The sequence below is a fragment of the Quercus robur genome, chromosome 12 (genome assembly GCF_932294415.1).
Source record: "Quercus robur chromosome 12, dhQueRobu3.1, whole genome shotgun sequence".
Classification (NCBI taxonomy): domain Eukaryota; kingdom Viridiplantae; phylum Streptophyta; class Magnoliopsida; order Fagales; family Fagaceae; genus Quercus; species Quercus robur.
The window spans coordinates 3,491,994-3,631,685 of record NC_065545.1 but is presented as its reverse complement, the minus strand read 5'-3'; the positions used below and the strand labels follow the sequence as shown (position 1 = coordinate 3,631,685).

Below are 139,692 nucleotides of genomic sequence, written 5' to 3'. Positions count from 1 at the left end.
TTATTCATTAAAAAAAAACGGTGTTGTTCACTTTTGATTAATGAATTTTGGCAAGTTATGACAAAAATTGTGATCTTAACATTCTCCTTTTCTCTTCTGAGTAATGAATCGTGGCAAATTATGGCCAAAATTATGATCACAACATTTTCCTTCTCTTCTCTTCTCTTCTTTTCTTTGGTATAACAATCTTTCTCCTTTCTTTTTTATTTATAAATTATATACAGGTTTAATAATAATAATAATAATAATAATCTCATTATCATAATGTCATTAAATTTATTCCTAGCACAATTTCCTTTTGATAATTTATGAATGGGCATTAACTCAAGCGGTTAAGTGTCTAATTGACAAACTTTCATGATTATACTACTCTGCTAAATTTGAATTAAAATAAAATTATTAAGATTCTATCCCCATTAAGAATATTTTTATTCTATGGACAAATTTAGTCCTCATTTTTCTAATAGGTCGAATTAAAATTCATACAAGCCTATCACAATTTTGTCATATTTTGAACACTCAAATTTTGATTAAAAAATAAAATTGTTAAGGAAACACATGCTCCAAATGTGCAAAAATAAAAAAGACACTTATTTTACGGGAATTCCTAATAATTTCATTTGATAGAATCAAATCTGAGGGAGTCAAAATTTACTAATTAAAATTCGTGGACTAAACTATGCCAGAGCCAAATCACACCACACGGGGTCTATTTATTTTTCCTTATATTTTTTCGGGGTAGTGTACTTTTGGTCTTTGATAAACCACTATCAGTAGAGTCAAGCCCATCAATCAATTTGGACCGAGCCCAATTAGGTAGCTAAAGCTCAACCCAATTTGTGAGTCCTCCACTCAAGTAAATTGAGACGACGTTTTCCTTCTTCAGCTTCTTTTCTAATATCTTAATGACTCAATTTTTTTTTTAAGGAGAGTTTCAAATTTATGACATCTACATGGTTTTTTATGATTAGATGAAGACACCAATAGCTTTTTAGTGTAAGCGAAAATTGAACCTTATTGTAACTTGTATATAAATAAATAAACAAACAAACAAACAAACAAACAAGTTCAGCTTCTTGGATCTCTTCTATATCCCTTAGGTTTTGTTTTACTTCCTGCAGTTCTATCGTGCATACGAGTCATTAACACGTTGAGAATAAAATAGAGGCAGTCAGAACGATACTGCGATAGAAATTAATAATTCTATTTCTACCCCCTTCCAAAAAAAAAAAAAATGATAATCCTACCAACAACCAAGTATAGTCAAATTGTTTCCCAAAAAAAAAAAAAAAATATATATATATATATATATATATAGTCAAATCAGCCTGATAAGCATATTTGCCAGCTTAGCGCATAAAGTTAAACAATTCACCCCAAAATAATTGTGAATGGAGAGGAGAGAGGGTTATAAGTTATAACTTCAGTCTTCACAGAAAAGTGAAACAGCTCTCGCTATCATACAAACAGAAATCTAAAGTAAAAAAAGTGAACTTACAAATACATAAAAAGTATTGAATATATGTTGGGAAATCAAAGAACAAGAACATTACATTAATAGATTCATCAACTATATAAGCTCGCAGTGTATTGACTTAAAAATAGAATAACACTCGCAGTAGAATAAAGTCAATAAACAAACTAAGATAATTAGGAATTTACAATACTAATTCCTCTTTCTTTGGAACTCTTTTTTTTTTGGCAGGGAGAGAAAGACAAAGGAGGGGAGTTGTGGGTATACTTAGTAAAAGCTGTAATGTAATCCTAACCTCAAGGTTGTAATGTCTGTGTCCCTATGGGTCAACCCCAGATTAAAATATGTAACAGAAGTCGATGAAGTTTACAGGAAACAAAATTAACGTTTTTTACCCTTCGTCTTGGTGATCCTTGATTTGCTTGATTCATTTGGCGGTTTCCAGATGATATCCTCAAGATTGCCACAAAAATTCTTGTAAAACTGCAACATGAAGTGAAAAGTTACTAAATATAAATTACCAGGACAATACTTGCACATATAACTGCAAAGAAAACAATTATATACAACGGACCTTGAGATAGTCACTGGCATCTCCCGCTGCTTTCTGAATATCTACCATAAAAAATGTCGGAGCAACTTCAAAGATCTTCAGCCAAAAGAATTAAAAATCAATAATTAAGCCCAAAAAAAAAAAAAATTTTGAGATGCAAGTAGAAAATCAGAAAGAAGTCGGGATGGAAAGTTTACTTCTAGAATAACTGAGAAATGACTATCCTTATTTGCTGAAAGACCCTCCACTCTCATCTGAAATTTAACACAGTTCAGTATAAATGAGTTAGGAAGTTTTGAAGACAGCATTATTATCCCCTCATAAATCAAAATGAACTATACATCTACAGAGCGGAATAGTAAAGCAAGAATTCTATAATAGAAAATGCTGACACGTCTACCTTAAAGTTGCGAGTGTGAGTCTTAAAACCCATTGATTGTGCAACAACTTCCATACTAGTTAAAACGACCTTTGCTGGCTTCTGTGTAACAAAGCGTGTCTGATGCTTCACAGAACCCTATCACGGAGAGGGCAAGAAATTTGAACTTCTTAATGGAAGTAGGAAACATATATTAAACAAAATCACAACAACATACACTTATTGCATGAGATTGAGACTTTAGCATATTTCTGAGGAAAGGTAAAATTGAAGTACTAAGAGATAAAAGTATAGCAAATGTTAACAACTCCAATTCTGTATGGGGTTTGGGGTTTCTTATGTCCATGATATGCAGGATGATTAAGAATGATAGGCAACATTAGAGTAGAGAGAGCTTATGTTTGACAACACACCTTTCATCTAGGATTAAAAGGTTCTTTGCCATTTGTTAATGAAGTTATTACCAAGCAAACATTATAATCATTGTCTCACTTATATGGCTTTTCAACATGTTTAGAATCACTTTCAACATTGATAAAAACATCTTTTCAACTTCAATTCACAAATACATATAATAATCCATGTGGCATAGTCTAGGTTTTAAGAAGTTGCCTACCCTAAAGCTCATGTCCATTGTCAGTGTCAGACAAGACACCGATTTGTGTGTCCTCAAATCATAGCTCAAAAAGTAAAACGCACAATGTTTGAATTTTAACACTAGAGATATATTAGATTAAAATACATTTTAACAGTAAAAAAATTTTAACTCATACCTGGCCACGATCAAACAGGGATGCAAGGTTTAATCCTTGAGATAGAATTATCAGGTCAAATGCATTAAGAATCAAAGGACCTGTGTCCTCATTCCCACATGGCTCATTAGCCCCTTGCTCCTACAGGAAACCATATTTTCAATGTTTTAACAGAATATAGCATATGATTACCAAACCAATGCAAGTGGAAAAAGACACCTGATTTGGACAATCATATGTTCCAGTGTGTATATTGAAAAGGCATAGTAATGCAGGACAAAATCAAAATGGATGCAACAACAATTTTTGAAGAGCAGAAAATAAAAAGGCTCTGGTTTCAAATTTTTGGATAACATACTGTTGATTAAATTAGAGAAAATCTCTCTTCTGCACTCACAGGATTGAGGCTACAATTTACTCTTTGTTTAGTACTGACTTCTGCCTCTCTCGGCCACATGGGAGTCGAGTTTATAAGCCTTTATAATTGTTATATATAGGGTTCAGAAAACAAGGCTGACTCCAAATTTATTACATAACTGCAAAACAGATTAACTCTTGATCGAATGAAAGTCAATAGAGGAACTGTCAAACTGTGGCTCTCAATTGACCAAGCATCAATTGAGGAACTTTCAAACTATGGCTCTCAATTGATTGAGCTTCAATAGAGGAACTGTCTAAGATGCACAGATCGTACTTCTCTGATATGCTTCAGCACAAATTGAGCAACATTTTACAGACACTGTTCCTATTACATTGTCAATGGATATTTCCAATCTAAAACTTAACAATTCTCCAGCACTATGATATGTTCCAGGAGCAACTGAGACACACTGGATCCATGCTGCACATATGCCTATATGCTACACACACCAGATCAACCTCCTCCACACAAGCTGGCATGTTAAAATGTCAATAAATGCAAATGAGAAGGAAAGAAAATGTAGCATTTGATAGCCTTACCAACCTCATCATCATCAAAAACTGCATTTAGATCATCAAGGTTAACATCTTCATATTCAAGAAGTCTGACAGGAACATAATCCTTGTTAAACCATTCATCATTTCTGATCTGTTCAATAGTTATTCGCTGCACAGTACAGAAAATAACTTCAAAAAAACAAAAACAAAAAAAACCAAAGGAACTAGATCAAAGCCATCAATTTCAGTGACATTTTTAATGGTATTACAAATATCATATAGAAGGCAATACAAATAGGAATTCATCATTCAGTTGGCATAAAATGGTAAAATAGGAAATATGAGCATCGATAATGGGTTCCCCTAACCCATTAGAAGGAGAGATGATATTACTGTGGTTCAAAGGGTTGTCTGATATCATCACAATTGTTGTTAGATGTGGGAAAACATAATTTATGTTCAATCAAATTGCAGCAAAATCAGAATTATCAGCATCATTATTGCCTCTCCTAAGCCACTAAAAAGGGGACGCTTTGTAATCTGAAGAGGATAAAAAAGATGTAGACGGTCTCGGCTCTACTAAATTGGTCATGAGCGACGGTGCTCTAAGCTCAAGGTAATGGAGGGAGACGGTGCGCATAAGCAAGGAAATGGACTCTCCATGACGGACAGATAAAACGTAGATGGCTACCAAGTGGACGGTAGCAATGCCACATGGCATCCACGTGGCTTGAGTAATCTCCAAGGAATCCTAAAATGGAAATATCTTGCGCTCCACAGTTAACCTTAGTCAAGGGACTCCTATATGGGGAGGATCCCACAGAATACATGTATCTATTAGGGTTTTCTCTATAAGGAAATACCTTCTTGACCAAGAAAGAGAAAGTCAGTTCTACATTACTATAAAAGCCCATAACTCTCAAGAATGAAGGTACATATAATTCACTCCAGCTCTGGCACTCTAGAGTTATGAAAAAGATTTCTAACTTAACCTTCGGAGGGTTTTTGGCACCGGTACTCTCCTAAGGTCTTCCTGTTTTGTGTTGTGCAGGCATTGTCCAGAGCATGTGAGGAGTGTGTAACTTACTGACGATTTTCGGCATCATCATAATCCATTTGGTTGTCTACCATATTCACAATTGCCGTCACACAAGGTAGGACACAGCTGATTTCATTTAACAAATCAATCCAAATCAAAGATATTGCCAATTAGATTGCTATATACCAAGAGCACACCATATAGCCAATGATTAGATGTAAGAAGAATTTTTAATTCATTAATTATGAAATTTTTTATATAAGTAACAAAATTTTATTGAATAAAAGTAACTGCCTTGTGTAAACAAGAAGTGTACATAAGATAGAAAAAAAAATACCAAAAAAGAAATATAGAAATTACAATCCAAATGAAAGAGTCAATAAAATTTACAACTGTGGATATCTCCAGGACCCAAAACATTCACATTAAAAGAATGTTGTAATGATAGACATCTTCATGTGAACAACTGAGGCTTCTACATCTTCAAATGTAAAGATTCCTCTCTCTCTCTCTCTCTCTCTCTCCCAAGAGTCCACAACAAGCATAGAGGACCCAAAATCCAAAAAAAAAGAAAAAAAAGAAGAGAATTTAACAAACCAATTCCTCCATCCAAATAAAACACCAACAACACTCTTCGGCATTTCCTACTAAACCCCAAACACAGAAAAGACAAAACTCCACATTTCACATGAAGCATCACAGTGCAACAAATAATGGTCCACTGCCTTCCCACCATGCCCACACATGTAGCACAAATCAGACAGAATAAATCCTCTTTATGAGATAATCACAAGCTAGAATCTTCTCCCATGCTACTGTCCACATAAAAAATGCAACCCTTTTTGAAGCCTGGATATACCAAATGCTTATCAAAGGGAAAAACACCTCACCAAAGCCTCGCAATACGTCTTAATATGAACAAACATCAAACCCACCATTTCCATTCAGCCTCTACCTCATGCAACCAACGTCATCTCTACTTAGGATGTTGGAGAACAAAACATCAAACAACGAATCAACTGACTCCAATTCCCAATAATTAAATTTTCAAATTAACATGATATTCCACTAGTGCATCCTCCCTTAATTTTGACACTATAAATAAGAGTTAACTGAGGCATCTTATCAGTTGCAATCGCAATCAACTCCAGGTATATCTCCTTCAAAGGTTAACTCCCATACCATTTGTCATGCCAAAACCTCACTTAATTGCCATCCCTTACCTCAAACAACACAAAACCTACAAATCTATCCCAACCCAGCCTTATACTCCTCCATAAACAACAACCATGTGTACTTCTAATATGCTTTGTTGACCAACCACCCCAATCTTCCCCATATTTCAAAGCAACAACTAATTTCCATATATGAGTATCTTCCTCCCCAAATCTCCATAGCCATTTACCCAATAGGGCTTGGTTAAAGGTGCCTAATTTATGCATCCCTAAACCCCAATCAGAAAATGAGAACAGATTGGATTCCAATTCATAAGATGGTATTTAAATTGATCTCCCAAGCCAAAGCAACTTGTCCCCAACCTCTCCCACTAGGACTACTTCACTCTTACTCAAATTCTCTTTCAAACCAATTAAATCTTCAAAGCAGGTCAACACTATTCTAATATAAAAAGGTTGCTCCACAATGGCATCACAAAAGAGAATAGTATCATTGGCAAAGAGTAGATCAGTAACAAATTGAATGTAATGTTATTATCCATTCTTAGCAACATGTGACTCAAACTTCAACAAATATGACTCTAGAGATAAAATTCAAACTTCCCATAAAGGAAAATGAAGTTGGCAAAACTTTCCTAAGAGGGCATCTGGCTTTCTATTTCTAGTCCTTCTTGCAAGACTAAACTAGATTTGTTTTAAATTTTTACCTATAAATAAACATTTGAAGGCCATCTTAAGGATGTCAAAAACTTAACTGGATACTTAAATAATTGGATAACTACAACTAAAAATCTTGGCTTTTATGGTCCTGGCACATGATAGCTTTCTTTAATGTACTTTCCCATGAAAGTATTTCAACACATTGTGTGCTTGTAGTGAGACCCATTACCCATATGACATAGAATCCATAGCTTAGCAGGAAAATATGTGCAAGTTACTAAACCAAACAGCTGTGACCACTACAGCCAGTTTATTCAATTATGTACTTTTATTTTATCAACACTTGATTAGACGGTAAACCCTTCCCCTCTACATGGTGAAAATTATTTCATAGAAAAAGAATGAAAGAAGATAAGTAGAAAATAAAAGGAAAAGGTGATGATGTCAAGAACGAACTTATCTCAGTGCAGGCTTGGAGTTTGGGCAAATTATGACATAGACCAAGTCAGTTTTCCAATTACAAAAAAAGTGGTGCTCTTGCAACAGTATGTAAAAACAATAACAAGAACAATCCTCTTTTGGCATTTCTAATTTTCTGTTACCCCAACAGGATATACAGAGTGGGGTAGTGGCACATGCATTATCACATTGCATGTTATTTTTATGTCATTTCCTAACTTAATTCTGAACCATATACCAAAAATTGCATGAGCATGTGTCTTTGTCACAAATCCTATTTATTAGATGCAACCAAGAGAATGTACAAAGGTTACATACAAAAATCAATGTTTTGTCATAGAGCTAATACTTACAGTTTCAGGGTTGGGGTCTAAAATTCTATGAATTAAGGATTTTGCTGCAACTGGAAACCAAGATGGACATGAGAACTCTGCTTTATCAATCTGCAGAAAACAATTTGAGGAAAAAAAAAAATGAGACTAGTGAAATTCTAACATCTTTGACAAAAAGCACATAAGAGGAAGCAGAATATATTGAGTTTGGAATGACAAAGGAGAATTAAATGATGATCAAAACCAGAATCCAAATGGAAATGCATCTAATAACAAGATTCATGGACAAAAAAAGACATAGACCAGAGATAAAATCTCCATCTTCCTTCCCACCAAATATAGGTTCCACAGGACTGCTTGATCACTGTTTTTGCAGTATAGACTAAGCATGGTAAATGGGATGCTAATGCGCTAAACTTAACTGATGTGCGGAGTTTGCAACAATAAAGCAACATATTGGTTAAAGACCATTACACCCATCATTGAAAAAAAAAAAAAAAAAACCTTGCCAATAGCAACATGCAAAGCTACTTATCTGTTTGATAATTAAAATTAGAATAAACAAATAAAAAGGTACTCATGATAATAGCTCATGCCTTACTATATAGCGTGGTGAGATCAAGTTCATCAAATGGAAGATATCCTGCCATCAGAACATAAAGGATGACCCCACAGGACCAAACATCTGCCACAGCACCATCATAACCCTTGTGACTGAGAACCTAGAGCAAAATATGAGATTACTCGATAGATAAGCATGCATTATACATATATTCAATGCAGTTGAACCCAACTTAGAAGCTAGCTACCCTTATAATTACCTCAGGGGCTACGTAGTTGGGAGTCCCACATGTTGTCCGAAGGAGGCTAACTCCCTATGTGCAAGCAATACCAAGTAATAAGCCAATAACATCATTTCTCACAGATAAGATAACATGAAAATTTGAGACCAATAACTTCAACAACAATCTTACTTGTTCAGGCAGAGCACTCAAACCAAAATCTGAAATCTTTAAATTTCCAAGGGAATCAAGTAAAAGATTTTCAGGCTGTAAAACAAAATTAAACAATTGTAAGAATTTTTTGAAACAAAAAATTTACAATTGCTTTCCAAATTCCAGCCAATGAACACCTTTAAGTCTCTATGGTAGACTCCCTTGCTGTGGCAATAACCTGCACCATCAATAAGCTGCTGGAAGTATCTACGGGATTCGGCTTCACTCAGACGTCCTTGATGAATCTTCACAATCATTATAACATCACCACTTAATTTAAAAGCAAATAATAATAATAATAATAATAATTTAAAATTTGAAAATTACCTCCCAACCCCCCTGACACCCCCAAAATAAGGCTAGTCCATCTATTGCCAACAAGTTTAAAATTAGACTACTCACTATTTTATCGAACAATTCACCACCTGTAATGTACTCCAAGATTATATAAATCTTAGTACGACTTGCTAGAACCTAAAAAAGAACATTATTAGTCAAAGGATCCATTAAACACCAGGGAGAAAACATATAAATCTCATGGATTACTAAAATAACTGTAGAGTCAATGTCCAGATTTAGAATTTCAGAAGTCAAATATCCTGCCTCGTGAAGACGAACAACATAGGGATGTCTGACTAGCTTCATTATCGATATCTCCCTCTTAATCTGCAAGATAATAATAATAATAATAAATACATTATGAGAAACAAAAGTTGCTTGATATCGAATAAATTAAAATCGAAATATAATAGATTGTAATTTAACATCAAATGTCTATTTTTTAAGGACCAATAAACACATCAGAAACTAGGACTTCAGCTTTCAAATCAGGAAAGCAATAAAATCAACCTTTTAATGTTAATTAAATACACATCAGCAGAGCTGTTTGAAACCTCACTATATTTATGATTGTAAAAACCCAGAATGCCATTCTTGCTAATATATTAAAAGTACAAAAAGGTTTCAGACTTCAGATAAGAATAGAACCCAGCTAAGCAAGAAAAATAAAAAAAGGTTCATCCTATTGAAACTTGATTAACAACACGATACAAACTAAGCTTTGATAATTCCAACAAAACAAGAAAATTAAGAACTATTTGGAGCCAGTCTTTGGTAATCTTAACATGTAATTTAAACAACAAATTATCAGATACAACGACAGACAACAAAAGTACTAAGATCCGCATGTTTATTAGCTAAATCAGAGTATCAACGACCGACCGATCTCATAATTATTTTCAAAAAATAAATTACAGTTAGGTTGGTTGAGTGAATCCGAAAAAATAGGAGTAACTAAAAAAAAGTAGTAATTCACTAAACCTGTTCCATCATCTTGTGTTTGATGATGGTATTACGATCGAGAATCTTCATGGCGACACTCTCACCGGTCTCCGTGTTCTGCGCGAACTTAACCTTAGCAAAGGTTCCTTCTCCAATTGTCCTTCCCACCTCGTACTTCCCTACTTTCCTCACCACCATTTTTTTGCTCACCAGCATTGCACTCCTACTATTTCCAGAACAGAAAAAGTTTTTACCAGCAAAGCACCACCATACATATATTATGTAAAAGCTTTACTAACAAGCCTTTCGCTTTTTCTTAGTACTTTGAAGATGTAATTGTCAAAAAGAAGAAAACAAGGCTTGATTGTTTAGAGGTTAGGTCGGAAAGCAAATGTAAGATCGAATCAAAGAAAATTTTGAATTCCAAGTTGAAAATTTAATAAAAGGGAGGCAAAATTAAATAGTAGGGGAATATCTCGATCTTTGTCTTTAATACTGTACTAATAATAGTTTTTTTTTATTTTAAATTGAGAGGTATTGTGGGTTACCGTTAGTTCAATTGGTAAAGATTTTACTAATTAAATAAGAGATTTGAAGTCTGATTATTACACATATATCAAAAAATCGATTAATATCTTAGTTTGATAATAAAGAGTTATCATTAAAACGGATACCGCGTCTTGAAACTCTCTCTAACAAATAGATTGAGAAGTATTGTTTGTTTATTTGACAAATGGGTTTGGCGTGTGAAAACAGTAGTTTGACAAATGGGGTGGTACAGGTAGAGGTGTTGAGTGGCTGATAAGCCGCTGACAGGCGGTGTCGACCACTTATGGAGCCAACTGAGTGGTGACAGGTCACCCCCACCCTTCGTTTTCACTCTCCTCCACTCCCTAATTTTTATAACATAAATATTATCGTACAGAGAGCGACTAATACAATGATCATCCGACACTTTGGCTCTTTTTATATTTTGTTGATTATTTTACTTTTAGTAGTTTTTTAATCTCCTCATTTAGACTTGTCTTATGTGCAGCTGATAAAGATATTTTTTACTTGATTAGGAAAACAAAATTCCACCTATCCTACAATTTTTTATCATTTTTTTTCCTCTAAAAATTAACAAAATTAAGCTTTTTTTTCTTACTAGTTATTTTTTTTGAGAAAGACTTTAATTCAATTTCAAAGAAACTTGGTCTTAGAGGTGTGTAGAAAAAAGTAGGCATTTTTTGTATTTATTTTTCAATTTTTTTGTAAGACCTACCACTATAAATTAGTTTGGTTTTAAGATTTGTACTCAGTTTTTATTTTCAATACTAAAAAAAGTGAGTTTGAATAAAGAAAATGAAAATGCTTTTTGACCATTTTTATGTTTAGTAAAAATGGATACACTGACATTTTTGTAAAAAATCAACTATGTGGATCCCACTCACGGTAAGTTGTCTCATTAAAAACTCTCTCTCTCTCTCTGCAATGTTGGGATTTGATAAAATTTATTGAAATTTATGAGTTTTTTTGGTGGAGATCTAGGCCAGGTTTTGATTTTTTTTATTTTTTATTACAACTTGTGACGCGGAAATATAGGTTGATTATTGGCTTGCTGATAGTAGTTTTAGTGGATTTTGGTTTTGGTTTGTTTTTGGAGTTGTGGTTGGATTTTGCTAGATTACGAAGATCTGAGTTGTGGCTGGATTTGACCATATAAAGAACCAAACAGCACTCTAGGATTTCAACCCAAAGTTATTGAGTCAGCGACGATTCACCTCTAACCGGATCCAACTCGACCAAAATACCCTAAATACCATGGATGAACCCGGTCAAATTTTCAACAAAAATTAATTAATTATCAAATGTGATTGGTTATGGGAAAATTAACTGAAAACTAGCGAACAAAAATCCAATCTCGACTCCCAATCCAATATGATGGATTGTCAGTTATAATTTAAATATAGCTTTTTCAAGAATGACAGCTCAAAGAATAACGTGTTAATGTGATATATATAACTGGCCGCACCAAAAACAAGTGTCACTTCAATTTGCACAAACATCAAAATCTTAGGATCAGTGCTACTGGTAGCTACTAAGGATAAATATCTATCACACATATAGCTAGCTTCTATCGAAAATTATTATAAAGAGATGTCAAATCAAGCACAATATTGCCTGATTGGTTGATTTCATTGTACATGTTTTTTTTTTTGAGGGGTGTAAATTGTACACGTTTGATATTAGTTTAGTAAAAAATAAATATACGCAATGTTTAATAAAAATTCAGCCATAGGATTACAGAGATTACTTAAGCAAATGAAACAGAGACAAATTAACATGTGTAATTCGAGGACATCACGATGATGTCTGAAAATTATTAAGTATATTTTTTGGGTATAATGAGATGGTATTTCTTTTTCTTATATTTATGGTGAATCCTACTATAAATTTAATGAATAAACTTCACTATAAATACGAGAGAATTAAATACTATCTACAGTACACGGGACTTCCTAAAATTACTGTTGTGATCATACTGGAATTCTAAGCTACATCTTGCTCATCCTGAAAAAGATAGTGTGTTGCATAAGGAGCATTAAAATATATCATTTGGTGGGAATTAAAGATAAGAATCATTGCAGCATGTGAGTAATTATTGAGGAGAGGTACAGATCTAAAATTTGAGAATTTTAAAAAATTAATTTGAAGAGATAAGATGTCGATGGTCCCTATAATGTAAATCCACAGATTTGCAACCACTCTTCCAAAAGTAAAGTCGAGCAGGCCCACTTCCCACTATCCCCTGGCCCGTGGGCCCAGACCAATTTTCCAAAAGTATTAGTTTTTTAATATTTATTGTTTAAAATACAAACGTTTTCAAATATTTGGGATTTATTCTTTTTTTCTTCTTTAATTATTATCATTTTTTTAGAATAATAAAAAATAAAAAATCACCTGGTTAGAAGGATCAAAGAGAACTACCTTGTTTCTCCCAATAAAAAAAAAAAAAAAAAAAAACGGAGGACTACATTGACCATCCTCCGATAGACCTAATAATTTATGATTACTGGAAGAATAAAGTCTAAAAAAAAATTACCAAAGATTTCTATAAACAAGTTTTGTATTTTAAGTTTTTAACTATAAATTTTATTTTGGAAATACAAATTTTAAGTGATCTTTCGCGGATTTTATGAAAGCTGATGGGAACTAAATTCCAATGCTCAAGCTCATGTTATCCTCAAACCCAATGGACAAACCGAGGTGCTGATCAATCTTTAGGTAATTAGCAGGTGAGAATCATCGCAAATGGGATTTTGTCAACTCACAAGATGAGTTTGTCTAAAAATCTTTTAAGCATTGTTCCACTTAAAATATTCCATTTGAAATTAATTGTGGAAGGATTGTTCAAAAAATTTATGATCAAGTGTGACCATACTTGGAGAAGTGGGGCTTTGCTTAAGTGTGACAAAATCAAAAAAGACAAATTTATTATGATCAATTTTTAGCTAGTCGGGTACGTGTTGGACCATTATTCATGGACCTAAAATTCCGTACCCATAAGAATATATATTCTTCAAATACTGATGAGTTTATTAGGTATGGGTCTACTTTTGTCTAGTTGCAAACGACTAGAAGGTTTGGGCAAAATAATACTATAAGTTCAACAGGGAATAGTGGTAAAATCGACCTTAGAAAAAGTAATTTCATTTTGAAAAAAAAAAAAAAAAAACTCAATTACATAGTTAAATTTACCATCCAAAAAATGGTTTCACTTAAAAAAAAAAAAATGAAATAAGTTTACCTCCAAATCGATTAGGAAGAGGGAAACTCTCCCAACCCACTATATGACAATTAATAAAAATGTATACTTTAAGTCATATGGCATATGTAATAAGTCATGTGATGTGTATGGTTTTACAAATCGTTACAAAATATATTGGAGAAGATTCCCCAAAATTTGTTGAAAAGTGTTCTTTTAAAAAGAAATAAAACCCAAAAAACTAATGTGTTGATACATTGGTAAAATTTGGCACTAATCTAAACTTTGCTTTTGTAACGTTTGATCACCTACCAGATGTGGTGGAGAACTTGCTCTCCTTAAAAAGAAGTAAATGCTTGTAATAGACTTATTTTTATTTATGTTTAGCCTAATATATTAGCCATTTTAACCACACACATAAAAATAAAAATAAAAAAATTGGAAAATAGTTTTTTTTATTTATTTTTTTATTTTTTTAGGATAGTTAAAAATATATAAACTAATATGCTACTAATCAGTCTAATCCTACAACTAGAACCCTTCCCCCTCTAACCTTAAGGACTTACATTTTCGCAAGCATGTAGCTTAGCAAACACCTTTTTCTTTTTTTCTTTTTTGGTGATGAAGCTTAGCAAACAACTTTGTCCCTCCCAAGTGAGAGACTTTACATTCGATCTGTAAGCAAGTCCTACATAGAATTCTGGTTAATCCAACATTCCAACTTGGTTTCTGCAACAGTACTACTATTACCATTTACCACCTCATTCAAGTCCCTTCATCATCACTTTCTAGTATAGTCCCATTGTTGAACCAATATTCTGGTAAATCCAACTTGCTTTTGTCTTCCATTGATTTTTTGTTTTTGTTTTCAAATAAAATAGACAATGAGTGAGGCGATTTCTAATAGACAACTTGGTCTCCAAGGACTGAGACAAATGATATTTCATTCCTGAATATAATATGGGCTCCATTTTTATTAGCATATTGTCCAATTCAGCACCCCATGATATCCAATCCTCTCATTGCCTTGTCCTCCATCATTTCCCTTCCTTGTTGGTGTTATATATTTGCCTCTCACTATTGCACTTTTGGACTCACACAAAATTCATGAAAGTTTAAGTAATTTCAAAATTATGTAGTAGAACTCAGTCTTATACGCCGGACGTATTAGATACTTTCTCACACTTTTGGACTCACACAACTCCCACCCCCCACGAAACCCGTCCATTTGTAGGAAAGTGCTTAAGGCGTGACACACAAATTGAATGAAATATTGATATGACCGTTATTTTTTTTACATGCAAAAAGTTCATCTTAGGAAATTCCATATATGAACAATTCGATACGTAGAAAACCATCCAGTCTCAAGTGGCAAGTTTTCATGAAACTGAATTGAGTGTATAGATAGATAATTTAAGCAACCTTTTTGTTTTAGTCTCCAAACCCTGTGTGAAACTATAAATAGCAAGCGGCCTTATAGATAAAGACAGTGACATTGGAAAGGAGAAGGAAACTACAGCCAGAGAATTCAGCATTTGATCCATCAATAACCAAATCTCCATTGTCACAAACATCTCTCAGGTTGAATTTTCAACTCACACTATTTGTAATGCCGAATGGTTTCCACATTTTATGGTATTTGATATTGCCAAAAAAAAAAAGGCATAAGTAAACAGAAAATGTTAAATTCAAACCTAATTAAAAGCATAAAAATGTTTTTTGAAACGTTACATGCTTAAAAAATTACCACAAATAAATTCAACACCACAAAGACTCTCTTAATGATAACTTTGCCTCTTCAACTCAAAAAAGAATGATTGTTGATTGTTCTTGACTTGAGTGTTGAATTTTATTTCCTTTTGTTTTTCTACTTAATTTTAAATTGTTAATGGGTATAGATTTCAAATTTATTATCTGTTTTCCCACAAGAGACTCTAAATGCATTAAAGTAGAAAATATTTTTCCTATTTGGATATGTTTTTGTGAATGAAAGATTTTGTTCTTGTAATTTAGATATTGGAATTGCATGAAATGTTAATGATTTTTCACATAGGTCGAACAATTAAAAAACAAACAATGGAAAATGTGTTAATTTTCTAAGTAAATATATATTTATATTCCATAGAAATAAACAGAACATCAGATATCTAACAATTTGACTCTTTTTCTTGTGCATTAACGTTTTCCACCCTTAACCGTATATGAGTAAAGATTTGGTTAATTATATGTGTTCTAGATTTCAAACTTTGGATTGTGAATAGGAAGTTTTTGAGGTTTGAGTGATACATAATCTGAATAAAAATACTTTTTTTTTCTTTGGTGGGCAGTTTTAGCATAAGGAATGGAAAAAAGGCAAGAATTGGAATGGGATGAAGCTCAGAAGATTGACATAAGCGAAGACCTTGTGGCCGCGGCTAAACAGCAGCTACGATTTCTTGCAGAGGTAGACAGAAACCGCTGCCTCTACGATGGCCCAGTTTTAGAACGAGCTATTTTGAGGTACTCACTCTTGTTACATGTTTTGTAACTCATTGAATAGTACATGACATGAGTTTTATTTCCTGAAGGACTTGTGAGTTGTGACTTGTGACATACGTATATGTATATTCCTATTCTGTTTAATTAGTAAATAGTAATTGTGATGATAAGTTTTACGAAATGCATTGAGTAGTCGTTTAAATGGGACTAGTGAGTTGTGACTTGTGGTAAAAAAAAAAATGTAGGGAAGAGCCACAGTTTAAGCTGAAGAATGATCAAAACTTTCAGGGCCAGTATCTCCAAACAACTATATATGTCCCTTAAAGGCTTTCTTTTTCTTTTTCTTTTTTCAATATTTTTTAGTAGGTTAACAAAACAGCATATTAATTCATGAGTTTTTAAGAGTTCTTTTTCTTCTTGTTATGCTCAATGTCAGGTACAAGTATTGTTGGCTTCCCTTACTTGACAAACATACCAAGTTTCAAGTTACAGAAGGCCCTTTAGTTGTGCCTCTTGATTGTGAATGGTTATGGCATTGTCATAGGCTCAATCCGGTAGGCTTCTGGATCAGAAATCACAACATACTTTGAAAACTGTCTGCATTTAAGTTTGGTTGGATTAGCTAAGCTGTGTTTATTCGTTTTTCAGGTGCGTTACAAGAATGACTGTAAGGAACTTTATGGGAGAATTCTTGACAACTGGAATGTTGCATCCTCAATTCAAGGAACTTGCAAAAAGCAAACTGAAGAAATTTGGAACATGATGTATCCAGCTGAACCATATGAAATCAGTCTGACAAGCAAATTGACACAGAATTTTGATGAAACTATTTTCCGAGGTTCAAAAAGGACCGACTATGATTTAGATTCAGCTGTCAAAAGGCAAAGTTCTTTCTTTTATCAGGTAATGAAGAAAATTTACTTGTGTAAAAAAGTATTGATTAAAATATCTAAAATTGAAAGCTTCTAAGTTGTTCTTGTCAATGTAAACATTTTAAACTATTGCCAAATGCTGCGCTGCAACAATTCTTGGCATAACATTTGAAAGACACATAATACAAGGTTAAGTACATCTTAGAACTTTAAGCATATGTACTATTCTCTAGATTTCCTATTCTACAATTAATCACTGAAGACTGGCATTATATTTTGTTCCCATTATATGTTGCAGGTATCTCAGGTCATCATGAATGATGATCAATTGCTTGAAGAAGCAGTGGCCAGGTATAAGGGGTTTCTACATTTGATCAAGAGAAACAAAGAGAGGTCAATTAATCAATTCTGTGTCCCAACTTATGACATTGACCTCATCTGGCATTCACACCAACTGCATTCTGCTTCTTACTGTAAAGATATGGTGGCAATAATGGGCAAGGTATTAGTGCATGATGACACAGATTCTGATAGAAGCAAGGGCAATAAGCTGGATGTCGGGTTTTCCAGAACCACCAAGCAGTGGGAAGAGGCATTTGGTTCAAGGTACTGGAGGGCAGGAGCGATGTATAGAGGGCGTGCTCCAGCTCCTCTTTCTATTAATCTTAACCAATTGAATATTGTGAGCATGAAAGTAGCCCTATCCAATGAGTATCAGAATATAATTCAACTCCCCAAGAAAACTCAAGTGGAGGTAACCCCTAATATGATCTTCTGCCAAATTATGTTTGTTATAAAAGCACAACTCATGACAAAGACATGAATTCTAGCACAGGCACTTGTATTACCTTATTTTTGCCACAAGTTGTTGAATTACTGTATTTACATTTTTGTTCCTAATTCTCGTTCAGATTATGCTGGAGATTGCCGGGATCAAAGGATTGCCAGCTGGTTGCAAGAGCAGCCTCTTTGTCTCTTTTGGTAAGAAACAGCCGGATGAAATCTTCAATGCCAGGAAACAAATAAGGATAGACGAGTCAGGAGAGAAACAGTTTGCTGTTTTCCGATGTGAACCTACTGGAGAGCTTGTCTTTGAACTTATAACCTCTTCATCTTTCAACTTACCAATAGCAGGGCCAGTCAAAGTTTTGGGGACCTCTTCAATCACTCTAGAGAACCTTCTGAATCCTATCTCTAAACTGCTTGTAGAGAAATGGTTTGAGATGTCACCAAGTTCTGAAGTCATGGATTCCAAGCCAATCAGTTTACTTATTGCTGTGTCCTCAACTGCTCCCTTTCCAGCACCATATGTGGTGCAAATGGTTCACGAGCATCCATTCTCAAAAAATTCATGTTTCTTTCCACTTCATGGAACATCAGAGCATACATGTATCCTGGATGGGTCTGGCGATGAGATCATCAGTTTCCACATGAGGTATGTCGAACTTTGACATAGAATTCCAATTTACAGTAAGCACTTTAAATTTCCTTGCCAGTGAGCATGAGGGGGTAACTCAGTACACTTTGCTCCATGAGTCCAACCATATTTTATCCCCCATCACAATCTTTCAGACCTAAAACAATAGAACATGATCATCTTGATGTACTTTGTTGTCGAAATATAAAATTGTTGAAGGCATCACCTAATGATCATCTAGTCATGTTATTTCTGCTGAGTCTTGTGCTCATGCATGCATAGAAGCATGAGTTCGGACAGCCAGCATTGATTGTCTAAGATGGGTACCAAAAATTTCCGCCCTTCTTTTTCCAATTAAGGATAAAAGAACCAAATGTTACTGTCTATATTTAGTTATTTACTACAAGCTCCTTCAATTTATTATTATTTTTAAATTAAAAAAAAAAATGCTTTCAGCAGTAATTTTCTGCTCTTTTGTTGCACATGACAGGGAATCAACAATAAATGGTATTTTCAAGAAAGAAGTGATTGGTATTCTCACATCTGGTGCAACTCAAGTGCTTGCAGAATTTGTTGGAGAAGGGTGGTCTTTAATGAATTCTAATTGGTCACTTCAGCTTCAGAAGAAACTCAGTGAAAATGGCCATATTTTTGAGCTCACAGGTATCCGAAAGGTGAGTATCTTCTTCTTTTTTCTTCTTTTTTAAAGTAAGTTACACAAGCACTAGGTGGGTCTTTTACCATCCACCTTGTTCTTTAAAGAGGAGAATGTGACATTTTAGCTAGAGCTCATTGACATCCAAAAGGTGAGTATCTATACAATTCCTAGTGTGATTTAGATGGTTGGACCAAATGCTGAGCAACTGCAGCAAATGATCCTCGTCGCAAGTGCAAATGGGAATGGACAAAGACATTATTCAATCTAGTCAACACCTAACTTCAGCTTAATTGCAGCTTACCTACTCTTCTTTATTTTCTTCCTGCAGGTGATTATTTTTCCTGGTAGAAAACTGGATTATGAATGTAACTACTGTGAGAAGCCGAAAAATGAACAAGACTTCATGACAGCCGTTGAATTCTCTGCAGAAAATCCTTATGGAAAAGCCGTGGCTTTGTTCAACCTTAAATCTGGCTTCCTAAAGGTTTTTTTTGCTTTCTAATCTGTTTTTTTGGAGGGCTCAGAATAAAAATGATGATGACGATGCTTGTATTTTAATGTTTGATGAAACAGATCAACGAAGAGTGGCTAGTATTGCCTGGGATCCTATCAGCTTTTGTGATCTCTGATACTTTGAGGAAGGAGGACTATAGCGGTTTCATCACCGACCACAGGGAGGATCGAAAAGAAATAAAAAATGCGTTAAAAGAAGATGCCAAGAGCTGCCATGAGGAGTCTGGAATAACTAAAAACAACTACTCTGCTGTGGGTGAGAAAAGCAATGAAGTGGCAAAAATAGATGGCACAAACTGCGTAATCCAGTGTTGCAATGAGTGTGAAGCTTTGGTGAAGGACAGCACGTGTGGAAGGCATGATGGTTATGGCCATGAACATAAGCTGATGAGTGGTCATTGTGGAGGGTGCGGTGGCAGTTGTGGTGGTGGGGGTAATTGTGGAGGGTCTGGTAATTGTAGCAGTGGTGGTTGTGGGGGACGTTGTGGAGGTGGTGGTAGTTGTCGCTAAAATACAATGAATGACTTTTCCTGCAGGCTGCCCCCAAGGATGCAACAACCCACAGAAATCAGGCACCTGCTGCATAAGTTATGCCACATTAAGCTTTGAATTCAGCCTAGTCTAGCTAAATAACAGCTTACATTGTCGTGTAGATGATGATCCATGGCATCTATTACCAAGTACAATAAAACATGTCAGTTACTATTTGTTGAAGTAAATACTACCGAGTGCAACTAAAATATTTTTATTACCAAGATGTTGGAGTTTGTCTATGAAATTCCATCCTACTAACATTATTTACAGAGGTATACACCACACCACGTAAGAAAGATAGCATAGTGTTGTTCACTTGACAACATGAGATTGCAAACTTTTTATAGTAGATGCACCATACTCTGCTAAAGCCTGTAAATACTAAATACATGATTCTTGAAGGTCTGGCAACTTCTAGACATCTGATGTCTTCAGTTTACTGCTTGAATAGTTTGCTTAGGTTACCAAGCATTGGAAGAAAATAAACAAAGCCTGGCTTGGGATGACACGAACCACTCAAGTTCCCATCAGAGCGTTGCCCCTCATCTGGATGAATGAGCCGGAGATCGGGCTATAACGGCAATTTCAGAGCCGTGATGAGTACGTAAATTACGAATAAAATTAATAATGAATAGCAGCTTCTGGGTTTTGTTATTTTGAAGGATAGTTGGAAGTTAGGTTTGGGATTCTGTAGGCATTTTAGTGAAATGGGGCAGGGGATGATGCAAAATCTGAAACTTGGAGCAGCAATAGTTCCTCATGAGGTAAAACTTGCACCAATTGAATAACAAAGTGGGTCATTATCCACTATTATAAAGTTGTCATTATTGAGAAACAAAGTGACCCATGGATTGAAAGGATTTGAGAAGCAAATCCCCTTCACAAAGAGTCAAAGACGGCACTCTTTAAGCTTTGCCAATTGCCATGAACCATCATTATTTTTTTTTTTAATGAATCATGAGTTCTTGACTGTTGAATCCATTCAAACCAAAGCCAAAAAAAAAAATATATTATTAATTCTCTCTTTGACGCGAGAATCAAAGCACTTCAAACGCTCAACAGTCAAGACTCAAGACTGTAATAAAACACATGAATCTCCATCTATTGGCAACTACTACCATGAAATCACTAATCTTTTAAGTCTATTACATTAGTTTATTGCCAAAATTGTAAAAAAACTAGTCACAAATTTACACTCTCTCTCTCTCTCTCTCTCTCTCACACACACACACACACACACACAATCCCAACAAACAAGCATCACTCAAACCAACATAAAACATTCACTAAAAAAAACCTATTATAAATCCTTCATTCTCTTTTTTATTTAAACTATCAAAATAAAATAATAATAAAAATACTCTACCAACTGAGGATAGTAATTTAAGTTGTATGTAGTAAATTATGAACCAAATGCGACACACAATTTCTCATAGCTGATAGTAGCAAATGGCTTATATATGATTTTTATTATGAAGCCTTGGTAACAACCTTACCCTCCTGATTCAAAACAACACCACCACCGCCGCCACCGCCTTGTCTACTATCAACCGCCACAGGCGCCACCGTCTGATAGCTCGCCGCCGCCGCCGCCATAACCCCGCCGCCTTGCGTCGTGTAATACATTTGCTGCTGCTGCTGCTGCATCACTGGAATATTCCCCTCATTATAAGCCCCTCCTACGATCTTTCCTTGTTGAGCTACTGCATTGTATACCGGCGGTTCCCGGTAAGTTTCCTGTACAACCCTCTGGACTCCGTAGTAATTTTGATTGACTGGACTGTTTACCGGTCGTACAGCCTGGTATACACCGGTTGGTGTTTGAATCAGATACATTTGGTGCTCCGCCGCACCAGGCGCCGCGGCCATGGGATAGACTCCTCCGGCGGTGGTCATGTGTCTTTCCGGCATGTACGTCGGCGGAATCTGCATTTGTACCGGTACCGGAACCGGCGCTGGAGCAATCTTTTCCGGTACTTTCTGAGTGTAGTAGTCCCCAACGTAAGCCCTAGGGTTTATTTCATCGGATTTTCTTTGATACATCGCTGCTTGCTCTTGATTCGCGATTTGCATTCTCTGCAATTCATGGATCTGTCTCTGGATCTCCGCCTGAGACATTAACTGTGGATCGGAAACCACGTGGCGGTCCTCCGATCCACAGTCCGATCCGGCAGACATGTCCTTCGTCGGAACCACATCCGGAACCGTCTGAGCCGGCGCAGAATCTTGAAACTTCGCCGCTGGAATAACCGGAAACCCCTTGTCCAAGCCAAACAAAAAATCCGGATTCCCCGCAGCCGCCGCCGCCGCCGCCGCAGCAGCAGCAGCAGGCGGAGAAGAGCCTTCCAACTGAACAGAATTCAAAGCGTCCACAAACCACTGCCGCTCCGATTTCGGATCGCCAGTCGCAAAACTCGGCGGCGCAGAAATCACCGGAAACAGAAACAACCTGAGCCTAGCAGGCTTAGCCGAACCGCGAAGCAACCGATCGTACTCCAACATCATGTGCTCGAGATCCTCATCATTCGTCACAGAAATCAAAGCGTCGAGATCTTCGCCGGGGAGTTGGTACTTGAAGCAAAGATCAGCGTCGTTGCAAATCGAAGAAAGCTTAGACTTGATAGCGTTGAACTTGATGCTGCGATCGACGGCTAGGATTTTGGTTTCGCCGCCAACATAAGCGAGCTGGTTATCGTGAGGCCTAGGTTGAATCTTACCATTATAGCTGCACATGAATTTGACCTTGTAGTTGGAAGAAGGAGGCTCTTCCCATGACTGGTTTTCGCAGTCGATTTCGCGAGAGCGAGGAGAGGAGTCTCGGGAATCAGGGTAGGAAGAGTAGGAATAGTTTTCCATTTGGAAAAATTTTTTTTTTTTGGGGAATTGGAATTTAGGGTTAGAGGGAAATAGTTTTCGCAGCGGGCATTGTATTTGTGAGTAAAGAAGGAAAAGTGGTAGCGTGGGAAAGAAGGTGGATTATATTGTGGATTTGGGTGAGCTGGGTTTAGGGATTGGGATGAGTTTGAGCGGCTGTAGGGGTGGGACCCACGAATTGGTTGGTTGGATTGATGAGGAAGAAGAAAAAAAAAAATGTGGAGGCGTAAGAGGAAGAGCATCTGATGTCATGTCATGTGAGTGATTTTTTCTTTTCCTTTTAAAAGTAAAAAAAATGATAATTGGATAGTAAGTGAAAAAGGATAATCCGATAATGCTTTGATCGAAGAAAGTTCTTGTTTTCTAGAAGTTAAAAATGATAATTTGATAACGTTAACGGGACACATTTATTTATTTATTTTTTACTTTTTAAAATGAGAGTGACACTAATAGCTTTTGTACAACTCCAAGTCTCCAACCAAGAGGACACTATGCTGGAAAAAAAAAATTAAAAATAGTAATAATTTAGGAAAATGATAAAATGACACAATTATTTTCACAGCTTTATTTTTAATTGTGTGGCCATAGGTATAATTTTTTTTTTAACTTTTTATTTTGAGTTATGGTTGGTTGATAATTTTCAATTATCGTAAAAAAAATTTGACATTTTATTTTTCTTGTAAAAGAATTTCAAAAATAAAAAGAGAGATAACCTTCTAAAAATGTTAGATTGTATTTAGGGGCAATGTACTCCTTCAAAAACATAGATATTTATGTTGAAAATACCATAAAATACCATCTAAATGTCAAAATATTTAAAACCTTATCATAAGACTTGGAATAATCTTATGAATTAGGCGGTTAATAATTCAAATTAAAAGCTAATGGTATCTCTTTTTCTTCTCCTTCTTCAATTATTTTTTACATTTTTTTTTTAGATGACCTTATTTAAACATCTTAAGTTTGACTATTTTATATTTTGTTTATAATTCGATAGTTACAACCTTTTTTTCTTTCTATAATTCAATAGTTACAATTAAGAAGGGGGAATTGAACCATAAATGTTTTGAAAAAACCATGAAATGTTAACCTATTGAGTTAGAGACTTCTTTTTTCTTTTCTTTTTTAGTGTTACTGTGTGAGTAATAAAATGATTGATAAGAAAAAAAAAAAATTCAACCAATTCAATCCAACTTATAAACTAATTTATTTGATTTATGTACAATTCTTTTAAACTTTGGTTCTTGTTTTGAACGTGAAACTCCTCTATTTTAAATTGATTTTCACTTGTACATAGTGTTTAGTTAGTAATGTCATGGTAGCGTAATAAATGTGGAACTCATCTCTATAAGAAATGACACTTAAAATGCTATTTTGTCAAATAACATTCACACCTTGTTATTTTAAGGGGAGGAGGAAGTATTATTTTACAAAAAATTTCTCAATTTTATAGATTTATTATAAACATATTATTATATTTGAGTCTAACCTACATTTAAGTGTAGCACCCGAATATAAAACATTTTTTTTTCTTTCTAAAATCAAGTCTGAAGACTCTGAACTATTTGTCAATAACTCGTATTTTTTAAAAAGCATATACTTATATATTATGATTGACTGTGACAACTGATACGTTTCAAGTTGATTATTATGGCCTATCAACCAAAAAAAAAAAAAGTTGATGATTATGGACCTTTGACCTAACAAAGCATATGCTTTTACACAACGGCATGTGCTCTTTGTTTTTTTGTTTTTTTTTGGGTAAATTCATGTGCTCTTTATTTATTGTATTGTTTTTGGCGTCGGATTAATTATAAACGTAAAAATCGTTCCCATAAAATGCAAAACAATAATGTTTGCGCATAAAATTGAAAGTGTTTTTTAAAAACATACTGTCAAGTTTCATCACATGACAAATTAATCATGAATGATATTAAATTGTTTACCAATTTCTAGTCATTGACTCCAAAAAAATTTAGGTGAAGATAGTTTTTTTTGATAATCTTAGGTGAAGATAGTTGAGGCGGTCCTTTCAGTTAATAAAATGATGTTGCGGCTACTCATATAAATGTATAGTCAACTTCTTAATTAACTTAAGAATAAAAAATAAAAAAAAATAATGAGTGATGTCATATTTAGATAAATAATAATATTTTATTGATTTAAAAAGACAGAAAGGACCTCCACAGCTGTCTTCCAAGGAGACCTAACAGTCTCGTAACAGTGGGTGTGGAGTAAAATTAGCCGCGCGTGAATCGTGCTGGTGTTTATTGTTTTTCCACATATGGTATTATATACTCAACCCCTCTTCTTTATTATATGATTTTAAAATTTTTAATTTTTTAAATCACAAAGCCGATCACTTTCGGTCTGTCACTTAGGCCAGGGTGCTGACCTTTTTTTTTTTTTTGAGAATCGGGTGCTGACTTGTTTGCAGGTGATTAACATGGGCAACGAGTTTACCACAAGCTGCATAATATATTGGATACGGTGGTATATAATTTTTATAACAACAACTTGACATTATAAAATTATGCAGCCAATTCATATTTTAGTTTAATTTAAGCACTCCAGTCTCTAACCCTTTTCATTTGCACTCATCCTTTTCCACTTGCATGATTGCACTTAATCTGCACCATGTTATCAGGTTTAAAATGCTGTTACTCCTAACAAATATTTTATTGAGTAGCCGATTTTATTACCAACAAAGTTGAGTTATAAAAACTTTCTCAAAAAAAAAAAAAAAAGTTGAGTTATAAAATTGGAACATTTCTCAATTATTTTTATTAGAGGTGAATTTTGACACCGTTTTATTACGTTTTCTTCTTATATTTTTCATATTTGTAAAATTTCTAAAAAATTAAATATCAATAGTTATGTCATCAATAAATTGTTTAAATTGCATATTTTTGTATTTTAAAATTATGCATAAAATATAAATTTATAGATTATATGGTAGATAATATCCAATTACCACAAAATTTAACATGTGTATTAAGACTGTAAAAAACATATAATTCAACGGTTAGTTTTTCAAAATATGTAATAATATTAATTTTTTTAAAGGAAGTTGTAGCAACTAACTTTGTAGCTAAACTTTGTTAATTTATTATTTGGTTTTGTGCTTTTTTTATTTATTTATTTTTTTAGATCAAATGATAGAGATATGGTTAAAAAGAGAGCTCTGAGCCCAGCCCATCTGGCTTCTCTGCCTCAAGAACTTGGACTGAGACTGGGAGACTAGAGATGGAAAGAGGCCCATAAATATTACAAAAAAGGGGCCCAAGCTGCAAGAGCATGGGCTAAGTAGTTGGCAGAGCTAATCACATGAGAGATCAGATCTGCATTTAGAGCAACCCACCTTGTATTAATCAGTCATCAACATAATTATCATCTACCTGACATCCATGCTTTCACAAATTCGAGTTCTTTAAAAGAACTAGAATGATATGTATTTCCTTATCTGCTAGCAGTGACATTTTTTGGTCTTGTGGCGGCCCAGTCATCTCTAGATGCCTCCACCAGTGCAGAGTTTTTATTTTTATTTTTTGAAATTTTTAATCCAAGACTCCAAGTATAGTATTTGTATGAAATCAATTTTGTTATTCCAATTCATCAATTTAAAATCAAATAGTGCACATTCTTAATGAAGAAAAAAATGTCATATGTGAGTAAAGAAAAAAAAAAAAAAAAACACATTCATAATGAGAGGGAAAAAAGAGAGAGAAAAGAAACATATCATTAAGTGAGTTAAATAACATAAAAATTATTTTTTAAATTAAAAAAAAAATTGTTCACATTGCAGCCAAAGTCATCATATCAGCCATAATTTAGTGGAATGGACTAGAATGTGTTGGATTTTGGGGTGAGGTGGATTGGGAAAGTGATTTGTACTAGTTAACTAATTGAAATGAAAATTTTCGATTATAAAGGATTGAAATTGACAACAATGTGTGAAACTAGGTCATTAGGGGATTCTTCTTTAAAAAAAAGGGTCAGTAAGGATTATGTCCTAGTATAATCAATTATCTCACCTTTGTGAGTATCAAATCACAAAGGGATTATTATAAGTTATCACAGCTCATTGATTCAACACTTACTATGTGTTTGGAAATTTGGTGTGAGACGAGAGTAGATGGTACAAGGCGAAATGGGAGGAAGGGGTGATAGAAATCCTTGTTTGTTTGGATATTTTAAAGATTAAAAATGGGAATGAGAAGAAATGATAAAAGCATTATATAAATCAAAATTACACCTTTTTTTTTTTTTTTTTTAATTTGAAAATTTAGATATACTTTTTTTTTGGGGTGGGGTTTGAAATTTGGGACTCGATGGAATTACAATACGTGTTGCTACTATGACTGAGCTGTGATTAACAATCACGTTACAATCAACACATATGATGGATTATGGTATACTAAACTTATCTTACACGCTACAAGTGCATTGAGATTTTTTTTTGGGTAGAATTTAAATGTTTGCCAATCACCGAAATAACTGGTAGTGTGGTGAGTCCTAACAGCCCCCCAACAAAAAAAACAAAAATCACACCCATACCCGCACACAAAAATAGTGTTTTAAATGCCATGTTGATGTTCATTTCTTTTTACTAGGTCTCATTATACTCCTATCTATTTTGAGGATTAACACACATATTTTAATATACAAACACATAAATCTCAGATCGTGATGAGTGAAATTTTGAGAGTTAACTAGTGAAAATGTAATCATTTGTCTTGAATAGAATATAATCGAAGGTAGATATAGATATAGTGTCTGTTTGGCTAGCTTATTTTTTGCCAACTTATTTTATTGTTCAGCTTATTTTTTCTATTATTTATGTGTCCCACTGTACTGTTTCAACTAACATTTACCTTTATCTACAGTATTTTCAGCAAAAAGTTTTCAATTTTAGCAAAATAAGCAGATCCCAAATAGACCTATAGTATATAATTTTGGAATATAAATGATAGATTATAAATTTTAACAAAGAAATACATATAAGAGCTCTTTTTTTCTTTTTTTTTAAATTGTAAATTTCATTAACCTACATGAGGTTTGGGCTAATACTAACCAGATCCAAAACATTTCAAAATTGACCAATTTGGTCCCTAAACATCGTTAGCCCCTGTTAGTCATTTTCATCTTCTCTCTCGCTCTCTGATTCTTTCAATTCTTTATGTGACTCTCTCTCTCTCTCTCTCTATTTGAACAACACAACCACTATGGTCAATCCAAAACTAGGGGAAAAAAAACATATCCTGTTTTCCACCATTTAAGCTCCAACCACCAATAGAAACCCAAAAAACTTGTAGAACCATTGCGAACTATTGCGTTGGAACCCATCCCTCAACAACACACCTTCAAATCTCAACCCAAAAAAACACATCAAAAACCAAACAAAATACACCAAAAGGCAAGCCTAACTTGTCGCCAAGTTAAACAATCGCCATCAATGCATAAAGTCACCCAAATCCCACAAATTTCCTAAAGTATTGACCGCTACCACTGAACTCAACACCACACACTACTCGATCCAGATGTACTCATGTTCTCTTTGGAGATCCATCGCACGTTGTCTCTCTTGTAAAATTTGATTGGTGGATGAGAGAGAGAGAGAGAGAGAGAGAGAGAGAGAGAGAGAGAGAGAGAGAGAAGAGGAAAAATTAAATGACTAATGGGGGACTAATAGTTTTTAGTTTTTACTTTAAATCATGTTAACGAGTGACCTTAAGGCATTGGTTAACAATTTATTTTAGGAAAATTTTGACACAACTTTTATGAAAAATGAAAAAAATTGTCAAAATATTTTTTTTTTCTTTTCCCATAAAAAATTTATTTAAATGAATTATTAACCAATATCTTAAAAGTATTCGTTAGCCTTTATTTTTTACTTTTTAGGACTAAGATGTATTTAAAGACTAAATTAATAAATTTTGAAATATCTTGAACTTTCTTGTTAATCCACTCACACACACCCACCCCCCCCCCCCCCCCCCAAAAAAAAAAAAGATTTCTATTCCCAAGGTAGCAGCCTGCACTGTCCTCGGTTCAGAGATCAAACTCCAAACTTCGTATCAGCAAGAATCCAATCTCGCACAAAGTCAAAGAAAATCAGTACAACCAGAATCTTCGTTAAAAGTAAACCCAGCTCGAAAACTCAGTTCCAAGCTCAATCTAATCAAGTTTCAGAAGTTGCATAATGTTCCAAAAATGGCCTTGGAATTGGAATGCAATCATTATCACTCTGATCTTCCTCAAACTCCTCACCATCTTCAACCGAAAGTCTCACTTCCCAATCACCTCCACAGCCCCATCATCACACCCCTTCAAATCAAACCAAAGCTTCTCCTGTGCCCCACCACACCACTCTTACCCTTTCTGCAACACTTCCCTCCCCATCAAAACCAGAGCTCAATCCCTCATCTCCCTCTTGACCCTACATGAAAAGATCCAACTCCTAGCCAATAACGCCTCTTCCATACCCAGACTCGGCTTATCTTCTTATGAGTGGTGGTCTGAGTCCCTCCATGGCATAGCTTCAAATGGCCCTGGTGTGTCTTTCAGTGGCCCAATAAGAGCTGCAACTTCATTCCCTCAGGTTTTGCTCACCACAGCTTCTTTTAATAAAAGTTTGTGGTTTTCCGTTGGGCGGGCTATTGGGTTCGAAGGCAGGGCCATGTACAATGAGGGTCAATCTGGGTTGACTTTTTGGGCACCCAATATAAATATATTCAGGGACCCCAGATGGGGAAGAGGGCAAGAGACCTCGGGTGAGGATCCTATGGTGGCGAGTGCTTATGCTGTTGAGTATGTGAAGGGGTTGCAGGGTGAGGATTTGGTTGGTGGGGATGGTGGCTTCATGGTTTCTGCTTGTTGCAAGCATTATACTGCTTATGATTTGGAGAATTGGGGGGATTTCCGTAGTTTTAGCTTCAATGCAATGGTAAGGAAGTGTCTCACTCTTATGTTTTTTATTTTTGTATTTCATTGGGATTGTTGTTGGAAAAACTCAAAAACCCAAGTCAGTTTGGGCTTGCAGGACAAAATTGTGACTAGTGAGTTCTTTGTATGTAACAATTGAAGTTTTGTTTAGTGTGAATTTAGATGAGCTTATCTTAATTAGGTTATTTTGTTTATTGTGTAAAAGTACAATTGTGGCTTGAAAAATGTAATACTTCAAAAAGCAGTACACTTTCTTCGAAAACCCAAAGACAGTTTGGGCTTGTAGCACAAAATTGTGACTTGTGAGTTCTGTGTATTTGACAATTGAACTCTTGTTTAGTGTGAGTTTGGATGAGCTTATCTTAATTAGGTTATTTTGTTTATTGTGTAATACAACCGTACCTTGAAAAATGTGATACTTAAAAAACCGTAAACTTTCTTTTGAGGTGAAAATAAGCTCGTTTTACATTTTCTATTGTCATATTTTGGTGTCCTTCCTGGGGAAGAATAATCACTAATCAGGATATATAGTGATTAGTTGGTTTAAATAGATGACATACAGCCCTACTATGACGGCATGGCTGCAATTTTTCTTGATGTTGAATTTGGTTTTAACAGAAATTTAAGTGATTAAGTACTCTGAAAGGAACATTGTGTTGATGAAATGATGAGCACAATTTGGTTTCCTTTTCTTTATTCTGTGGTGGCTTTTGCTGTTTTACCAGGTCTCCAAGCAGGATATGGAGGATACTTACCAGCCTCCATTTCAGAGCTGCATTGAGGAAGGCAGAGCTACTTGTTTGATGTGCTCGTATAATCGAGTCAATGGAGTGCCTTCATGTGCAGATCCTGATCTCCTGCAGAGAGCTCGAAGGGATTGGGGCTTCAAAGGGTATGTACTAATGTGGCAAGCTTGGATTGAAAGTTTCCATCTGGATCTTCGATATGCTTTGTTCTTTTGCATAAAGTAGTTTTTTGAATATACATCTTTCTTACTCATCCAAAAAAAAAAAAAAAAAGTTTCCATCTGGATGAATTGATAATATAAGTGCTGTTTACTTGTTTGTAACAAACTTTTTGAAGGAAAATGCAGATACATCACGTCAGACTGTGATGCAGTAGCTGTAATTTATGAAGATCATAAATATGCAAAGGCTCCTGAAGATGCAGTTGCTGATGTTATTAAAGCAGGTAAGGTTGTTGTTGCCTGAGTTGAGTACTTAGTTTATAGGAAAAAAGAATGTGCAATGTGCATGCATTTGGGGTTTGATGCTTATCCATGATGCTGTGTCATTGCTCAAATTTAACAGGCATAAACATGACTTGCAACTCCAAATATCTTCATTTTTAAGTATTATGTTGATTCAAATGAATGGTTGAGAACATTTTAAATATTTTACATGCATGCATAAGGTTTGTAGATAAAATTTAAACTATTTTGCACTCGAAGATGTTAAATTTAGTTATATGATTTAAAAGAACTGAGACCTTGAGATATCATTCTTTTTAAGGGGGTGGAAAAATAAATTAGCATAAAATAAGATAATAGACTTGACCATATAGTTGCAAAGAATTTGAAGATCAGTAGGTTGGTTAATGTAAGAGATACTCGATGAGGTTTTAGCCTTATTGATAGAGACAATTGCCTCATGTGAGCCTCCATCACAAAAACTTAGCCATGGAATTTTAGCCTCTGAAATCAGTGCATTTTTTGTTCTTGCAATACTTCAATCTTTGAACCAACAACCTCTAATACGCTTCAATAAGTGTTACACCTTGTAAAGTTTATGAGAAAAACTTAACTGAACCAGGAATGGACATAAATTGTGGCACATATTTATTCCGGTATACCCAGTTGGCACTTGAGCAAGGGCAGATTCAGGAGGAGGACATAAACCGAGCTCTTTCAAATTTGTTTTCAGTCCAACTTCTTCTTGGCCTTTTCAATGGAGACCCTAGTAGGGGACACTTTGGAAAATTGGGAAGGGAAGATGTATGTACTCTGGAACACAAGAAATTGGCAATAGATGCTGCAAGGCAGGGAATTGTTCTTTTAAAGAATGATAAGAATTTGCTGCCATTAAAGCAAACGACTATCACCTCCCTGGCCATTATTGGGCCTTCAGCAAATGATTCCAGTCAACTGGGTGGTGACTACACAGGTTTCTCTCAGGAAGGATTGCTTGTTTGTTACTTTTTATGGCTTGTAAGTTTAAAGTAGTTTTCAAGGGTTCCTTGATGTGTAGGTGTACCATGCAATCCAATTAGCCTTTTTGAGGGACTACAACCTTACATCAAAACAACCTATGCTAGTGGTTGTGGTGACACACGATGTAATTCCAGTGATGGGTTTGCAGAAGCTGTTCAAATTTCCAGGGAAGCTGATGCAGTAGTTGTGGTTGCTGGGCTTGATCTTTCCCAAGAAGATGAAGGACGTGACAGGACAAGCCTTCTCTTGCCTGGTAAACAGATGGATCTTATCTCTGCAGTGTCTTCTGCAAGTGAAAGGCCTATTATTTTGATCCTACTTGGTGGTGGACCAATTGATGTATCCTTTGCCAAAGTAAACCCACAAATTGGAAGCATTCTCTGGTTAGGATACCCGGGTGAGGCTGGTGGGCAAGCAGCTGCAGAAATTATCTTTGGAGATTTTAATCCAGGTTTGTATCTTGAATCAAGTCTTAATGTTGAACATTCACTTACTTTTTGTCATAAGGAAATTTATTGGACAATGTTTGAGAGAAACAGGTGGACGTTTGCCAATCACTTGGTATCCTGAATCATTTAGCAGTGTGCCCATGAATGACATGAGCTTGCGGCCTGATCCTTCACGAGGCTATCCAGGACGAACTTATAGGTTCTATACTGGAGAGGTGGTATATGAATTTGGATATGGGTTGACATATTCCAATATTACATATAAATTTATATCAGTGCCAGACAATATAACGTTATCGAATACTGCTAGCAAGTCTGGTCCAAGTAAATTAACTACTCACAAGACATTAGATGGGATTGATTATATTCATGTCAATGAGATAGCGTCTTGCAATCTCTTGAAATTTGAAGTGCAGATTTCAGTGTTCAACCATGGTGATATGGATGCGAGCCATGTGATAATGTTATTTGGCCGAGCATCCACTTCAATTAGAGGAGCCCCGCTGAAAACTTTGATTGAATTTACCCGTGTACATACAGAATCTTTGAATGCTATTCAAGTAAACATTGGAATTGACCCATGCAAGCATTTTAGCATTGTGAATGATGATGGAGTAAAGATATTACCCTTGGGAAATCATCTTATTATGTTGGAAAGGTTGGAGCATTCTATATCCATTGGATTGTAACATGGACTTGGGAGAGGTTTTTTTGTGTGTGTGTGTACTGGTTCACCTGACTCACCACCTAATTGGCTGAAGCTTCGCACGGCTTGTGATGAGGACATGCTTGTACTTATCAATGTAACATTCATAGTGAAATGGACCTAATTACTTTCAGCTTTCTTCGGTTTAGTTTTCTGTGTACATCCATTTGGTTGTTGACAAGAAGGGTAAGAGAAGTGTAATCCTAAGAGCAATTGGAGATTGGAGTAGAATTCTGATTTCTGACATTGCTTTTTTCTCAATTCCTCAAAATGCAGCATGTATATTAACTTTTCAATCTTAGTTTCACAAATTGAGCTCACTTGCTATGCTTCAGGACGTAATCCATATGCTTTACTGTAGGGACTGGCTTCAATTCTATATTTCAAAGCTATACATTTCTCATGTTTCTATAATAATTTCTCCAGATGCAAAGTATGCCTTGATCCGTGAATGCTAGGGACTTAGGAAGTTCTCTCTCATATAACTGCTAAATAATATTAATTCAAGAAGGAAAGGAATGACTGAGAGTTATTTAGCATAATTCAAAGTTGGAACCTCACCACAAACTCAGTCCATTAAAGTTTTAGATTTTTCATTTTAGTCAATTAAGTTTGATTACATTTTTAAAATGATCATTCCATTCATTTCCTTGACTAATCTAGCTATTTAATAGAGAAAGAAGGAAAAAAGAAAAGAGAAAAAATGACAACGTTTTATTGACACTTAAAATGAGAAAAATAGATAAAATATAACCATTTTGAAATGGAATCAAACATGCAGAATTGTAATGAAAAATCTCAAACTAAGAGTGCAAACAATCCAAAACTAAAAATCTCAAATGGATTGTAATCCCTTTTCTAACCTTTCAGTTTTCACTCTAACCAAATCAACTCTAAAGATCTGTTCATTCAGGTGTTTTTAAGCTTAAAAACGTGTTTTTAAAGCTCAAAACTTCGTTTCGCAGTGGAAACTTCATTTCGCAGTGGCAACCCCTCGTAATTGTTTTTTAACAAAAGTCCATTTTAAATTCAAAACACCATTTTGCAACCGCTTATACAAATCCACCCTAAAAACTGGGCTAAAAGTGTAATTTAATTAAAAATAAGGGGCCAAAAATTTTTAAAAAAAAAAAAGAAAAAAAGGAAAAGAAAAGAAAAAAGCCATAACCGTAAAAATGAGCTTAATGCTTCAACGGCTTCTTCAAGAGCTCTTTATAGTAGTAGAGTCGTAGACACTAGTACAGAGAGCCCACAAGAGAAATTCGAAAATGGTGAAAGCGGTGGTTGGAGAAGAAACCCAACTCAAATTGATCGAGGATCGTCTCACCCAATCACGACTCCCCGTTCAGGCACTTTCTCTCTCTCTCTCTCTCTCTACAATGAATCAATGTGTGCATGTATGTATGTATGAAATGGTTGAAATTCTGAATTTAGGGTTTTGTTGCAGGTGGGTCTGGTAATAGGCAAGCTGAGCTCGCCACTAGACCGAGGTTTCGTCTTCGATTTGATCCCAACTCCACCAAACGATGCCAGAGAGCCCGCGTGTTCGCTCGTCGAGACTACCGCTAAAGACGACAAGAAAAAGGGACCCAAATCCAAATCTCAGGCCTCAGCAGATTCTTCTTCTTCTTCTTCTTCCTCTTTGTTCATCGATAACGACTGGGTCGCCGAACACGCTCGTCAGGTTTTTTTTTTTTCCACTTCAAATTATTGTTGTATAATACGATTTCGTTAAATTTAATACTAACTTTTTGAGCTTTGGTTATGGATTCTCAGGTGGCTAGAATGTTAGTTGGGGGCATGAAAGTTATTGGTATCTATATATGGGTTAGCGATACTGTTTTCAAAAATTCAACCATAACGCTTTGTCAGGTAAATTCTTTTGTTTTTCCTTATTCAATTTTGATGTGTGTGCGTTTTTTATTTAGTTTATGTTGAAAGAGAAGGTTACTTCATGTTCACGATGATAAACACATAGAAATTAGAATCATTAAAAATTACAACAAATCAAGCCGAAAAACAAAGTGGGTTTTGGAATAATAGAGTTACAATGTGTAAAACCCCACGTGCGAGTGGATTTAACCAGGATTTCAGCTGAGAATTGAGATATAATATAAACAAGATGCTGACTAAATGTCGGGGATTGATTACTGCTGATAAAAGAGTAAGAAGAGATAAGAAATTGGGATATCCTAATGTAGGATTTTTCATTTTGTTATGTGGGAATCTTATTTTACTAATTTGGTTCCTGAAAAATTTGAAACTGCTGCTAATTTATGTCTAATACAAAATTTTGATTTAATTTATGTAATTTTCTGAAAGCTAAAACGACACAATACATAAGGGTCCTGTTTTTTCTTTCACCCCGTGTATTCCTTAGTCTTTCTTGGCATTCAAATAGAAGATACTAAATATTTTGAAGTGTTTAATAAAACTTTTACATTCACCATGAAGTTCAGTCCAGAGCAATGTTTTTGTGTTAATTTCAAATAATGAAATAGCTCTTGCAGACTGTAAAGGGAGTTGCAGAAGCAGCACCCCTGCTGGAGAATGATCGGGAGGAAAGACTGCTCATTCACATTTGTTACAGTCCAATGAGGTATATGACTTATCTAACTTAATAGTTAATATATCTTCTCTCTTCCCAATTATAACATCTTAGTGAATTTATTAAGTGATTATCATGCTGACAACAGAGTTTGTTTGTGTAGGTGGACATGTCGAAATTGCACATGGACTTCAAATATTACATCAAGTAGCCTGCGACCATGTGATTTCAAGATGGGAAGGGTCTTAACTTCCCTTCAGACCTTCAAGTGCAACTACAATTTTAACCTTAGGTAACATTTGCATCAGTTATCAATCATTTTCTTAATTATTGATTGATAAATTTTCTTATTTAATTTTTAATATTTTCTTTCATTTCTTGTGACAATTAAATTGATGATTTCTATTTGTAAATTCATATATATATATATTGTAAATTCATATATATATATATTTAATTTGTTACATTATGTTAAGTAAAAAATCTCGCGCCTTTCTCTCTAAAAATTTATTTTTTTGGAGGTGGTATTTGATGGAGATCAATTTCCTCAACACGAACTAGTGTAAAGATGCTAGTATATCCATAATTTGAGACGTAATTTCATCTTTATAAAGAGAATGATAAGGAAACAAAAGTCATCGATATTGTAAATCAAGCATGAACTGATAAATGTCCCAAAAAAATTTGACATTATCTAACTAAGGTGTAATAATAATCCATCTTGATCATTTTATCATCCACCAACCTCTAAGAAATGACCAATCAAGTTGGTTGAAAATAGGCTAATTTTGGGCTAATTCTACTCTACTCTCGCTCCCTCTCCCTCAATCCAAATAGACCATTAAGCGTATCTATGAACCTCTTGGTGTAGAATATCAGGCAATCATACCATCACACATTATATTCTGGCTGTAAATTTTCTACTGAAATTTTTTGGTACTTGGTAGTTATTCTAAAAGTTCTTGATGTCAGTCATGGAAGTAGCTACTCCTAAATGTTTTACTAAGTAATCTCTCATGGGTGAAGTTGTCTTTTCCCAGATTGCCCATATGTCAAGAGAGTGCATCAAACACTCAAACATTGAGTGATGTTCTTCGTCAGGGAATTTCTCATCATGCTAAAGAACTAAAAGATGCAAGGGCAGTTATTGATGGTAATTTGGTAAGACAGACTACAAGATACCATGTTTTGACTTTCTGTATTATCTGTCTATCTATCTATCCAGCCATTTATACACACTTACTGTGGATGTTTGTTCGTGCAACGGATTACCAATGTTCTCATATAGCTGCAATAGTTCTCTCATCAAAATTTTCAATACTGCGTGTAAGTTGATATATTTATTGATAGTTCATGCGTAAAGTCAACTCAGGTGTAAACAAATTTATATAGTGTAGCAACAAATCCTTTTTGCTTCAAAAGGAAAGAATAGAAACTAGAATATAATTTGCATTAACATATGATACAAATATATGATGACTCAAGAAGATACTAAATCAGGATTAATTCCATTTTCCAAGAGAAGATCAAGTTTGACATGCGCTATGCTGCATCAGTGCAGCTACCATGTGACATCAGGATGCACCCCTTGTTGCATAGGGCAGTGCTCTGGTGGTTTTCTAAACCTATTTGTATCTTACATTCTTAATGGCCTTACACTTGATTCCAGTGTCAATTCAACTGCCTCAAAGGGAGAATCCAGTTACATGATTATTGTTTAGTATCTTAACAATGATGAAAGATTTTATTTCCTCTCTATTAAATCTCAAGGGTGCTGCTTAGAAGATTTAAACAATTTTTCCTTCCATGATTCATAATTGATTGCTTGAGATGCAAATCTCAGCAGAATTTTTCTTGTGCAATGAAGATTCAATGAAGATAAGGCTTCACACTAAGTGTTTTTTCAATTGGTAAATACACATGGTGGGTCTTGAACCCATGACTTCACCCTCCACCTTGCTCTTATAAGGAGGAGAGGTGCCATTTGAGCCAAAGCTCATTGTCATGTTGTAGAAACCACGTATTTTGTAGAAAGTAAAACAAAATACATAAATTTTTTTTGATAAGTAGCAAAACAAAGTACATAAATTTAAACTGACAAGCATACACGTGATTAGTAGCAGTTTCCACTTGTTTTATTATCATCCTTGGAAGGCCATGACTTGATATAATTAAAATAATGGCCGACCATTCTTCCAGTAGTTTAAAATGTGAGATTTATTGAATCTTGTAGTGGGTTTTTATTTATTTATTTATAATTATTATTACATCATGGCTCTCTAAGCTCACTTTGTTAGTGGATTCTTGTAATATCAGATTTTTTACGTCTTTTTTTGGTGGGGGGTGGGGGCTGTTCCAATTTCATTTCTAGGTTGTAAGTGACGAACCAAGCACATCAGATGGTGTGCATGAAGTTGAATTGCTTCTACCATTCATGAAAGATACATATGCAGAAGGTGTGCTGGTACTTTTTCCTTTTTTTTCTTTTCAACTGTTAAGTAGGTTATTCTTTGTGATTTTCCATCGTTTTCATTATATCTCTTTACACTGAACTATTTGTTTATATGATGTAAAGCATGCAGCCGAAAAGATGTTCTTGGTGTTCTTCTTTTGAAGGGATCTGTCTGTTCTTTTGCATACTTGAATTCAAAAGAATCAATTTCACAAGCTGTGGCCGATATAAAGGTATTCAATAATCAGTTCAGGCTTACTTATTTGTTTTACAATGAAAATTTGTTCTTGCTTTAGTATTAAAGGGTCATGTAAATTTCTTGAGTAATGCTGGAGACATAAAAAAATTCACGACTTTTTTCACTACTCATTGAGATAGTAAGTTGTAATTGGTATAACATCATTTTCACATGAGTCCACCACTAACACCGATTTTAGTGTACATAAATAACAATATGTCACCTCAACAGCTTTGAAAATTGTTATGAATTTTTTTTTTTTTTTTTGGGCCAGTAGACATTGAGATTTCTTTAGAAATGCTTGATTTATCATTAGTTCATGGAGGTCCTGCTGGTTTTGGAAGCAAGATTACAAGAGCATTTATTGTATTGACTGTCGACTGATACTTCTTGACATCTTAGAAACTGTAGCATTTTATTACTGTTGCTTGACCGCGTCACTTTTTTTCAAGGTGAAAAACATTATGCTGGGCATTTTACCCCCATGAGGCAAGGCACTAGCCTGATGCATTGAAGTGTAATCCTTTTGAATTTTATATTCAGAAGTATGTGCTTGAGAACTCACCCCCCCCCCCCCCCCCCCCCCACAAAAAGTATGTACTTGAAATTATTTTTAAACAAAATGGACGTAGAAGTGGAAATCTAGTGCAACTAATTTTTTTTTTTGGGGGGGGGGGACCAAGTGCTTAAGAACTAGATGAATATGATAAATGATGTATGCCACTGATCAAGTGTCACTTTTGTATGTGCCTGAGATTTCAGACAGGGTTTTCTCTAAGGCAATTAGTCTTTGTTTCCTTGATGCACTGGATTACAGTTATCTAACTATGATATTCAATTGATCTACTTTTGATGTAGATTGCTTGCATATGTTGGCTGTATTTATTAAAAATGACAAAAGGTTACTGATCACTAAGAAGAAATGGATAAGTATCACATATAGTATAATTAAAGCTTCTGTACTCCCCCCCCTTCCTTTATTCTTCATCTTTCCATCTCATTTGGTTGGCACAAGTTTCTCTAAGTATAACTTGGATTGCTTTTTATCAGCTGCGTTTGAATTGTCCATGAAATGTTAATGCTTAAATTGTTGTTTGTTCTCTGCTTTTTTTATTTTTCCTGCAAAATAGTCCTTGCTAGTCTTACTCTTATGAACAACCTATAGTTGTAGCTCATCGTCCTGTGTATTCTTCGGTTCCTTTTCTGTGTATAGAGGGATATCATCAGTAGTCTGCAAAGTAGATTAGATATCATCTGTGATGAGGCATATGGAGATATAAGTCAGACAGAAGATGTTAGTCAGGAAGCAAGTGATGGGATATCGACTGATAAACCTGTTTCCCAACTCGTCCTGCAATTATTAAGGTGTGTTAGATGTATATTCCTATGTATTTGTTTCGTTTGAGGATAGTATGGCTAAAAAAATTAATGTTCATTATTTTATATCAATTTGTGTATTGCTATCATTTCGATCAATGTTTGAGAGGCATTTTGATCAATAGCATGCATCCACCATGGTCCATATTTGATATTAATGCGGTTATGAATCACATGTCTCACGTCATCATATTGCAACACCTAGGTATTATATACTTTTTGAGTGAAATACTGGGTCAATATGGTTATTTCATCATCTTTTCACACTTAAAACTGGAATGGCTAAGTGCTCAATAAGCCAATCAGCTCTAGTACAAATGACACCTCCTTTTCTTGTAAGAGTGGGTGTGAGTTCATGGGTTTAAGACCTATCTACGCAACTTACCAGTTTAGGGAAGAAAACCTAATCTGCACACAGACTAAATTTACGAGATCCTTGTGACATGCCATTGATTTCAAGGAACTTCCTTGATTCTAATATGGCATGCGTTTTTTCTTTTCATATGTCATCATTATTTACTGAAATTCTTCTCAAGGTTTGGAACTTGTCACTCTTTTGTAGCCTCTTGGACCTAGATTCTGGTGCCTTAGATGTTTAAGTGAGGTTTTGGTATTTTGTGCCAAAATCAGTCATGCATACTGCATGCCCATTGTAGATAGGTGGCAAATCATGTTTGATTACAAGTAGGGAAATGGCTCCATAAGGTCATTATGTCTAGTTTGATTGTATTACCTTCTGATATATGGCTTTTCAGCTACCTATGTAGTTGCAATAATGGTTCCATCTTTCTGTCCATTATAAATGCGTAGTCACACTTGCATAGGTACATAGCATTTTAAAGCATCTGTGGCGAATGCCTGTACTTGTGTGCTATCAGCTAAGGTTTACAACGATTTATGAACTTGGTGTTGGAGGTGGAATTAATTTAGATTAAGCCATTTAAGGGGTCTAATTATGTTCAGCAATACATTTTTCATTGTCATCATTAGATTTTCATTGCAAATCCTTCCTTTGCTCAACATCAGTTTGCTTTTAGGGGGTTAGTCAATCTCTTGTGAAACCAAAGTTTCAAAGTTGAATCATTATGTTTAATGCATCATTCTTCATTGATAACTTTTTCCCCCATGTTTACTGGAACATGATTTGAACACTGATGATATCTGTTGTTATACATTTGCAAACAGAAAAGAATGCAGTCTGTCATTTCCTCGAAGAGTATTTGTTCCGTGGTTGGCAGGAACATACATATGTGACTATCTACAGCCATCTGAGACTCTCGAGGTTCGTAAATCTGACTTGATGTGTAAAATATTTAGTTATGTGGTTTCTTGCAATGAAAAAGAAAAGAAAAAAAATGCTTAGATTACTTAATGAGTAATTGGATATGCATATTGCATGTGCGTGGTCTGGACAATCCTGCATAATGAACTTCCTTACAACGAGCTTGATGTGTGCGAAATGCTATAATAGGGTTCATCACTTAATCATGCATATCTGGCATAACAGATTTTAGTGTTGATATATATGATATGATGATCTCAAAAATTGATATGTTCTTTCAAAATGGACTGCCCTTTTTAAATATATATGTTATACTCGAGTCACTCCTCACTGCCCCCAAAGAATTGCATTATCTTAGTTATTCTGACCCCGGCTTTACATGCTCCCCTAGGTTCTAAGAGATCACTGTGTTGAGTTGATGTCCATGGAAGCTCCAAGTGATTCCTCAACAATCTTGGAACCGGAAAAAGAAGCCCCATCGCTTGTCACCAAGCCCTTCTGGGATATGGCAATCCCCTTCAATTCAGCATCTTGCTCTCCCTTGGAAAAAAAAGGAATTGACACAAGAGAGGAAGGTGGGAAAAAATCTACCAGGGCTAACAATCTCAACATCGTGGGTGCTATTCTCTTCCTGCTTCTCTCTATCGTAGTGGGGTTTTTGCTCTATGTTGTTAGGGGATCAAAAACATAGTTGTTCATCAAGTGAAGCCTCGGTTTCAATATCAAATGGTGTTGGTTTTTGCAGTCCTACAAATCAATTAGATTTTTTCCCTCCATTAATTATTTTACCTGTGTGGGATCAATTTTGAGTGTTATTTGTACCTATAAATTTTTTTTTTGGGTTTTATTTGTAAAGCAATTGGAAAAAGTGGAGTGGAAAGCGTTGATTCATTTGACTTCTGATCATTTCTTTGTCCTGATTCCATCTTTATTGGATTATTTATTTTTGTCCACTGCAAATAGGACAATTTGAATTACATGCCCATCTCTCATAAAAAAAGAGCACCAAACGAAGTTCACAAAGTATCAAAGCTAAGCACAGATTACTGATTTTCTTTTTTCTTACTCCGGTGCAATTAGACATTGCTTGCTGAGATAGCATATTTTCATCATGAACTTATTTTTCCTTTATAAAAATTCATAAAAACACTGTTATACCTTAAAAAAAACGAGGTTTTAAAAAACTGTAAATAAGATACAAGGTTTTAAAAAACAAAACTGTAAATAAGACTTAAAAAATCTAATAAGTTATTCAGGGTGTTTGAATGCAATGCAACCAGGCATTTGAATTCAATCGTATAGTTTTCAGACTCGAACCGTTTAATGAACTGTAAAAGGGAGAGGTTCAAGGTTTTTGAAGTTGAACCAAGGTTGAATCGAAGTCGAACCGTGATAACATCATAATTAATTTAATAATTATTTAAAATATAAATAAATATATTAAATTAGTACAAATAACAAAAACTAACTAAAATAGTCCAACTTAATATATAGATCTATTTTTTTCAAATGTATTTTTCATATTGTAACATTTACAAACAAAAATGTAGTGTTTCTTTATTTATTTAAATGTTTTTTTTTTTGAGAAACTATGGGAATGTTTGGTACATGCACTTAAAAATATGTGTTTTGATATTTGAAAACATGTGTGAAAATACGTATAGGTGAAAAAGTGTGTGAAAATACGTGTAATGTTGTTTAAAAATTGAAAACATGTGTTTGAGTTACCATACCAAACGTATCTATTTATTTATATATATATATATATATATATATATGTTGATTAGTTAAACATGTGATAATAATGGTATAATAATAATTATTATAATATAACAATTAGAAGGGCAACCATGCATCCACCTTAAATAAAATTTCTAAAAAGGACATATATTATTAAAAAAAGAAAACGAAAAAAAAGATACAAGCTGGTAACAATATTGGCGGATAGTAAAGTTTAAAAACATTTGAATAGGCAAATCACTCTAATTACTTCATTGGCTTCATGAGGTCTGGTGTTGTCAGCGAAACAGTGCAGCACACTTAACAAAAACATGAATACAGGTGATTACTTTAGTGCACTCAAGAGACAAGGAACAAAGAAAAAAAATCTGAGGAGTTATTCTTGCTTCTGGGCGAAGTGTTGCCGAGAAGAAGGAGAAGAGGAAAATGGGATGTGGGGATGATTGGCAAAAATATACTACCGGAATGTAACAGTGATGGTGGTAACATACTAACGTGGCTCTCTGTATTCTTTTTTTCTCTTACGATTTTTCTTTTTCTTTTTTATATTTAAATTATTTCCTGGCTTATTTGTGTTTTCCGGCCAAAATACGGTAAAAAAAAAAAAAAAAGAACTGCGTGAGCCGCTGAAACCGGCCACGTCTCAGAACCGTACGGTCCAACCACGGTTCGAGCAGTTTATTGCTTTTTTTCACATAAAAAGGTTTTTAAGATTAATCATATCAAATGAATACTACTTGTAATAAAAAGTGCAATAGGATTTATAAATAACAACAAAAGTTGAGTAATAAAATAAGTTGATAAAATCAATTCTGCCAAACGGACACAATGTGTATCTAGTTTATTCCAGTTTGATCATTGCCATGGGCTATAGTTAGTTAGGCACCCTTTTCCTCTGGATGCTTCTCTGATGCTATATCACTGGGAAGATCAGGTCCACTGGGTATTTTTCCAGGATAGTTAGTTGCTGAGGAATCTGACCCGATCATACTGCAGAAAGAAAAGTCAGGAGATGAAATTTCTGCATGAAGCTATAACATAGGTTCTATGTTTTGCAAATGACAATGCTCACCTCCTATCAATGATCACCACCGAACGAAGCTCACAGTTGGCAAGGCTGCACAACACAGATCGTATTTTTTTAGTTTCGTCACCATGCATGTAAATCAGCATATCATATAAGTTGCAAAAATTTATAAACATCTTGTTTCTAGCTCTAGCTATGTTATATTTATCTACAGCAAATTCCCCTTGTTTAATTTCTGTGTTTTTAATGTCTCTTCCACAGCAAGGTGAATGTTTGGGAGGGGATTACAGGGTACACGTAGTTTCCAATTCCTAGTCATACAGGTAAAACGTTGCTTTAGAAGGGACATAACGAAAGTGTCTGCCATGAGGATGTCTCATCAGAATAGAGAATTGGTACAAGAAAATAAAATAAATAAACAAACAAATAGATAAAAGTCTCTCACTCACCCAGCAGATTTAAAAACATTTTTATTTTATTTTTAAAGTTAATAAGAGATTGCCAATAAAAAAGTTCAAAAGAAAGTATGTCTAATAGCGAGATTGCAAATTAAGCAAGAAGCTCTTCATCTGATAGCACGTACTTAGTTCTTTTAATTTAGAATCTAAGAAACCTGATCATGTGTTTACTGACCGTGCGTTTACTTTCAAGTTAATAAGAGATTACCAATAAAAAGTTCAAAAGAAAGCATTTCTAATAGCAAGATTGCAAATTAAGCAACAAGCTCATCATCTGATAGCATGTACTTAGTTCTTTTAATTTAGAATCTGAGAACCTGCTCATGTGTCTAGTTGCAAGTGAAAAATATAAATCATTATAATTCTTACTCCGTGCATATTTCACTCTTCACAGATGGATGACAATCATTTCCAAAAGCACTTAGGGTATGAGACAAGAATCTATGGTGGCTGACAATTGCAATCTCCTTCTCTTTACGTGTCCACAACCTGGACCAGTTGAAAAGTGGGAAAAAGTAAGAAATAATTTGTGGCACTGTTATGACCACACTTGCAACCAGATAATAGCCAAAGCATTCCAAATGTTTACAATTCATATTCAACCAGGAAAAGAAGGTGAAAAAGATATAAATGAATCATGTGGAAAACATTGATCTTCTTTCTCTGTAATTTTATTTTTTTATTTTTATCTCCGCCTTATGACTTTCTGCATGAGATATCGTTCTTGAATATACATCTTTATTACTTATCAAAAAAAAAAAAAAAAAAATGGTCATCACAATCAATAACTGAGAGCATTCTTATTAAACTTCTTTATAAGAACGACTAATCCATTCTATATGCCACAACAAGAAACTTTGCCAAAAAATTTCCCATACATCTGAAAACACTAATACTATTTTTATTGTTTAAAAAAAATTAGGGGCTTCAGATCATGGTTTTGAAACCCAGACCGTTCATTAAATCGTAAAAGGGAGAGGTTCAAAGTTTTTGAGGTCAAATCAAGGTTGAATCAGGGTCGAACCATAATGATGTCATAATTAATTAAAGCCTAAATATAGATATTAAATTTATAAAACTAGCAAAATATGATTTTCAAGCATATATTTAATAATTAAATAAGAAAGTTAATAAAATAAAATAATAACCATGAAAACATTAAAATTTATGATTAATTTTTGAAGTAAAGTTGAATATCTTTGAAGGATTTTAATTATAATTTTTTTTTTATTCCTTGTAAGAGATGGATAATTTAATTAAGTAGAATAAAATTGTGTTAAGTTGTTTTTATAAAATAACAAAAAAAAAAAAAATTGCTAAGGGGTTGGACCACATGGTTCTTGCCACCGGTTTTGCATGAACCGTGTAGTCCAACCCCGGTTTTAGGAGTTCATGGAATTGCCACATATGTTTAGTTCTCTATGCTTAAAAAACCATATTTCAATCAAGTTCCTGGTTTTCACAGTCCGACCTCTCGGTCCGATCTAAGTCTGAAAACAGTGCTTCAAATGCATGCAACACGCTAATATGTATTACATATTGAACTCATTACAGAACACAAACAAATCACTATTTATTTATTATTTTTAATTGGTAAGATATGCAACTGATCAGTTATAAATCCACAATTTCACCCTCCATCTTACCATTACAAGGGAAGTGTCATTTGAGCTAGAGCTTGGTGGCTTATAAAAGGAGGTGACCTTGGATGCATGTAAGACTCAATGAAATGATCTCCTTTAGTTGGGACAACTATATGCTAGCTAATTTGAGAGATATATATATATATATATATATATATATATATATATATATATATATATATATATATATATATATAAAGTGTCAGGATCAATTTACACCTAGTGTAACTTTGACCAATGTTATTTCACTTAATAATTAATTTATTGAATTAGTATTTTGAAAAACTCATCATAGGACTACATATTCCCTATATTCTTAACGCATATGCCAAATTTCGTCCCAATTAGATGTTATTTCCTATTTGATCTATAAACTCATTTTTTATGCATAATTTTAAAATACAAAAAACACTTTTTAAGATTTTTTATTATTATTTATAAGTAGTACCCCAACAACTCTTTAAAATCAAGGCATGGTGTTTGAAAACCCCAAGGCTAGCCACTATCAAACAGTATACTAAAGTATATTCTGAGATGCAGAGGTGAAACAACTACACATTTAGCTTTTGATGGATGAGCAATTCTGAAATTAAAGAAATTGAATTCTTATTTTGTTCATAGAAATTTCATTCCTTTGTTAATTGTTATGTTGGTTAAAAGAATAATCAGTTTCTTAGCAAGAGGGAAAAAAAGTAAAATTGGCAACCACCATTTCAAAAACTTCTGTCCCCTTGCAGCAACTTCTTCATTCCGCTCTCTAATGTCAGGCGTCCACAAGATGTCATCGTCATTTTCTATCTGAACAAAAATTGAAACAAGATTAAATTCCAAAACAGAATTGGGTTGAAGACTAACAAACAAATCAATAATCACACGAAAAATGACTATCAAAGCCACTTGTTCCTGATATAAAGCACCAATAATGACAGATTACTTGCCTGAGAAAAATCAACTGCAGGAAAGAGAGGACGATATTCAGTAATGCTTCGTCTCTTATCACATGGATGAACTCCCTGTAGTAAAAAACAAACTCACATGAATTCAAATGACAACCAGTAACTAATTTTTTTTTATAAGACAACTCCAAGTCTTAACTAATGAAAAGGAGAGAAAAGTGGGATGGATGCATTTGTGAAAATTTTCACTCGTTTCTTTATGAGTAATTGGATCAAGTGCAAAGAGAGATGTCACAAATGCAATAATAGCTTTTCATACTTGCATGTCATATAAATGAAGAAAAATGCCCATACAATATCTATTATATGTATATGACATACCAAACGTTCTCGGCAAAGCTCTACTGCTACAAATGGTGGGCTATTTAGACTTGAAATTGCAGGACGGCCACTTTTCCCTGTATTTGCCGCCATTAGAGGAGGTACATTTATGCCATCTGTGTAGGCTTCACCACCAAAGACTCCAACTGCTGTTTGCATGGCCCTACAATGCAGTCATTGTTGGTCATGACTTATAGTACAAATTTCTGACATTAAACATGTAGAGTCAAAGTTGTTTGAGATCAACATGTAAAGACTTCTAAAAAAAATGCCCTCAGGGAATAAAGAAGTAGAAAATTAAGTTAATTAACACGATTGGTTATATCCCCTTTCAATCATTTGTGGTAGAATCTTCAAATGGTATTCAACAATCATGCTAAGGTTTATATGATGTAAAGTTTTCAACTTTCCCCCCAACCTTTTGACTTCAGAGACCAGCCACACTCATTTCAGTCATGTATAGGTTCTCGTTTGAGCGACTAAAGCAAGAATATCCTAGACCTAGACCTAGACCTAATCATAACAGCTGAAATAGCTCTCACATCAACAAATAATGCTAGAGCAGTCAGTTTGCACCACTTACACAGCATTAATCAAATAGGAGGATGACCGAAAATTTCTAAATACGGAGGCAACAAAATTGGAGACAGTAAGTTTACCTTAACAAAGGGGAAACGACAACTAAATCAATTCTTTTGGAAAGTCCACATGCATGAACATGCTTGCGCAAATTATCAACCTGTTATGGCACAATGAAATCATCCCATGACATTTATTTTTTTAACATTGGAGAATATAATATCTAATCACTTTACTACAAGACAATAACCGGGTAAGAAAATCTAGAAGTATGGTCAACAAAAAGTCTTCTTGAAACATTATGTTCTCCATTTAAAGACCAAAAGTTTTATTCAGTTTCAAATTGAAGTAGTTTTTGCAAAATTTTATGGGACCATTCTACTTTTTCTAAAGATAAAAAGTTAAATGTGTTCCACCAGCAAACCAGTAGAATAAAAGTTTTTAATAGGGGTGTGCATGGTTGGGTTGAGGGGATTTTTTGATCCAACCCACCATGGTGGGTCAAAAAAAATTCATCCCAACCCAACCCATCACATAAGTCCAACCCAACCCACATTGGGTTGGGTCGGGTTGAACCTATGGGTTGGTCAATTTTTTTTATTACTATTATTATTAAATTGAGCAAAAAAATATATCACATTTGCCACCTGAGTTGATAAACAAAATATACATTAATATATAAACTAATATTCCAACTTAGTTGTAAATAAAATATGTTTAAGTATCCAATTGAGTTGATAAACAAAATATAAATGAACTAGTATCCTAATTCACTTATAAACAAAATATACATGAGTTTCTAATTCAGTTATAAACAAAATATATCTAAAATTAAATTTTTTTATTAATTATATAATATATTTAAATATATATTAAAAGAACTAATAGGATTTTATATTATATATGATAGTAGGAACCAAAGAAGTGCTCTACAACTAGTTTTTTTTTTTTAAAAATTATTAAATATATAATATATTTTAAACATGTAAGGACTCAATTTGTAACGATCCCAAACTCGTATTGGGTTCGAATGCTAAAGGCCCAAACAATAAATTTGTAGAGCGTGGATGTCAAAGAACTAGATTAACTTCAAAAGAAAAACGATTAAACTTAACGTTTCTAGATGAATTAACATAAATATCACGATCAATTTATCATTGAAGCAAGCTAAGTTCTTTATTTCATGAGATTTTCTTCTAGGCATCAATTGTTTAGAAGTTCCGATCCCTCTCTCTCAATGCATTCTTCCATGTTATATACTGCCCTCTTGGTGTCATCTTCACCACACACGTGTAGGTTGGATTTGGGGGATCTCTTTCTATCCCATCCAACACTTCCTGGAACCTCAACTAGCAGCTGTAAGGCTGCTTCATCACTGTTTAGGCATCACTTCCACATTAATGTGGCCAGAGAGTTGGTTGAGAGACAATTAATGCGGAGACAGCAGTTGTTCAAGATATTTGTTTATCTTTTCTTTCTTACCCTTGGTCCCATGTCCCACCTTTAGTGGTAATGTAGCTCTGAAGTGTGTTTGTAACAATATGGCGTTCAGGTCGTCCTCGGACACATATTCTCGAGAAAGATTTTGTCCTCGAACGAATACTGGATCCATCTCATGTGATATCTACTCCTCTTTTCATTTGGTTCCTCTTATAACCTTATATGGGCCTCCTCGGACGGTTTTACGTCCTCGGATGGGCCACAGGCCCAGTTAGCTCGGTTTTAATAATTATTGATTAACCGGCCCTCACAATAGCCCCTCAAAATCTTGCTTTTCGACTCCTCGGGAGAAAAGACTGATTTTGATGTCATAAGTTCATATCTTTTTACGTTTTGGGCATGCTCTTGACGCTTCAGCGTCCCGAGCACGGCAGCATTAAATTTTGGCGACGCCCCTGTCTCCCACGTTCAACGATAAGATGTAAATCGAACGGTGGGGGGTCTGTCTCGTTTTGCGAGCAGGAACTTTCTCGCTCATAACTTCTGCACGACTATAAAGGAATTTTCAAATCAATTCTCTCTCTTACCTTCAGCAATCACACAATTCTAGAGCTCATACACTGAACCTGTCTTTCTCCTTTTTCGTCGTTTTCCTAGGCATCTACAAATACTAAAATCTTGTCCGAGGACCCTCTTTCAAACCTGTAAGTCTTCTTAAAATCTTTATAGCTTTCATCTTAAACTCGTTAATTTCTCTACGAAACCCTTTAGGAAAATGGGGAAAGAGGGTAAGTTTCGATGTCTGGTTGAGTCCGAGGAGGGTATGAGGAGTTTCCGCGCTAAGTATAGGATTCCCTCGATAGTGGGTGTGAGGTATGCAACCCAGGGGGAATGGGCCGGTGCTAGAAGGACAGGGGAAGTGGTTATTCCCATGATTGCCTTCATAGAAGGCGGGATGACCATCCCCATGGGTACTATCACTAGGAACTACCTTAGGTTCTTTAGGTTATCCCCAACTCAGTGTGCCCCAAACATGTTTAGAGTCTTGAGAAGTATAAAAGCCTTGAATGAGAGAATGGACCTAAACTTGACCCATCATGACGTGAATTGGGTGTACAACCTCCACCATTTGAAGGGGCAGGGATACTATCTCAAGTCGAGTTATCCCGCGGTGAGACTAATTCAATGCCTTCCCACTTCAAACAAGAACTTAAAGGAGGATTTCCTTATCTTTTCTGGGGAATGGCATGATGGTCTGCCATGCCCCATGGAGGAAGGAGAACTAGGTGAGAATGTAGTCATAGATTCATAATGTTCGGTTTATACATACATATTTTCCCTTTTTTTTTTTTTTTTGAGTCTTAGTACTCTTATCTTTAATGATGCTTCATTTCAATTCAATGATTCTGCAGATAGACGTTCTACCAAGCCCAAACTTAGTTTAGTCAACAAAGCGAGTTTGGACAGGGTATTGAAAGCCGAGATATATGTGAACGAAGCTGACGGCCAACTCTGGGCGGCCCATTTAATCCTCGGATACACCCCCCTCTCGTTTGCTTTCCAAGTGCCGAAGTGCGTAATCAGAGCCTGCGATCCTCGGCTTCATCGTATTAGCGTTGCCTACAAGGGGTTCGTTGTTCCAGAAGGTATTCCACTTCCTAAGGACACCTCCCGCACTAAGCCCCTTTTTGTGGCTACCATTTCAACAGGAGCCTCTTCATCCCAGCCTGTCCTCAGGGAAGAGAAAATAGAAGAGAAAGAGGAAAAGGAAGAAGAAGAAGGAGAGGAAGAATAAGAAGAAGTTGTAGAACTATTAGACTCCTCGGACGACTTTGGGATTTTTGATCAACCTATACGCTCCGAGGAAGATCTTGGCGAGATGGGAATACGAAGGAAGCCCTAGAAAAGTCTAATGGAGTTGATAGAGAATCAGCCTAGGAAGAATGTGCTAGGAAAATCAACGCAATCCCAGATTCCTTCTTTTCCCACCAGGTCTCCTCCTCCTGCTCCTCATCAACCTTCTCATCAACCTCCCCAGCCAGTTAGAGCTGATGCTGTCGAATTGAAAAGGCGTAGGGCGCAGAAAGGGAAAGACGTGGTGGATGCTAGCAAGTCCCGTCCGACCCGCGAAAAAGATGCCCAACGAGCTGCAAAGCAGCAGAAGACTAGCCATCCTCCTCAGTGAGGCCAGGAGAGGTCTGACATTCAACCTTCTGAGCCACAAGCATGGCTGCCAGCACCCATGCATGGTGGGGAGTCCCTACGAGATGATGCATCTATTAGGGACTTCAACGGCGGCGTTGGGTGCCACATAGCCTCGGCTATTGAGGAGGCTTTGTTACTCCCAAAGGACATGGCCGAAATAAAGAATGTAAGGAAAAATGAACTCATCCTCAACAATAAAAGATATTTGGGAATGGTTTAGTGCTAACTCTTTTCTTTTTCCTTTTGCAATCATTACTCACTGATGTGTACCCTTTACTGACTACAGTGTTAATTTCTTCCTTTTAAGTTATCCAAAACACTTTTAGGCTGGATGAGATGCTCAATAACTTCTACAATCAGCTAGACGATGAAAGGAAGAAACGGGCGTCGGCTGTACAAACTTTGACAATTTCCGAGCAAGACTTGGCGAAAACAAAGAAAAAATTAGTCGTCGAGGAGCAAGCTCGCAAAAGCGCTAACTCGGCCTTAGAAGGCTTCCAAAAGCAAGCTGAGGACCAGAGAAAGAGTTTGCGCGAAGCAAATGAGGAATTGAAGGCTGCTCGGGAGCAAGTGGCAGTTCTTAAAAAGCACCTGGAGGAAACCCAAAAGTTAAGGGAGCAAGCTGAAAAGTCTAGGGAGGAAGTTGAGAGGGCAAAGGCCGAGGCTGAACAGGCAACGAATGAGGCCGAACAGAAAGGCTACGAAATCGGGGTGGCTGAGACGGAGGAGACACTAAGGGCAGAGGTGCCAATGGTGTGCTGCATTTACTGCGCCCAAACTTGGGATGAAGCCCTTAACCGAGCTGGGGTTGAGGCTTCATTCGAGTTAAGGAAGGCAGAGAATGTGTTCTACCCTACAGCAATCCGCACCTCGGCTCCTCCATCCAGTCAAGCTGAAGACACTCCCTCAACCACTAATCCTAATCGGGAGGTTTTGCCTCAAAATCTTCCTCCTCTTGGCCAACCAGAACCAGCTAAAGAGACTGATGCCCTTCCAGAAGCCTCCTTGGACAAGACTGTAGTAGCTTCTGAGGCAGAGGTAGCCTCTCAAGGCTTTCAACAGGATTTGGCTTCCACAGTCATGTCAGTTGGGGGAGCTACTAAGGACAAAGAGGGAGTCACTACCTCGGAGGCAGATAAATCAGCTAACCAAGCTCCCAAGCTCCAAATTAAATTGAAAAAATAGGACCTATTTTATAATTTGATTAGGACTTTTGTAAGGATATTTATGTCTATTTGCTTATTGTTATTGCCGTTTTATTTTATTTTTGTACTTGTTCACTGTGTTATCTTAACCTAAATGGATTCATTTTGACTATCTTTCGTTTGCAAGAGAAAAAATAACTTATAAACATTAACAATTGGCGATTAAAAATGGGTGATAAACATTAATACTATGAGGTCTCAGAGAGACATTTTGGATACATATGTATTCTTTCTAATCAATTGAAACTTAAGGGAATGTTCAAAAATTGGATAAAGTTGGGTCTACAATACTTCAGTTGTACATTAGATGATGTTCATAGGCTTATTGGGGTTTATATCTTCAACAGATAATTAAAAATCCTGTGATCTTAGGACGATATTTGAGAATTTGTTATTCTGAATGCATAAGCCCAAGTGGCACTAGCATTTTAATAGCAAGAGGTTGTATTAGTTTCCAAGGAACCCACTTAGTGACCCAATAGATTTCACAGGGTATTAATTTTCACAAAGTTTGTGGTCCGAGGACCTAACATAACTTAGTTTCTGTTTAATACTTTAATAGATGTCATAGGGTATTAATTTCCACTAAACTTATGGTCCAAGGACCTGACATAACTTAGTTTCTGTTTAATACTTCATAAGATGCCATAGGGTATTAATTTCCACTAAACTTGTGGTCCGAGGACCTGACATAACTTAGTTTCTGTTTAATACTTCAAAATATGCCATAGGGTATTAATTTCCACTAAGCTTGTGGTCCGAGGACCTGACATAACTTAGTTTCTGTTTAATACTTCAAAAGATGCCATAGGGTATTAATTTCCACTAAACTTGTGGTCCGAGAACCTGACATAACTTAGTTTTTGTTTAATACTTCAAAAGATGTCATAGGGTATTAATTTCCACTAAGCTTGTGGTCCGAGGACCTGACATAACTTAATTTCTGTTTAATACTTCAAAAGATGTTATAGGGTATTAATTTCCACTAAACTTGTGGTTCGAGGACCTGACATAACTTAATTTCTGTTTAATACTTCACAAGATGTCATAAGGTATTAATTTCCACTAAGCTTGTGGTCCGAGGACCTGACATAATTTAGTTTCTGTTTAATACTTCAAAAGATGCCATTAGATGTGGAAACATAAGATGCATGATCAGCATAAATTAAAAGAAAACCCAAATTAGATTACTTTTATTAATAATAATACCTCTTGAGATTATTTATATTCTAAGGATAGAGTACAGCTTTTTCATCCAGGTCTTCCAGATAATAGGCTCCTATTCCGGCTACTGAAATAATCCGATAAGGCCCTTCCCAATTAGGCCCCAATTTTCCCCAAGCTAGATTCTTGGTGGTTCCCATAACTTTCCTCAGCACCAGATCTCCTACTGCTAACAGTCTCAACTTTACATTAGTATCATAACCTTGCTTAAGTTTATGCTAGTAGTAACCCAATTGGACCATTGCATTCTCCCTTCGCTCTTCGATCAAGTCTAAACTTTTTCCCAACATCCCATCGTTACTATCTGAGGAAAATGTACTAGTCCTTAACATTGGGAATCCAGTTTCTAGAAGGATGATGGCCTTGGCTCCATAGGTCATGGAAAAAGGAGTCTCTCCTGTTGATCGTCGAGGCGTTGTTCGATAGGTCCAAAGAACATGTGGCAATTCCTCCACCCATTTTCCTTTTGCATCATCCAGTCTCTTCTTAAGTCCATTTACTATTACTTTGCTAACAGCTTCAGCTTGCCCATTCCCTTGAGGATAGGCTGAAGTGGAATATCTATTCTTTATACCTAAGTTTGAATAGTATTGCCTGAAGGCCTTACTATCAAATTGGAGGCCATTATCCAAGACAAGAGTGCGAGGAGTTCCAAATCGCGTAACAATATTCTTCAAGATAAACCTTTTAACATCTAAGTCTCTGATGTTAGCTAAAGGTTCAGTTTTGACCCATTTAGTAAAATAATCTGTGCCGACCAGTAGATATTTTTTGTTTCATAAGGTTTTAGGAAAAGGGCCGACAATATCTAGCCCTCATTGAGCAAAAGGCCAAGGGTTGGACAGAGGGTTAAGAATTCCTCCAGGCTGGTGGATGTTTGGGACGAACCTTTGACACTGGTCACATTTTTTAACATACTCCTGCGCTTCCTTCTGTATATTTGGCCACCAATATCCTTGAGTAATGGCTCGGTGTGATAGGGACCTCCCCCTTGTATGACTTCCACAAATGCCTTTATGCAGCTCCTCTAGGAGTGACTCTGACATCTCGGGATGTATACAAAGTAGGTACGGCCCAGAAAAGGACCGTTTGTATAATTTCTTGTCCTCGGATAACCAAAACCAAGGAGCTTTCCTTCGTATTTTCTCAGCTTCTATTTTCTCTTCGGGCAATATGTCACTTTCGAGGAATTTCAATATGGGATCCATCTAGCTTGGCGCTAGATTGACTTGATGAACCTGACATACATCCTTTCCTGGTTGGGTGGGGGTATACAAATTCTCGTCGATTATCACTCGAGGAAAATTCCGTGTTGAAGAGGTGGCAAGGGTTGCTAGGGAATTGGCGTGGGTATTTTCACCTCGGGGGATATGCGACAAGTCAAAAGATTCAAATTTCGTTTGCATACGCCTAACTTGACTCAAATATCCCTGCATTCTTGGATCTCGGGCTTCCAGTTCTCCTTTCACTTGGCCGACTACTAATCTTGAATTCGAGAATAATTCTGCTACCTTTCCACCCATTTTCTAGACCATACTCATTTCCATCAACAAAGCTTCGTATTCTGCTTCGTTGTTAGTAGCCGAGAATCCCAACCTCGAGGATTTCTCAATGATGATCTCCTCAGGGGATATCAAAACTAGCCCCAATCCTACCCCCCGTTGGTTTGCTGCTCTGTCCACATATACTCTCCAAGAGGAACCGCCTTGTGTGGAGATCAGACCAACCGACTTTTCATCCATGTCACTTTGCTTCATGTTAGCTTCTTCTGGACACTCAGCGAACTCAGCTACTAGATCGGTAAGGACTTGGCCTTTCACAGAGGTGCGAGACATATACTTGATGTCGAAAGCACCTAGGATTGTGCCCCACTTAGCAATTCTCCCAGTATAATCTGCACTTCTAAGTATGGACTTGAGAGGTAATTGAGTTAAGACAACCACGGTATGGGCCTGAAAGTAATGTGGAAGTTTGAGTGTTGCATGGACCACCGCTAAGATGGCCTTTTCCAATTATAAGTATCTTACCTCGGCTTCATGAAGGGACTTACTTACGTAATAAACTGGTCTTTGGACGCCGCTGTCCTCTCGTATTAAGACAAAACTAACTCCATGAGGGGCAACTGCCAGATAAGCAAACAGCACCTCATCCACCTCAGGACTAGACATGATAGGCGGCCTGGACAGGTACTCCTTCAACTGCTGAAACACCACAGCACACTCCTCGGTCCATTCAAATCCTTTCCACTTATGCAATAGAAGGAAAAAGGAACGACACCTCTCCGCCGATCTAGAGATAAATCGGTTCAAAACAGCAGTCATTCCAGTCAGTTTCTGCACCTCTTTTGGATTCTGGGGTGCTTGTAAATCGTTGATCGCCTTAATCTGATCTGAGTTCACTTCAATTCCTCTATAAGTCACCATATATCCCAAGAACCTCTTGGAACCTACACCAAAGGAATACTTTAAAGCATTCAGACATAGCTTATGCTTTCTCAATATTCCAAAGATGTTCGTAAGATCTTCCACATGCTCGGACACCACTTTACTCTTCACTACCATATCATCGATATAGACTTCAATGTTTCTGCCCAGTTGCGGTTCGAACATTTTAGTCATCATCCATTGATAGGTAGATCCTGCATTTTTCAAACCAAAGTGTATCACTTTATAATGATAGTTTCCAATAGGGGTGACAAATGCCGTCTTCTCTTGATCATCCAACGCTAGCGGTATTTGGTGGTATCCTTGAAAGGCATCCAAAAAACTCATCCGAGGATGACCAACAGTTGCATCCACCAACTGGTTTATCTTCGGCATGGGAAAAGGATCCTTAGGACAAGCCTTATTGAGGTCCGTGAAGTCCACGCACACTCGCCACTTTCCTGTCTCTTTCTTTACCACCACTGTATTGGCTAACCATTAAGGGTAAAAAACTTCTTTGATAGCCCCAGCCTGCTTGAGCTTGGCCACCTCACTTCTGACAGTTTCGGCGTGCTCTTTTGATGGTCGCCGAGGTGGCTGTCTTTTGAGAATAACGGAAGGATTCACGTTGAGTCGATGACAAATGAAATTTGGATCTACACTTGGGGCTTCATGCGAAAAAAAATCTACATTTTCTCTGAGAAATTCCAACAATCGCTCCTTCTCTTGCAAAGTCAGTTTAGCCCCAACTTGGAAAAATATTTCCGGATCATCAACAACAATTACCCTCTCCAAATATTCACACTTTACCTCATCGGCTGGTCCATCTAAGGGCAATGCTGGGGGTTTTAATTACTATAATCCATTATCGGCGATTGCCGAGGTCTCTGCCTCTGGCCGATGTTGTATAGCCGCTACCAGGCATTGCCTAGCTGCAACCTGGCTTCCTATTATCTCTAATACTTAGCCCTCAGATGGGTACTTCACTTTATGATGTAGAGTAGATGAGACTGCTCCCAGGGTATGAAGCCAAGGTCTACCCATAATATCCGTGTATGGAGAGAAAACATCTACAACAATGAAGTCCACCTCCACCATATCCATACCGGTCTGCACAGGTAGCCTGATTTGTCCTTTTGGAATGACCATCCTTCCCTCAAAACTCATCAGAGGGGAACTATAGGCTGCTAAGTCCTCAGGCTTCAATCTTAGCCCCTTATACAAATCTGGGTACATTATATCAATAGCACTGCCTTGATCAATCATCACCCTTTTTACATCGTACCCACCAATTCTCAGCGTGACTACCAGAGCATCATCATGGGGCTGTATGGTTCCAACCTTGTCCTCATCTGAAAAGCCCAAAATCAGGGGGATGTCCACCCTGGCTCTTTTTGACGCTTGGCAATGATCCTCGGCCGGAGGTTGAAACACCGACAGTACCCTAGAAGGACAAGATCCAGTCCTCCCTGGGGCAGCAAAAATAACGTTTATTGTGCCAAGGGGAAGTCTTGAAGAAGCGTCCTCACGCATCTCTGAGCCTACCTGGCCTACCCTACCACTGGAATGATGCAAGAGTTGCTTCAATTTCCCCTCTCGGACCAGCTGCTCCAAATGGTCCAATAAATTCTTGCAATCATCCGTCGTGTGCCCATGATCCTGATGATAGTGGCAATAAAGGTTCGGGTTGCGTCTCTTAGGCTCTCCTGCCATCTTGTTTGGCCATTTAAAAAAGAGCTCATTCTTTATCTTCTCCAATACCTGCTGTAATGGCTCTTGAAACACTGCATTAACTACCTGGATATTAGCAGAACCTGATTGTCTTACGAAGTCTTTCCGAGGTCGGTTACTATTGTAACGGTCTGACTTGAAATCCCTCCTCTTCTGAGGGATTACCTTAGCTTTTCCTTTTCCCTGAAGTTGATCTTCTTCTACTCTTCTGTACTTGTCAATCCTATCCATCAATTGGTGTACATTGGTAACAGGTTTACCAGTTAGAGATTTCCTTAAATCATGCTTGGCTAGAAGACCAGTCTTGAAAGTACTTATGGCCACGTCATCATGCTCTCCCTCTATTTCATTAAACATTTCCCAGTATCTATTTGAATAAGTTTTGAAAGTTTCGCCCTCTCGCATGGACATAGACAGCAAGGATCCAAAAGGCCGAGGAACCCTACTACAAGTGATAAATCGAGCGCCAAAAGCCCGGGTACGCTTTTTGAAGGATTCAATAGAGTTGGCCCTTAAACCGTTAAACCATCTCATCGCCATCGGATCCAAACTTGATGGAAAGACCTTGCACATCAAGGCCTCATCCCTGGAGTAGATAGCCATCTTTTGGGTAAAATGGCTAACGTGTTCTACTGGGTTTGACTGGCCATCATATAGGGTGAATGTAGGCTGGTGGAATCGCCGAGGAAGAATCGCATCTTCTATATTCCTTGTGAAGGGTGATTTGGAGACTTGGCTTAAGCTTTGTTCATGGCGTTGTTCCCCAAGCCCCTGCTAGGCGGACTTTTGCGCTTATGTCGAAGGCTGTGCTCCTCTTCATAGGAAAAAGTCTCACTAGGCGGAGTTCTGGATCTCCGCCTATAACTACCTCCATCCGTCTCCTCGGATGATGGTTTGGAGCTAGGTTGGGAACTTCCCCGCCTGGTGTGGCGCAACTCTCTTTTCAACCCGTCAATTTCACGTTGCAGGTCCTTATCATTCTTTGCATAGGAAACATGACTCTTCACACGAGAGCGAATTTTGGTGGTATGAGTTGTGCGCACACTTCCCTCACGGCCTTCTCTCCGTTTGGGACTCCGGTGTGGATTACCATGCTGGGAGCCTCTTGACTCTACTTGGTGTAGGTTGGCATCTACTTGATGTGGTCCTGCTGCGTAGTGATGTGGACCTGCTTCCTCCATCATGAACGTTGAACCGAATTTCTTTTAATCTAAATCAAGCTCTTCCCACAGACGGCGCCAATTGTAAGGACTCAATCTGTAACGATCCCAAACTCGTATTGGGTTCGAACGCTAAAGGTCCAAACAATAAATTTGTAGAGCGTGGATGTCAAAGAACTAGATTAACTTCAAAAGAAAAACGATTAAACTTAATGTTTCTAGATGGATTAACATAAATATCACGATCAATTTATCATTGAAGTAAGCTAAGTTCTTTATTTCATGAGATTTTCTTCTAGGCATCAATTGTTCAGAAGTTTCGATCCCTCTCTCTCAATGCATTCTTCCATATTATATACTGCCCTCTTGGTGTTATCTTCACCACATACGTGTAAGTTGGATTCGGGGAATCCCTTTCTGTCCCATCCAACACTTCCTGGAACCTACAACCAGCAGCTGTAAGGCTGCTTCATCACTGTTCAGGCATCACTTCCACATTAATGCGGCCAGAGAGTTGGTTGAGAGGCAATAAATGCGGAGGCAGCAGTTGTTCAAGATATTTATTTATCTTTTCTTTCTTACCCTTGGTCCCATGTCCCACCTTTAGTGGTAATGTAGCTCTGAAGTGTGTTTGTAACAATATGGCGTTCAGGTCGTCCTCGGACACATATTGTCGAGAAGGATTTTGTCCTCGGATGAATACTGGACCCATCTCATGTGATATCTACTCCTTTTTTCATTTGGTTCCCTTTATAACCTTATATGGGCCTCCTCGGACGGTTTTACATCCTCGGATGGGCCACAAGCCCAGTTAGCTCGGTTTTAATAATTATTGATTAACCAGCCCCCACAAAACATATATTAAAATATGGGTGGGTCGAGTCGGATCGGGTTTGACGGGTTTGTAATTTTATGACCCAAACCCAACCCGACCCGCTATAAAAAAATTTTGTAACCCAACCTAACCCATTAAGCCCTAAAAACCGACCCAACCCACCGGGTTGGGTTGGGTCGGGTTTGGCAGGTTGGCGGGTTTTCTGCACACCCCTAGTTTTTAACAACTTATTAAGTATCCAATTGAGTTGATAAACAAAATATAAATGAACTAGTATCCTAATTCACTTATAAATAAAATACACATGAGTTCCTAACTCAATTATAAACAAAATATATCTAAAATTTTAAAATTTTATTATTATTATTAATTATATAATACATTTAAATATATATTAAAAGAACTAATAGGATTTTATATTATATATGATAGTAGAAATCGAAGAAGTGCTTTACAGCTAGTTTTTTTTTTTTTTTTTAAATTTATTAAATATATAATATATTTTAAACATATATTAAAATATGAGTGGGTCGGGTCGGGTTTGTAATTTTATGACCCAAACCCAACCCGACCTGGTATAAAAAAAATTTTGTAACCCAACCCAACCCACCAAGCCCTAAAAACCGACAGGTTGGGTTGGGTCGAATCGGGTTTGACGGGTTGGCGGGTTTTTTACACACTCCTAGTTTTTAACAACTTATTAAGAACAGAGTTGCAACAAATTAACAATTACAACATAATTAACGAAGCTGCTACCTGTTTCCAGCCAAGTGGGCTAAGGTTTGCGTCAAAGAGATCATAAGATAATAATGCATCATGGTTCTTTTCTCCTTCCACATTGTGAATCCCTTGGGCATGCCTTACCTGTATACATGGCTTAATTAGACCAAAACTCTTCTCAAAGTACAAATTAATAATTAAAAAAAAAAAAATACCCCAAGAAATAATCTCCAAAATGAATGCGTAGCTGTGTCATATATGCATACCAGGTGAAGAGTTTTAGTACGGTGCAATGGGTACAGGCTTTGACCTCCGGTGGCATCCATGTCTGCAGTCATAAAAGTAGACAACCAACAGAAAAGGTATAAGATCATATTGCCAATTTTCCATGTACATAAAGTATCAACAAAAAGTGAAAACCATATTCCAATCACTGTGCTTCACAGAATGTACCAATTAGGTTCTTCTACGCTAATAAAAAAATGGCCAGGTACTGAATATAATATTAACTAATAAAGCAATAGAATAAAGACCCAAAAGCAATAACAAATGTCACAATCAATCACAGCCTTGTAAATTTTTTTTTTCCACCATGTTCCTCAAAGTTTTTAACCAGAAATTAATCATTGTTCGCAACGGGTGGGTCCATAGCAGGATAAATCGCTAACCCAAGGATTTTTTTCAAAGTGCTGTTGCCCGGACTTGAACTAAGGAGCTCCTAGTCAAACCCAAAACAGCCACTTTGAGACTGAGTGCTCAACCACTTGGCCAATCCCACTGGGTTATAGCCTTGTAATTTTTTTTCTTTTTGCCCTCGCACAGTGTATTCTCAAGACTTTTAACCGGAGATTAATCACTGTTCGCATTAAGTGGGCCCACAAAAGAGTAAATCACTGGCCCAAGAAATTCTTTTCAAAGTGCAGGTAGCAAGACTCGAACTAAAGAGCACACCCAATTGAGCCCAGCACAAGCATCTTGAGACTGAGAACCCAACTAACTCGGCCAACCCTTGGGTTTAGAGCATCTCCAACAGTTTTAGCAAATTTTTGTACTATTTGGAGAATTAACAGTGACATTTAGCTTTTACATACCCACTTTTTCAAATACACTTCCAACAAATTCTCTATCCCATTCTCTATCTCATTTAAATATTATTTCTTCATTCATTCTTTATTCATTCTCTATCATCATTTATTTTTCCTATATTTATTCCCAACAATTATATTTTTTAATGAAAAGTGTTATATTTACAACATTTTTTGCAATACTTTCACAACAAAATTTATGTGAAAAGTTGTTACTAATTCTAATTTGAACTCACCACTGAAATTATCTTTTTTCCTGCCAATATTAACTAATAACAATTTGTTACTTAAAATTTATTGTGAAAATATTGTGGTAAAATTTCTTAATTAGGATTTTTTATTCTTTCATTTCATTCTCCTCCACACACGTGTCCTCTATCCCCCTTCTTTTATTTCTTTTTCTCCTTTTCTCCTCCAGAACCTTCCAGCAACATCTCATTTGCTCCTCTGTTCCTCAAAAAAAAAAATTTGTTCTTCTCATTGGAGAAAAGACAGAGACAGAGATAGAGAGAGAGGAGAAAGACTGGGAGAGATCGGCTTGGCCGCTCCACCGCATGCATCTCCACCGCCAGGCTGGGTTAGATCGGCTTTTTTTTTTTTTTTTTCATACTTGCTTGTTCTGATTCAAATTTATTTTAAGAATTGGATTTTGTTTTGTGGTTTGTGTTTGGATTAGTTCTTTTGCTCATGAACAGGTCTCTCTCTTTTCTCTTTTTTCTTTTATTTTTTCTGATTTCATTTGGTTTATGAGGAAAAAAAAAAAGCAACGGCAACGGAGAGAATGAGAGAAAAAAAGAAATCCGGATGAGAGAGAAAGAATTGATAAAATAAGGAGTTCGTATAATATTTTAATGCAAGAAATTCAGTTGCTAATGTACAGTAACTCATCAGATCTGATGAGCTACTGTTCATTAGCAAAAAAAAATTTCCAGATATAGCTAAGCTGTTGGAGCATGAACAGGAGCATAAACAGTGCACAAATTCTCCAAATTTTAGCTAATATACCCGGATACAGAAGCTCTTGGAGATGCTCTTACAGCCTTGTAATTATAACTAACAAAAGCAAACGTGATGCAAAGCAAGTGTTACACACCAGGTTGGAATCAATAATAAAGAAAATACCAATAAACTTTGGCAGAATAGATCGTAAATAATTATCACTTGTTCAATCATTACCTGGAACCATGAATGAAAGATCTAAATCTAAATCTAAAATCCAAACAAAACAATACAATAGTCAAACATAGGCAAATATTAGCACAACCAAAACGTAAATTCCTAAAACCAAATCACCAACGCATTTGAAGCTCCAAATCATTGTAAAAACTAATTCAGAAATTACTAATCAGTCTACGAAGCAAATCAAAGCTAAAAGAAAATCCATAGAGAGACAGAGAGAGAGCACCTGAAATAGAGAGAGAAGAAGAGGGGCAGAGAATTGTAGGTTGAAGAGTAGTTCGAAGACGAAAAGGACGATGTGGTGGTAAAGAAGAAAGGAGCTTAGAAATGGAAGTGAGAGTGGTGGGGAGAGTGATAAACGCGGAGATTAAGGGTCCGTTTGGATACAGCTGAAAACTGAAAACTGAAACTGAAAACTGAAAAACACTATAGCGAAATAATTTTTAAATGTGTAAATAGTACCGTGAGACCCATTTGTAATAAAAAAGTTGTTGAAAAGTGAAATTTGTGGGTCCATAAACAGTACACGATGTGCACTAATTGGTCCAAAAAAGTTTGAAAAGTCAAAGTTTGCGGCTACTGTTCATTGAACAGTACATGAACAGTAGCCACAATCTGGAAAAACGCGTTAAAAAAAAAAAAAAAAAAAAAGCAAACAAAACGCAGACGCAGACGTATCAGCCCAATCCAAACGCAACTTAAAGTAGAAGTCACATCTGTTTGAATATCGCTGAATGTGAGAATAGTATTGACTGTATTGTGGTACCTAATTTTAAACTGTACACGGGACAACTGTTTTTCAACACGAAAAACGTGCGTAATAGTGATGCTGATGGTTTCAATAATGTCTGTGTTGCCACTTGCCTCACCGCTGATTCGGTCCAAGTGGTACGGACTCTCTTTCTCTGAATATGCGATTGAATATACTCTTCAAGCCCGGCCATATTTCTTGAGTATATGATTGGATTCAGCGTTTGCGTTTGCGCGTTTCCTCTTTTCTTTTCTTTTATTTTTTAATTTTTTTATGCATACATTTTACTGTTTCAGGAGACATATAACGCTATTTATATATTGTTTACGAGATCCTCAACTACTTTATTCATAAAAAAATATTAAAAATGAGGCCCACGATACTATTTATATATTTAAAAATTATTTTGTTACAGTGTTTTCAATTTTCAGTTTTCAGCAAAATAAGAGGTTTTTTTTAGTTTCCTAGTTGAGAAAATGTAGGAATACAATTTAGGGCTATTTTTAGAAACATCTTATTAGGAGAATGATAAAATAAAGAGATGTGTTATGTCTATAATATTTTCATAAAAAATTATAGGTAGTTAGTTGTTATTGATTCAAATTTTGAACCTAACACTAAGATTACATTTTTGCTCCAACAATAACAACCAGTAACAACTTGTCACTTATAATTTGTTGTAAAAATGTTGTGGACATATCATTTCTCTAAAAAAATAAATGTTGTTGATAGCTTTTTCTATTTCACGTGAAAGTGTTGTCAAAATTTTTCCACTACAATTTATCTCACAACTTTTTTGTAGTTAAGAAAATTTAGGGACAAAATTTAGTTACAAAATTGGTTGTAACCTAAGGCTATCAACTTACCCCATATCTTTTTATTGAAAGTGAATTTTGATAAATCTATTATTGGATTACATCTTCTTCTTATATCCTTCATACTTGCAAAATTTATAGAAAATTAAATATCAATAACTATGTCATCAATAAATTGTTAAAACTGCACGTTTTTGCAGTTTAAAATTATGTATAAAATATAAGTTTATAGATCATATAGTAAATAATATCTGATTGACACAAAATTTGACATGCCTATTAAGAATGTAAAGAACATGCAATTTAACGGTTAGATTTTCAAAATATGTAGTAATATTTATTTTATTAAGTAAGTTTGTAACCTTAAGTTACAACCAATTTTGTAGCTAAATTTTGGGAGAAATTACACTTTATCACCCTAAACTATACCCTAAATTACACTTTGCACCCTAAACTATTCGAATACACATATTGCACCCTAAACTTTGATATTTGTTATACTTTGCACTCCAAAGTTAGTTTTACTGTTATGTTAGATAGAAATTGAAAGCGCATGACTTGCACATGATTTTTGCTTAGATAGCACACAATTTAAAGATAAAAATACCCTCTTCTCAATCAATTAAAAACAAAAACTTTCTCATGTGTTGCATCTCCTCCTCCCTCAAATCAAAAATCTGTTGCAGCACCTAATACAACAATGGAGGATGCAGCAATTGCAGCCAGCCATAGCTCGTTCTATGCTAAGGAAGTGAACAAGGGGGTCTACTATCTACAGATTCTACACCGCCACTCAAGTCCTTAAGTGTGCCTAAGGACAAGTCTTGCGATGGTACAAGCAGTTCACATTGTGATCGACCCTTAAATGTATTGAAATTTTTGAGTACGAGATGTTCTTTTTGACTCTAAAGAGGAAAACTGATACCTTATTGGTTCAAAGCTTCATCAATACTTCAATGTATATTTTAAAAAGAAAGAAGATAACATTTTTTTTATACTATAGGTGTGTACGTCCTCTAATGCCATAGTTGTATTAGAATACAAAAGTACCTTTTCCCTCTTTTCCCACTTATAAAATGTTGCATCATGGTGGTTTAGTACCTGGAACTTGTGAAAGGAGAAGAGGAGTTGCTGGACACGCATACGTGAGAGCTGTTTGAGGATTTAGGATAGATAGATTTTTGATTTGGGGAAGATGATATGCTACGCACGTGAAAGAGCTTTTGTTTTTAATTTATTGGGAAGAGGGTGTTTTTGTCTTTAAACTATGTGTCATCTAATCTAAAATCACATGCTATCAATTTTTGTCTAACATAGTAGTAAAACTAACTTTGGGGTGCAAAATGTAACAAATGTCAAAATTTAGGGTGCAAAATGTGCATTCGAATAGTTTATGGTGCAAAGTGTAATCTTGAGTATAGTTTAAGGTGGTAAAGTGTAATTTTTCCTTAAATTTAAGAAGTAGACTTAGTCATTTGGATCTACTACAGTACTACCTTTTATTTTTAAATACGATTCTCAATTTATCACTCAGTAAAACCAAAATATTTTGTGACTATAGAGTTATTGGAAGAGCATTACAGTGACAGGTTTTTAGCTGTAAGTATTTTATTTCCATAGTTACTCAATGATGGGATATGTGTGAGTGGATTGGATAAAGCCACTTTATTTATTTTTAAATAAAATAAATAAATGTCATGTTATTAAAAATAGGTCATCTCATTGCTTTCACAAAAAAATTGAAAGAATCAAATAAAATGATCAATATAACTTATTTTTAAAATTTTATGGACTATAATTACTCATTTGAAACATCAAAGACAAAACACTAATTAACGTCTTAACTTTAGGTAACATCATAATTTTTTTGTCTGTATTATTTAATTCAAGTTTCCAATTGTTGGTAATCAATAATAAGTTGGCTGATCCAATATAAAAATTTAATTGGTGTCATAATCTGATAAAAAAGAAGACAATCATCATAAAGTCTAAGCGGAGGTCATAAAGTGTAATTCTATAATATCTGTTATTAAATTAAAAGAAAATGTTAAAGCATGCCTTAAGGGTTAAGAGTATTGGTTTAAAAATTACTATTAAAAATATTTTATAAGAAAATTATAAAATAATTAATTTTGTTGATAGCTTTTTTATATTTCTTATAAAAATAATATCAAAACTTTTCTAATATTGTTTATTAACAATTGCCTTAAAGGTACTAGTAGGGGTGTCAATTCGTGTTCGTGGGTCGGGTTCGTGTCGTGTCAAGCCATAAGTACTCTGCTATATGGGTTGACTCGAACCCGACCTATTTAGTAAATGTGTCAAGAATCCTCAACCATAACCCGACACGTTTAACCTGTTTAATTAATAAGTCATGTAAAAATTAATACAAAAACCCGTTTAATAACCTGTTTGATTAATAGGTCCTATATGACCTAAATAATCTATTATCAATTTCTATACATCTAAAATTAAAATAAAATTACAACCATAAATATAATAAGAAACATATAATTACAACAAAAAATTAAGTAATAATAACAAAATTTAATACCTTTATTATCTAAACAGGTTAAACAGGTCAGACGGGTTCCCATGTTGAATACGAACATGACTCGTTTATTAAACGGGTCAGTCATGTCGACCCGAATATGACCCGAACCCATTTAGTCTCAACCCATGACTTGTTTATAAACGAGTTAGTCGTATCAGATTCACAGGTCGTGTCAGATTTTGCCACCCCTAAGTACCGGTATCGTGACCAAAAAAATAAAGGCTCACTAATTGCGCTATGATCGTGTTGATTGGAATTTATAAATGCTCTTTGCTTTTAAATGATTGGTTGGGAGTTGGAACCCATTTGTGAATTTCATCAATATTGCAAAATCTGAAGTTTATTATATTATTTTTATTTCTTTTGAGATATTGCAAAATCTAAAGTTGATGATGCAATCATACAAGACCCTACACTCCCCCAAAAAAAAAAAAAAAAAGATTTTCCAGCAGAAAGCCTAACAACCATTTTTCTGTGTGTGTGTGTTTTTTAATTTCTTTTTTTAAAAGTCGAAAAGGAATATGCTTTTTAAATCCCAATAGCTAGCCAAGATTTTTCAAAAGTACCTTTTGACTCTGGTTTTTTGTTTCATTGATTAGGTAAGTTTTGCAATGATTTTCCGAAAGCGTACCCACCACCCACAGTGCTGTTACGACGGCAGGTCACCAGGAGTGAAGTTAACTCGGCTCCTGATGTTGCATTCATTCGGACCATTCGACGTTTGATTCTTTCTATCAGGGAAACCGATGGCTCTGTGAGAGGGCAAAGCAACCATTCTATTCTCTCTGAGGTCAGGTAGGTGAAGCGTCTAGCTTAGGGGGGCGCGTCGAATCGTTGAAAGGCCTTGGTGATTCTCCAATTTGGTAATCTGAAGATAGAAAACAAAAATGATTCCAAACTTCACTTCAATAGTCTCGTATTCATGCTGCCCCGACTCTAAACTCGATGTTTGTTAACTAAGCGGGACATTCCCAAACTCTTTTTTATCAGACTTCAAACAGCCCTACTGGGATAGAAAATGAAGGCACCTTCGTTACAGGAAGAGGTGGTGATTTTACTTTGAATGGATAGAAACTCCAGCTGGTTGACTTGGTTACCTCTGCCAAAGATGCAATGGATTGCTAAAAGATCGATTGGAAGCCAAAAACACCAACTTTCTTAAAGTTTGATTGTTCAGATGAAACTCACCTGTTGGAGAATCTATTTAAGACAAAATCCTTCCTTTCCTTGCTAGTTGGAAGCTCCTGCAGCGTCAACAGCAACGGTCATTGCCCCCTTTCAAGGTTCAAAATGGTGTTGGCTAAAAAAGGGGGAGAGAGGAGAGCTTTGGGGTACGCTCACTTCTGCATTTTTGTTTAGGTTATCGAGATTATCAATCACTCTTTTTAGTGGGTCGGAATCTGTGTGATGGTTCGAGAGTGGTTTCCAATATTTTAGTAATATCAATAAACGCCACCTTTACACAGTGCTTTTGCTTTTTGAGTTGAATTGTGATTTTCCAAACATCCCTCTCTTATAACTACACTCTCTTGATTCAAACTCATAACCTCGGGTTTAATGTTATTTGTCAGACCATAAATTATGTCATTTCACCTCAAAAAAATTAGTGATGAGAAAAATACATTCAAATTTTTTTATAGTATTTGACATCGCGCATCATGTGAGTGGTTATAGGGAATCGAATTGTGGTCTCCCAAGAAATATTACTACATAATTATAAAAATTTGATATATTTTTTAAAATAAATTACTGAATGATGTATTGGATTTTTAAAAAGAGTAATGTTATAGTTATAAATTATTTTATAGCATTTTTACAAACTGTTGATGTAGTCAGTTTCTTATTGGTTTTCTTCTATTTCTACCATTAACATTACTTTTTCATTTATTAATAATTACTCATCACATCAACAGTTTGTTAAAAAAAAAAAATTGTAAAAAAGTTTGTATCTCCAACATTACTCTTTTAAATATAAAACAAAAGAAGTAATTAAGAAATTATTTAATAGATAGTTGAGATGGTATCTTATAGTTGTAACTGATTTATTGAGAAGAATTAATAAAAGCCTATGAAAAGCAAAAAAAAAAAAAAAAAAAGGAAAAAAAAAAAGCATGCATGCATGAAAAAAAGAAGAGGATGGTGGTGCTGAACTCCAGAGGGAAAACCCCATATGCAATATGGTTGAAGTCTTTGAACTTGAAGAGGCAATTGGTAGTTGGTACAAGTGTTTATTGCGAGAGAGACGAAGTTTGGTGCGAGAATTTAGTAATGTTCAGTCCCAATCCAAGATTGCAAGAAACTTTTGGGGATTATGGTCGGTCTGATTATCTTTAATTAATTAGACCGTGTAATCTATATCTATATTTAATAATAGGTAAACATGAAAGAAAATCCAATTAGATTTCAAATTAGAATCTAATTTAACGCCATGTGTCCCATCTAATCTAAGTTTTTAAATTTTTGTACGAGTTAATTCAATGTAAAAATTGGATTTCAATTAGAGTTTAATTTTGTACCATGTGTCTCATCTAATTTAAATTTTTTAATTTTTGTGTCAAATGAGTGAATTCAATGTAAAAAAATGAGGAGTCCAATATAAGTAAACTATAAAAAAAAAAAATATAAATTTTGAATGATTTTATATTTATGAGCCATTTTTTTTTTTTTTTTGTATAACTAAAACAATTCAAGTTTATAAGTCACACACACACACACACACACACACACACACACATATATATAGAGTCAAACCTATGAGAAAATCCAATTAAATTTAAACTAGAGACTAATTTTGCATGATGTATCTCATCTAATTTTTAAATTTATGTGTCAAGTGAATTATTAGGTGCAAAAATTAAAGAGTTTAAATTCAATTAGATTCTAAATTGAATTTTAATTAGAGTTCAATTTTGTGCATGTGTTCTGTGAGGGCAACGGCCCAAAATAATGAGTTGGGCCTTGGGCCTGTCCGAGGAGGCAACATGGCTCAGTGATCCACGTTTTAAGCCTTATCACGAGAAACAAATAAAAAAGGTCCGAGGAGGAATTCATCCTCGGACACTGAAAATCTGGAGCAGAGGTACATCCAAGCCACTGAAACCCATCCCCTAAATACGTGAAAAGGAAGGAAATACAAAATATCTCAGCAAAAGCTACCACCACCACATTGATTGCACTACAACTACCTTCCTGGCCGCATTAATGTAGAGAAGACCCCTGAACAGTGTTGCCTTAGCTACCGCAACTCACAAAAGATTGAAAGAGGTGTCTGATGGGATGGGTGCTCAAGTGGAGACTTGGATGATCAACAAGTGTAAAGCCCAGATGGTAAGGAAGGGCCTATATAATGTATAGAAACCCCCATAAGGAGGGGGGTAGAAAAAATAGGTGAGGATACTGTAGCATGCAAAGAAACCCTAATGTACTGGTCTGTATACATAAATTAAACTTTGAATCTCCTCAAATTGTGAGATTTTTCAACGTAATGGCTTTTGTCCTTGTTCATGTGTACCTTTATCCCATGCAAGCCTCTGTCTAACTTATCTAAATTTAGTTCTTAAACCCATACTCTACAAAATTCATTGTGTTGGCTTTTTGGATCAAGACTTCACACGATTGGGGTTTGGGCTCCAAAAATTGTGTCCCTACATGTTCCATATAATTTTTTAATTTTTGTGACAAGTAAATTATTGAATGCAAAAATAGAAGAATCTAGATCTAATTAAATTCTAAATTATATAAATGTAATTGTGATTGTTTTTAAATGTTTCCGTACATATGCACAGGGTTATACATTAGAGCATTTGCAGCAGTGTAGCTATATTGCTATATTTTAGCTACACTGCTACTAAAATAATGCTTCAGCAGTGGAGCTAAATCTAAAAATTTTAGCTCCACTGCTACAGTGCATATCTAAAAATAGATGTGCACTGTTCTGAGAGCAAAAAAAAAAAAAAATTATTTTAATCAACCGGTTGATTAAAATAATGCCTTTCTCTCTCTCTCTCTCTCTCTCTCTCTCTCTCTCTCTCATCTCTGAACATCACTCTCAAGCTCACTCTTTCACTTCGGTCTCTCACTCCGGCCTCTCACTCTAGCCTCTCACTCCGGTCTCTCACTTTCTCAACTCCGATCTGTCATTGATCCACCTCTTCTGCCGACCCAGCTCACTGACATGATCGGAGTGCTTGCTCGTGGTGGGTTTCTCTCAACTCCGGTCTCCCAAGCCGCCGATCCACCCCTTCTGCCGACCCAGCTCACCGACGTGATCGAAGTACTTGCTCGTGGTGGGTTTTTTTTTTTTTTTTGTCTGCTGTGGACTGATGGTGGTGGTGGTGGTGGTGGTGGTTGTGGTTGTGGTTGTGGCCGTGGCTGAGGAAAAAGATTGGAGAATTTTTTTTTTTTTTTTTTCCTACTGTGGACTGGTGGTGGTGGTTGTGGCTAATGGTAGAGGTGGTTGTAGTTGGTTTTTTTGGGTAGTGGGATTTATTATTTTATTGTAGTAGTTATAATATTTTATTGTGATGTTTATATTATTTTATTGTGTTAAAAGTTAAAATAGATTCAATACTGCAGCATATGTGTAGGTAAAATCGATAAAGTAATTTTTGGTGAAACTAAATAGCTAAATATTTAGCTCCACTATTGTGGATGCTCTTAGTAGACTTTAGATGGTGACCCCTAAACTTTATAATATAAAATGATTCTTTTTTTTTTCTTTTTTGAGATATTGGAAAGTCTAAAGTTTTTTTTTTTTTTTGGATAGAATTACGAAAAATTGACCCATACAGCACTTTAACTTTCTCTCTCTCTTGATGGATAGAGAAAACAAAGACCCATAAACTTGCCACAACTCAGCACAGCTAAGACCCATCAGATGGGCTATTAGTCTGGTCAGCGATGACATTACCAAGTCTTTAGAACACTAGTCTTTGCCAGCTTCCAATACATCAGGGTGATTAAACTCTTTGGAATAACGAGACAGCCAATGGAGGTTTCATTGATTTAAAAAATAATAATAATAATAAATATTAACAAAGTGGTCTATTGTTGGAGGTCGAGTTTTAATAAAACTAGTCGCTAACCCATGCGATGCACGGGATAATCAGTTAAATAACTATTACAAATAGTTTAAAAAAAAAAAAAACATGTTCTTTGATTACAAATGTAGGATATTCCACATAACACATAAAGGCCACACCTTGTTTGCTTTATGGCAATGAAAACATTATTACCAACATTCCAAAAGCTCATAAGTCATAGCTTCAAACACAGATTTGGACACAAGATGAGAGTAGGACCTATAAAATAAGCATTAATAAGTTATTAATATGTAAAGGGAATAATTTATAACAATAATAGTTTTATACTGAAATTTTTTTTTTTTTTTGGTTTAGCAGTTATTAGTAGAATGTAATTAGTTTAAATTTCTTTATTAGTTCTATCATTTCAGTCCAAAAAAAAAAAAACTTTATTAGTTGATTTAAATTTCTTTGTTAGATAAGAAAAGAAAAGCGAGAGTTATATATTAATCTAAACTCTGTGATTGGTTCTATATAGAATAAAAAATTTTAAATTTCTTTATTAGATAAGAAAAGAGAGAGTTATGTATTAATCTAAACTTTGTGTTCGGGTTAAACTTATCTAATACAGTATTCTTTAAAATTGGATAGATTGGATTGTTATATAAAATTTAAAGTTATTTTGTTAAATTTATTTTGGTAATAGGTGGGATAAGAATAAGATGATCCAAAAAAAAAAGGTGGAGTAAATTGAAAGCAAATTTTTACGTTGCAAATACTTTGAAGGGATAAGCATAAGTTTAAACGTGATAACTGATAAGCTTAAATAGAAAAAAATTTAAAATAAGAACAATAGTGAAAGCCTTAATATTGTTCATATTTATTTCTTTTCCAGTACAATTATAGCAACAAATGAAGCATCAAATTAATAACCTTTCCACCCATTTTTTACTATTTAGTTTGATCCTAAAAAAAAAGGTGAAGTAAAATTGAAAGCAAATTTTTACATTGCAAATACTTTGAAGGGATAAGCATAAGTTTAAACGTGATAACTGATAAGCTTACCAAGCATAAAATTTAAAATAAGAACAATAGTAAAAGCCTTAATATTGTTCACATTTATTTCTTTTCCAGTACAATTCCAGCAACAAATGAAGCATCAAATTAATAAGCTTAACAGTTTTATTGATCAAGATAGGGGGCTAAACTTGTTGCAAAGTAGTTTGATCAGGTCAATGACCTTGTTCACGATAAGAATGGCTACTATCCGAAGCCAAAATAAAATGAACTCATCATTGCATCATCACATCATGTTCACAATAAAAATTACTACTACCCTAAGGTAAAATAAAGATACTTATCACCTATCATGACATCATCATAAAGATGAGGGGTGATGTCATGCATTTTGAAATGAAAGGGGAAAGACTTTCCAAGCACAATAGATAAGTGAATAGAAGGAAAAAAAGAATAATTGTTTATAATATTTTGTTTTCTGCATCAAATAGGGAAATAAAAACCAAACATCAAATTTATTTTAGAAAACAACAAAGCTTTCTACATCAAATATGGAAATTAACACCAAACAACAAATTTATTTTAGAAAACAACAAAAGTAATGTGAAAAATGTTAAGGAAGTTTATATATGTAATTAAAACAAAACAAAACAAAACAAAACTCACATAAACAAAGAGGGAAAGGCTTACCTAACACCAATATGCAGGATTTGTTACAGAAAGAAGACTCTCATTGGAGTTCTCTTCGAGAAATCTTCCCTTAAGGTATTCTTTACTTGATCTTCAAGATGCAGAACTTACATGAGGTTTGTTTGAAGCAACAACAGTAATAGCAAAATTTCAAAATTGTCTAAATGCTTATAGGATAACAATATGTTTAAATGCTTATGTGCCAGATTGGTAAAGTTTATTTTTCAGCTTTTGGAAAATGGGGTTATTTGAAAAGGTTGTTCCTAAAGAAAAAGTATTCTGAAAAGGTTACCGCACAGGCACATGGCTTAATAATGATAAGAATATATCTAAGCATATCAGAAAGTGGTGGATCCTCCGACCTCATTGATCACTTGAATATCCAATATACATTATATGTTGCTCTCATTTACATTCACACAATCACCAATGCAGCTTTCTTTGGCTGACTACAAAGGCATGAAACATTACTTTGATTTAGAAAGATTTAATTCAAATTAAAAGATGATCTATATGCTAGCTTAGGTATGTGCAGTAGAATGAACAGAACAAATGAAGCAAGATGAGACGTGGCATACCTTATGGAGTTCATCTAATATAAGTATCAACTGGCCGAATGAGATTCTTGAATTATCATCAACAAAATCATCCATCTTTCGGTTCCCAGGCGCGTCCCTGATAAAATGTTGAAATGCACATCTTTAATTTGAATACAAATAGAAATCTAAAAACATTAAGATTAGAAGATTGCATTTTCCTTTGCCTATTCTGAGACTTAACAGAACAAATAAATTTCTACCACAAACCTTAACAATAAATGTAGAAAGTTTGCAAATTAGTGTATATGTGATTTGATAGACAGATAACATAATATATTACACATTGACTGAAGGAACTTTCAAATAAGCCAACTAACACAATAGAGTTTGGTCAGTATAAGTAAAGCAGCAAATAGTTTTAAGTTCCTACCAAGTGAGCAAAAACAACCTTACCATGTGGCTGAGGACCATTCTAAGTAGTAGGAAGTAAAAAGAAATAAACAAACTAAAAATTAATGGTCTTTTTGTAAAAGAATCAAGATGCAAACAAACACCAAAGTTGATATTCATTAGGTTTTAGTGTGTGAACTATACAAACCTTACCATAATTAACAAATAAAATTCGTAGATTAAAAATCAAGATTAGAATTTCATAGATTAAAAATCAAGATTAGAATTGCCACAACTTGCTTCTAAAAAAAAAAAAAAAAAGAATTACCATAAGTTACAGTGGTGTACCTGATAATCTTCGAAATCAGTAAGGTAGAATGGCCTGGCTTCGGTGGGCTGTTCAAGCGGTTGATGGCCTGCAAGGAAGAGAATGCGATCAAAAGAGGAGACCGGAGAAGACCGGTCGAACCCCCTCCGATGGCGAAGTTAGATTTGTAGAAGAATAAGTTCCAAGTGTTTTGGAAATGTGTCTGAGAGAAAAGACTTACCTCTGTCGGGTCCAGACCGGTCTCTTATATAGGGAGCCAGGGGCGGTTATTTGTTCGATAACCTCCCCAGGTTTTGTGGAATCCAACAACTCCGGAGTAACCTCCCTCAACGGATATAAAATGGTAACTGCTAAATGGAGGTTAATTTATTCGAAGGGTTTGTCGAGATAGTTGAGGGTTGCTGAAAGTCTAAGTGTTGAGGGTTCGTCCGTCTGGTGTAGGGTGGCTTAGTCGTCCAAGGATATTTGACGACTTCTCATGGACGAACCTCATGGACGATCTTTTCGTCCTTGGGAGACTTAAACTTATGGAGTGGTGCTGTTATTTAATGGACGTCTCTCCTTCTTCTGGGTTGACTCTTGGATCAATCTGCGCTGTAGGCTCTGGACGAACCATTTGGACGAGCTGGAGATGGATTATTTTCCGCTTCTCTATCAGTTGCCCCTTTGTTCAAAGGGTCGTCCAGGACATCGTTGTGATTTTGGCTAAATTTCACTTTTTCGTACGCCACGTGTCGCGAGATTGTTGGTTGGCCAGTCCTGTCGATCTCGTTTCCCAAAAGAATCGCCACGTGTCTGCCTCTGAGTGGCGAACGTCGTTTCGTTGACCCTGTTGCTGGGGCCTATAAATAGTACATTCTCTTTCATGCCCCTCACTTTTTTCCTCATTCTCTCTTCTGCCAATTCGTCCAAGATTCTCGTCTAGCTCTCGTCCTAGTTTCATCAGGTATTTCTTCTTTTCTTTTTTTTTTTTAGGCTCTCATTTTAAGTCTTCTACATTCCAAACATGTCTTCATCGTCTAGTTTAGAGAGAGAGATAGACGACTACCTGGACGGCTCTGAGAGTGAGGGTAGTATAGGTAGTTCGTCCTGTAGTGATTCCTCAGACGAGCATTACTCGTCTGGGGTTCCTGGCATTCCTTTAGAGGAATTTCAGGAACAACGACGTAGGGCAGCTTCTGGATCTAAGGCTAGTTCGTCCAGAGAGCCATCTAGTCCTCCTCAAGACGAGGAGGAGGACGAAGAGGATGTAATCTATAGCTGTGCCCCAGAGGTAGCATCCACCTTAGACGGCGCTAAGTTAAAAACTCTTGTAGATAGATACCAAATCCCTAAAGAGCTTAACCCTCGTCTACCCCAGCCTGGTGAATGGTGTTGTTCCCCTTCCTCTGGCTTAGGGGTATATACTTCTTACCTATTAGCTGGCCTTAGGTTTCCCTTAAACTCTTTCTGCAGAGAACTCCTCCAAAGGTTGGGTATTGGGCCAAACCAGCTCAACCCCAATGGCTGGAGGACGATTGTTGCCATGCAAGTATTATGGCGTGAGGCATTGGAAGGGAACCATCCAATTACAGTGGACGAGTTCCTTTACTGCTATAAGCCCTCAGAGATCAAAAAATCTGCTGGGTTCTACCAGTTTTCGTCCAGAGGTACATATTACAGTTTAATAACGGGCCGTAGTTCGTCTGACCGGCTTTGGAAAAAAGAATTTTTTATTATTTCTGGAAATTGGGTTGGGGACCCAGCTGATGTGGGTATTCCCCTCTTCCCACCTTTTACCAGCCCTCTAGGTCGTCTTCGTCCTGAGGGTATGTCTTTCTTTCCATTTTACCCTGTTTGTCCCTTAAAAATTTCTTATCTGTTACTCGTCTAACCATTTATCTTGGTGATGCAGCTGTTGTTCGTCCACGCTTGGACAAGTTTTCCTTGGACCGGATAGACGTGGTTCGCACCTTTCCAGGAAGGACTTTCCACGACTTAGTTACTCTTAGTCGTCTAGCAACTTGGGGACTTGGTCCACTTCCTACGGCTGAGAACCTAAGTCACGAGGAGGTCACTCGTCGAAGTAAGTGTCGTCCATAATATTCTATTATTTCAGCTCTTCTTTTTTTTTTTTTAAATTTTTCTGATTAATTTTTCTCGTCATAGGGATAAGCACAATGAGGGAAAACAAGGAAAAAACAGTGGCTAGCGGGGACGAGGATGTTGCTGCTCCAACTCCCAAAGTGGCTTCCGTCCAGGCTGGGAAGAGGAAGTCCAAGGGTATTTCAAGCAATGTGGACCTGGACGACCTTCCCAGTCGTCGTGGCCACAAGAAGCAAAAACCAAGTAAGAATTCCCTTCCCAAGGTTCCAAAGTTCGTACCACCAACAGTGAACTTGGACGAGCCTGTGGACGTGGAGCCCGTCCAAATAGTTCATCCTGTCCAGTCTGATCCTCCTCCTGCTCCCAAAACTTCTTACAAGCCTAGCCCGTCTGAGCCTTCTGATCGTCCCTCTAATTTGGTTCTGGACGAGGGTTATGCATGGAGGACGTTCAAAGGGATCGTCACTGATCATGAAGTTAACGAATGTTACAACATGTCAGTGAAGGAGTTTGAGCGTTCTGGCATCCATGACCTTTTCAAGGTAAGTTTTTTCCTCGTCCTTGTGTGTAAACATTTAACTTTGAATGAAATGTCTAACTCCTTTTCGTCCAAATGCAGGCTATGTCAAAGTTTTATACAGCGACTTGCCAGGCCAAGGAGCTTGCTACAGAGGCCAAGACTGCCAAGGATAAGGCTAAGGAGCTAAGCCATGAGGTCTTATCCAAGAAGGGGGAGGTCATTAGGTTGACCGAGGACTTTAATCGTCTGCTGGGAAGCGAGACGAAGCTGAAGAACGATGTTGAGGAGCTCAAAGCTGACAACTTAGAGAAGGATACCCGCATCGTCCATCTAGAAGGACAAGTTGCAGAGCTTACCTCGTCCTTGGAGAAGGCACGTGAAGAAGCAATTGCTGCTTTTAAGAAGTCTGACGAGTATAAGAATCGTCTAGACAGTCATTATGCAGCTGGTTATGAAGACTTCCGTGCTGATGCCAAAGACGCGTATCCTGATTTGGACTTTAACTCGTTCAAGCTTCCTCTTGCTACAGAGAGTTCTGTGTTGCAGACGAGTTCCGAGGACGTCAACATCATGGACGATGCTAACACTGAAGTTACTCAGGACGAACCCAAGTGAAGTCTATTTCCTTAGAGAATTTGTTTTTATTTGCTTTTCATGGAAGTGCCCGTTGTTTTGGGCTTTTTACTTCTCTTTTTTTTTTTAATTTTAAAGCTCATGCAAGTACAATCATCTCGTCCAGGATTGTGGACGAGCTTTATATACATTCAAAACTAAATGGGTTTTTGGACGTTGGTCGTCCACCCTTTAAATGAAAGAAATGAATAATTCTATTTTCACTTCCATTGTTGCTTGAATATATATGTTTTCAGCTTTATGTATGAACTTTTTATTATTATATCAGCAATGTGGTTCGTCCATCTAGGAATTCAGTTCACCTCATCTTGGTCATGGGGGTGAATTTTATTACATCACCAAGATAAAGTATGTTGATTCCTTTGGCTAGATTTTCCATCATTCCGAAATTATGGACGATCATTTTGTCGTCCTGGATGATTAGACTTTTAGCGTTTCTCGTCCAAGGTAATGGATTGTTAAGCTAATTTTGAAGTCTTGGCTCGTCTGCGTTTCGGACGAATACTTTTGGGAATTCATCTCGTCTTGGGGTCTAGACGAGTATGCCCTTTTCATCTCGTCCCATGTTCTGGACGGATGAATCATGCTTTATTTTTCGCATGGGTTTCATCTCGTCCTGTGTTCTGGACGGATGGACTTATGTATTTGGGTTTCATCTCGTCCTATGTTCTGGACGGATGGACCTCTGTATTTAGGTTTCATCTCGTCCTATGTTCTGGACGGATGAAACTTGCTATGTATTTAGCTTGGGTTTCATCTTCGTCCTATGTTCTGGACGGATGGACCTCTGTATTTAGGTTTCATCTCGTCCTATGTTCTGGACGGATGAAACTTGCTATGTATTTAGCTTGGGTTTCACCTCGTCCCATGTTCTGGACGGATGAAACTTTTCATATCTCCTTTGGAGAAAGGTTTATGGACGATATATCCTTGCGTCCAAGGATTTCATTCGTCCATGCTTTCTTTTTGCGGATCAATCTGAATGAACATATAAGGATTCCAATAATATATTTGAAAACAATATATATATATTTGAAAACCCAAACTTATGTAATCATTCGTCCACAGGCATGGCACATGCTTATTAGCTAGTGCCTTATTGAATTTAAAATACAAACCAATTCGTCCATGAATAGCACAAAAGTGAAAACACTAATGTACCTTCTAGGGGATTATTAAAATACTTAAAAACACTTAACAGTAGTAAAATACTTCTTCTCGTCCATACATCTCGTCCAAGGACATCGGTGAAGAGTCAGCACTTATTGATGGTACTTCCTGAGGTGCTCAACATTCCAAGGGTGTTCCAGCCTCCGCCCATCCAAAGCTTCCAAATAATAGGATCCTTGCCTTTTGCAGTTGACAACCCTATAAGGTCCTTCCCAATTTGGGCCAAGTTTCCCGTAGGCTGGGTTTCTTGTTGCCAAGGTAACCTTCTTCAAGACGAGATCTCCAATGTTGAAACGCCTAGGCTTTACCATAGCATCATATTGTCTTGCCATGAGATTCTTGTACCTTGCTGTCCTTTGTTCTGCATCCATCCTGACCTCGTCTATAAGGTCAAGGTTAAGACGGAGCTGTTCGTCATTTTCTTCAGTTTGGTACTTTCTGACCCTGTGGCTCGTCATGTGTACTTCTGCTGGTATAACTGCCTCGCTTCCGTAGGCTAGCTTAAAAGGAGTTTCTCCTGTTGGAGTTCTCGCTGTAGTTCTATAAGCCCATAAAACACCTGGTAATTCATCCGGCCATATCCCCTTTGCCCCTTCGAGCCGAGTCTTGATGATCTTTAGCAAGGATCGGTTCGCTACTTCTGCCTGGCCATTGGCCTGTGGATGGGAGGGTGAGGAGTAATGGTTCTTCATTCCAAGCTGTTCACAAAATTCCCTGAAGGGTGTGTTGTCAAACTGTCGTCCATTGTCAGACACTAGTACTCTAGGTACTCCGAATCTGCATACAATGTTCTTCCAGACGAAGTTCTTGACATTCTGCTGTGTAATTTTGGCTAAGGGTTCGGCTTCCACCCATTTCGTGAAGTAATCTATTCCCACCACCAGAAATTTCATTTGCCGAGTTCCAGTCGGAAAGGGCCCCAAAATATCTAGTCCCCATTGTGCGAAAGGCCAAGGGGCCATCATTGGCGTGAGATATTCTGCTGGCTGTCTGGGAATGTTACTAAAGCGTTGGCATTGATCACAGACTTTGACATATGCTTTAGCGTCAGCTTGGATGGTTGGCCAATAGAATCCACTTCGGATGACTTTATGGACGAGTGATCTGGCTCCCGAATGGTTCCCGCATGCTCCTTCGTGAACTTCCCTCAACATGTAATTTGCCTCGTCTGGAGCCAAACATCTTAAGAGAGGCTGGGAAAAACCTCTCTTATATAACACCTCGTCCATAAGCACATACCTTGCTGACTTGACCCTGAGCTTTCTAGCTTCATCCTTCTCTTCTGGAAGCATTCCGTCCTTTAAGTATGACACTATCGGGGTCATCCAATTTCCTTCTCCCTCTATCTGCATCAGTTCTGGAAGGTCTATGCTTGGCATGTAGTGTACATCATTCATCTCGTCCAAGGCCTCATTCGCAGATGCTTCCTTCGCCAGAGTATCTGCCTCCACATTCTCTTCCCTTGGGATTTGAACAAAATCTGCTTTTTTGAATTTCTTCACAAGGTGTACTACCTTCCTTAGATATTTCTTCATTCTGTCTTCCTTGGCTTCACATGTCCCATTGACTTGGCCTATGACCAGTTGAGAATCTCCCAGGACAAGTATTGAGTCTGCTTCTACGGACTTGGCCAGTTCCAACCCCTTTAAAAGGGCTTCATACTCCGCTTCATTGTTAGTAGTCTGGTATTGCAGACGGGCCTTGTATTTCAATTTGTCCCCTTCTGGCGACTGCAAAACAACTCCTATTCCTCCTGCATATAATGTAGACGATCCATCAACATGGACGACCCATTTGTTGTTGTCATCGCCTTCCCCCAGGTCTTCATAACATGGAGTGAACTCCGCAATGAAATCTGCCAAGGCTTGAGCCTTTATTGCACTTCTCGGTTGATACCGAATGTCGAATTCACTAAGTTTAACTGCCCATTGAACGAGTCGTCCTGCGGCTTCCAGCTTGTTCATTGCCTTCTTAAGCGGATGGTCCGTCATGACATTAATGATATGAACTTGGAAGTAATGTCTTAACTTCCTAGAAGCCGTTATTAGTGCGAAAGCCAATTTCTCCATGAGCGGATATCTTCCCTCTGCTCCTCTGAGTGCCCGGCTAGTGTAGTACACCGGCTTTTGTATTTTCCCTTCCTCTCTGATTAAAGCTGAACTTACGGCATGTGGGGACACCGCTAAGTATAGGTACAGTTCTTCTCCTTGCACAGATGGACTTAATAATGGGGCCGTTGTAAGATAATCTTTCAGGTCTTGGAAGGCCCTTTGGCATTCGTCCGTCCACTCAAATGCCTTCCTGAGGACTTTAAAGAAAGGTAAACACTTATCTGTGGCTTTTGAAACAAACCTGTTCAAAGCGGCAACTCGTCCTGTGAGGGATTGGACTTCCTTGATGCTCTTCGGTGGCTCCATGTTCAATATAGCCTGGATCTTATCCGGATTTGCTTCAATTCCTCTTTGCGAGACCATGAACCCCAGAAACTTTCCCGACGACACTCCGAATGCACACTTGCTTGGGTTCAACTTCATCTTATATCGCCGAAGTGTTTCGAAGGTTTCCTGTAGGTCATCTAGATGGCTTCCCTCGTCTATGCTCTTCACAAGCATGTCATCGACATAAACCTCCACATTCCGTCCTATCTGTGGACGAAACATGTGATTCACTAACCTCTGATAAGTTGCCCCTGCGTTCTTCAAGCCGAAGGGCATTACTTTGTAGCAAAACAAGCCTTGGCTGGTAATGAAGGAAGTTTTCTCCTGATCAGCTTCATCCATCCTGATTTGATTATATCCTGAGAAGGCATCCATGAAACTCAGCAACTGATGGCCAGCAGTAGAGTCCACCAATTGATCAATGCGTGGTAGAGGATAACTATCCTTGGGACATGCTTTATTCAAGTCCGTGAAGTCTACGCACATTCTCCACTTTCCATTAGCTTTCTTCACCATCACCACATTGGCTAACCAATCCGGGTAATAGACTTCCTTGATGAACTTTGCTGTGGTCAGTTTTTGAACCTCTTCCTTGATTGCTTTGTCCCTCTCGGGAGCGAATACCCTCTTCTTCTGACGGATGGGCTTAAAAAAGGGGTATACATTCAACCGATGAGTGATCACACTTGGGTCGATTCCTGGCATGTCGTCGTGACTCCATGCAAAAACGTCGATACTTTTTCTCAGGAACTGGATGAGGTCTTCTCTTGCCTTCTCCTTCATACATGTTCCAATTCTGGTAAATTTCTCTGGATCATCTTCTTGCAAGAGAACATCTTCCAACACTTCCGTGGGCTCTGCAATAACTCTTCTTTCCTCGATGCTCATTGTCTGCACCTGTTCGTCCAAAGCCATCATGGCTAAGTAGCATTCTCTAGCTGCCAACTGATCTCCTTGTGCTTGTCCTATCCCGTACTCTGTAGGGAATTTGACTGATAGATGGTAGGTCGAAGTTACCGCCTTCCAACTATTAAGAGTGGGTCTTCCAATAATGGCGTTGTATGAAGATGCACAATCTACCACAAGGAAATTGATTTCCTTGGTTATCTGTTGCGGGTATGACCCTACCACAACTGGTAATGTAATGGTACCCACAGGCTGCACCTTCATTCCTCCAAATCCTATCAGTGGCGAGCATGCTGGACGAAGTTGATCTCGTCCAAGCCTCATCTGTTGGAAGGCGGGGTAGTACAATATGTCTGCTGAACTTCCGTTGTCAACTAACACTCTCCTGGTTGTATAATCTGCAATGAGCAGTGTAATGACAATCGCATCATCATGCGGGTGATGGATCCTCTCAGCATCTTCGTCGGTGAAGGAAATGGTTGGCTCGTCCATTGATCTCGTCCTTGGTGTTCGTCCAGAGAGCTGGACGCTTTGTACCGCTTTGAGATACGTCTTCTTTGACTTGGAAGATTGCCCCGTCGAGTTCCCTCCAACGATAATCCTTATTTCTCCTAGTGGGGGCCGGGATGACTCCTCCATTTTGCCTTTCAGCTTCTCATCTGTACGATCCCTTCCAACAAAGTGCTTCAACTTTCCTTGTCTGATAAGGTTCTCTATTTGCTGTTTTAGGTCATAACACTCATCCGTGTCATGCCCATGGTCCCTGTGAAAGCGGCAATATTTGTTCTTATTGCGCTTGTTGGGATCCCCTTTCATCTTCTCTGGCCATTTTAAAGCAGGATCGTCTTTGATTTGCATGAGCACCTGATTAAGTGGAGCATTTAGGGGCGTATAGTTCTGGCTTCTCCCCGAGGGACCTGTCTTCCTGCTATCCCGTTCCTTCCTATCTTCCGTCCGTCCCTTCTTTGGACGTGGGGCTTGTTCTGAGTGTCGAGCTGGGTGCGCTTCCATCCTTTCAGCTCTTTTCCTCTTCTTGGCTATGATTGCATCTTCTGCATTCATGAAGTTCTGAGCCGAATGGACGAGCTCGGCCATGGTTTGAGGCTCCTTCTCATATAGCTTGTGGATAAATAAATCCGAATTAATCCCGTTGTGGAAGGCTGCCAGTAGAAGCTTGTCGTCCACCTCGTCCACACTAAGGGCTTCTCTGTTGAAGCGAGTGATGAATGACCGCAGGCTTTCATTCTCCCCTTGTTCTATGGTCAGCAAGCTGGACGAAGAGCGCTTGTGCCTCTGTCCCCCGATGAAATTGTTAACAAACAATTTGCTTAACTCTTCGAAAGAACTTACGGAACTTGGGGGGATTTTACTGAACCAAACCCGTGCCGGGCCTTTAAGGGTAGTAGGGAAGGCTCGACACATGATTTCATCAGGGACCCCCTGAAGGTGCATTGTTGTCTTGAATGTTGCAATGTGATCGAAGGGGTCACGCGTCCCGTCATACGAGTCCAGGGAAGGTAGTTTGAACTTTGATGGTAGAGGGTGGCCATTGATGGAAGCCGTAAAAGGAGAATCAGTCCTGTGGACCAAATCCTCTATAGGATTCGTTCTTCTCATGTTCTCCTTCATCTCCTCCATGACTTTCTTCATTTGGTCCATCTCCTCTTTCAGGTGTGGCACTGTCCGTGAAGTGGTGCCTCTAAACTGACTTCCAATCTCAGTATTCTGTGTGTCACCATGGCCTTGCGTCTGCCCTGCATGCTCCTCACGTGTCTGTCTCCTGTGAGTGATCTCCATCCTTAACTCCTGGTTTTGGCGAGTCAATTCCGCCATTGCAGCCGCCATGGATTGCATATTTTGAACGGAAGACGTTTGCATGACTGGTGCGGATTGGCGATCACGCTGAGGATCACTTGAAGCGCCTCTGCTTCCCTGACGGCCAGGGCTAGTAGCCCTCGACCTGGTCCTGACCATCCTAACCTTTTTGTCGCGGAAAAGAAAATCGCAAAACAACCTTCGCTTCCCACAGACGGCGCCAACTGATAATCTTCGAAATCAGTAAGGTAGAATGGCCTGGCTTCGGTGGGCTGTTCAAGCGGTTGATGGCCTGCAAGGAAGAGAATGCGATCAAAAGAGGAGACCGGAGAAGACCGGTCGAACCCCCTCCGATGGCGAAGTTAGATTTGTAGAAGAATAAGTTCCAAGTGTTTTGGAAATGTGTCTGAGAGAAAAGACTTACCTCTGTCGGGTCCAGACCGGTCTCTTATATAGGGAGCCAGGGGCGGTTATTTGTTCGATAACCTCCCCAGGTTTTGTGGAATCCAACAACTCCGGAGTAACCTCCCTCAACGGATATAAAATGGTAACTGCTAAATGGAGGTTAATTTATTCGAAGGGTTTGTCGAGATAGTTGAGGGTTGCTGAAAGTCTAAGTGTTGAGGGTTCGTCCGTCTGGTGTAGGGTGGCTTAGTCGTCCAAGGATATTTGACGACTTCTCATGGACGAACCTCATGGACGATCTTTTCGTCCTTGGGAGACTTAAACTTATGGAGTGGTGCTGTTATTTAATGGACGTCTCTCCTTCTTCTGGGTTGACTCTTGGATCAATCTGCGCTGTAGGCTCTGGACGAACCATTTGGACGAGCTGGAGATGGATTATTTTCCGCTTCTCTATCAGTACCTATTTCCATTTTTGACATTCATCAGGTCTTTTCCATTTATATCCTGTGGGTTTTTTAATAAGATTTAAGCTTTCACACTCTCCTCTCATTCACCAAGGGCTATTGAACCACTAAGCTATCCTTAGCAATGGGTTTGAAATTATGACCATGATACCTAGGAGTCTTCCATATATATATATATATATATATATATATATATATATATATATATATATATATATATATATATATATATTAAAAAGACAGTTTTATATATGATCCCAATTAAGCACTTTAAGATACATGATGCACAAATTATTCTTGATAGTTAAAAACCAATCAAATTAGACCCAAATTCACAAACTCTAATCTCAATGCACAAACTTACCGTGAAATAAATCAATAAAAAATCAAACCCACTTCTCAATATCCCTTAAACTTTCAAATTGATAATCTCAAATACCATTGTGATTCAATTAATCTCCTTTCTACTATATAAACCTATCTCACCATCAATATCAATCCCAATATCTAACATATAAATCATAAAAAATTCAAACCCATAGATCAATTTCCACTAAAATTTCAAAAACACAATCTTAAAGAATCAGAGTTTAAAATTCCTAATGAATTTTGAATTTATATCTAGAATTAAAAGGTTCATAGATCAATGCCTACAGAGAAACTATACACTAAAATCAAGTTTCTAAGTGGTAGCCACATGAACCTAGATAAGAATTCACAAAATTAAATCCAAAAAAAAAAAAAACCTAACAATACCCAACAACAGTATTAGGAAAAGAACTGAATAGAAAATCAAAATATTACTTACGCAACAACAGTAATTCAGTCTAGGAATTAACAAAAAGAAGCAAAGCCAATGAACATTAAAAAACAAATATTTAGAAAGAGAAAGAGAGAGGGAAAGATCAGATACATGATATTAAGAGCATCTCACCTGCGTAACTGGGCCTGCGACATTGGAGATTTTGCGATGGCTATGATGGGTAATGGCTCAGTCATGGGTGGGAGAGATGGCTATGGTGGACTATCAGGGATATAGAGAGAACGGCTTAGAAAGGTAGAGAGAATGGTTGGTTTCAGACTTTTAGGGTTTTGATAATTGAGAAAGGCAAAGGCAAAGAGGCTTATCGGGAAAACTTGACAGAAGTATACAGAGAGAGCGAGTGAAGGGCAACGTGAAGACTGATGAGAGCGAGAACAGGGATGCTCTGGCGTTTAAGCCAAAGAGAAATGAATGAGGGCAACGTGAAGACTTTTTGTTTTTTTGGTAACAATGGAAAATCAAAGAGTGTATGTAAAAGACTGGGTTGCCATCTTCGCCAATTGCTGGACTTCCTTGAATATGGGTTCAGGAGCAACTTTGATTTGAAGATTGAAGAGAGAGATAAGTATTAGGTTTCAAATTAAAAAAAAATAATAATAATAATAAAAAAAGAGATAAGAATTAGGATTTTCAGAAAGAGGGCAGTGTGAAGACTGAAGAGAGAGATAAGTATTATGTTTCAAAAAAAAAAAAAAATAATAAATAATAAAAAAAGAGATAAGAATTAGGTTTTGAAAATAGTGTTTTTAATTTTTTAAATATTATGTTGTGCTGACGTGGAAAATTGTGGTGCTAGCAGAGGCTTCGGTTATATATATATATATATATATATATATATATATAGATTATCGCAAGGCAGGATGGTTGATAAAGTACGTACACAGTTAGACCTAGACTAATTGAAGGGGTTGAGACTGGAATTCTTGACAATGGGTCATTCTTTGGCCGCTATTATTGTATTTCCTCTAGAAGATGAATAATTCTAACCTTTTAAATAGGTGAAATAGCTTGAAAGACTGAAACCTTGGGTTTTCCCATTAAAACCAATTAACCAATTATATGGCTGCATATTCGTGTTGACTGATAAACTATATGATTGACTTTAATTCTTAATATAATTATGAGAATAAATCCACTTTTTTTTTTTTGGATAAAATAAATCCACTTATTTTGATTACAACCAAACCATATATTTTAGTAAAATTAGTTGCTAACCCGCGCGATGCTCGGGATAGTTAAATAAAAATTAAAAGTATTTATTTTGCTTAAAGGTCTATAACTTGACTTATAAAAAATGTATAATTTGAAAATGAATGAAAATAAGTAATTTTTTATTCAATATAATGGTTTAGATTTTTTTTTTTTTTTTTTTTTTTTTTTTTTTTTTTTTTTTCTGTATCGTTGGTCCCACATAACAAATAATGGTGTTGGCTATTCTATGGTGATGACTTCACACAATACTCAACTACAAATTAAATCTACTATCCACCATATAAAATTATTATGATAGATGATTAAAATAATTAAAATAAAATCTAATGTTAAGGAAATTTTTTGAAATAGAATTTTAAATTTCTTAAAACTTAGTTAATAGAGTTTCTATTTTACGTAAAAGTGAAGACAACCATGGGCCCAAATTTTATTTTATAGCATAGGATGTTACAGCTAGCTCCGTACCATGTGTAATACGTTAGTCCATTATGAAAATTCTAAATAATATCCTAATACCTATCTATATGAGTTTTTTTATTTTATTTTTTTTTTATTTTTTATTTTTTTTTAATGATGCATTAAAGGATGAAGTTTAATAGAAGTCATTTAAGATCCAACGTATCCAATAATTTGTTTTAAAAAAAATTTAATTTCAAAAATCTTTTATTTGTAAATTTTTTTAATCATAAAATAGACTCTATCTAAACTCTAAAGGTAAGCATTCAGAATAATCACATCATTGATACCATATCATGATGGTTGCAAATAACAATATTATTATTCATGATTAATAGATGAACAATTAAACTGTGAATTAACAATTTAAAAATTCAAATAACAAGTTTATACTACAACAACACATACACAGAAGACTCCAAATATTGGAACATACTTCTATTTTCATTATTCAATCAAAACCAAAATTTCAAAGATAATTTCAATTCTATTAAAACCAATAGATACATACACATGAACGTAAAGAATTCCAAAAATAAAAACAACAATCTCCAAAAGCCTTTGCCTAATACAGTCACTTTTTTTTTTTTTTTTGGACAGATTGTGTGTTCTTTAGTTCTTTTTCCTTTTATGTTTCCTCAAACTTTTTCTAATTGACCAAAATATCTCTCATATATGTTAACATTAAACCTAATAAGAAAACTTTACATATCTTTTATTTTGAAGGCGCTCCAAGAACCAAAATCAATGCAAGAGACTGTATAGAAGAAAACACCCAAACCAAAATAGCCCTCGCTCACAAATTCAAAGATTAAGGGTTGCACCTAAAACAAAGAGAAATTTACATTGTTGATCAATACATTCAAAGAGATATTTATCTGTGACTCAAACTAACAAACCAAAACCAAATACAAATTTCCATAGAGCATAAATCAAAGAGAAGACTACCAAACGTATTTGCAGCACACACAAACCAAAAACAAAAGTCGTCGCACTACCAAGAGATCTCTCATCTAAGGGAAATTACACTTTGCCCATCTGTGGTTTGCCCGAAAAACACGTTGTCTACCCGTGGTTTAAAAATTGGCACTTTACTCACTTGAAGTTAGCTCCATTTATATCCCGTTACCCACCTCTGTTAAAAATATGAATAAATTTGTATTTTTGTTATCCTTTTATGTCTCTTTCCTCTCAAAACATAAAAAACTAAAAAATCAAGAGAAAAGAAGATCTAAAAGCTAGGTTTTGTAAAAATTAAAACCTAACTTTTACATCTTCTTTTCATGTGTCAAAACCTAGCTTTTAGAAGTATGTGTCATTCTTTGGACCCTAAACTTAATTCTTCCAAAACCCTAAATTTTCAACTTCAACTTCTCTTGAGCTCACCAAAAGCACGCATAGATAGAATGTATGCTAAATGTACCAGTTTTTCGTCGAAATTGGTTTTGGTGCAACAGGAAGGCCAGGATCCATCATTGTAGTCAGGCCAAAAAATTTTATAATAAGAGATTTATGTAAAAGAATCAAAATTAATCTGCGATTGATTTATGCTGATATCAAAATATGTATGTATACTCACGGATTGTGAATTCAGTGGGAGCGTTAGAGCTGAAACAGTAGAAATAGATTATTCAAATTCGAATTAAAAATTGAAAAGAGAGAAAGAGAAAATTAATTAATTTTGGCGGCAGCAGGCGTTGGAGGAACAGCAATGACCTTGTTGTTCCCCTTTTTATATATATATATACACACACACACTTAAGAGTAAGTCCTAACAGGAGCATTTCTCTCTTTTTCTTAAGAGTGGAAAATTGTGGGAGTTTCAAAGGTTTCAGTTATATATATATATATATATATATATAGATTTTCACATTAAGAGACCTTTGACTCATTATTATTCATTGACTTATTAAAATTCTGGGCATCGATGACATTACCAAGTCTTTATAACACTAGTCTTTGCCAATTTCTAGTACCAACATTTGAAAGTCCTGGAGTAATAAAGTCAATTTTGGATTTCGAAGCTCAAAATTGCAAAACTTGGCCCAATGTTCTTGATGGAAAATTAGAATGGGCAATGGAGATATGAGACTTTATGTACGTCACTCATTCGGAATTTTCTAATATTTCATCCCCTCATATAAGTTGTGAATCTAATATATTGAACTTTAACTTAGGAAACCATTATTATGATTCATAGGACTGACTTTGGTTTAGGCCATTTAGACAATTTCCTAAGGCCCTTAAGTGATGCAAAGCCCTATAATTGTTGGTCTTATAGTAGAAAGTTTCAACCTATGACGTTCGCTCTTGATGATAGCTCTTTATCATCAAACCCAGACACTAATCGATTTTTGGTGTAGTCGAGGATTGAATCTCAGATATTTTATTCAAAATAATAGTATACAATACTTTTATAGCCATCCAAATTAAAATAAACTTAGGGTCCGTTTAGATATTGCTTATTTTGCTGAAAACTAAAAATTGAAAACACTATAGCAAAATAATTTTTAAATGTGTGAATAGTACCATGTGACCAATTTTTAATGAAAGTTTTGTTAAAAAAAGAGGTTTGTGGGTCCCGTGAACAGTGCATGGGACCCACTGACAGACACAAATTTTGCTGGTCAAAGAGGTTGTGGGTCCCGTGCACAGTGCATCGGACCCACTGATAGACAAACTCCCACGTGAAATTGCTTCTCAATAAAAAAGAAAAAAAGGAAAACACAAACTAGAAACGCAAATCCAATCGCATACTTAATACCCACTAATGTTTTATAGTTTGGGTAATTGGTTTTTTTCTAACTAATTATAAATTGTTTTTCTCTTTTACCCCTAAACCTAAGCTCAAGATTCAAATTTAAGAGTATGTTTGGTTGGGGTGAAAACAATGAGGATGGAAAATAGGGAGAGGAAAATAAGGTGGAAAATGGCATTTTCCACTGTTTGGTTGAGGAGAGAAAGGAAGAGAGACAGAAAATAGGGAGGAAAATTTTCCTTTCGGGCCCACCTTTTTTTGTCCTCCCAATTTGGGAGGAAAAAGTGCTGAAAGATGCACTTTACACAAATACCCTCAATTTATTTATCTCATCTACCCCTCACTTTATTTATCTTACTTGTGACCTAATGACTTTTGCCTCTTCATCCTTATCACTTTACCTTCATAGCACAACAACGTCCAGCTGTTCTCTTCTCTCTCTCTCTTCTTTTTTTTTTTGCCTTGTTTAATTAGCATAGCAATGTGACCTAATCAAGTTGATACACTCTATTGTTTCTTGCTGCCCACGTTTTTGTTTCCCAGTTGCCTAGTTAAATTATTAGTGCAAGATTTGATTTATACAAGTTTTAGTGCAAGTTGATTTGACCAGTTAAATTATTAGTGCAAGTTTTGATTTATAAGTTTTGCCTAGTTGAACTGCTTAGCTTATTTGTTGCCCATGTTATAGGAATACCCTGGTTACAAAATCTTTTGCTCAATTAAATTTATATGTACACTATTGTAATTTTTACATTATAATAATAAAAATAATAATATAAATTTATATGTATGATGTGGTAAATTTTATATTATTTAATGAGTGCAAATAAATTTATTTTTTACATATCATGTAACAAGGGTATAATAGTCAATTTATATAAACTACATTTTCTATCCTCTAACTTTTCTTTTCAACCAAATAAAAGAGTTTTCCACCCTCCCATTTTTCCACCCCTCCAACCAAACACACACGAGGGAAAACTAAATCTTTTCTATCCTCCTACTTTTCCATCCTCCCATTAATTTTCTATCTTTCCATTTTTCCACTCCTCCAACCAAATGGATTCTAAGGCTTTTTGGTCATCTTGGTGCTTCCTTTGAAAAAATGGGATGAAAATACTATGTTACCTCTAGTCTAGAGATATCGATGGGCTAAAAAAAATTTGTGAGGATCTTATAGTCTTTTTGTTCTCAATTATATTAGTTTAAAGTGTTTAACTACTCCTCCACTAACCACTCCTAACCTCCGAGTGGCAATTGAAATTTTGAAAGAGTGATGCATCTTGAGTTCAATAGAACTTAAAATTAAAAGATAAGGTTGGTTTTTACCAAGGTATTTTAACTTTTAATATTTAACTTTGTTTTGCTCAATTTATTTTGTAGACATATTTTTAAATTTTAAAATGAGAATTTAATGTACAAGATATAAAGTACTGTATCTAAGGGAATTTTTGGTTGGGGTGAAAACTAGGAGGATGGAAAATAGGGTGGAAAATGGCATTCTTCATTGTTTGGTTGAGGAAAGAAAACAAGAGAGACAGAAAATAGGGAGGAAAATTTTCCCTCCGGGCCCACCTTTTTTTATCCTTCCTATTTGGGAGGAAAATGTGCTGAAAGATGCACTTTACACAAATTCCCTCAATTTATTCATCTCACCTACCCCTCACTTTATTTATCTCACTTGTGACTCGATGACTTTTGCCTCTTCATCCTTATCACTTTACCTTCACAACACAGCAATGTCCAACTGTTCTCTTCTCTCTCTCTCTCTCTCTCTCTCTCTCTCTCTCTCTCTTTTGCCTTGTTTAATCAGCACAGCAACGTGACCTAATCAAGTTGATACATTCTATTGTTTCTTTTCCTCATTATATTCCTTATTAATCTATTGTTTCTTGCTGCCCATGTTTCTGTTGCCTAGTTGCCCAGTTAAATTATTAGTGCAAGATTTGATTTGTACAAGTTTTAGTGCAAGTTAATTTGCCCAGTTAAATTATTAGAGCATTTGCAACAGTGGAGGTATAATGCTATAATGCTATATTTTAGCTCTGACAGTTTTTAGACCTCTTAAACAATTAATTAAACCTAGGTAATTAGCCAAGTTGTTACTTAGTCCAATTAAACAAGTCTAGGTTATCACAATATAAAAGATCAAATCATGCAAAGCAGCGGAAAATAAATAAGACAATGATATGATCACCCAAGAAACCAAACCGGTAAAAATCTGGGGACGATTTGACCTAATTATCCTCAAGGTAAACTTGAATCCACTATCTTGAAAGAATCGAAGTTCATACAATAAGACTTACAAGCCCCCACGCTCAACTTCTTATTGCTACCAACCAGTAGAACTTACTGACACGACCACGTGCAAGCTCCGAATCCACGGACTCCTTCTTTCTTGGATTCACCACCAGCTACAAGCACACCCGCTTGTGTTTTCTTTAAGCTTTAATGGCAGCAACTGAATTCATCATCAAGGCGTAGATAAATCTTCTCCTTGAAAACCCTAAGTTTGTGTAAAGGAAATCTCCTCTAGATCTCACAAGAGATTTACACAAACCGCAAATATAAGCAACACTAAAACGTGGCTAGGGTTTGCCTTTTATACTTAGGACAAATAAGAAACCCTAAAAACATTTTAAAACAACTAGGGCTGAGTTGGACGAATCTGCAGAAAAGCATTCTGCCCGAGCTTCGATCGATTGAGCCTTTCTTTCGATTGATCGAGCTAGGCCGAAAGGCACAATGCTTCCTGCTTTAACTCGATTCCAACTTTACATTGACACACAACTTTGAGCTAGCTTTAAACACTTCTAAACACATTGTTTTGATCATGGTTTGCCAACAATACACATTAGAGTTCTAAATACATAAAATCCTAAACTTTAGAACCTAACAAACTCCCCATTTGGCAATCCGTGACAAAACACAACTTAGAAGCTCAAAGTTTACGAAATAAAAAGCCCTTTTACAAAATAATGCTCATAAACCAAATTCAATCCTAACTACTATCCATCAGTTGTAAGTGTAGACAGCAGCTCAATTGAATCATCCTGTATATTTCCTGAAACACTAAACAAAATGCATAACCGCATGTGTGGAAACAATACAAGTAAACAAAATAACTTCTTGATTTCAAACAACACACAAATAAAGACATATATCAATGAATAACTCATAAATATAAATCAATAAGCAGTTTGAAACAAGAAACAAATAAAGTACCAACAAAACATAAAACTCCCCCTAACATGAATATCCCATCAGAAAACAAGGTAAGAGCTAAAAATGCATAAAACAAAGTGAAGCACCTAGATATAATCTAAAACTCCACAAGCTCCAACCAAGAACAAATAAACTATAAACTCCCCCTGAAAACAAAAAACCTACAAAGTACTCCCCCTTTTTGTGACGGAATGCCAAAGGGCAAACAAGCTATCCATCATCAAAAGGGAGGTGGTCTAAACTGCGCCAACTCCGTACGCAAGGCACGAATCTCATCAAGCACGTCCACCAAAATCTGTCCTTGAGCCGCCTGAACGGTCAAGACATGATCCAACGTGCGACGAATGTTTGAATCATCCGAAGCAGTCGATGGAGGAACATCAGCATCAACAGCAGCACCTGAAGGCTCAGCAGCAACAGTACCTGTAGAAGAGGGAGGAGGGGGAACACCACTAGATGACGCACCTCTAGGACGAGAAGGAGCAACTCTCAACTGAGCAGCCCTCTGACGAAGAAAGGTGGCACCTATGGGAGCAATTACATGAACAGGCTCACCAGACGGAAAACCATCTAGACCTAAGTAGAGCAAAATCCTATGAATGAAAATAAGATGAATCGGTGCATGCCCTACGACAGAACTCCTATGAACCTCGTTCAAAGAACGAAGGAACAAGTGAGAAAAACTGATAGACGCTCCAGAAACAAAGGCGTACAAAAACACATATCGCTCTAGAAGGATGGTGTGGAAGTGAGAGATAGGCCACAAGGAATGACACGCAATCCTAAAGAAGAGATAGGCCGTCTCGGTAAGCTCAGCGAACGTGATCCGAGGATCAGAACCCCATTGGATAGATGACCCAGTGATGTAAGACATGACAACGTCTAATGAGGGTGACTCATCATAGGGATAGTCAGCATCCCGAACAACCGGCACCCCAAGAGCCTCAGCCACTACCTGAGGGGTAATGGTGAACTCTACACCTCGTATCCAACTCCTAACTAAGGTGTTGGAATCATAGACGTGGCAAGAGAGGTTCGAGTAGAACTCTCTAATCAGGGCGGTCGGGGGTGGATGATCTATCTCGAAGAGAGGCAACCAACCTCTAGACTCAAAATTGGCCCTAATGGCCGGATCAAGCGCATCTAACACAACAGCTCGCTTAGACTAGATCTTATGCTTACAGTTCAAAGTGTCATAGGCTTCTCTACACTTATCATTCTTAAACAGCTCAACCCTAGTGGGAGACTCAGAGGAAGTGGAAGTGGTCCTATGAGCTCTAGTTTTCCTAGGCATGGTGCTAAGATAAGGATCAAAACACAGAGTGAAAGAACAAAAAACACAAAAGCAAAACCAAGGGCAGACTGCAAGTTAGCACAAAAACAGAATATAGAATAAAAATCTATATGATGCATGAACAAGTGTAAATGACATGATGCATGTTCTAATGCAGCGAATTAAGTCCAAAAGGTTCAAATTACAAAATTGGCTTGATCATTAAGAGTTTTAACACAAAAACCCCAAAATTTGAAAAACCACTTGATCAATTTGAAAATTATTGACGAATTGATCATTACACATGATATAATAACAAAAATAATGACCAAATACATCAATTGGATAAGCCAATTTCATCAATTTAAGCCAATTTGACAAAATCCCAAATTCGAATCAAATTCAAAACCCTAGAATTTTCAATTTTTCAAAAACCACAAAATTGATCAAATTAAACTATAGGGAACATCATTATAGCATCATAGCACAAAAACCCATTGATCAATTTCACAAGAATAGGTTCGAATCATCAAAAACCCCAATATGTTGAAAGTTCCGAAAATACCCAAGATAATGCTTGAAAAATGCATGAAATCAAGAAATAAACTTGAAAAAGAAGGGCAAAAGGGATTTACTGGCTTCCAAGGACAAAAACCTTGCAAAAATCTTGAAGGAAAACGACAAAAATTGAATGGTGGAGCCTAGAGCCAACGCGGAGAGAGAGAAAAGGAAAAAACTATTTGAAAAGTAACTTTGAAAAAGTCCAATTCTGCCTTTTTGAAAAACCTGATTCACGAGTTTCGATCGGTCGAAAATCAGCCTCGATCGGTCAAAACAGACAGAGACTCCCTCTCTCAAATTTTAAAAATTTCGATCGGTCGAAAAACAGAATGGACCGATCGAATTAGGCAGAGGCTCACCATATTTTTGAGGAAAAAACACAATTTTTGAAAAACAAGATGATTTAACTCAAAGCATTGAAATTTAAGAACAAAAATGCATGAGTATGAGATGATATGATTTTCAAATCAAGGATTTTAAGCCCAAAATTCCCAAAAACAAAATTTCTTGCATTCTCCACAAATTTTCAAGCAACAAATTTAGTTTGCACATAATTCAAAGTATTTGCAATAATTTGGTTGGTCAGACCATAAACACACACAATAACATGTACAATGTTTAGCAAAGAGTAACTCCTGTAGTGTGTGCAACTAGCAAAAACTTGAGATACATGTGAGGTGATATGTGAATAGCAATCAATCACAAAGTCTACAAAATTCATCACAAAAAATTTAAAAGAGACTATCAACTAAAGAGTTTTATCATATAACTCCCACATCTCCTAGATAATAAGCTTGCAATCATGTAAGTTTCTTGTATTTATGCCTCATAATATACATTCCAATTTTAAGTTATGTGAGTTTGGCATCAAGCCTAATAGTACACACCAATTTTGATTTTAAGAATTAAGCACTTTAACCGAGGCTTCACCTTATATTCTTTTTGTGCATGTACTACACTTTCTCGAGCACAAAATCTTATGATATGCACTAAGGTGTTCATGATTGGCTAGTGAACAGTGGTGAGATGGTTATTTATGCCTTTCTCTAAAAGTTCAAGTCCAACATTTAAAAACATGTGACTTCAAGGTTAAGACATAGTAATCAAAAACCATAAACATTTTTCTCACACAACATGCACTACAAATCTTCAACTAGTAAAGTGCAATAAATAAGCTCATCAAAGCTAAATAAGGTACAAAAGACATGTTATGTGAAAATAAATTGACCAACCTTGTTCTCAAAAACCAAGAAGAATAGTGCAAAACAAAATGTGCTTCATTTTTCTTTCTTTTTTTAAAATTTTTTTTTTTATTTTAATAAAAATAAAAAACACCTAGAATGAAATGCATGAATGTTATGCTATGCAAATCCTAGAAACAAAAAAAACAAAACAAAACCAAAGAACAATGGTCACAAAGGGTAGAGCAAATGAAGTACAAGGACCATGTCAGAAAGACTCAGTTAGGTCGAGTCTTTTGCATCCAAAACCTTTTAGATGCACCACGAGCATTGGAGTTCTTATTCATTTGAGAATGATTACCAACTCCAGGATTGGAATAAAGGTTTAAAACCTTTACCAAATCACCAATAAGTACCATAGGATCAAGTGCTTAAGGCACAGGTACTTTTGGTTTGTTTGTTCTCTGAGCAGCTTGCAGCTTGTAGCAATTTGGACGAATGTGTCCAGACTTTCCACTCCGTGCTCCCTTTTCCAATCTCTTGTGTTGCATTCTTACAGCCCAAAATCGTCGAGTTCCAGGTATGGGTTTTCTGATTTTCACTCTTTTCTACTTGATTTTGTGCTTTTACCCTTGATTTTTCGCATTTGATTGTGTTTTTGAAATGGGTTTGTGGTTCGGTCTCTGCTCTTTGTTCTTGCTTAGCTTGTGGTTTCTGTCGTTATAGGTTGTGTTAATGATAGTCATTGTCCTAGTGCTCTTGTGCTTAGCTAAGTATTCCTTTCATTTCAATCTGAACATTGAGTTGTTGAGATGTTACTATTGGTTCTGTTTGAGGTTGTGAGTTTTCCTTTGCAAGATGTGCATGTCTTAGATTGATAATCTGTGGGAAGACTCTGTTAGGTTCAATATATTGTTTGTTTGTCATATCATTTTGTTCATAAATCTGCCTCAATGTCCTTCATCTGCCTTCAGGATAGCTTCACCGTGTTGTTCATGTGTTTCCTATCCTAGGCTTGGTTTATCCATATGTTTGAACTAAATTGCTTGCTGTTTAAGTGTTTGAAGTTCACTTGTTTGATTGATATCTCTCTCTGTTAACTACATGGTACTGACTGGTTATGCACATATATTGTTATATGTTGTTGTGGCCTTTTCTGATTGTTCACAGATGGCTCCTTCACCCCAGAAGAAGAAATCTACTGCTAAAAGAGCTGACAAAAGACTTAAGATGGTAACTAGATTGTTTAGGTCAGTTCATCATTTTGAGAGATACAAGGATAACTTCTTGAATGCAGGAATCATTCAAGAGAGATTTGTGGATTTGGAAGATTTAAGGCAAACTTTTATTCCCAGTTGTTTTGAAGGAAGAGGATGGGACAAACTTTTGAGTGATTTCCCTTTGGTGTGTGAACCCCTGATTAGAGAATTTTATTCAAATGCTGTGATAAAGGAGAATGAGTTAAATTGCTGGGTTAGAGGGAAAGAATTCATTTTGGATGCACATGTCATAGATGATGTACTAGGGCTTGAGGGTTTGGATGATGAGGAGTTTATCAATTTCAAGGATAGGAGTGTCTCTATTGAAACAGTTCAACAGAGGATAGGTGGGCAGAGAGAAGGGAAGTGTTTGAATACCACTGCCTTTCCAGTGGACATGAGGGTTCTAACCATAATCATGATGTTTAACCTTTATCCTATTAAGAAGTTGACCACAATCAATTGTGCTAGAGCAATTTTTCTGATGGATCTCAAAGAGAAGAACTTCATAGATATAAGTTCCCACATCTTTGACATCATTGTGGATGAGACAAGAACAACATCTAGACCAAAACTGATCTTTCCCAGTCTCCTAATGAGGATATTTCGAAGGAAGGGTGTTCAAATTCCTCAAGACATCAGTCACATGTCCACACCCTCTGCAATCAACAAACTTACCTGCAAAAGGATCAGTGTTAGGCTTCCAGGAGAAGAAGATGAAGGTGATGAAGGAGAGGAAGTCCCAATGGAGACTGATGCAGAGGCAGCAGGGCATGCATCCACCTCAACACCAAGGAGGAGTGGCAAGAGGTCCAGAGCTTCAACTTCTGCAGATGCACCTCCAGATGCTTTCCAGATCATTCTGGAAAGGCTTGATGGGATCAGGGCAGTCCAGACTGAGCATTCTGACAGGATGAGAGCCATGCAAGACCAGATTGATGTCTTGGCTGCTACACTTGACAGCTTCACAACTCAGCATGACCGGTGACCCTTTGGCCATTCCATGTCAAAAAGGGGGAGAAAGTTCATTGATAATTGAAGCAGAAAAGCAGCTCTTGAGGGGGAGTAATTTGTTGAGGGGGAGTAATTAGTGTTTTTATGGTTTTTATGGTTTTAATACACTGGGTTTTGGTGTATAACTGTTTCTAAATCTTTTCATATACTCTTGGATAAACTTTTATATATGTTTGATGATGTTATTCAGGTATTTGTTGGTTTGTACCCATATGCTTTTGTAAGCTTTGAGGGTTTATGTTTTATGCATAGTTTGTAGGCCTTGTGGTATGTACCATGCTTAAGTGCAGCCTTTATGCTATGTTGAAATCAGTATGTTAAATCTGAATGTTCTGCATTGTGGTTTATGTACTGTCACTCTTGTGCCCTTGTAGGATTGTTCCTAGATGCATATGCCATGTGTGCTATGCATTGGTTGAGTGTTGAGCATACAAGTGTCTTGCCTTGTGCTTGTTAACTTGTATGTCTTTGTGTTCATTCCAAGTGTGAATGAACACTGTGATCACTACTTTGTGGTGTTCACTTGGTTGATCAAGCCATGGTTTGTTCATTAATTCCATCTTATGCTTGATCTCTTTTTGCCTGTTTCATATGCATTTATAATTTTCTGCTTACAATGATCATGGTGTATTGTTGTGTTTCAGGAGTTTATGTTCATATGATTCAAGTGCTTCACAGCTTCTAGAATTAGGTGTGAGTGAGTTTTGATCAACTGTTCCCAACTCACATGTTAAGTCTAGAGTCTGTTTTAGGGTTTTGTCACGGAATAGCCAAAGGGGGAGATTGTAAGGTTGAATTTATTCAACCATCTAATTGGCTTTATTCCGTGCCAAATTTGCTTGTAATTCAGCATTTAGTAACCCTGTATTTAGGTGGGATTGTTGTAAGGGTAGTGAGTGAGATAGTGTGAAGATTGCTCAAGAGTGTGCAAGAAAACAGAGTGTCGCGGCTGGGACTCGCGGATGGACTCGCGGCTTCAACCCGCCAGAATCTGCACACGTGCCAAGCATGCTGGAAGATGAACAGTCATGCTAGCTGGAGCACTACAGGACAAAACAGGACAACTGGCCATACGGTTAACTCGCGACTGGAACTCGCGACTTAGTCAAGCCGCGAGGTCAAGCCGCGAGCCACCCCTGTTTTGGAAAAACCTGACGTTTCGCATTCCACTCTACTTCAGTATAAATACCCTTTTAACCCACGATTGAAAGAGAGCTTCCAGAGAGAATTTTGAGAGAGAAACCCTAAAGAAAAACCAGATTGTCTCACCCACAATCTCTACCTTAGAGTCTCATCAAAATCCCTCACTCTCTTCCTCTCCATTGTCAAATCCTTGAGAGGCCATTATACCAAACCTGGTTCTCACCATTATCATCTCTGTGAGACAGACGTTTGGAGTTCTGGGAAGCAGTTAGGAAGGAGCCAATCTTTATTGGTTGATGCTACGGTGTAGTAGCGGAATCCGGAAAGCTAGAAAAGAAAAAGGTTCGGCACAACCTCGTTGGAGCAAGAAGCTTGGAGGGCTTAGGTGCATTGGGTAGATTAGGCTTGGAGGGTCTATTGCTGTCCTTGTATCCCAACTGTATTTTCTAGTGGATTGATTACCGCTTGGAGGGCGGCGGAGAGGTTTTTCGCCGAGGTCTTCGGTTTCCTCTTCGATAACATATCTGGTGTTATCGCTGTGTTTGCATCTTCCTTCCTCTCTATCTCTGCCTTTACATTATCTGATGTGGTTTATTTTGTTGTGGCTTAGATAGTTGTTTAATCAATTCCATGTTATAGCATATGTTAAGTTTCCGCACACTAGTTGTTTAACATATTGCTTGTGTTGATTAAATTGGTTTTGGGGGTCTAAACGTTCAAAAGTGTTTTTGTACACGTTTTTGAACTTTCAACTTACAAGCCCCCACGCTCGACTTCTTATTGCTACCAACCAGTAGAACTTACTAACACGACCACGTGCAAGCTCCGAATCCACGAACTCCTTCTTTCTTGGATTCACCACCAGTTACAAGCACACCCACTTGTATTTTCTTTAAGCTTTAATGGCAGCAACTGAATTGATTATCAAGGCGTAGATAAATCTTCTCCTTAAAAACCCTAAGTTTGTGTAAAGGAAAGCTCCTCTAGATCTCACAAGAGATTTACACAAACCGCAAATATGAGCAACACTAAAACGTGGCTAGGGTTTGCCTTTTATACTTAGGACAAATAAGAAACCCTAAAAACGTTTTAAAACAACTAGGGCTGAGTTGGACGAATCTGCAGAAAAGCATTCTGCCCGAGCTTCGATCGATTGAGCCTTTCTTTCGATCAATTGAGCCAGGCCGAAAGGCACAATGCTTCCTGCTTTAACTCGATTCCAACTTTACATTAACACACAACTTTAAGCTAGCTTTAAACACTTCTAAACACATTGTTTTGATCATGGTTTGCCAACAATACACATTAGAGTTCTAAATACATAAAATCCTAAACTTTAGAACCTAACAAGCTCCACTATCCCTAAAATGATGCTCCAGCGGTGGAGCAATAGCAAAAAAATTTAGATGAATCGCTATAATGCACATCTATCTATAGATGTGCACTGTAGCTTGAAGCAAAAAAAAAAAAAACAATATTTTATTCAGCCGAACCTCACTGTTTCTATTTTTTATTCATTTTATCAAATCCGGTCATTCATTCACTCTCATTCTCACTCTCTCTCGTTCATCTCTCATTCCTTTCAAGCTTCACTCTCTCAACGTTGCCATCATCGTCAAGCTCACTCCGGTACGGTACAACTTGCTTCTTTTTTTTTTTTTTTTTCATTTTATCAAATTCGGTCTCATTCACTCTCTCTCGTTCACTGTCATCTCTCATCTCAAGCCTCTCAAGCTCACTCTTTCGACGTAGTCGGCTCGACCATCGTCAACGTCGCCGCCATCGTCAAGTTCACTCCGGTCTCTCAAGCTCACTCTCTCAACGTCGCCGGCCCGACCATCGTCAACGTCGCTGCCATCGTCAAGTTCAGACCCACGCCGCCGATTTGCCTCAGACGCACTTCTCTTCTACCGATCCACTTCAGGTCAGTTGTCTCTGTCTTCTTCATGTGATGCTTTGGGTTTTTGATTTGGGTATAACATCCTCTTTCGCCGATCCACTTTGGGTTTTTGATTTGGATCCACTTCATGTGGATGTCTCTGTTTTTTATTTTTGATATATGATTTTTGATTGTTGTTCTGGATTATTGGCTTGGTGATTTTATGTTATGAGATTTCATTTTGCTTTGTATTAGCTATTTTGAGTTGGTAGAAATGGATGAATACGGTAGTTTTTTTAGGATTCTTAATGTTCCATATCTGATTTTGGTAGATTGATGATGATTATGGTTTGGTAAGTGTGAGTGTGAGTACTGACTAGAGATATTAAGATGGTTTGTGATATGGATTTTGTTGGGCTCTTAATGTTTCACATCTGATTTGGGTGGATTTTGTTGGATATGTTCTGTTGCACAAAATTAGAAACAGAGCACACATTTCTTGTGGTCATTTTAATGAGAAATTGTTAGTTTGGTTTTGAGATTCTCAAAAATGAATTTGGTGTTTTCTTTATTAGTGAGATTAAGCTATATGTCAAATTAAGTATTTATGCATAATCATGTTCTATTGTTATAATTCTAAGTATTTTAAGTTTTGATATAAATGTTTGGGAATTTTCTGTGTACAAGGAAGTTTACATTTTTTTTTTCTAATTTCATGGAGTCACGTCGATGGCGGCGGCGGCAGTGGAAGAGTCGATTGCAGCGGTGGTAGAAAAGTCGACGGCAGCTGCGGTGGCGGCGACAGTGGTAGCGGTGGCGGTTACAGGTGGTTGTGATTGCTGTTTACTGTAGTGGATATATTATTTTATTGTGATGTTTATATTATTTTATTATGTTGAAAGCTAAAATAGATCCACTGCTGCAGCATGTGTGAAGGTAAAATAGATAAAGTAACTTTTGGTGAAGCTAAAAAGCTAAATTTTTAGCTCCACTACTGTGGATGCTCTTAGTGCAAGTTTTGATTTATAAGTTTTGCCCAGTTAAATTACTTAGCTTATTTGTTGCCCACGTTATAGGAATACCCTGGTTACAAAATCTTTTACCCAATTAAATTTATATGTATGATGTGGTAAATTTTATATTATTTAATGAGTACAAATAAATCTATTTCTTACATATTATGTAACAAGGGTATAATAGTCAATTTATATAAACTACATTTTCTATCCTCCTACTTTTCTTTTCAGCCAAACAAAATAGTTTTCCACCCTGTTACTTTTCCACCCCTCCAACCAAACACACACGAAAGAGGGGGCTGGGGAAGACTTGACTTAACATCGTGAGGCACGGGTCTTTGTAGTCCAGTCATTTTTCTCTGCTAAAGTACTACACTGACATTTTTGAATCATAACGACCAAGACTATCTTCCTTTCAAGAAAATGAGCATCAAAGGCTATAAATGGCTTGATTCAATGTCAGGCTGACTAGGAAATCCTGATTGGTTTTGCTTGCAATCGTGAATCACAAGGACCGAAACTTAAGCATTGATTAAGTTACACTTGTGTATTCTCTCAACAACCAAAAAAAAGAAAAAAGGAAGATACACCTACGTAATGCATGTAGAAAAATGTTATGTCCATAACATTTTCACAACATTATTCAAATGTTATCTTATATATATATATATATATATATATATAAAAGATAATATTTGAATAATTCTTTGTTAATGTTACATTATTTAATAAAATTTTATTGACTGCATTTTCTCATTAATTCAGCCTTGGATTAAATTCTCTTTATACTTGCAAAATAGCAACATTTTTAAAAATTAAGAATTACTTTATTTATAAAATGTTTAAGTTTCAAGTTTTTTATACTTTCAAATTACACACAAAAATGATCTTATTGTTATTGGTTGTTATTGTTGGGACAAAAAAGTAATCTTAGTGTTAAGTTCAAATTTGAACTAATAACAACTAACCACCTATGATTTATTGTGAAAATGTTGTGAACGTAACACATCTCTAATACATAACATCTCATTAACAAGAAATTTGGATTGTGAAGAATACAAAAGCAAGTATTATGACAATGATGTAAGTTGAAGTAAACAATTCCTAATATATGATTTAGGTACGTCTATATGACCTCCTATTCTCTTTCTATTAGCAAATAATAAAATAATGCGAAACTTGGCAATCTGATGAGGAGTTGTCCGAAAATCATTGTAATGATCAATGGAAAATCTTCCGGATTGAATATATATGAACATTATTTAAATAAATCGTTGGTTGGGGATGCGTTTTTTTTTTTTTTTTGGGAGATATTTTAGGTGGTTTAAAAGTGTAGGTACATAAAATTAATTTTCTTGATCGAATGAAAGCTTTAAATTAAAAAAAAAAAAAAAATTTAAGCAAACATACACACACAGAAAATAAATACTTAGCTATTGGACAGATATTTTTCTAAGAAAAAAGAAGTTACTGAACTGATATTTTACTACTCAAATTTAAAGGTGGATTAAAAAACCTTAGTTTAAATCAATGAAATCCATAATTTTGAGTGGGAAATTAGAATGGAAACATGAGACTTTTTATGTACTTCACTTGGAATTTTCTAATACTTCATCCTCTCATATAAATTATGAATCTAATATAACGAACTTTAACTAAGGAAATCATTATTATACACTAGACTTATCACACACACTTTGCATGTACAATAATGTCAGGAAACACACATGAAAGAGGGGGCTGGGGTGACTGGGGGAAGACTTAACATCGTGAGGCATGGGTCTTTGCAGTCCAGTCATTTTTCTCTGCTAAAGTACTACACCGACATTTTTGAATCATAACGACCAAGACTATCTTCCTCTCAAGAAAATGAGTATCAAAGACTAGAAATGGCTTGACATATGTCAGGCTGACTAGGAAATCCTGATTGGTTTGGCTTGCAATCGTGAATCACAAGGACTGAAACTTAAGCATTGATTAAGTTATACTTGTGTATTCTCTTAACAAACAAACAAACAAACAAACAAAAAAGAAAAAAAGAAAAAAGAAAAAGAAGAAGATACACTTGCGTAATACATATAGAAAAATGCTTTGTATATATATATATATATATATATATACACACAACTTAATAGATAAGATAAGATTTGAATAACTCTTTTTTTTTTTAGAAACAAATAACTCTTTGTTAATATTATGTTATTTGATAAAATTTTATTAACTGCATTTCACCAATTCACCCTTGGATTAAATTTTCCCTATACTTTTTATACTTGCAAAATATCAAGATCTTCAAAACTTAAGAATTAGCTCATTTATAAAATGTTTAAGTGTCAAATTTGTTATACTTTCAAATTATAAACAAAAATGAGCTTACGAATTGGATAATATATAGCATCTCATTAACAATAAATTTGGATTGTGAAGAATATAGAAAGCTAGTATTATGACCATATGTGATGCATGGCTTAATTAAAAATTATGTTTTATTAAGTTAAATTTATATGATGGTTACTTAACCACATCTAAAATATTTTTTTACAAAAATTAAGGTCTTAAGTTATTAGGGAAAATTAATCATCATTGATGATTTAGAACATTGACAACGTTTTTCTTTTGAACAATTTAATATAGTATACCGATCACAACCTTAACATAATTAGAGATCTAACTATGTACCAAAGTAGTATCTTTCTTGGCTAGGCATAGGGGTGTGCACAAAACCGAAAAACTGAAAAAACAGGCCAAAACCGACGAAACCGTTTCCAAAATTTAGGTTGGTTTTGGTGTGGTTTAGTTTCGTTTTTCATTTCATATAACCAAAAATTTCGGTTTTGGTTCGGTTCAAAAATAAAAATCTGAACCGAATCGAAATCAACTGAAATGTATTAAATATTATTATGCACAAAATATTTCGAGAAGAAGACCACAGTTTTTAGTGGTAAGACACGCATGTGACAACACTTGGCCCAGGTTCAAACCCTAATGATAATAAGATTTTAATTTTTTTCTCTCCTTATAACACAAAACTACGCAGTATTATACATTAACTTGAAAAAAAAAAAAAAAAAAGAAAAAAAAAAAGCCTACTCTCTACACTTCTCACTTTAGCCGCCTCATTCATTTCTTTTCTTCTCTAAGCTCCATGGCCATGCCTCTCTCTTCTCTCTGACTATGGAGGCTCTCACACACTGGCCTCCACAGTCACGTCGAATCTTCCTTTAGTTGCTAGCCTCCACATGCCAACCTGCCCACGACACGATCATCTTCCTTCTTTTCTCACGGTATGATTGTTCTCTTTTCTTTCTCTGTTGCTCCTTCTTTTCTCACGGTATGATTGTTCTCTTCTCTCTCTCTCTCTCTGTGTTGCTCTATTGCTTTGTTTTCTATATGTGATTAAAGTTAGGGTTTTGAAAATCTCAATAACCCTCTCTTTGGAAAACCAAAAACCGACCAAAACTGACTGAAGAAATACTACTAAAACCAATTGATTTCTAACCATTTTGGTCTGTTTTGGTTGGCCATATGCATACAAAAGTTATGGAGAGTGATTGACTATATAGCACACCGAATGTGCACAATCGGAGATCAAATCAAAAAAATAATGTGCATAATCCTTTTCATTGGAAATGGATCTTAAATTGGGCCCACGTTAACCACCCGCAATTGTGGCAGTGGACTCTGGGCCTCTGGCCATAAAAAGAAATATTTAAACCGATTGAGATCAGGTTCTTTACAAATTATTCTCATTCAATTCAATCGGTTCTATTAAAAAAAAAAATAGTTGATTACTTTTAAGATTAATTATTGTTAGAGAGTAGAGTGAAATTGATCTCACTTATTGAAACTGAATGTTAAAACACAAAGGTCACACCTTCTTTTTTTTTTTTTTTTTTTTGATAATCACAAAGGTGTGTCCATGGCCAAGACCAATGTTTGAGATGATTTACCAGTCTTGGCCCTCACAATATATGTGGCGCTCTATATGATCTGTCTTCTTGAGGCAATTATATTGGCACCACAAATTTCCTGGTTGTTAGAGTTTATGAAAATATAGAGATAGATAGGAAGAAGTGAGAGAGAAAGAGAGGATGCAAGAATTATGTGGTTCGGCCTGACGGCTACATCTTCAGGAGAATACATTGCATATATAGGTGTAGCTGTTGCCAGTCAGTTTAGTCTCTAGGTATCAAATATGTTCTAGCAGCCTGGATTGAACAATAATTATTTTCTTCCACCCATTCCTTACATGTTGGATTTTCTCTACAAACATAGGGCTTGCCCACCACTCTAGCCCTTGGAATGTCTCTCGCATGGAGAATAGTGACCCAAGAGATTAAATACATGTTTTCAGTTTTTAAATAACATTACACGTATTTTCACATACTTTTTCACCCATACATATTTTCAAAAAAACTGAAAACTGTTGTTTAAACATACGTACCAAACGGGCCATAATTTGATCAGTATGTGTGAGAGACCCTTTGGGATCATATGGGCTATTAATGGGAAACTAGGCCCTTCGGCAAAAGAGATATGTTTGCCTATGGCTCAATAGAGCTAGTGCCCATTAGGGATATCGGGCTTCTTAAAGAGTTAAGACATCTTTTGCTATTTTGGCATCACACATTGGAACCGATACCAATTTTTTTATTTATTATCAATCTCTAATTTGGGGTTAGATGAGCTGTGGTTGGATCAAATGGATCACAAACACAATGTTACACTGGACAAGAAAAGGAAGGACAATATATGTTGAAAAAAAGTAAATGAAAGTGAAGAAAAGGAAAACAAAAATGTTAGTTAAGTGTGATATAGTACCATACACGTATGTGTTACTTGGAGTACTGATGATATTCTTTTTCTTTTTTTCCATTTTTGTTTGTGATTTTATTTCACTTTTGTACCTTTAATGGAGTTCATCTAAATTTATGTATTTTCTCAACAAAAAAAATCTAAATTTATTTAGAACACCTTTTTTTTGGTGCGTTGATAATTTGATAGTTACAAAAAATGCGAGATGATTTGAACACTTTGAATAATAGTTCTTCTCATAAAAGAGAAGCAATAATACTAGTGAAATACAAGACTCTTAACAATTTATGTATACGTTTTTAGTTAGGGTCTTTATTATAAGTAGGTTTATTTTCTTTGTGCTGCAAGTTGGCTGTTAGTTGTTGCAAATAGACGGGTGGGAAGATACTTCATGGTAAAAGTGATAGTAGGTTATTATTGGTCCACTTCTACCCATTTCGGTCTATTTGGTCCACGTCAGTCCAATCGGTCCCATTCAGTCTGTTTCAGTGCACTTCGATCCATTTCGGTCTAGTTTGGTCCATTTGGTCAACTGCGGTCCACTTGGGTCAATCAGTCCCATCTAGTCCATTTGGTCCAATTATATCACTTTCTTAGTGTAATGTTTGTAACTCCAATTACATCATTTTAAAAGGGTTTTGGACTAACATTTATTGAGTCTCATTTACTATTTTCATTTTTTACATTAACAAATATATAACGCCAAATTTCTCCACATATCACTTGAGTTTGTGACTAGTTAGTTACACTAATTCCTCAATAGAAATTCCTCTAAATTTTTCCAAGAGAATGGTTCAATCTATACCAAGTTTACAAACAGCATATGACGTGAAAGTGGAATGGGGTTTAAAATCTTAGTGGTTTAAGAAGAGTAGGATGACCAGCAATTGAGAGCATTATGTTCAAGCAAACAATCCAAAATATCTTATTAAAATTATATAAAAAAAAATCCTAATATATGATTTAGGTACAACTATAAGACCTCATTACATGCCCACCTCACAAAGTATCAAAGCTAAAGCACAGATTACTGATTTTTTTTTTTTTTTTTTTGGTATAAAGTTTAGCTACAAAATTGGTTATATATTATGCATAATTTTAAACTACAAAAAATTGCAATTTAAACAATTTATTGATGACATAGTTATTGATCTTTAATTTTCTAGAAATTTTGCAAGCATGGAGGATATAAAAAAGAGATGTAATCCAATGGTGAATTTGTCAAAATTCACCTCCAATAAAAAGATATTGAATAAAGTTGTAACTATACAATCTTTTTTTTTTCTTTTTCTTTTTTTAACTCCGGTGCAATTAGACATTGCTTGCTAAGATATCATATTTTCATCAACTTATTTTTCCTTTATAAAAATTCATAAAAACACTATTATACAAAAAAGAAAAAAAGAAAAGAAAAGAGGTTTTAAAAAACTGTAAATAAGATACAAGATTTAAAAAAACAAAACTATAAATAAGGCTTAAAAAATTAAAGTAACTAATAAGTTATACAGGGTGTTTGAATACAAATGCAACAAGGCATTTGTATTCAATCGGAGAAACAAGCTAAGAATTCATTCAACCAATGTATAAATCTCTCTCTCTCTCTCTCTCTCTCTAACCAAGTGTAACACCCCAAACTTTTTAAAGCCATTTTACAATGTGAATAATATCTCAAGTGAATTTTAGGTTTTTAAATAAGGCTATTAATTATTTTTGTAGAGGCCTTTTTAATATTAAAAGCTTGAGGTGGCATTTAAGTGATTTGTGATGATGGGTTGAGTAAGGATTAAGGAAGAGAAGAAATTTAAGGGTGAAATGGTAAATTTCTTCCCAAGATATTTTTGTGATGAGGGGTCTATACTAACCCATACATCACCATACGGTAAGCCACACCCCCCCCCCCCTATTTTTCTTCAACCGCTTCTCAGTTATCCCTCTCTCCCTTCCCCTCTCTTCTCATATTCACTCTTCTTCTTGGTTCTTCCCCAATGATGACCGAACCTCCAAGCTCCCATATCTCTTTCCTTATTTCTTTCTCTCTATCTAGTCGAGACCTCCTTGTTAGGGAGGATTATGTCTCCATTGGTCTTCCTAGTAGCTAAAACTCCATGAGATTTTGAAGTGGATTAAACCCAAGGTAAAAATCTAAGCTTTTATCTCAATTTCTTCTATGAAATCCTTTGGGTTTTGCTATTTAATGATTATTATAGTGAATAATGGAAGATTAGAGGGTTAAGATGATTTGGGCAGCAATGGTTTTGTTAAATCTGAAAATTTCATATCATTTGAAGAGTTTTTGCTTTGATTAAAGGATTTGGTTGATTAGTTTCCTAATGGATATTTGAGGGTTGGTTTGCTAGATCAACTATATGGGTCTTCTTGTTGCATATGTTGATGTGAGTTGATTTTAAAGTGTGTTTCCTTTGCATTTGAGTGACTTTGACATTTGAGTACTTCAAATCTTTTTTGAATGGATTGGTTTGTAAATTCATGTACTTTCTTCAACATGTGTTTTGCTTAGTTAAATCTAATAATGGTTTGGTTTAATCATTTAGTGCTCTATAGGGAAACTCATGAGATATGCTACCCCTATTATGAATTGATGTGTTTTATATTATGTTTATATGTGCACATTACTTGCAGTGGAGAATTAAAATGCTTTGGTTTTGTGTTGTGGCACTATGAGTTTGTATGCTTGTTTGGTTCCCGTTTGGGAATGGGTACTTGTCTTAGGTTGGGCAAGCTAGGCTTTAGTGCATTTGATTTGTTTTAGGGGATCCTATTCAATTTTGGAGACAAATGTGATGATAAACTTTGCGATAGGCCTTGTTATTAATAGGCTTGATCCTTATGTTTGTAGGTTTTGAGATTCTTGGTGATGGACCTAGTGACGGGATTGGTTGATTTTGTGATACCTGATTGAGGTAAAATTGGTTGGCTTTCTGAGGTAAGTAGCTTTTTAATGGGATTTTTGGAAAATAACCATGTTTCATAAATGTTGTTTTTGGGTTAAACACATTTTGGAAATTATATATGTTTTCTTAAAAGTGTTGTGTTGTGACCCTATTATATATTATTATATATGAAAATGCATCATATTTGGTATTGCATTTGGGGAAATGCATGAATTGTTGACATGGAAAAATAAGTATCTTTTATTTAATCTTTAATAAGGAAATCATGGATTTTATGGTATATTGGAAAATTTAAAGATGCTTATCTTGTCTTGTTATTTGGGAAATATAGATGCAAAACATTTTTGATAAGAAATACTTTTGAGAATATTGTGGATATTTGGTTGTTGTAATACCTTATGAAACTATTTGGAAGTAAACTATGTATTTTGAATACATTGAACTTGTGAGCTTTTGATGTGGCTTTGCCCTTGTGCTATGATATTGGTGATTACCCCGTCTTGGTGACAACAAGCCAAGTTGGAGACTCACACTTTGCATGACACGAGTAAATCCTTGAGTATGTGGGTAAGGCCGCTGCCTATAAGGTCAAAAGACCACATGCAAAAGGGGTACTGTGCGACATGTCATTCCCTGCTGCCCATGGGGGGAACAAGTAAAATCCTTCAATGTGTGGGTGAGGCTAGGCAGGGCCAAGAGACCACATGCAAAAGAGGCACTACATGACGTGTTATCCCCTACTTCCCATGGAGGGGATAGGTAAATCATTGAGGGTGTGGGTGAGGCTTGGCAGGGCCAATAGACCACATGCCAAATGAGGTACATATCATACTAGTGTGTTTGGGCTCTAACTTGTTTGTGGTGGTATGATGTCTGGGTGATATCTCCGTCCTTATTGGCCCTTGTTGCATCTTGGGTGAGGTTTTTTAGTTTTGAAATGGTATCGGATATTTTTATGGCTCAAAGTGAATGGAATGTAGTTTCATAGTTATTTTTGGAAGCTTGGTACTAAACTATTCCTATCGTTCTTGTCATGTGGTTAATGAAATTGTTTTTGCATAAATTAAATGGAAATTCCCAAATTATAACATGTTTTGTAAAATGTTCATTATCATGAAACTTGCATTTTCCTACCCCCATTAATTATGCTATTTGCTGGGTTTTAGCTCATCCCACTCTCCAACAGTTTTACAAATAAATTAGCTATATGTTGGGCATGGAGTTTAGTTTATTGTTGGTGATTAAAGTACTATGTTAAGTGGGAGATTTGTGCTATAAAGTGTTGGCGACTCAACTTGAAAGAATAAAAATAAAAGAGAAACTTGAGCTTCTTGGAAGTTTTGCTTTGCAAGCTAAACCGGTTTTTGGAGAAAATGGTAAGTTGTTAAATAAGTTTTTAATGTTTTTGCCTTCTTGTCTATGTGCATCTCTAGTTCTCATTCTTCCAACTCTCGTCTCACTTCTCATGAGACACTTATTTCAAACAATCATTTCGTTTGGATGAGGAAGGATTCTTATGGTTGAGCTTATGCTTTTTTGGTCCTTGATCTAATTCTTTCGATCTTTGTAGGACCCTTCATGCATTAGATGCTTCATTGTCATACATTTGTGCATCATGCATCTCTTTATATGCATTGTTTTTGTTGTTTTTGCATTTGATCTTACTTTTATATTTTTGTTTTGTGTATGTAAAAAATCAAAAAAACACATAAAAAGTGGAAAATTCAAAAAGTTTGATCGTATATATTTGAGCACATATCTCATGTGAGTTTGGCCTAATACCTTCGTACTAATGGCGTAGTGCATTTACGAGCTTAGCTTGTTTTGTATACACATCTGTCTTTGTAGAAGAATCTTGAAATCTATGTGTGACTGTTGTAAATCGATCTTCAAGCTTATCATGAATGATTGGTCAATAGTCTTGATGGTTTTGATATATGCATAGACTTGTGCCTATATATCTTCCCACACTTTTTATGTTTTTGCTTAAAGAGCTCAACAAATGTAAATCTCAAAATGAATAGAGATAATAAACTGCAAAAGCCGTCGCACATACTAGTATTTGACTAGGAAAAAGGGAAAGCGACTTGTTTTGAAATGTATGGTGCTAAAAAAGTCAAAGGCTTATTCTCAATATTGAAATATAAAAAATTTCAAGCACCGATCTCAAAATGAGATATATTGTTAAAAAATGATCAAATGTTAAGCATTGTAAAAAAGCCAAATAAAAAGTTTCAAAGATATGTAATCATTTTCTTGTGGGATGTCATATATGCTCATTCCTATAATTGAGATAGACCACTTAACTTCGTACTAGTTGTGTATGACTTGATTTTATTGATCATTGAAGCTACACTCTAGACTAAGGACTATTCCACATTTGATACTCACACACAACACACAAGACTTTGTTCAATGAATGCTTATTTCATTTGTGTGATTGTACATGTTCAAATATGATGTGTGTATACTCAACCTTATGTGGATCAAACCAAAAAGATTTTTGTTTTTTTTGTTTGCTTTTGGAAGTGATTTGTAACACCCATGTTTTTCAAGTTGTTTTTGTATGAAAAACATGTTTTCTGAGTGTTTTCATGACTTATTTCATGTGTAAGTTCAGTTATGAGTTAAAGGGTCCAATTCTCAAGTTTTTCAGTTTTGGACAAAAAGTTTTGCGATTGTTTTGCAAATAAGGCTTATCAGCGAAATTTCACAAGAAGCTTACCAACGAAATTGCCCACGAAAATTTCCAAATTAGCTTTTAAAGTGCATTTCGTGGGTCATTTGTTTTAAACTTTTTCCATCCTCTCCCAAACTCCTATTTTAATGTTTTTACATCAAAACCCAACTAAATTAAATTGTTTTTCATTCCATTAACATCTTTATGGTAATCTTTAACTCTTTTCATTGATTTTGATCTTTAGATTAAGTTTTTGGGGGATTTATGTTCATAGTTGGGATTTTTTCAAATGGGAGTTGGAAAACTTATTTTTTGTCAATTTTTTTTATTGGGCTTTGTTTCAAATGATGATTTGCTTTGGATGTTGGCCTCTTGTGGCAAAAATAATATGTATTTAGGAAAGTTTTTCATATGTTCATGCATTGTTTAGCATACATGTGTAGTGCGTGCACTCTAAGTGTTTGATAAAATGCCCAAAAAGCATTTTCTCGTTGTTTTGGAGTCCGATGAGTACCAATTTTTGGGGATCACCATAATTATTCATGTTTATCATGTTTTGATCATTGGTGGTGTGTTTTATATCCTTTGCCCCATGAGTATTTATTCATGCATTGGTCATGCATCTCACATGTACACTAGATGCATATTAGATGCACCTTTACTGCATACGCTTTAACACTTAACATATTTTGCATTCACTCATACAAGTTAAGTCTTTTTAGACCCTTTTAGCATATATAACATGTTCTTGTGTTTATGTCATGCCTAGGTCTAAATCATGTTCCATCATCCTTAGCATGTCTTGTTTATTTTATGCTTTGTAGCATTATGTCTTTAAGATGTTTTATCTTTTGTTTGAGCTTCAATTTCTCCTCATGCATCATCTTTTACCCTTGTTCATATCTTCTTTTCTTTCCCTCCTTCCTCTTGATTCATTTGTCTATTCGTGACAAAAAGGGGAAGAGTATACCGGAGAGTATACCGATGTGTTTTTTCATTTCTATATGACTCATGTGTACATTCTTAAGGGGAGAAATTCTACCTTGTGCACATTGTAGGGGGAGGAAGCCATAGGGGAGATGCATATACCAAGAGGGAGAAGACACTTTTTTAGAAAACCTTGTTTTGTTTTGTTTTACATTATGCTTGTTTTCTCGTTGCTTTATGGTGCTTTGAATTACATTCAGTATCTATGCTCTGTTGCTCTCATCATATCGTGTTTATGTGTTGGACATGCATAAATCCTTATGCTATTGTGCATTATTGATTGCATGTTCGGATGATCATTTGCTTTACTATATGATCATTGTGGTAATTTCCATAAGACTGTTTTGTGTTTGATCAAGTAGCTCATATATTTCACAACATGTTTATTTGATCGTATGTTTACTTATTACATTATACTTGTCCTTTTATTACTTGATTTACCTTGAGGGTCTAATGTGTTTTGTGCAAGTGTTTCAGGTTACAGGTATATATATTCTAAGTTCATCACAGCTTCTAGATTTAGGTGTGAGTGAGTTTTGCCATTGTTCCCAAACTCACATTTAAGTCTAGAGTTTGTTATAGGATGTTTTGTTAAGGAATAGCCAAAGGGGGAGATTGTAAAGTTGTGATTTACAACTATGTTTTATGTTAGTTTTATTCCATGACAAAAAGTGTTGTAAATGTTTTAATTTGTTTCCTTGTATTTTTGTGGGATTTTATTGTATTGAGTTTAGTATTAAGTTGGTGAAGACTCAAGCTTAAATGAAGATCAGTGCATTTCGCGACTAGCTCGCGAGAAGGGTTCCCGCGAAAAAGGCATGTAAGAAGCACATGACTGAAAGCTGAAGAGTCGTGCTAGGCTGTTAATTTCACGGGTAAGGCCTTCTCGCGAGACTCTTTGCCTGGAGGATTTTAAGTGTGACTTTCTTACCCTTCACCCATACTATATATACCCTCATTACCCACAAAAATTGTAAGGAAACCATTTAGAAAGAAAAACTCTAAATAAGTTTTCTACAACACACACACCTATCTTTTAAATAGAGAGCTACTCATCCTTAGTGAGAAATTATTCTAGCCTCTTCTCTTTCCCTCTCCCATTGTCATACCTTGAGAGGAGATTTGTACCAAAACACAATCCACACCTTTTCAGAGTGTAAAGAGTGTTTTGGAGCTTGGGAAACTTTGGGGATTTGCCAAAAGAAGCTGGTGAGGCTTGGCGGATGCAACCAAGCGTATTACAGGATTCGAAAAGCTAGACAAGACACGGTTCCGAGAAGCTTTGTTGGAGTAGGAGCTTGGAGGGCTTAGATACATTGGGTAGATTAGGCTTAGAGGGTCTCTTGCTATTCGTATATCCTAACTTATTGTCTAGTGGATCGATTTACCGCTTGGAGGGCGGTGGAGAGGTTTTTCACCGAGTTTTTCGATTTCCTCTTCGATAACACATCGCAGTGTTATCGTATGTTTGCATTCTCTCTTCTCTTACTCTTGTACTTTACTTTTATTATTTGTTGTTCATGTTTATGCACTAGAGCAATTATCGGTTTATTGCGCTTTATTTACTCTTGTTCCACACTTAGATAAGTTAGAGTAAAAGCAATCTAACCGTAATTTTAAATTAGGGGTCTAAACAAGCTCTTGTGTTATCACACAAATCCGAGCTTTCATATTAAATTTATTGAGACCATAGCTAATGCGACTGGAGATTGGGCTCTTGAGGTTTGTTAGCCTTGAGTGTGGGAGGCCTAGATTTTATGTTAAGGTTGTGTACCTTGGAGAGGATTGCGACTTTGTGTTTATTTTATTTGGAGCGTTAGATTGTTAAGTACATTTGGAGACAAATGATTTGTAGTTTGTATTACTTGTAAGTGTGTCATAGAGCTCTGACTTATATTGTGGAGAGATCAATATATTTATTTATTTTATTGAAAAAGAAAAAGAAAAAATCACTACAATACCTCTTGAAGTCTCGGTCTTTCATGCTTTGGACCCTTTTGGGTTTGGAGCATGACACAAGAGGGAGTATAAAGCAGGGAGGGAATATAAAGGGGAGGGGTTAAAACTTAAAACCAATTGCAGGTTTGATCTTATTCTTAAGAAAATAGTGGAAATTAGGACTGATTTTATCTGCCAATTTCAGTTAGCCAATAATTAGCTCGTACTTCGTGAAACAGACATCATACTAAAGATAAAATTACATAATACATGCTCAAGATCTGATACTCATGGAGGTATGTTTACTGCATGCTCATGTATCAATTACAAATTACATTATCTAAGATTAATTGTATTTTCGAATCATAAACTCTTGAATAAATTGTAATGTCCTATGCAAACTTGGAAATTGAACAATCAAAACACAAGGTTACTAGAAATGGTTTGGACTTTAGAATTGGCGCAAACACTGACATTTTATCAAACACTTGAAAATCGTGTGAATTCTGTATTAAATCAAGAGATGCATCAAATTCAACAGAATGTGTTTAAAGGCTTACGTGCTAAAATATTCAATGTAAGAGTAACATTGATTCTCAATAGTAAGATTGCATCTCGAGTGTATCTTGGAATATTATTGCACAATTTAAAATTTCGGGGAGATATTACATATCCGAATAGTTTGGAGGGGAAAGTAAATATAATTCACCTTCACCCAAACTTCTATCTTCAACGACCATCATAGATAGCAAAACTTAGTTGAATTAAACAAATGTATCCACATATTCATCCGAAAAAGAATTGACACCTATGACTTTGTTAAAGGCTTTAAATCTAACAATTCAAATTAAAATGGAATCTTGAAATTGCCAAACAGAGCTACCAAACTCACAAAAAATGGATATCTCGACTTCTGTGGGAAGATATTCACTTGAGAAGTACCTCAGTGAACACTTCTGAAGACTCATAGTATGTGTATCTAGTCTATTCCAGTTTGATCATTGTCATGGTCTATAGTTAGTTAGGCACCCTTTGCCTCTGGATGCTTCTCTGATGCTAATCACTGGGAAGATCAAGTCCACTGGGTATTTTTCCAGGATAGTTAGTTGTTGAGGAATCTGACCCGATCATACTGCAGAAAGAAAAGTCAGAAGATGAAATTTCTGCATTAAGCTATAACATAGGTTCTATGTTTTGCAAATGACAATGCTCACCTCCTATCAATGATCACCACCGAACGAAGCTCACAGTTGGCAAAGCTGCACAACACAGATTGTATTTTTTTAGTTTTGTCACCATGCATGTAAATCAGCATATCATATAAGTCGCAAAAATTTATAAACATCTTGTTTCTCTAGCTATATTATATTTATCTACAGCAAATTCCCCTTGTTTAATTTCTGTGTTTTTAATGTCTCTCTGACAGCAGGGTGAATGTTTGGGAGGGGATTACAGGGTACACGTAGTTTCCAATTCCTAGTTATACAGGTAAAACGTTGCTTTAGAAGGGACATAACGAAAGTGTCTGCCATGAGGATTTCTCATCAGAATAGAGAATTGGTACAAGAAAATAAAATAAATAAACAAACAAATAGATAAAAGTTTCTCACTCACCCAGCAGTTTTAAAAACTTTTTTTTTTTTAAAGTTAATAAGAGATTGCCAATAAAAAAGTTCAAAAGAAAGCATGTCTAATTGCAAGATTGCAAATTAAGCAACAAGCTCTTCATCTGATAGCACGTACTTAGTTCTTTTAATTTAGAATCTAAGAAACCTGATCATGTGTTTACTGACCATGCGTTTACTTTCAAGTGAATAAGAGATTACCAATAAAAAGTTCAAAAGAAAGCATTTCTAATAGCAAGATTGCAAATTAAGCAAAAAGCTCATCATCTGATAGCACGTACTTAGTTCTTTTAATTTAGAATCTGAGAACCTGCTCATGTGAATAGTTGCAAGTGAAAAAATATAAATCATTATAATTCTTACTGCGTGCATATTTCACTCTTCACAGATGGATGACAATCATTTCCAAAAGCACTAAGGGTATGAAACAAGAATCCACTGTGGCTGACAATTGCAATCTCCTTCTCTTTACGTGTCCACAACCTGGACCAGTTGAAAAGTGGGAAAAAGTAAGAAATAATTTGTGGCACTGTTATGACCATACTTGCAACCAGATAATAGCCAAAGCATTCCAAATGTCTAAACAATTCATATTCAACCAGGAAAAGAAGGTGAAAAAGATATAAATGAATCATGTGGAAAACATTGATCATCACAATCAATAACTAAGAGCATTCTTATTATACTTCTTTATAAGAATGACTAAGCCATTCTATATGCCACAATAAGAAACTTTGTCAAAAAATTTCCCATACATCTGAAAACACTAATTTTTTTTTTTTTTTTTTTGTTAAAAAAAAATTAGGGGCTTCAGTTGCATGCAACACATTAATATGTATTACATATTGAACTCATTACAGGACACAAACAAATCACTATTTATTTATTATTTTTAATTGGTAAGATACGCAATTGATCAGTCACAAATCCACAATTTCACCCTCCATCTTGCTCTTACAAGGGAAGTGTCATTTGAGCTAGAGCTTGTTGGCTTATAAAAGGAGGTGACCTTGGATGCATGTAAAACTCAATGAAATGATCTCCTTCAGATGGGACAACTACATGCTAGCTAATTTGAGATATGTATATATATATATATATATATATATATATATATAGAGTGTCAGGATCAATTTACACCTAGTATAACTTTGACCAATGTTATATCACTTAATAACTTTTGATTGAATTAGTATTTTGAAAAACTCATCATAGGACTACATGTTCTCTACATTCTTAACACATCTGCCAAATTTTGTGCCAATCAGATATTATTTCCTATTTGATCTATAAACTCATCTTTTATGCATAATTTTAAAATTAAAAAAAAAATACTTTTTAAGATTTTATTATTATTATTTATAAGTAGCACCCCAACAACTCTTTAAAATCAAGGCATGGTGTTTGAAAAACCCAAGGCTAGCCACTATCAAACAGTATACTCAAGTATATTCTGAGATGCCAGAGGTGAAACAACTACACATTTAGCTTTTGATGGATGAGCAATTCTGAAATTAAAGAAACTGAATTCTTATTTTGTTCATAGAAATTTCATTCCTTTGTTAATTGTTATGTTGGTTAAAAGAATAATCAGTTTCCTAGCAAGAAGGAAAAATGGTAAAATTGGAAATCACCATTTCAAAAACTTCTGTCCCCTAGCAGCAACTTCTTCATCCCGCTCTCTAATGTCAGGCATCCACAAGATGTCATCATCATTTTCTATCTGAACAAAAATTGACACAAGATTAAATTCCAAAACAGAATTGGGTTGAAGACTAACAAACAAATCAATAATCACAGGAAAAATGACTGTCAAAGCCACTTGTTCCTGATATAAAGCACCAATAATGACAGATTACTTGCCAGAGAAAAATCAACTGCAGGAAAGAGAGGGCGATATTCAGTAATGCTTCGTCTCTTATCACATGGATGAAGTCCCTGTAGTAAAAAACAAACTCACATGAATTCAAATGACAAACAGTAACTAATTTTTTTTTATAAGACAACTCTTAAGTCTTAACTAATGAAAAGGAGAGATGAGTGGGATGGATGCAATTTTCACTCGATTCTTTATGAGTAATTGGATCAAGTGCAAAGAGAGATGTCACAAATCCAATAATAACTTTTCATACTTGCATGTCATACAAATAAAGAAAAATGCCCATACAATATCTATTAGATGTATATGACATACCAAATGTTCTCGGCAAAGCTCTACTGCAACAAATGGTGGGCTATTTAGACTTGAAATTGCAGGACGGCCGCTTTTCCCTGTATTTGCCGCCATTAGAGGAGGTACATTTATGCCATCTGTGTAGGCTTCACCACCAAAGACACCAACTGCTGTTTGCATGGTCCTGCAATGCAGTCATTGCTGGACATGACTTATAGTACAAAATTTCTGACATTAAACATGTAGATTCAAAGTTGTTTGAGATCAACATGTAAAGACTTCTAAAACAAATTCCCTCTGGGAATAAGGAAGTAGAAAATTAAGTTAATTAACACATTGGTTATATCCCCTTTCAACCATTTGTGGTAGAATCATTTCAAATGGTATTCAACAATCATGCTAAGGTTTATAAGATGTAAAGTTTTCAACTTTCCCCCCAACCTTTTGACTTCAGAGACCAGCCACACTCATTTCAGTCATATATAGATTCTCGTTTGAGCGACTAAAGCAAGAATGACCTAGACCTAGACCTAGACCTAGACCTAACCATAACAGCTGAAATAGCTCTCACATCAACAAATAATGCTAGAGCAGTCAGTTACTAAGTGGTTCACTACTTGTTGCTAGTGCTAATATCGAGCTTATATTTAGCATCAGAATCCAGTTATGAGCTTAGTGGAAGGAATCATAGAAAAGATAGTTTGCACCACTTACACAGCATTAAGCAAATAGGAGGATGACTGAAAATTTCTAAATACGGAGGCAACAAAATTGGAGACAGTAAGTTTACCTTAACAAAGGGGAAACGACAACTAAATCAATTCTTTTGGAAAGTCCACACGCATGAACATGCTTGCGCAAATTATCAACCTGTTATGGCACAACGAATTCATCCCATGACATTTATTTTTTCAACATTGGAGAATATAATATCTAATCATTTTAATACAAGACAATAACAAGGTAAGAAAATCTAGAAGTATGGTCAACAAAAAGTCTTCTAGAAACATTATGTTCTCCATTTAAAGACCAAAAGTTTTATTCAGTTTCAAATTGAAGTAGTTTTTGCAAAATTTTATGGGACCATTCTACTTTTTCTAAAGATAAAAAGTTAAATGTGTTCCACCAGCAAACCAGTTGTATAAAAGTTTTTAACGACTTAATAAGAACAGAGTTGCAACAAATTAACAATTACAACATAATTAACGAAGCGGCTACCTGTTTCCAACCAAGTGGGGTAATGTTTGCGTCAAAGAGATCATAAGATAAGTATGCATCATGGTCCTTTTCTCCTTCCACATTGTGAATCCCTTGGGCATGCCTTACCTGTATACATGGCTTAATTAGACCAAAACTCTTCTCAAAGTACAAATTATTAAAAATAAAAAAACCCCTAGAAATAATCTCCAAAATGAATGCGTAGCTGTGTCATATATGCATACCAGGTGAAGAGTTTTAGTACGGTGCAATGGGTAGAGGCTTTGACCTCCGGTGGCATCCATGTCTGCAGTCATAAAAGTAGACAACCAACAGAAAAGGCTTAAGATCATATTGCCAATTTGCCATGTACATAAAGTATCAACAAAATGTGAATACGGGCATCCAAGGTAAAAAGTGAACCATATTCCAATCAGCGTGCTTCACAGAATGTACCAATTAGGTTCTTCTACAAGACGCTAATAAAAAAAAAATGGCCAGAATATATTTTTAACTAGAGAAATAGAATAAAGACCCAAAAGAAATAGCAAATGTCACAATCAATCACAGCCTTGCAATTATAACTAACAAAAGCGATCCACATATATATATATATATATATATAACAAACACATGTGATGCAAAGCAAGTGTTACATACCAGGTTGGAATCAAAACAAATTTATACCAGGATAATACTAGGAAGTTTGAAAGAACAAATAAAAAAATAATAAAGAAAATACCAATAAACTTTGGCAGAATCGAACATTAATTATCGCTTGTTCAATCATTACCTGGAACCATGAATGAAAGATCTAAATCTAAATCTAAATCTCAAATCCAAAGAAAACAATACAACAGTCAAACATAGGCAAATATTAGCACAACCAAAACGAAAATTCCTAAAACCAAATTACCAACACATTTGAGGCTCCAAATCATTGTAAAAACTAATTCAGAAATCAGTCTACGAAGCAAATCAAAGCTAAAAAAGAAATCCAAAGAGAGACAGAGAGAGAGAGAGTACCTGAAACAGAGAGAGAAGAAGAGGCGCAGAGAATTGGAGGTGGAAGTGTAGTTCGAAGACGAAAAGAACGATGTGGTCGTGAAGAAGAAAGGAGCTTATAAGAAATGGAAGTGAGAGTAGTTGGGAGAGAGACAAACGAGGAGTTTAAAGCTGCGGTACTAGAAGGAGTGCTATAAATAATGGTGATGCTCATGGTTGAATATATATAATAAATATTTAATACACACGGAATCCGATAATGTCTGTGTTGCCACTTGCCTCTATTCACCGCTGATTCGTTCCGAGTGGTACGGACTCTCTCTCTCTCTCTCTGGATTTGGAAAATGTCTATTGTTTTGGAAATTACGCAACACTAGTTTAATAGCTTGCTACTTTTAGTATTCCACAACACGTTACGTAAGTTATTTTTTGAAGTTGTTGGAGGGTGTATGCGAATATGCGATTGAATATTACTCTTCAAGCCCGGCAATCTTTCTTCAATGTCGTGAATTATAAGGTTTTTTTTTTAGTTGAGAAAATCTAGTAATATTATTTAGGACAAGTATTTGCTCCGAAGTTGTAGTAACTCTTAAAAAAAAAAAAAATGTACACATGTCAATATCTTAGATAAATATATTTTTTCATGTTAAAGATTGAATTTTTCATCAAATAAGGTTTATTTGAGGCATTGATACATGTACATTTTATAGAAGTTGCAGCAACTTTATTTGTAACAAATCATTGCCCTATAATTTATCTTTCAACTTCTTTGTAGTTGAGAAAATTTAGTACCATAATTTATCAGACAGTATTTTTGTCACAAATATAAGGTGAAAGAATGTAAATATAGACAAAAAAAAATGATGGGTTTATCTGTAATTGATAGGAAGCTTGTCACTGTCTTAATAAGTTAATAGTTCGGTCTACTCACTTTTCTTTTTCTGGTACCACTACCAGAACCAAGTCGGCAAGTTCTCCTTTTCTTAGTTGCTCTTTTGTTTGGGCCCGTAGGTCTTGTAATTTTGCAGCACATAATGCTGCAAAAATAGCTTTAAATTCTACTTTTTCTTTGTGTTTTAACAAGGAGAATCTACCTGAGGTTATCCTCTCTGCTTGTGTGGTAGACTCCCATGCTATAGTTTCTTCTTTTTCGTTTGAATGACATTTAAGTTTAGCAAAAAAAAAAAAAAAAAAGGTTGGCAAGTCCTTTTTTTTTTTTTTTTTTCTTTTTTTAATAAAAAATATGAGAGGTCATGGTTTTAGACCAGCGGGAGCATGCCACTTGGCAGTCGGCAAAATCTTAGCTGCTTTTTTTGACCATTTCTATGTACCTTTTCATTGATTAAAAAAAAAATTGCTAATTTGCATCAGTTTGAATACGAATAATAATGTTATTATGATTTTGCTTCTATATACTCTCTAACAAAAATTACATTGATTGATGTTGATGTTGTTGTTGTTGTTGTTGTTTTTTTTAATACCAAAGAAAACATGCATGGATCAAAAGGAGACATTACAGCAAATTAAGGTCCACCAGGCTGATACATAGTCTGGATTTAGCCTACAGTGGTGGACGGGAAAAGAAGTAGTAATATAAGCCAAGTCTAAAACATGGGAAATTACAACTTTGGGAACAAAAAGGTGGTATATAATGAGACACTCTAGATGCAATTGATGTAGATCAGAAAAGAGGGTCTGTTCCAGCCAAATAGGCTTCCTAGATTGATTGCAAACCTGATCAGGTCCCTTACTGTTGCTGAGGATTAGAATTCTGTTGAAACTCAGAATTCTAATTAAGACATTGATTGATGTCTTAATTACATTTTAAAAAGATAAAAAATTATTTGATGTATTATTAATTTAAAATAAGAAGCTAAAGTTATAAGTTGAGATAAGTGTTAAACACTCACTTTTCTGTATTGAACTTGGTCTTTTAGGGTCTGTTTGGTTGGAAGATAAAAAAATAAGAGGATAGAAAGTAGGAGGGTATAAGAGATTTAGTTTTCTTTTGTAATGTTTAGTTGTGGTTGGAAAAATGAGGGGGATAAAAAAATTTTTATTTAGTTTAGAAGAAAAATGAGTGAATAGAAGATATAGATCATATAAAAATTTCATGCTCTGATTAGATAAAATTAAAAAGAAACATTATTTTTTTATTAAAAAATTATGCATACATATTTTTTTATTAATATTTCCCAAACAAATAAAAGAGAGGGAAGAAAACCAAAAAGACAAAAGCGTTGCACGTGGGGGGGGGGGGGGGGGGGGGGGTGGTTTGGGGGCTGCAAATTTGTCTAAAACACGGGACTTTTTGTCTTATGCATTTTTGTCTCATGCAAATTTCCTTTTCGTTTTTATCATGGAGAGATGATATTTTGGTAGGCTTAAAAAAGAAAGTAGTATTTTAGTTTTTGGTGCTATATTTTAGATTTTTCTTTTTAGATTTAGTTATGTAACTATTTAATTAAAAAATATATTTTCATTCCATAAAAAAATCTACATAATAGAATTTTAAGAAGAAAACCTAAGAAATAGCACTTACGTACTGTACCTAAAGTCTTGCCCAAAAAGAAAATATTTGAGCTCCATTAGTTTTCTCTCATATTTTCTTTTTAGGAGTATTAGCATTTGGAGATCAAAAAAAAAAAACTTATTTTACACTTTAAAAATCTATTTTACCATACTATTTTACAACTTATATATCCAATATTCCATTTTTTATTTTAACATATACAATTCATTACAATAAAATAAATTACCTCATCCAATAATATAAATAACTCATTTCTCTATATTCTCTATCATCTCTTTCTTCTCTCTTTTCCTCTCTTCCTCTCTCTCTCTCCATCAAATCCACACAACTAGCTAGAGAGAAAGAGAATAAAATAAATAAATGTATGTTGTAAATTTACAATCTTACTATAGCTATGTGGAGAAATTTTTTGGATACACCAACTGGATGTTGGTCAGTTGTTGGTTTTGGATGTAAATGGAGCTAAAATAGCAATTTGGGATGTTTTACACCCATGCTAATGCTCTAACTAAACACACAAAAATATCATTTTATCTTCCCCTTTTCCGTTCCTAATAAATCAACCCAACCAATCGGACCATTAAAGTATATCTAGTGGCCACCAATATGTCATTTCATCTATTCAACTAACGTTAACATGTCATTAGTAGGAAAAAAAGAAAGAAAGAAAGAAAGAGAAGATCTAGCGTTTAGAGTCTTATAGGGGGAAAAGTTATGAGCATATGAACATCACAAAACATGCTTTGATCCTAAATCAACCCATATCATCATAGACAAAACATGTTCTTGATTATTTAGAATTTATCAAACAAAGAATAAGAACAATAAATATATCTTGCATGCACATGGCTTAATGATCAACTAGGGTTTAGTTGATGATCCTAATAATATGGTTCGGTGTCTAGGAGGATTTTGGGTGAAATCTTAGTAAATATTTAGGTTTTGAGGCTAGATTCTAGAGGGTTTTTGTACAAAGGACTAGGCCGTATACTGAATGATCACTAAAAGCCTTATGATCGTGCTATACAGCTTTCTCTAGAGCTCCAAGAAATTGTCTTTTGAATTGTGAATCCATCTCTACTTTATAGAGGGAGTGGAAGGCATTGTAATAAGCATGGATGAGTTTAAGAAACTGATTAGATATTAGTTGACAATCAGATAATATAGAAAAAAGGTTGAAATTTAGTGGGTAGAGTCCAAATCGTCAATTGGACCTAAACTTATGTTTCATTTTCTTTTTATGATTTTTGGCATTTTTTTTATTAGTTTCAAGACGTAATCCAGTTTGGACCTAAAATTTAACCACTTTAAACTTTAAAGTCAGATAATGTAGGGTCGATTTATGAATTTTAAATAATTAATTAACCATCTTAAATTAAAAGATAAGTAATTAGTTACATAGATTATGTCCATCACCTTAAAGAACCATTTGTTTATGATTTTTTATTTTTTTAAAATTTAACTACTCTAAAGTCAGATAATGTAGGGTCGATTAATGAATTTTAAACAATTAATTAACCGTCTTAAATTAAAAGATAATTAATTAGTCACGTAGATTATGTCCATCACTTAAAAGAACCATTTGTTTATGATTTTTTTTTTAAAAGAAAATTTAACCACTCTAAAGTCAGATAATGTGGGGTCGATTAATGGATTTTAATCAATTAATTAACCATCTTAAATTAAAAGATAATTGATTAGTTACATAGATTACGTCCATCACCTTAAAGAACCATTTGTTTATGATTTTATTATTTTTTATACAAAATAGAAATTCTACTCTAACTTAATCTAAGTGTATATGTGTATAAAGTTCCATCTTGGAAACTTAAACTCCGACTCTTACCCCTCATATCCAATAAACACTAATACCTATGGAGTGACCATTGCATCAAGCATGCACAGTGGTTATGATTTTTTTTAATAAATCCAATAAGATTATAACACGTAATTAATTAAAATTAATTCTTTAAAAGAAACAATCATCATTAATTATTCAAAATCAAATGCGATCAACCTCAATCGAAAGGATGCATACAGCTCTTAATTTTTTTTATTTGTCTATATCTTTTAATCTAATAGTATGATTTAAGCATATAATATGTTGTTTTGATCATTGGGACATCTAATTTTTTTGAAGTAAATAATTATATTACAAATTCATTCTTATGTTTTATAATGATGTTTTACCCTTGGTGAAATTAAACAAATGTTGCAAAATGTGATGTCTATAATGAGCAATTTTTATTTTATATTTGTTGTAAATGGAGAGAGAGAGAGAGAGAGAGAGAGAGAGAGAGAGATATACATATATATATATACCTGTAATATCTGTTTCTTGTACAAGCAATAAACTAAAATCTCTTTAGAATATCCATACAATATTAAATCTTTTTGAACTCTATTAATTTGCAACAGTATAAACTTATTTTTTCTTAGACAGTTAATTTAGCTAAAAAATTGATTGTAATCTTAGGATACAACCTTACTCAATATATTTTTATTAGAGGTGAATTTTGACAAATTCACCATTGGATCACATCCTTTTCTTATATCCTCAATACTTGCAAAATTTCAATAAAATTAAAGATCAATAGTTATGTTATCAACAATTTTTTTTAAGTTCCAAGTTTTTGTAATTTAAAATTATGCATAAAATATAAGCTTATAGATCATATAGTAAATAATATCCAATTAACACAAAATTTGACATGTGTATTAAGAGCATAAAAAACATGCAATTCAACGGTTAAATTTTCAAAATATGTAGTAATATTTATTTTATTAAGTAAGTTTGTAACCTTAAACTATAATCAATTTTGTAGCTAAACTTTGTCATTTTTTCTTTTTCGATGTGGAGAGTGAGAGACATTTGCACATAGGTAATCCAATAGTGAATAATGTGTGTGTGTGTGTGTGTGTGTGTGTGTGTGTGTGTTTTTTTTTTTTTTTTGAAATGACATTAGTCATATTCATAATTACTATAAGGACCAGATTTGAGTCCCTATCCCAAAAGATAAATGAATTTAGGCCCAAAAAGCCTAATACAATGAATTTGTAGAGAGTTGGTTAGAAAACTAGGTTTTAATAAATCGGATAACAGGTAAAGTGGATTCAGATGACAAGAAAATGAAGATTGACTAGTTTAATCTAAAGAAAACTGTTCTTGACACAGTCCGATGAGATCAGTTCTTATATATTAATTCTCAAATTAGATTACAAGTTCAATTCTTGATTGCTACAATGTTTCTCTTTCTATTTCTTGATCACTCTTTCATCATGGGTCTCTGACATTATATATCTCTCTTTGAATGATCTTGGCCCTCCACTTGTTGTTCGTCCAAGCCACTACTTGAGTGCTTGTTCCATCGAACACCCTCACAGTTGGGGCGACTAACGCAACACTGTTCAGGGATCTTCTTCACATAAATGTGGTTAGAGAGTTTACTGCAGAGCATTCAATGCAGTGGTAGCAGCTTTTTTCTTAGATATTTCTCAGCTCCCATTTTGTCCTGTACGTTTATAGTGCATATCCTTATCAATAGAACTTCTTGGAACGTCACTCTGGATAATAGAACTAACCTTCTGACCCCTTCTTCGTTTAGCTGAGGAGATACTCCTCCTCGGCCTACATTTCCCAACCTTTACAGTCATAGTTTGCTTGTGAAGTTCAAAGTCTTACTTCTTCTTTACTGTTGATCAAATTTCGGACCATTGTATCTCCTCAGGCAAGGCCCATGGCCCAATATATATTGGGCCTACATCCCCACAATTATGTTAGCTTGTAAGTTTTTTATAGTAAAATTTATAATAATTTTAGCATTTACTTTTTGTCAAGTCTCAAAAGCACCTAATCATTGAATGAAATAAAATAATTTGAAATTCATCTCTTCTTTTTTCGAAAGTGATGTATAGAATAAAACACATTTCCCAACAATTTTTTTAAACCAGCCACCCATTCACCCAAGCTTCCTCACAAAACCAGCCACCCATTCACCATTGCTATCCCGTATCACACCTCCTCCTAATTTTTTTTTTTTAAAAAAGATGAAAAAAATAGAACCCCTTTTGAATGACTACAGGAACCTGATCAAAACCTTCCCTAGTTGCACAATGGCTCACATATTTAGGGAAACCAATAGATGTGCTAACAAGCTTGCTAACATGGGAGCAACTCAAGCGTTTAATTTCCTTTTGTTGTAATAACCACCGCCTGTGGTGGTTGATTTGCTAGCTTTTGACAAAGCTGAGCTCTTTTGTAAAAGAATGGTTGTTATTTAGTTTTATGTTATCAACTTGGTTAACCAGAAAAAAAAAAAAAATTAAATTTCAAGTTTTTTTTTTTTTTTTAATTTAAAATTATGCATAAGATATAAGCTTATAGATCATATAGTAAATGATATCTAATTGACACAAAATTTGATATGTGTATTAAGAGCATAAAAAACATGCAATTCAACGGTTAGATTTTCAAAATATATAATAATATTTATTTTATTGAGTGAGTTTGTAACCTTAAACTACAAACAATTTTATAGCTAAATTTTGTCATTTTTTCTTTTCCGGTATGGAGAATGAGAGACATTTGCACATAGGTAATCCAATAGTGAATAATCTGTAAAACAAGAATATATAACATCATTATTAATCTCGGGGATAGCATATATGTGTGTTTGTGTTTTTGAAATAACATTAGTCATATTCATAATTATGTCGGCTTGTAAGTTTTTTATAGTAAAATTTGTAATAATTTTTGCATTTACTTTTTGTCAAGTCTCAAAAGCACCTATTCATCGAATGAAATAAAATAATTTGAAATTCATCTTTTCTTTTTTCCAAGGTGGTGTATAGAATAAAACACATTTCTCAACTACACACAGAAATAAGCTTACAATTTCTTCTTCAAACTTGGTTTATTTTCTGGTGGTGCTGGCTTTTTTGTTGCATCAGGGATTACTGAAGGATTCGAGGACGACTGAGCCGCTGCATTAGATTTAGGGGTTACTAGAGAACTTGAGGTTGAGGACTGAAACGGAGCACTTCCAGTCTCCATTACTAAAAGACTCAAGCAATTTTTTCTTCTTGATAAAAGATAAATTATAATGTAATTGTGATGAGGAGATTATATATGTAATGGGTTTTATATAGATTAAGAGAGGAAAATCTTGTTACCATAGAGTCCACGTTGGTTCAAAATGTAATGTTTTTAATAAAGTTATACTATTTTTATAAAAAGAAAAAAAGAGAGAGGTAAATATAAATAATAAAAAAGGGTGACAATTGATCGACATGCACGCTGCATGCATTTATTTTCTGTATAATTAAAAAAAAAAAAAAAAATACTTGATTCGTATAATTAAGACGCACATCATTCGCAATAATATGAATATTTGGCGTGCCTATAATTTAGTAGCTCAAATTGATAATTTTTGAATCCTTAAAAGTTAAAAATTATATATCACATGTTATCAAACACATATACTTATAAAAGACAACTAATTCAAAAAGTAAAAGCTAACACAAATTTTTTTTTCTCATGTGCTTAACTAGAATATCGACCTTATGGAACAAATAATATCGAACGCTATCTATAGGGACATGATGTTTTGATAAATTCCTATAATCTTTTTTTAATTTATTTATCATTGATTGAATTTTAAGGCCAGGTCTCCATTACAGCAATTGATTCGCATACATGCATTTACCTCCTAGTTTTTCACTTCTTCTTTTTTTTTTTTGCTAAACATCTCCTAGTTTTTCACTTGATACTCCACCAATAACAGTTATTAATTTATTATGTCATATGTATAATTATTTTCCATTTTAAATTTTAGTTATTTTTATAAATAAAACAAAATAAGTGTGAGAGACCACACAACAACAATTATTAATTTATTATGTCATATGTATAATTATTTTCCATTTTAAATTTTAGTTATTTTTATAAATAAAACAAAATAAGTGTGAGAGACTACACATCGATTGGTGAATTATAAAATAAAATACTAATAGTGAGATGATTTGAAATTTCTCATCATTCCAAATAGTACAAATATTTCACATGCCTATAATTAGCTACCTCAGAATCGATTTTTTTTAATCTTGAAAATTAAAGACAACTTAATCCAAAAAGTATAGGCTTACATTGTTTATTTTGTGGTTGTAGGACCATTGAGTAGTTTAGGTTTTTTTTTTTTTTTTTTTGTGGATAAATTTGATAGTTACAATGTGGGAGGAAGGGAAGGGGCCACCGGGGGGGGGGGGTGGGGGGATTTAAACTCTGAATATTTTCGTTGGAAATACTAAAAAGTGCTAATTAAGCTACAAGAGCTCTTAGCCCAATGAATAAGTTTTAAGGTTACATTATTTGACTATAATTGAATTTTGTTTCTTTGCTTTAATTGGATTTTAAGGTTTATTTTTTCCTGGAATAAGTGTGGATGTGGAGATGATTTTTAATCTTTTCCAACTTTCTAGCAATAGTTTTTTATCATTAGTTCAAGGCACGATATGCCTTTTTTTTTTTTTTTGGGAAATCAGGATTCAATCCAACTTCTAGCCAATAACAACTTATCATTTAGAATTTATATATGAAATTACTTATCATTTAGAATTTATTGTAAAAATTTTATAGACATAACATTTTTCTTTTCTTTTATTAATTACAAATGGTTATTGTGAAAATACTCTAGCATATTTTGTCATAAGAAAAAAATTATGAAAATTTTTGTTCCCTAATATTACTCTTGATCAAAATACACCCTTTGGATTGACCGTCACTGGAGCTAGCACAAGGCCGACCTCTTTAGCCTAAATTATTTAAGCTGTGGCGTGCTAAAGTTAATGGGCTGGGCTTATCTCTACTGTATCTTGAGGCCCATATCTAGTAACTGACCCTTCGCTTAACCCATTTACATATAATAAAATCAATGTCCCTAAAAATTTGTCACTTGCTTCGCAAATCACAACAAATTTATGTCACGGTGGAGAAAGATAAAGTTGTGAACTGTAACAAAACATCCATGAGAAAAGGTCGAACAGAAAAGGCAATGAGTTTATTGGCCACAAGCCCACAAGGCCCACAACCTCACTATTTTAAGCATTACTACTGCGTAATGAAACTTCTATTAGCTCAGGGGTCTGGGTCAGTTAGTCACTTGAACTGGGCACAACTAGGTTCACTGATGGAAGCCCTATTTGGTTGGGCTCAGTTCAATTTCCATTCCATATGATATTAAGGGGGAGTTTTTCTGAAATAACTTTATTTTCTTAGGGTCTATTTCGAATCTATTTATTTTGTTGAAACTAAAATTTTTTTGCTGAAAATACTATAAATAAAGGTAAAAGTTAACTGAAATAGTACAGTGAGCCTCATGCATAGTATCAAAAAGTGCAATAAAACTCATAAATAGTAGTAAATATAAGCTGAATAGTAAAATAAACTGGTTTTTTAATTTGGAACCAAACTCACATTCAGTTGCTCAAAACTGAGACTCATTATAAAAAGTATAGTAAAAATGACAAGTTTAATCAATTTAACTATTCTTTTAACACTTGCCTTCATTTATGAACCCAAAAAAAAAAAAAAAAAAACCAAACAAACAAACAAACGCTTGCCTTCATTTAACCATTCTTATCATTTTCTAAAAGTCAAGCTTGTTTTCACTATAATCTTATCATTTAGCCGTTCTTATAGTGAAAATGATAGTTATAAAGTAAAATTATAAGTTTGTTATAAAAGCTTGAATTATTAGAAAATGATAAATTTAATCATTTAATTATTTTTTAACATTTTCCTTTGTAAAGTGAAGTCTAATATGTGAGATATTTTACTTTTTAAATGAGAGGTAAAATAGAGACTATGTTTGAATATAAAGTTAGATATAAGGATGTTTTCGGTGCGGTGTGATTTTGAATCATTTTTAGCATTGTACTTTGCGGTGTGGTTTAGCTAAAACCATAACTGCACCGCACCTTATTTTTGTGGTCACATGTGCGATGCAGTGCAGTTTAAAGTTTAGCTAAAATCATAACCGTACCGCACCTCATTTTTGCGGTTACATGTACGGTATGGTGTATAATGTGCGGTTAGAACAGTTTGAAGTTGGAATATTTTTCAAATTTTGGGCTTTTCCTACCCAGTCCAAAACTAATTTTTCCATTTGTTTTGGGTCAAGATTTAAACTATTAAGCTAGTTTTTCTTTATTTTGGGTTGGCTTTCCTAATCAACACTTACTAGAGTTATTAAACTTTTTTTTTTTTTTTTGAAAACTAGGGTTATTAAACTATTAATAATATATTTAATATTAAAAATAAATAAATATATTAATATATAGAGAGAGTGCAGTATGGTGCGGTTTTCTTATTATAAAACCACAAATTGCATTGCATCATACTGTGCAGTGCATTGTTACTTGCGGTGCGGTGTGGTTATGCCATTTTGCAAGCGGTTTTAGTGCGGTTTTAGTGCGGTTTTTGCGATTTGTGTGGTTTGATGAACACCTCTCACATACTTTGATATTATGATAAATTACTATCTGTTCCAAAAACTGAAAGGTTAAAAATAAAAATAAAAAAGTGAATTTGACATTTAACCATTATTTTAATATTAATATTATCAATTAAAATATACTCAAAGAGAATAGTAAAAGGTTTGAACGGTGGGAAGAGAGATTAGTTTGCTTCACATATTTACTTGTTATTCGAATATTCGAACCTCTGTAAGCAAAACTACCCTTCTGTTTACACCAACCTCTGTAAGCAATAGACAAATACAATCCTAATAATCTCCATGGACACTGTCATTGAAGCATTCATGCATGGTCATAATTGCCATGGTTTCCCTTGCTAGCTAGGGGCAATATCCTCCATTAATGCACTCCAATTCGAACCCCTCTCCCCCTCTCCAAGCCTCATTCAATGATTAGAAAATTTCTCACAAACCAAACATAATCTAAGGAAAAACCACAGAATCTTCCTTTTCCCTTCTGTTTTATTTTGGGTCAATTGATGTTGTGTTTGTTTTGCTGGCTTCCCTCAGTGGCCTCGACATCCCTCCACTTTGATTCATTCCGACAAAATCAAAACTATGTAACACAGAATTTAAAGAATAGACAAAATAAAGAGTCAACAGACTCAACACCTAATAAACTTGCTTGAAATTGGTACAGGGCCGGCTCAATGAATTTGGGGGCCCTAGGCGAAAGCTTTAAACGGGGCCTTTTATTATAAATTCATATTTTTTTTTTCAATTAAAATTTATTTTTCTTGCTTTTTGAGAGGCAAAATTACTAATTAAATTTTTGCATTCAAGTTCTGCTAACATGTCTTTTTCAATTGATAATATAGCTAATCTACTTAATCTTTCTTATGACATAGTTGATCTTAAATAGGATTTTATTAATTTTAATTTTGAAAAACTTCTTTCTGCGGAAGTAACTGTAACAGGTATAGTTAGTAATATTCTGAAAGCAATACATGCATTTGGAAAAGATTCTAGAATTTTTATATAATTTAGCACATTAATTGGAGAGTTATCATTTATTCTGAAAGCACACTAAATCTGATTTCTTAAAAAAAAATAATAAATAAATAAAAAAAAGCGAAAGCAAAACGTGTAAGGCTGTCTAAAATGTGTAAGAGTAAAAGACTTAAAACTCTTTTTCACTTTAAAAGACTAAAACAGTAAGAGTTTAAGGGGCTTTTAGAATCTAGAGAAATCTAAGAGAGTCTAGAGAAATCCAAGGGTCCGGATCATGCCATTGCCCATTGGCTTCTAGAGAAATCTAAGGTTCTCTTTTTCACTTTTTGTAAAGTAAATTCTTTAAGTCTTTTTGTTTTCTCTTGTCGGCACTGTTTGTAGTCTTTACTCAGCAATAATGAGCAATAGCAAACTAGCAAAGCAAACTCCTCTTCAACCAAAAAAAAAAAAAAAAACCCCAGACACCCAGCAGCAAACCAATGACCATGAAGAAGACGAAAGAGGCAAAGGAGGAGAAAACAAAAAACGAACCTGAAATGCAGATCTGTGAACACACCAAGTCTAATGCCAACACCAATTGATGAGTAAGTGAACTAAAAAGAGTGTTTTTTTTTTTGTTTTTTTGAATCAAGATGGAGACTGGAGAGAGTCAGAGAGTGGGCGATTTTTTTTTTTTCTTTCTGCCTTTTGTAATATTTTCTTCTACAAACTAAAGATTTCTGCTTTTTGTAATCTTTTTTTCTGCAAGTTAAAGATTTGGTGATGGGATTTCATGTCACTTCAGTGTAAGAAACGGGCCTTTTTTTTTTTTTTTTTCAAGATGAGAAATGGGCTTTTTGTAATCTTTTCTTCTGCAGATATGGTAATTGCATTAGCCTGAAGTGACGAGAAACGAGCCTCTCTTTTTTTTCTTTTTTTTCCTTAGATGAGAAAAGAGCCTTTTGTAATCTTTTCTTCTGCAAACTAAAGATACGATGATGGCATCACTTCAGTGTGAGAAACAGTTTTTTTTTTTTTCTTCTTCAGACGAGAAAACAATATTATATACTATATTATTCCTACTTGGGGGCCCTCTTACAAGTGGGGGCCTTAGGCAGCCACCTAAGTCGCCTATATCTTCAGCCGGCCCTGAATTGGTATCAAGTAAAAAAGAACCTCTAGGAGTCAACACCCAATGTTCAGCACTAGACCAATGGAAGAATTTCATGAAAATTTTTATTTATCATAAAAATAATTTGACTATATAGGAATAGGAGTACATTAATGTGCTTATACAGATTACTATACCTTAATTCTAACTAATATAACTTTCTAAAAAAAAAAATTCTAACTAATTCTAATTAATTAGCTAGGAAAATACCATTTGGAATTACAAAAAATAACCTTGACTTTTGGGAAAAAAAATGCTAATTACCTAATTAACTACAAATACCTAGAAATAGAATACAATTGACTTGCAAAATTAACTCTATCAAAAAAAAAAAAAAAAAAAAGCTTGTGAAATTAAATAGATGTCTCTTTGTGCCTTCTACATCACCTCTCATTAACTCCATGATATAAAGAAAATATACTTTGTAATTTATAAGTGTATATACATATCATAAAATTTTGGATTTCTCGTATTGTTTTTGATAATCTTATTTTCACTATACTTTATAATAGGCCTAAAATTAGGATATATATATATATATATATATATATATATATATATGTATGAAACCGAATTGGAATTGTATTTAGAGTGGAACCACCTACTCTTTACATTTTAAAAATCTAATTATGTGTTCTTCTAAAAAAAATAAAATCTAGTTATGTGTTAAGATAAAATCATATGTGATAGTGTTATAAAAAAGACCAACTTCTAAACTTGTCCATATGTCTCGTCCTAAGGAAAATTTTAATGGAAAGGCACTTTCGTCCAAGGGTAAGCTTGTCCATTCGTGAAGACGTAAGGATGAGCACCTTGCGTCCTGAACATGTTCCTCGACACGACCTCTGTTTTCCTATTAGACTACAAACTATTCCCCCAATAAATGGTTTGTAGAAAACGGATCCCAAATAATGTAACTTTCATGACGGTTATGGAAGTTACCTCCGAATCTTCCGAACTCCACAATGGTAGGGGGAATAACTGCCTCAAACAAACACTATAAAAGGGCTCTTCTACAGGAGGGTAAGGTATTTAGACATTTCCATACAAATTGGAATTTTGAAAATACTAACTTTACCATTGGAGGATTCTTGGCCGGTCTTCCTCGGTCTCCTCTGATTTTTTGTTTATCTTTTCAGGACATTCCAAGTCACACTGAGATCATCAATGCCCGAGACATTCAGCCTACTAATTTCCTTGTGTTCATCAGTTAGTGCCGTCTGTGGGAAAGTTTTGTTAGATTTTATCTGAGTTCTACAATTCCTTTCTCTGACAAAAAGGCTACAATGGTTCAGACTAGATCGAGGGCTACTAGCCCAAGCCATCAAGAAAGTAGGGATGCTTCTAACCATCCCCATCGCGATCGTCAATCTGTGCCTGCCATGCAACCATCCTCTGTTCAACATGTGCAATCCATGGCAGCCGCTATGACAGAGTTAACTTGCCAGAACCAAGAACTGACAAGGGAGATCAATCTTAGGAGGCAACAACATGAGGCATATGGGGAAGAACAAGACCAGAGCCAGGGAGATGGAAGAAATGCTGTGCCTGAAAGTCAATCAAGGGCCACCACATCAAGAAGGGTGCCACACTTGGAGAGAGAGATTGACCAGATGAGGAAGGTTATGGATGAGATGAGGGAGAACATGAGAAGAACAATCTTGTAGAGGATCTAGTTCACCGAACAGATTCCCCTTTCACGACTTCCATCAATGGTCACCCCTTGCCTCCAAAATTCAAGATGCCTTCCTTGGATTCGTATGATGGAATGCGTGACCCATTTAATCACATTGCTACTTTTAAGACTACAATGCACCTTCAGGGGGTCCCGGATGAAATTATGTGTAGAGCCTTCCCTACCACCCTCAAAGGTCCGGCACGAGTGTGGTTCAGTAAAATACTCTCAAATTCGGTAAGTTCTTTCAAAGAGTTGAGCAAGTTGTTCGTTAATAACTTCATTGGAAGACAGAGACACAAGCGTTCTTCATCCAGCCTGTTGACCATAGAACAGGGGGAGAATGAAAGCATGTGGTCCTTCATCACTCATTTCAACAGGGAAGCCTTAACGGTGGATGAGGTGGATGATAAGATACTATTGGCAGCCTTTCACAACGGGGTTAATTCTGATTTATTCATCCATAAGTTTTATGAGAAGAAGCCTCAATCCATGGCTGAACTCGTCCATTCAACCCAAAACTTTATGAATGCTGAAAACGCAATCATAGCCAAGAAGAGGAAGAGAGTTGAAAGAATGGAAGCAAACCCATGCGTCACTCCGAGCAAGGCCCTCGTCCAAAAAAGGGACAGGCGGAAGATAAAAAAAGACCGAGATGGTAAGAGGGCTGGTCCTTTAGCACGGAGTCAACAATATACGCCACTGAACATGCCGCTCGAGCAGATCCTTATGCAAATCAAAGACGATCCTTCCTTGAAATGGTCAGAGAAAATGAAGGGAGATCCCAATAAGCGCAATAGAAACAAGTATTGCCGCTTCCATAGAGACCATAGGCACGACACGGACAAATGTTACGATCTAAAACAGCAGATTAAAAATCTTATAAGACAAGGAAAGTTGAGAAATTTCCTTGGACGAGAGCATAAGGATGAGAAGTTGAAAGGGAAGGTAGAAGAGTCGTCACGCCCCCCGCTTGGAGAGATAAGAGTTATTACAGGAGAAAGCTCAACCGGTCAGTCATTTAAGTCCAGGAAGACGTATCTGAAAGTAGTGCAGAATGTTCAACTCTCTGGACAATCTCCAAGGACGATGACCACGGACGAGCAAGCAATCACATTCACAGATGCAGACGCTGAAAGAGTCCACCACTCCCATGATGATGTCATTGTTATTACTTTGCATATTACCAATTATACAACTAGAAGGGTGTTGGTGGACAATGGAAGTTCAGCAAATATTTTATATTATCCTACCTTTCAACAAATGAGGCTTGGACGAGACCAACTTTGTCCAGTAAACTCACCCTTGGTAGGATTCGGTGGAATGAAGGTGCAGCCTGTAGGCACTGTCACACTACCTGTCGTGGTGGGGGCATACCCACAACAGGTAGTTAGAGACGTGAATTTCTTGGTGGTAGATTGTTCATCCTCCTACAATGCCATAATTGGAAGACCAACTTTAAATAGTTGGAAAGCAATTACATCTACTTACCACCTGTCAGTCAAATTTCCAACGGAGCATGAGATATGACAAGTGCAGGGAGATTAGCTGGCAGCAAGAGAATGCTACCTGGCCATGTTGGCCATGGACGAGCAAGTTCAGACGATGAATATTGAAGAAAAGAGAATGGTGGCTTAACCCACTAAAGTGTTGGAAAATATTTCTTTAGACAAAAAAAACCCTGAGATGTGCACCAGGGTTGAAGTAGATTTAGAAGAAAAGATTAAGAAGGATCTCGTTTGTTTCCTGAGGAAAAGTATTGATGTGTTTGCTTGGAGTCATGAGGATATGCCGGGTATAGACTCTAGTGTCATTACCCACCGTCTAAATGTGTATACTTCCTCTAAGCCTGTACGACAAAAGAAAATGGTGTTTGCTCCTGAGAGAGACAATGCTATTAAAAAAGAGGTGCAGAAGTTGACTGTAGCGAA

The 139,692-nt window shown here is 35.5% G+C and overlaps 8 protein-coding genes and 1 long non-coding RNA gene across 14 annotated transcripts; 5 read left to right on the top strand and 4 right to left on the bottom strand.

Moving 5' to 3' along the window:
• Positions 1-1,501: 1,501 nt before the first annotated feature.
• Positions 1,502-10,466, bottom strand: LOC126708020 (CBL-interacting serine/threonine-protein kinase 8-like). Of its 2 annotated transcripts, XM_050407816.1 has the most exons (14): positions 10,057-10,461; positions 9,340-9,402; positions 9,139-9,210; positions 8,874-8,981; positions 8,716-8,790; positions 8,563-8,616; positions 8,338-8,463; positions 7,763-7,852; positions 4,123-4,245; positions 3,180-3,299; positions 2,428-2,544; positions 2,225-2,281; positions 2,049-2,123; positions 1,502-1,957 (listed from the first exon to the last, which is right to left on the bottom strand). In XM_050407816.1, exons 1-14 carry the CDS (start codon positions 10,231-10,233, stop codon positions 1,856-1,858), a joined length of 1,359 nt encoding a protein of 452 aa, XP_050263773.1. In that variant the 5' UTR covers positions 10,234-10,461; the 3' UTR covers positions 1,502-1,855. The 2 variants fall into 2 exon arrangements, with proteins under 2 accessions (XP_050263773.1, XP_050263774.1); XM_050407817.1 differs by lacking the exons at positions 1,502-1,957; positions 2,049-2,123; positions 2,225-2,281; positions 2,428-2,544 and having other exon boundaries at positions 3,235-3,299; positions 4,119-4,245; positions 10,057-10,466.
• Positions 10,467-16,106: 5,640 nt separating this feature from the next.
• On the top strand, positions 16,107-20,418 carry LOC126708021 (glycine-rich domain-containing protein 1-like). The gene is made up of 8 exons (XM_050407818.1): positions 16,107-16,264; positions 16,680-16,797; positions 16,892-17,146; positions 17,414-17,869; positions 18,027-18,550; positions 19,023-19,206; positions 19,519-19,674; positions 19,764-20,418. The coding sequence occupies exons 1-8, from the start codon at positions 16,107-16,109 to the stop codon at positions 20,211-20,213; spliced, it is 2,301 nt and encodes a 766-aa protein (XP_050263775.1). The 3' UTR covers positions 20,214-20,418.
• Positions 20,419-21,313: 895 nt separating this feature from the next.
• LOC126708019 (uncharacterized) lies at positions 21,314-23,312 on the bottom strand. Its single transcript, XM_050407815.1, has one exon. It carries the CDS (start codon positions 23,091-23,093, stop codon positions 21,708-21,710), a length of 1,386 nt encoding a protein of 461 aa, XP_050263772.1. The 5' UTR covers positions 23,094-23,312; the 3' UTR covers positions 21,314-21,707.
• Positions 23,313-29,106: 5,794 nt separating this feature from the next.
• On the top strand, positions 29,107-33,716 carry LOC126709646 (probable beta-D-xylosidase 6). Its single transcript, XM_050409954.1, has 6 exons — positions 29,107-30,057; positions 30,782-30,948; positions 31,150-31,247; positions 31,868-32,218; positions 32,303-32,716; positions 32,805-33,716. Exons 1-6 carry the CDS (start codon positions 29,314-29,316, stop codon positions 33,401-33,403), a joined length of 2,373 nt encoding a protein of 790 aa, XP_050265911.1. The 5' UTR covers positions 29,107-29,313; the 3' UTR covers positions 33,404-33,716.
• Positions 33,717-34,606: 890 nt separating this feature from the next.
• On the top strand, positions 34,607-42,223 carry LOC126709515 (uncharacterized). Of its 2 annotated transcripts, none has more exons than XM_050409787.1 (11): positions 34,607-34,769; positions 34,868-35,104; positions 35,197-35,292; positions 35,931-36,019; positions 36,132-36,260; positions 37,009-37,129; positions 38,340-38,424; positions 38,544-38,653; positions 39,872-40,023; positions 41,221-41,317; positions 41,709-42,223. In XM_050409787.1, exons 1-11 carry the CDS (start codon positions 34,689-34,691, stop codon positions 42,006-42,008), a joined length of 1,497 nt encoding a protein of 498 aa, XP_050265744.1. In that variant the 5' UTR covers positions 34,607-34,688; the 3' UTR covers positions 42,009-42,223. The 2 variants fall into 2 exon arrangements, with proteins under 2 accessions (XP_050265744.1, XP_050265743.1); XM_050409786.1 differs by having other exon boundaries at positions 35,922-36,019.
• A 1,571-nt stretch (positions 42,224-43,794) lies between these two features.
• On the bottom strand, positions 43,795-123,271 carry LOC126709516 (phosphoglycerate mutase-like protein 1). 3 transcript variants are annotated; one of them, XM_050409788.1, is made up of 10 exons: positions 122,943-123,271; positions 61,251-61,312; positions 61,021-61,128; positions 48,122-48,201; positions 47,463-47,625; positions 47,120-47,198; positions 46,895-46,979; positions 44,912-45,031; positions 44,130-44,174; positions 43,795-44,047 (listed from the first exon to the last, which is right to left on the bottom strand). In XM_050409788.1, exons 1-10 carry the CDS (start codon positions 123,133-123,135, stop codon positions 43,936-43,938), a joined length of 1,047 nt encoding a protein of 348 aa, XP_050265745.1. In that variant the 5' UTR covers positions 123,136-123,271; the 3' UTR covers positions 43,795-43,935. The 3 variants fall into 3 exon arrangements, with proteins under 3 accessions (XP_050265745.1, XP_050265747.1, XP_050265746.1); XM_050409790.1 differs by lacking the exon at positions 122,943-123,271 and adding an exon at positions 63,475-63,640; XM_050409789.1 differs by lacking the exons at positions 43,795-44,047; positions 44,130-44,174; positions 44,912-45,031; ... (4 more) ...; positions 61,021-61,128; positions 61,251-61,312 and adding exons at positions 117,537-118,053; positions 118,136-118,180; positions 118,910-119,029; ... (4 more) ...; positions 121,938-122,045; positions 122,162-122,223 and having other exon boundaries at positions 122,943-123,261.
• LOC126709517 (uncharacterized) lies at positions 72,507-74,766 on the bottom strand. 2 transcript variants are annotated; one of them, XR_007649411.1, is made up of 3 exons: positions 74,675-74,766; positions 74,097-74,187; positions 72,507-72,668 (listed from the first exon to the last, which is right to left on the bottom strand). It is a non-coding gene; the product is annotated as an uncharacterized LOC126709517 (long non-coding RNA). The 2 variants fall into 2 exon arrangements; XR_007649410.1 differs by lacking the exon at positions 74,675-74,766 and having other exon boundaries at positions 74,097-74,238.
• On the top strand, positions 76,360-78,794 carry LOC126708908 (uncharacterized). The gene is made up of 4 exons (XM_050408906.1): positions 76,360-77,002; positions 77,248-77,418; positions 77,502-77,980; positions 78,058-78,794. Exons 1-4 carry the CDS (start codon positions 76,360-76,362, stop codon positions 78,571-78,573), a joined length of 1,809 nt encoding a protein of 602 aa, XP_050264863.1. The 3' UTR covers positions 78,574-78,794.
• Positions 123,272-137,827: 14,556 nt separating the features above from the next.
• Positions 137,828-139,291, top strand: LOC126710253 (uncharacterized). Its single transcript, XM_050410635.1, has one exon. It carries the CDS (start codon positions 137,828-137,830, stop codon positions 139,289-139,291), a length of 1,464 nt encoding a protein of 487 aa, XP_050266592.1.
• The last annotated feature ends 401 nt before the right edge of the window (positions 139,292-139,692 follow it).

Coding starts and splice junctions, on each gene's coding strand:
- LOC126708021 (XM_050407818.1), top strand. CDS start 16,107: ATGGAAAAAAGGCAAGAATTGGAATGGGATGAAGCTCAGAAGATTGAC. Junction 17,870..18,026: donor CCAAGAAAACTCAAGTGGAG/GTAACCCCTAAT, acceptor ATTCTCGTTCAG/ATTATGCTGGAGATTGCCGG. Junction 18,551..19,022: donor ATCATCAGTTTCCACATGAG/GTATGTCGAACT, acceptor TGCACATGACAG/GGAATCAACAATAAATGGTA.
- LOC126709646 (XM_050409954.1), top strand. CDS start 29,314: ATGTTCCAAAAATGGCCTTGGAATTGGAATGCAATCATTATCACTCTG. Junction 30,058..30,781: donor GTTTTAGCTTCAATGCAATG/GTAAGGAAGTGT, acceptor CTGTTTTACCAG/GTCTCCAAGCAGGATATGGA. Junction 32,219..32,302: donor ACTGGGTGGTGACTACACAG/GTTTCTCTCAGG, acceptor CTTGATGTGTAG/GTGTACCATGCAATCCAATT.
- LOC126710253 (XM_050410635.1), top strand. CDS start 137,828: ATGCCTTCCTTGGATTCGTATGATGGAATGCGTGACCCATTTAATCAC.
- LOC126709515 (XM_050409786.1), top strand. CDS start 34,689: ATGGTGAAAGCGGTGGTTGGAGAAGAAACCCAACTCAAATTGATCGAG. Junction 34,770..34,867: donor AATCACGACTCCCCGTTCAG/GCACTTTCTCTC, acceptor GTTTTGTTGCAG/GTGGGTCTGGTAATAGGCAA. Junction 36,261..37,008: donor AACTACAATTTTAACCTTAG/GTAACATTTGCA, acceptor GTCTTTTCCCAG/ATTGCCCATATGTCAAGAGA.
- LOC126709516 (XM_050409788.1), bottom strand. CDS start 123,135: ATGAGCATCACCATTATTTATAGCACTCCTTCTAGTACCGCAGCTTTA. Junction 47,199..47,462: donor AGCTTTGCCGAGAACGTTTG/GTATGTCATATA, acceptor TTTTTACTACAG/GGAGTTCATCCATGTGATAA. Junction 44,048..44,129: donor GTGGTGATCATTGATAGGAG/GTGAGCATTGTC, acceptor TTCTTTCTGCAG/TATGATCGGGTCAGATTCCT.
- LOC126708019 (XM_050407815.1), bottom strand. CDS start 23,093: ATGGAAAACTATTCCTACTCTTCCTACCCTGATTCCCGAGACTCCTCT.
- LOC126708020 (XM_050407816.1), bottom strand. CDS start 10,233: ATGCTGGTGAGCAAAAAAATGGTGGTGAGGAAAGTAGGGAAGTACGAG. Junction 8,617..8,715: donor TGAGTGCTCTGCCTGAACAA/GTAAGATTGTTG, acceptor GCTTGCACATAG/GGAGTTAGCCTCCTTCGGAC. Junction 4,246..7,762: donor TAGACCCCAACCCTGAAACT/GTAAGTATTAGC, acceptor TGTACTGTGCAG/CGAATAACTATTGAACAGAT.
- LOC126708908 (XM_050408906.1), top strand. CDS start 76,360: ATGTCTTCATCGTCTAGTTTAGAGAGAGAGATAGACGACTACCTGGAC. Junction 77,003..77,247: donor CTACCAGTTTTCGTCCAGAG/GTACATATTACA, acceptor TTGGTGATGCAG/CTGTTGTTCGTCCACGCTTG. Junction 77,419..77,501: donor CGAGGAGGTCACTCGTCGAA/GTAAGTGTCGTC, acceptor TTCTCGTCATAG/GGATAAGCACAATGAGGGAA.